General features: G+C 44.9%; 1 protein-coding gene and 2 long non-coding RNA genes across 4 annotated transcripts; 2 read left to right on the top strand and 1 right to left on the bottom strand.

The window, feature by feature from the left end:
* The first annotated feature begins 22,395 nt into the window (after positions 1-22,395).
* On the top strand, positions 22,396-104,921 carry Epas1 (endothelial PAS domain protein 1). Of its 2 annotated transcripts, XM_048804446.1 has the most exons (17): positions 22,396-22,978; positions 66,049-66,239; positions 66,549-66,605; positions 74,562-74,713; positions 75,150-75,234; positions 78,527-78,645; positions 78,765-78,970; positions 88,652-88,758; positions 94,317-94,464; positions 95,118-95,326; positions 96,365-96,555; positions 97,066-97,176; positions 98,539-99,029; positions 99,720-99,846; positions 100,020-100,134; positions 100,391-100,564; positions 102,621-104,921. In XM_048804446.1, exons 1-17 carry the CDS (start codon positions 22,953-22,955, stop codon positions 102,770-102,772), a joined length of 2,661 nt encoding a protein of 886 aa, XP_048660403.1. In that variant the 5' UTR covers positions 22,396-22,952; the 3' UTR covers positions 102,773-104,921. The 2 variants fall into 2 exon arrangements, with proteins under 2 accessions (XP_048660403.1, XP_015335191.2); XM_015479705.2 differs by lacking the exon at positions 66,549-66,605 and having other exon boundaries at positions 22,397-22,978.
* LOC125617181 lies at positions 37,686-61,692 on the top strand. The gene is made up of 2 exons (XR_007348086.1): positions 37,686-45,826; positions 59,596-61,692. It is a non-coding gene; the product is annotated as an uncharacterized LOC125617181 (long non-coding RNA).
* Positions 39,537-45,753, bottom strand: LOC125617182. The gene is made up of 3 exons (XR_007348088.1): positions 45,743-45,753; positions 40,235-40,240; positions 39,537-39,686 (listed from the first exon to the last, which is right to left on the bottom strand). It is a non-coding gene; the product is annotated as an uncharacterized LOC125617182 (long non-coding RNA).
* Positions 104,922-133,323: the final 28,402 nt, after the last annotated feature.

The following is a 133,323-nucleotide window of genomic DNA, read 5'->3' as shown; positions in this document are numbered from 1 at the left end:
CCCCCCCCCCTCTCTCTCTCTCTAGGTGTTTTATCCATTCCTCGGTTCCAGGCAGCACAGTATGTGTGGCTAAACTCGAGAGGCAAAAGGCAGGAATCTTGCACGTCTTGTAGTCCCAGGTCTAGCACAGTGCCTGTCACAAAGCAAAAGCTGTAGAAGTTGAAGAATAAAATCTAAAGCTTTTTCCCTGCCTGCCCAAGAATTCTTTTTTTTTTTTGTCTTCATTTTTCTTAAATTTTATTTGTTCTACATGACAGCAGAATCTGCCCAAGTATTTTGATGGGCTCTCTCAGTGTCTGATTTCTAACCTCCTACCCTGAGCTGATTCTGAACCTGAAGTCTCTATCCCACATCTCAACCTTCTGTCCTCAGAAATAAATTCTAGAGATGGGTGGCTTCTTCTCTACTCTTGGGTTCTATGAGGAAGGAATCTTCTGTGCCCTCCTGGCTATGTCCTCCCCCTACTACCCCTCCCCACAGTTAACTATGCTAATGGATTGAGGAGTGGAGCAGGGCCTGTCTGGTGTACTGACACATGTGGCCTGGTGAGCATCTGCTGAGGCTGATCTGTTCAAGGACCCCAGTAAGAAATCCTTGGTTTTTCAGCAGCTTCTCCCCACAGTAGAGCTGACATGCTTACCTCTACCTGCTGATTCTGTGTTTCAGAAGTTGGGTAGGGAAAACATGAGTAGTATGTATTGACATCTTCAAGTTCCAACAGGCCCAGAAAGAAACCACATAGGTATTTATAAGAACTATCTTATGACCCAGAGGCACATGGTGAGCGGGGTGCCCAGGGCTTGGAGCCCCATTTTTAAAGAGTGGCTTTCTGAGTCTCTAAATCTATCCCTTATTGCTCTCTTTCCCCAGGGCCTCTTGACATGTACAGATCCAGGCTTGGTCCAGGGAGTTGCAGAATGTGGACACTGTGCACAGCCCAGTGGAATTACCCAGGGCTAAAATGAGTCAGCAGGCCATTCAGATTCAAACCTGTGGCTCAATCACTGGCCCCCATTCACTGCACCCACCTCCTCCTGAAGAAAAGCTTTGGGTAGAGCGGGAGGAATGCAAGCCACCAGGGAGCTGGGCTAGCTTCTGAGGAAGGAAGGACAACATGATTAAAGCCCCACCCTGTCCAGCTGTCTGGAGATGGGGAGTCCTGGTCACCTCCCGTTCTAAGCAAACATTTGCTCTAGCTGAGGGCTGTGGCTAACACCTGAAATGGCTACATGTGGAGGGTCATCTGAACCAAAATAAAATGTGTGTCTTAAGGATTTTAGATCAGGTTAAACTTTCAGTGTGTGTATTATCTGAGTCAATGGTGGAGGATTCTTAGCGTTCCATTTCCCTGAGGAGTTTACACTTGAAGAATTTCGTGAAGCAGTAACTGGATATTCCTGTAGAGGATAAATATTCCTGTAAAGAAGCCCTGAGATTTCTGAGCCCAGTGTGAGTTCTAAATTAAGCAATCTGGAGGCCACACCATCTTCAACCAACTCTATGACCCAGTTGACCAGGAAGTACATACCTTGGGGTGATTTTATAACTTGATTAACCCCAAGCTGACACTATCATTTCCATGCTAGTGGATTGATCATTTACCAATCTTTATAGAACAGCTCTGTCAGGCAAATGTAGCCAAACCTCTGTGCCAGAAGTATTTCAAGATCTTTCAGGATTTCCAAACACTCTTGGGATCTTCTTACTGCACAGACTTGTCCAGTAGGGAACTTATGGGAGGGGCCAGGACATTTAGTCTGGACAAAGGACCACTCAGACTACAAAAATGGGAAGGGCCAGACAGGTTTAGCACATCCCAGAGGGCAGAAATGTGTCCAATGAATGAAGGAAATGAGCTCCTTGCCATGCAGATATTAAAAAAAAAGACAACATATGCATCAGTCAGGATGCACCTCCTGACATAAGGGGTACTTATGTCGCTCTTAAGGGCTGGTTCCCAAGACACTTCCCACCTATTATGGACTAAAATTGGTGTTCTCCCAAAATTGATATGTTGAGATACCAAAGTGATGGTATTAGAAAGCAGAACCTTTGGGAGTTAGGTGAAGGTGAGGTCTTGAGGGGAGACTCCCCATGATAGGATTTGTGCCCTTAAAAGAACAGGAGGAAACACCAGAGCTCCCCAACCTCTATAACTATGAAATAAATGTCTGTAGATTATGCCACTAGTCTATGATATTTTATTATAGCAGCTAGAGTTGACTAAAACATCACTTAAGAATCATTAATTTCATGGAGGTTAAATATCTGGAGCTCTTTAAGAGCCTATGAGATGCCCTGAATACTATAAAAAAAATTAAAAGATTCCTCCCGTCTTCTCACAAAAGCAATAACAACAGCAATAGCAACAACAACTACAAACCCATGGTTTGTATTTACATGAATAGGTATCTGTTAAATGTTTATGCTTTCCTAGGGCCTGGGGGTGCACTAGGGGGAATCCTGGGTCCTACTGATCTTATGAGTTCGTGAGCATCCTCACGAATCCCCCACTCATCTGGAGATTGCAGTGATAAATACAGACCTGGATTATCAGATGATTATATTGGTTAGACCACTACTGCCAGACATGATCTCTCAGGTTTTCTTGATTTCTGTTCATTTAACTCCTCCACTATATAACTCATGTGGCAACGATTGAGGTCTAGATCAGAGGCATAAAATAAAACACGCAGGAAGCCAAGGAAATAAGGTGGGCTTTTTATGTGGGAAGAGCATGTGGCACTCTGTTTGGTGGAACATGAGAGACATTTAGAAGGTGCTTTGCCTCCCACTCCACCTGCCCATATTGACCCCTCACTTGGTGAATTTCTGCCCGACCCTACTGTCATGGTGCTTTAATCTTGCAAGTGGTTAAATAGCAATGTCAAGTCTGGAATCCAGGACATTAATTATGCAAACCTCCAGGTCCTTTTCATGGAAAAGAAAATATGAATCTTGCTGTTCTTCCTTATGCTTATTTTATTTTTAATCTGGAAGTATTTTAAAGCTACAGAAAAGTGAAGAGACTAATATGCCCACACGCTTTTCACTATCTAAAATTTAAGGTAAGACTTAAGATTTCCAGTGGAGTAAATGCAGGAGAATGAGAGGGAGGAAGGGAAAGGAAAGACAAATGAAATGAATTTAACAGTCATGTTATATTCATATATAAAGATACAAAAGGAATATTCACATTTATGTAAATGTAGAAGAAAAGAAGATTAATGGAGTAGAGGCATGAGAATAGTGGGAAGGAGGAGGGAAGGGAATGGGGCTTGAAATCAAATTCTTTGCACCTATGATTATGTCAAAATGAATCCAATTACTATGCATAATTATGATGCACAAATAAAAAAATTTTTTAATTCACTTTCAAAAAACAAGTCTTCAGATTTCACATTTGCTTCCAATCATTTTATTTTGCATGAAATAAACATTTCAGATAGTTTATTGCCCTTGTGTTCATGTCCGAATCCTGTTCTTATTCTCTGTAGCTCTTTTTTAAATCTAAATTAAAATTATGTAATACTAAAATTATGAATGGAGACCAGGCCCCCAGGACATTCACAGTGCCCTGATCCCTGATTGGTTAGGGGGGTCTTCCAGGAGAGACCTGTCAGGCGGCAGAGCGGATTTGTGCACATCACCCTGAAGAACCCACTTTCTCCCTCCTTCTCCAGGCAGGCAAGGGCCACTTCCTAGAAGTCCCCGCCCAGGTTTCCTTGACAGCTGGGCCTTTCCTGTGAGCCATTGTCGCACTGGGAGAACTGCGCCAGCCTGACCTTGCAGGGGAGGTGTTTCCGGGATGCATGGCCCAGGCAGCCTGGCAGGGCTGGTCTAGAGGAAGCGCTCCCAAAGAGTGGCACGTTCGCCCTGGGCCATGCCAAGTGCCCTGCTGAGCAGCCTAGAGGGGACTGTACCATGCTGGGTATATGAACCAGAGATCAGAGGCTTGCAATTGCAGGGAGAGAGTACTAGTTGGTGTGTTCCTTCTTTTGCTCCATTCCCCTAATGGATAGCGGCATTTTATGCTTGTATTTTATTGAGAGCTCTGTGTTGGGCACTGGAACCGCTATGATGGCTTCTTCGTCCTTCCCTCAGACATTCTCTCACTCATTCCTTCCTCCCACAAATAGTTATCGAGCATCCATTTGTGCTGGGCACTATTCTGGATATTGAGAATATAGCCAGAAACAACAGACATGAAGTCCTTGACCTGCTGGACCTTACACTCTAGCAGAATGACAGACAATGACTACTAGACGTCATACATCTGTCACAGTAAATGATAAATGCTAGAGAAAGAAGAGAGAGAGAGAGAAAGGACAGAGGGTGGGGTCAATCAGTAAGAAGAGGGCAGCAGTGAGAATGGTCAGACATCTGGGGAAGAAGAATCTTGGTGGAAGAAAGGGGTGGTGCCTGCCCCAGAGTGGGAGCCTGCCCTGCAGCATGTGAATGGACAGAGCTGGTTTTCTCCCTCAGCCATCTGTATCTCCCCTGGATGCCCAGAGTTCAGCTACAGGAAGAATATGCCCAAGGCAGGATCAACAGTGAGTTGGGGAGTCTGAGCACCCACAGCTCCCTCCAATCAGCAGGATAAAATTTGTGCACTTTGGGGTGCCCCACAGGCATACCTAATATCTGAATCCTGTGCAGGTTCATTTTCCACGGCTTTCTATCTGGACCCCTCAGCTTGATTCAGGATCTGTGATCTGCAGGTATCCCAGGCTTTAGGTACAGACAGCTCCTGGATGCAGCACACATTCCTCTTGCATGTATCGCCTGACAGGACCCTTTAAGATTCTGCTCAACATTACCTCCTCTGTGAGGCCCTTGTCCATTTCCCCTTGAATATGCCAGTGCCATATTCTGTTTATATGACACCTGGCACAGACCTTCACTGGCAGGTGTCTGGCCACATGCAGTTATATGTTAACTCATCTGCAGCCCCACCAGGCTGTGGCTGTGTCTCCCTCACCTCTTTGTCCTTAGTACCCGGCACCTGGTGCAAAGTAGGTGCTCGATAAAGTTATGCCAGGTGATGAACTGAGCAGTGCTTGGCTGCTTTGGTGGCAGAGAGGGCCCTGGAGGCCTGCAATGGGCAGCCTCTGGCCTGCCTGTAGCTATTTAACACACTGTATTCACAGCTGTGCACTCCTGGGACACAGATTTCCTGCGGGTGAGGGACTAGTGGGAGAAAAGGCCCTTATTTTGACCACAGAAAATGGCTGGCCCAGGGGACATTGTTGTTTAAGAGAATAGAAGAAGCCGCCCCTCTCCTGACTCCACCCCTGCCCTGGGTGCCAGTCTGGGCTAGCTGCACAACTCCTGGAAACCCTGGTCAGAAACATGCTTCCTCTCCCTTCCCCAGGGACCCTGTGCGCTCTGGAGCAGTGGTGCCTCAGCAGCTGAAGGGCTCTTACAGAGAGTGTGCTGGGCTGACTGGCTGGCCACTCTCAGCCCCTGAGGCCTGCCCAGTCTTCCCTTGAAAGCCTCTCGCCACACTCACCTGTGCAGTCCTAATCCAGGTCTTTGCCATGTTGCCTGGATGGCATGGAATGTCTCTGACTCACTGATTTGTCTCCAACTCCCTCTCCTGCCATTGTTTGAGTCACCTTCAGAACCTTCTTTTCCAAGGCCCCTCTTTGCTCAGAAACCTGCAGGGGCCTCTCATTGTCTAAAGGACAAAGTCCTGACAACCAAACCTGCATTATGGGTTCTCTGAAAACAGACCCTGACTCCCTTGTGTGCACCTCTCTCTCCTCTTTCCCTTTGTCAGTCTCCTTCCCACAGCCCCTCAAACATTGTCCCAGCTCTGTGCTTGATGCATAGGGGAGGCTGTCCAACTCCTGCGGGGCTTATCTAGTCCTAACAATCCTTCTGCATGCAAAGCCTGCGCAGGCATTCCTGACACAACCATCTCTGGGACCTGTGTCCCTTATGATTATTCCCTATAGCAAACATTTGATAATGAATTAGACATTGATCTTGAAAACTTTGAAGGTTCCTTCCATCTGAAGTTGTATTCTACAATGGGTTTTGCTGTCGTCCTTGGGTTTGTCTTAGTTTTCCATTTATAGAGTGAGAGACTGGAGGTCTGGACCTTGCCCTGTGTCAATTTGTCAATCTGCACTTTCTATGATATAATAGTACCTGGCACAGCCTAGAAGACTGAGCATGAGTTTTCTTTTCTTTTCTTAGAGAGAGAATTTTTTTAATATTTATTTTTTAGTTTTCTGTGGACACAACATCTTCACTTTATTTTTATGTGGTGTTGAGGATCGAACCCAGCGCCCCGCGCATGCCAGGCGAGCGCGTTACTGCTTGAACACATCCCCAGCCCAAGCATGGTTTTCTAATGGAAAGATTTTTGGACCCTCAGCCCCAGGTAGTTCCCTATTCATCTGTCATATGCTGGGGCTCTCATAAGAATCAGCCTTAATATATGGTGCTTCAAAGGGAATGTGCATTGTAAAAGGTGCCTGGAAAGAGCATTACTTAACCATCATTAAGCTTTAATGGGGAGGTGCCAGGTATCAGGGATGGAAGAAGTGTTGGCATGGGAACTTTTCTTGGAGACATCTCCTGCTTTCCTGAGTATTCTGTCAGCTTTAGATCAAGGCCTAGAAAGAAGAGAAAGGAACCATTTAGAAGGGAATTCATCCTGGCTTCTTCATTCCATACAAACCTTAACTTCCTACCTGTCATCCTGAGAAGAAACCTTTTGTGTCGGTTGTCAGGTGGAGAAAAGCAGGTGTTGTTGCTATCTCTCTGTCCTTGGTCAGCAAGGCTGCCTAGAGCTTCTGCAGGCACCTGAATGAACAGCTGTGGGAAGGAGCCAGCTCAGACTTCTGGTCAACAGACCCACTGTGGACACAGATGCTCAAGTGAAGCAGAGTCAGTCTATTAATGGTGCACAGAGTTCAGAGTGAGAAAGGTGGGTAATGGGGACAGGAGGGAGGGATGAGCTTGCCTTGACTGAGTATGTGCTATCTATATTTCAGGCTTTGAAAATCACTTTAAATATGTGATATCACATCGTGTGTGTAATTCATGTCATTAAAAATTCTAAAAAAGCATGCTTCCTCTCTTCCCAGTGCCCCAGTGGAGATACAACTAGTTTCTTAAACTATTCTCCAACTTCAGGACATCTGTTTTTCTATCTTTTGAAATTATAAATAACAGTTCAATAACATCTTTACACCAACATCTTTTGCTGTTTTTTTTTAAATTGGGTTATTTTTATGTGATTTTAAAAATAAAACACATTTGGAAGGAGAAGAGATAATTTGAAAATCTGCTGTCTAGAGTCATCCCAGACCAAATGATTTAAGTTCTCAGAGGCAAAGGATGCAAGAAAGTTTGGTGTGAGATGTCAGGGTTCACACTCAGACCTCCCCAGGCACTAGGCGCGACTTCTGTACCCTGAGTCAGCTTCTCTGCCAGATGGAGAGGGAGATGGTGTTTCCTTGTAGGTTAAGATTAAACGGAAAAAGGTAGTAGAAATTATTTTTTAATGACTTCACCACAAAGAAATGATAAATGTTTGAGGAAATAGATATGTTTACCTTCATTTAAACATTAGACAATCTATATGTATACCACCATAGCACATGGTGCCCCATCAATATGTACAATATTGCCAATTTTCTGATTTTTTTTTAGGATAGATTTAAAGAAGAAGAGTTACTGGGTCAAATAGTATAATTATGATTTTAAATAATAGCCTTATTTTCTAAATATAAAAGTAATGCTTATTATGAAAAATTTAGAAAATATAAAAAAGAGAATAATATCATCCATCACCTTTCAAAGAACCATTATTAATATTTTGGGATCTTTTTTCTAGTAGCATATGTAAAAATGTAAAAATATAGCTGCATAATACTATGATTATATATTACTTACAGTGTTATTTCATGCTTATCAGCAATCATTGTATTATAAAATTATGTCATTGTTGGTCTTTGAAAATATTTTTCATAGCTGTGTAATATAATTTAAATATTCTTTTACTTGGCCACTTGGATTTTTGTTTCTAGAAATTTCCTATTAGTAACTTTATGACAAACATCTGTGAATATTAATCTTTGTCCTCATCTCTGATTAGGTCAGATTTATAGAAGTGAAATTACTAGGTCAAAATGTGTAAACCCTGTTAAAGTTCTTGGTACAAATTGCTAAAATGAGTTCCCAAATGCATTCCTAGAAATTAAGGACATCCATCTTTTCACACCTTGGCCAATATGATTGTTATAGATGGAAAAATTTTCATAGGCAAATGTACTTTTTTTCATTTTTTTCTTCTTTTGGTGCCAGGGATTGAATCCAGGGCCTCCCGCATTGCTAAACATGCATTCTACCACTAGGCTACAGCCCTAACCCCTACTTTTTAAATTTTCATTTTTACTAGTAATGAGGCTAAACATATTTTGAAATGTGATTAATTACCTGTAATTCTTCTTTTGGAATTATCTGTTCATGAGTCCCATCCACTTATTGTTTCATCTTAGCTTAGCATATTTCTTGTTGTTTTAGATGAACTCTTTCTATTTTAAGCCTATCCCTATTATATTCATTCTTGAAAACAAAATTTCCAAATAAAGAAGATATCCCCGTTTCTGGGGCAAGAAAACCATGACTCAATGAGGGAAGTGAATTATTTAAGGTCAGCCCACTGGCAAGTGGTCTAGATGGGATTTGAATTCAGGTCTGACTGGCTACAGAGGTCTTGAATAAAAAGAGAAAATAAAACAAGAGGAGACGGAACAGTAACCCTGGCTTTGGAAGCCTTGGTGGTAGAACTTGAGTATGTCCTTCAGGATGACTGGAGATCAGCTGTTGGAGAGATTAGAGACACTTATGGAGGAAAAGAAGAAATAAAGGGCGAGGAACCAGAGAGCCCCAAAGTGACCTGGCCTGGCCTGGGGACAGTTGTACATCTTCCTGATCATTGCCTCTCAGCTCAGGGGCATGCTTCTTGTTTCCCTTGCCCTTTCATTAGCCTTGTGATGGCCTCTAGCCATTTATTTGCTCACATCCTCTGCAAATCTGTTACACATGCAGCAGTACACCTTTTGATTAGTCCTCACCTATTATTCCCATGGCTTTAAGGGAGCGCCTTGTTATCTCTTGCACTGATATTTAAGAACAAGAGGGGCTGGGAGGGGGGCAGTATCTACAGCAGAATCCAGAATCTAAGAAATTCCTTGATCATCTTTTCTTACCCAATCATGATCATGGTGATTGCAACCCCACAGTTCCAGAGATCCTTGCTGATTCATAAGGATAGAAGTGGGGAGGGGATAGAAGGAAGAAGGAAGAAGACTGGATTTCTAATTTCTTTAGAATGGGTGCACAGGGCCTCCCAGCTAGTCTGTAAGTTCCTTGACGTACAGCAGCCTCTTGACCTCCACCTCTTCCTCTACCTAACAGAGCCCTGCACCCAGATGGCTTGATAAATACCTGGGGACAACGGAAGGGGTTCAGACTAGGCACCAAAGGGCTTTATGCTCTCCTCTTTCCCCCAGGAAACAAAGAGGATAAAAAATAATAATACAGCTAGTAGTCTAAACTCACACTCCAGGGTTATAGAGGTCCTCTTTGGGACTGGGATGGGGAGGTGGCATAGGAAGGAAGAAGAGGAGAGGTCCTTTATTACTTGCTCTCTGTCTCATGGCTCCATCTGGATCTGTCCTTAGGGAGTTTGGAAATGCCTAGAAATGTATCTTGGCAGTTCACTGCACTGTGGGAAATGGATGGAAACTTGTAGATTTATGGAAGCAGGGGTGGGAGGGTGGAGAGGCTATAGCGTCCATGTCCACTTGGAAGCTGAAGGGAAACTTGACCTACAGAAAAAAGTGAAGAGCACCAGAAACTCTAAGTATATAGGTAACTTTAAAAGAATCATCCTTTCATTTCTTACTTTTTTTTCCAGTTGCTTGAACTTCAGTTTTTTGTTAGTGCATTATTATTTTACATAAGAGTGGACTTCATTATCAGTTTTTAATTCATCTAAAAGACAGTTGTCCAAAGCAGAAACAACAATACCAATAATGGTGGGGCTTAAGTTCAGGAACATATATGACCACAATAAAACAAAGGATGAGGGTGGTAAAAGAGAATTATACTGGTTTCCATTCTTATATGTGAACTCAAGAGACAGGATGATAAATTAAGGATGCACATTGTAACCCGTAGAAGAAACATTTGAAAAGTAAAACAAAGAGATTCAGCTAAAAATCAAATAGAGGAAGTAAAATGGAATATAAATTTATATATTGTTTGGTTCAAAGGAGGATAAGAAAAAGGAATGAAATAGATAAAAAATAAATGATAGTACCCAGAAAGGAAAGAAATTAGATGTTCTCTGAGGTCCTTTTGTAGGCTTCAGTATCTCTGGTGAGTCTGAAGCCCACTGTCAGTCCCCACTAAGGAAGTGAGTCAGGCTGGCTGAGGGAGAACTGGGGTAAAGTGGGGCTGAGCTTGGAGGCAATGACAGTAAGATGCACAACAAAGTCCCCAGCCCTTTGTTCCTTCTCTCCCTTCCTGAGCATCCCTGATCCCTCGTCCTGAAGATCAGACTCATGGTTCCTGGGTCTGTGGTTGGCCCACTTACTAGTAGAGGGGACTGTGCTCATGAGTTTGAATTTGCCACTGAGATTAGAGCACCAAGTTAAGGTTATGATTAGGAGCAGGGTTAAAGTTAGAGAAGCAGCCAGGTTTAGATGAAGGCCTCATTTGGAGTCAAGAGTCTTCTCTGGAGTGGCTGCTGGATTTGGTTTGTTCCAGCTGTCAGGTGGGACTGAGCTGGGCACAGGATGGGCTGAGCCAGTGGAGAATTTACACAATCTCTCGCGATGGCCACATGTTAGGCATATTATCTCCGATGACCAATAATCTCTTCCTCCTCCCTCTCTGGTCCAGGTCAGTCTAATTTCAGGACTTTTTCCTCTCTCTTATCAATGCAGTGCAATATCCATTCATTCGTTAAATCTTTATTGATTTCCAGCCCCGTACCAGGTCCCATACTAGGAACTAGGGATTGAATACGAACAAAACAAAGTACCTGACCCTGTGGAGCTGATGATCTACTGGTGACAGACAGGAAACACAATGTGTCAAAAATTAGGTGCCTGCAGAAACCAGGCAGTAGACTAAAGTGATCTTGAGGCCTTCGGAGAACCTGGGTTTGAGGAGGAGACAAGCTGTGAAAAGTCAGTGGGGGGCTGGGGCTGGGGCTCAGCGATAGAGCGCTCATCTTGCATGTGTGGGGCCCTGGGTTTGGTCCTCACCATCACATAAATAAATTTTTTTTAAAAAACCAGTATTGTGTCCACCTAAAACTAAAAAAAAAAAAAAAAATTAAAACAAAAAAACAAAAACAAGTCAGTGGGGAAAGGGGCATCTTGGTGAAGCCTGAAGACGGGGGCAGCATGAAGGCAGCCTGGTGACTATACACCAGCAAGTGAGGTATTCTCATTTGAGATCATGAGACCCTGACTACTCTGGACATTCTGTAGAGAATAGCCTGTAACAGTGACCAGGGAAAACCAAACATAAGAAAACAATGGACTAAGAGATAAGAGCCCTGGATTCCTCAATAAGCTTTGGGATCTTGGATCCCTCTCTTAGTCTAGTCTATCTGTAGATTATCTAGCTGTATCTACCATTAGTAATATCGGTGCTATTTATGTCATAGAGTCATGGTGGGAACTGGTGACAGAAAGTTTAAAAAGTTCCTTTTACAGAACAAAGGGCTATACAAAAGCAAAAGTTGTGGTTATCGACTCTCCTCCTCTGCATACTGGACACTTGTTAAATTCAATGGGTCAAGTGGGATCTGTATGAAAATAGTTTGAGTTGCTGTCCTCTGTGAACATTGTGGCTTCTGAAACATCACTCACATGGTGACTGGTTCACTGATTTGGTTAATGAAGCCAAACTCAACAGTGGAACCCCAGTGCCAGCCAGATCCTTTCGTTCAGTTCCCAGGCCAGGGACAGCTTTCAATGGGTTGTTATCAATCATCACCAGCTCCACTGAGTGAGTTGAGCTCCCCACTATGGAGAGCCACAGCTGGGATCAGAGACTTGCTTCAAGCCTGGCCCTTCTGCCAAGTCATCTCACTTCGCCCAGAAAATGGAGGAGGGAGAGTGAGGGCTCTGTAGAAACCCCTGGGCAGGTGTTCAAGTATTAATTGTGTTGTGGTTGCAGAGGGACAACTATTCCTGTTGTCAGGGGATTGAGAAATAAAGCCTGTGGCACATCAAGAGAGGTCATAGAGTTCAATGTTCCTCCAGCAATATGTCACCTGTGCCCAACCCTATCCCTGCAGGCCTGATCTGAATGGTTCATCACACACATGCACAAAGCAAAACAAGAGCAACAAAATTGCAAGGAGCTAGAATCTGGGCTGGGGATATGGTTCGGTATGACCCTTAGCACTGCAAAAAAAAAAGGAGAAGAAAAGAAAAAACAGTCCTACACTATCTGCAAGTACACTTTGGTTGTAGTATAAGTGATTTGGGGGTGAAAGCATTATACGTGCATTAAAACTCACTTGATTCTCACAGCATTGTTTTGAAGTGACCACTTCATCCCCATTTACAGACAAGGAAATTGATACTAAGAGAACTTAACGGATGTGTCCAAGATTATGAAATGAATTACAGAAATAGGACTCAGCCTAGGTCAGTCTAATTCCAAGATTGTGGGCTCCCCGGTCCTCAGGCTTACTGTCCTAAAGTATTTGTTGTATCTCTCTGTTTCTCTTTCCATGGAGGACAGAGCTGGAGACAACCTGAAAACTTCTCAGGCCAGAGATGACTGAAGACAAGCTCAACTCTTGACAATAATTTCTTATTCCACCATCTGAAGACAAAACAATCAATTAGCCAGCAATTATGAATTCTAGGACTGTGGGAGAGGCCTGGCAGGACAGGCAGGAGGCATGCATCCCTGAAAATAATTCAAGAGCAAGACCCAGCCATGTCTTGCCCAGTTGGGAGGCAGTGATGGTCACTGAGGAAGGAGCTGACCAGAGGCTGAGAGTGAAACAGAGTCAACAGCTGTAGGGAATGGGGGGGGAAGGGTGGTACCAAGGCTCAGCTGCCACTAAGGGGAAGCCAGAGGACCTTAACTGCTTCCAGTCCTGGAGCCTGGGTCTCAGTAGCCTGGACCCTTCTTGAGCACAGGAGAAGCCCAGCCCAGGGCACTGGGTGTGCCCAGAAGAGCCTGTAGCCACGTGTCAGGCTTGCCCTGGTGAGCCAGGCACAGAACACGCAGCTCCTGTCCATTTCTCCTCCAGAGCTGATGATTGGATGAGCTTCCACGGTGGCTCAGAGCCTGGATGTAATGACTGGGCTGGGTAAAGGGTTTTTTCCCCCTATGTGAGAAAAGACCCTCGGAGAAAAGGGGAAATCAGTGGGAAGGACAAATTAGTATGGATGAATTGCCGAAGGAGGCAGCTCAGTACAGTGCCCTCTAATGGTGGGGCTGGGCTAAAAGCTCCTCTGGGGTGACAAGGTGACCGGGTGTGGGGTAGGCAGGGAGGGAGGGCAGAAAAACCTGTCCTTCCTGTCAGCTGAGTCTCCCTGCCTGTCTCTCAACACTATTTTAAAAGCATAACCAGAGGCTTACTGTGCCCCCACCCGTGGGCTGAGAGGGAAGAGGAGAGAGTTCACCAGGACAGCCCTACCCTAGAAGGTAGGGAGGCAGAGAATGGGCCTCCCCTCCAAAAGGAGGCTGATGTAGCAGTGACAAAGAGTGGAAGAGGGGTCTTCCTAAAACTTAGAGAATGCTTTTGAATTTTAATATGAAATGATTTAAAATAAAAGCTTTCAAAATGTACTGAATCTGTACTACCTTAATGCACAAGATTTCTTTCTTTTTCAGTTCCTTCTGAGACTATTTTAATCTTGCTCGCACAGTCCCTTTGAAAACTCATTAGGGTATAACACTGTGATATTAATGATTTGATATGCATAATCACATTTGTATTACACTTTGTCAGGTGTTGTTAATCGTATCCCTAAATCTGTAGGGGTAGAACGATTAGCAATCCTCATCTTGCAGATGAGGAAGCCTGGACTTGGAGATGTTGGTCCAGTTGGTGGAGACTTGGACCTGAGCTTCAGGTCCTAAGAAGATCAGAACTTGGGCTTTAGGCTTTGGACTCCAAACTGTGCCCCAGTCAGTGCTCAGCAGCACGCTCTTATGCATGGACTTCTAGACCCAAAGGAGAAAATGACAGGGTTTAACTGTCTCCTGCTCTGGGTTCTACCTAGCCCAGAGCACCTGAGTCCACATAGACCCAGTTCAAGGCTGTTATATTTCTTTTTTTATTTTTAAATATTTTTAGTTGCCAATGGATTTTGAACTTTGCTTATTTATATGTGGTGCTAAGAATCAATGTTATATTTCTACTGAACTTTCCATTTTCCCCATCCCATGTCTCATTCACTTCTTCACCTTGTGGGATGAGTACCTTTAATTTTTGAGAAAAAAAAATAATTTAAGAACGAATGGGAAGAGAGATCTTTTTGCCTGGCACCTCTTCTGCCACACTCTCTAGCATTCCCCACCCCCAAGTCCAGCCCAGTGCCACTCCAAGGCCTGGCCCAGTGCTCAGTATTTTGCTTCTGGCCTGAGTGACTACAGGGCATGAAGCTGGATTGGACATAATGCCCAGCATGTCTTTTCCTTTAGTTCTCAAGAGTCCAGCTGGGCCCTTAGGAAGGAGCCCCATGAATTCTGGCTCTCACACAAAGACAGCAGTGGAAATGGTCTTCTTATCTCTGATTACCACGGTTGTAAAATGTCTAGTTGGTCATTGAAACCTTTAAATTAATTGGAAACTTCTGGAGGAAGATAAAAAAAGATATTCATTTGGAGTAGGAAATGTGGAAAAAGAAAGGAAGGGTAGAGAAGAGAAAGAGAATGGAGGTAGAGGGGATGGCCCAGGGTGAGAAATTTAGTGTACTCCCCACTGAGGTCCATTCTGGGAAGTTCTAGGGACCTCTCCCCTTGCTGCACATGTCTACAAATAATCCCAAGTTGGACTGTGGAAAATAGTTTGATTTGCCTTTGACCCTATTTAACATCCACAAGATACTATGGCCACCACAGCCACCTACCTATATATCCAGGGACACATATACCAACCACTATCCCCTCCATCTTCAAGATGGCAATCATTGGCTCTTTACTTAGAGGGGAGTCTGCTCTGGGGGATTCTGGAACTCACAGGAATTTTACTCTGATACTAATCCTACTGTGAAAAACTTTGGTGTAAAGAAAAGTTTAACGTGTTTTTTTTTAAATGTACTAAAATAGAAAGATAAAACTTTCTTGCAAAGGACCTGAAGAAGGTTCCTGGTAAGCTAAGCCAAGGGCTGCACAGGTCAAGGGCATCCTTATTCCATTCAGCAGATTCTGCTAGAGTTCGAAGAGCATGTTCATTGTTGCACTTTGGTGACATTACTGCCGTGACAGCCACTTAATTATTGGCAACAAACTCGAGGTAGGAGAACTGAAATGTCAGGACAAAAAAAAAAAAAAAAGATGAGGGTCATATCCCATTTGTGTCTGACACAGGTGTGACCATCGTCCTTAGGACATGCTGCTGGCTCAGGTGTTCTAAGCACTGTACAAACCAGTAAGAGCTGAAAATCTAAGATGGACAATAATAACTTTGAGAAAGGTTTGAGTTGTTTCTGTATGGACTGCCCATGGCTTTGAAACCTAAAAGAGAAAACTCGGTTTCTACTCTTCTTCCCTTTCTGACTAGAAAACTCCTTGAAGGATGACACCCTTCAAGATCCAGCTAGAATGTCACCTTTTCTAGAAGCCTTCCCTAATGTCTCTTCCCTCTCTCTCCTGTTCCCAGGTAGAGTGATTTCCCATCCTAAGATCCCAGAAAAATAGGGCTTGAACTTCTGAGGTAAAGTATTGTATTTGTTTAGAAGTCTGTCTCCAAGAGCAGGCTGTGAGCTTCAGAGAGCAGGGCTATGTTATCACTTACTTTTCTAAGCTGGGTTTTAACCACATTGATGTGTATGGGCTGAATACTCAACAAATGCTGAAGAATAGAAGAATAAATGCATGAGATGAATTAAAGATTTTAATGCATGCAAAGGGGATGAAGCCCAAGTGCAAAGGAATTGAAAGGGGAATTTGGAAGGTGCATTGTGTCAACACTAACATTTTATTACTTTTTAAATGAGCTGTCTACTTTTAACAGGTAAATTTAGTTTGGAATTTTCTATGTTTTTTTTCTAGCTTGTAATTATGGCCTGAAGTTTTCTTTAAAAACTTGGCATCTGAGCTTCCCTCTGTAATACTCTAATACGTGATGAACTATGGGCTCTGTCTTGGAGTCATCTACTTAGAGCTTTGCCACTATCATGCTTTTAGGCCAAAAGGGATCTCTCCTCCATAATTTACCATTTGATGAGAACCCATTTTAAAATTTAGCCTAAGATAGAAATAATAAGAGGAGTTAATCTGCTATGATATAAAATTAACAATTAAGATAGGGCATGCCAAGACCCATTGTTTAAAGCTTTTAAAATATGTCTGTCTCATCTTCCTTCTACCAGGGCCTTGTACATACTAGGCAAGCACTCTACCACTGAGCTGCTTCCCCAGACCTGGGGTAATCATTGAGCACAATGGGCATAGCTAAACTTGCCACCCCAGGATTCATATGCTACAGACTTCAATCCTTTGAGGAAACCAAGGGAAAACCCTTAAGTTTAAAATCTAAGTATTTACAAGCACATTCAAAATATTGCACCCCTGGTTTTCTTCAAAGGGCCAAGACAGGTATGCATTCAAGAGAAATGCAAAGTTATAATGAGGTTTGCCTAGGAACCTCTTTCTTGCTTGGCACTGGAGCAGCTATGAGTTGTGACTGTGGGTGCAAGTGCATTTTGGGGCATATCCACATATGCTTTAGATATTCCCTTGTATCTCTCCCTCCAAGTCCGACACCTCCAAAGGACCAGTTTCAGTCCCCAGAATGATGCAGATGTAAAAGGCCCTTACACAGTCACTGGAAATTGTAAAGGAGCAAATATTTTCCACGTTATTTGTTTATGATTTATTGAGTGCTCATTGTATGCCAACTGCCTTCCTAGGCATCAAGGCTGCCAAGATACCTCCCCATCTCGCAACTGTATCCCTGCCCACTATTAGCCTGCCTGAGTCCCCTGGGGTGGGAGGGAGGGAAAATAATGGGTAGGAAATGTCTTTCTTTTCCTTCCTCCTCTCCCCCCACCCCTGCCCCCAGTCGTTTCTTGGTATAGGTATACTTTCTCTTCAGTTTTCTCTGGCTGTAGCAGGTGCTTTCCTCTTTGGTATCTTTGTGAGATCTTTGCAGACCCCTCCAGAAGGGCCTCTTCTTCTGCCCTTACGAACCCCTCTCAACTTGCGCTTCCAGTGGTACCTCTATATTTTTCTGCTGGGCTCTCCTTGAAGACATTCACATGGACAGAATCCTCCTGAAAACCCTAGGGACCACATCTGGCCCCTGTATGTCATGCATCATACTGGACCCTGAGAGGATTGCTCATATATCCCCTCAGGAATGAAGGACAACATTCCCCCAGATGCTACCAAGGTCATACCCTTCCCCCAAGTCAGTTAACACCAATCAATGTAGGGGCAGGAAAAACAAAAATAAAAACAAAAACCCTTCACTCCACCCAGGAACAAATCTGAAAGGCCATTCCAGCTTTGGATTTTCCTTTGGGTTGGATGAGGACCTTGTTGAGGCTGCCTGGAAACTCCATTTCTCCCATGCCCAATCTTGCTTCCTCCACATCTCCTCCAGCTGCTAATGCAAAAGCACAACCTAAAAAACTTCCCACATGCTAATCTTGCCCTTCGGGGTCAGATTCTGGGGAATCCAACCTGCCACAGGCCCTATTGCCATGATTGAGGTGACCGGAAGTTAACTTCCAGATGCAGCCCTCCACTCAGCTGCCATAGGCCACTTCAGCTAGGCTTTTAGCCATGGTGGTCTCCTGCATCTCTCAAACTCCAGGGTCAGGCTTCAGGCTCTCTGCATAGTCTCCTGTGAGCCCCAGGAGAGAGGAGTAAGAAGCTCCCATCCATTCTAGGAATGGGGACGGTTCATGTTAACCAATTGCTAGTCCTTCTATATATCATTCCATGCCCTCTCTTAAGGTGGACAGTGGGTAGAGAATGCATGCAAAACCATTTTGGAAGGGGTGCAATAATAAGTTGGCACCTATTATTGTGGGAATTCAATGGAAACTGAGGCACAAGAGTTCCCTTATAATATCTTGCAATTTGCCAACACCACTCCACTGGCTGGGATAGATATCTCTGACCCTCTCTCTGAGCCAATCTTAGTCATCCAAGCTTTAGGGCAGAGCCTGGAGGCCAATGTCATTATTTTTAGTGACAGAGCACCCTCTTTTCTGTGCATGCCTTCTTCTAAGGTGGGGCTAGCATGTCCTTTCCATCAGTCATTCCTCTCACATGGGTGATATTTTATCACCTCAGAAGTCACACCCATCAGCCGGGCAGCCTGGTCAGTTCAAGCGAAATTTCTCTGGGTCCTAGAGGTGGACAAAACTGGGACTCTGGAATTTTCACTTCCTCCATTTACTCCCTCCCCACCAAATTTGCCACACCTATTGTTTAGACTCTGATTTTTCTCTTAATTTTCATATTTAAAATAATTTTAAAGTACATGAGTTATATATATATTTGCCAATTTAAATGTGATTTGTGGAAGACAAAGGAATCATTACCCCTTTAAAATGCCTGTTGATATCAGAAGCTTACTTAAAAAGTGAGTAAATTTGAATTCTCAATCTGGGAAATGCAGTGTGTGTTCAACTGGACTGTTTTATCATGGAGGAAAGGGAACCCCCTAGCACTCTCTTATAAACACCTAAGATCTTTCATTGGCAAAACCTCGTCCTTAGACCTAGCAATGGAAAACATTATTTTCTAAGCTATTGATAATCCAGGTGTGAGGGATGGAGAAGCCAGGGTTAATTATAACTGAATCCTTATCAATGAATACTTGCACATTCCAGTAGAAAAAAGTTTGGCCTCTTGTCAATAAAGTCACAGAACTCCTTGTGAAAGATGACAAATTCTGGATTTGTGGGACCCAAAGTGACAATGTTTAATAGCAGATGTAGCTTCTATGTGTGAAATGACCTCATGACTTTGGCCATACACAGGGAGTATGATTTTTCTGGTCCTGGAGTTCAGGGACATAGAGTGTGAGATCAGATTTTGTAAAATTATAAAAGGGTTAGTTTCATTTGGATGGAGTAACATGCAAGGTGAGGAAAGAAGTGGCTCAGAAAAGGCTTTTCAATATAGGAGGAGCTGTGGCCTCTGCCAGATGGTCTTTCCTTCCATCTCTGCTCTCCCTACTGCCAAATCAACTAAGTGGCCAGATGAGGGTCATATGGATAATACACAAGACAAAGTATGCATCAGACAGGGACAAGTGCACTTGCATGACCCTGAGAGTGCCTCCTTCAATTTTGAACTCTAAGGGCCTCTCTTGCCTATTCTTGATCCCACTGTGACAATGTATTGTTGAAAGTTGTCAAATACTAATGAAATATCTCAGCATGCCAAGACCTCTTCTGATAAATCACACCCATTCCAACCTGATCTCCAACCTCATCCTGGATCACACTCTTTGATAAGGACTACTGACGCCATCTTTCTTCCACCTGAGTGTTGCATCCTAAGTGCCTGCTCTTGTTTCTAAGTTAACTCCTTTCTCTAGCTTATCCTTCTAATGGAATACTTTACAAGAGAGGGAACTAAAGACCCATTCTTGCCCCTTGTTAAAACAAGTAGTTTCAGTTAATTCCCTTGGTGTCACAGCTTTTGTCCCAGAGCAGTGCAGTAAGGAGTTGTTAAGATAGGTGGGGAGATTTGCTGGGAGATGGGCAATTTGGTCCCTTTTAAGCACCTCGGGAGCTTTGCTTATGGGTGCCCTTTGCTGTCCTCTGTAGCCCTAATATCAGTGTCTCTAGAGATACCCCTCTAAATCTGGGACTCCAGGTCCCCTCTCCTATCATCTTTGAAAGGTTTCTCATTTAGTTATTCATGGGCTCTAAAAATTAAAGGAAGTCTGTATCTGGTTCACACTCTCAGCTTCTTCTTGTAAGGGTTGTTGAAATGGATCCTGGAAGAAATCTTGAGAGATCACTGGACCATTCAGCTCTACTCTAATCAAGGGTGGATCCAATCCTTTGAGGACTTTATTATCTAGGACTTTTGGTGAATCTCTCAGACACTGCCAAAATCCCAGACATTCAAAGCTATTCACTGGGATTTCTACAAAAAAAAAAAAAAAATCCTGTTGTTTATCCTTGTTTGGGAACCTTTCACTTACAGGGCAAAATCCCAATTTCACAGGCTGAACATGAGGAAGGAGCTATGTTAATATGGCTGGTCTGCTTTTAAGTGACCCTTTACTTTTCTTCTTTCTTCTGGTTTTCATTTTGTTTGTTTTTGTGCAGAGGATTGAACCTGAGCATCGCATATGCTAAGCAGACCTCTAATCCTACTTTTCCTCTAAAAAAATTACAAAAGCTCATTTCATAATCTCTACTTTACTGAACTGTTCTCTATGGGATGGAGGTGTTGTTTTGTGACCTGCCAAACACAGGACTCAGTGGCTCCAGTGGAGAATACCTGGAAGATCCCCCCGCCTCCAATCCCAAGTGAAGTAAGTAAGTTTATAGTCTATTAGAAATGTGTCTACCAACTTGAAATTCTCATTAAGATAAATAAATGTGGCTACTAGGATTGGCAGGTTGGAGAAGCTCTGAAGGAATTCACTCACCAGCTTCCTAGAAAATGTGCAATCTTTGAATTCACTGTTAGGCATGTTTTTTTGACTTCTAGGTCTATATTCATGCTCAGCAGCTCTAGGAAAATGAGAAAATATATCCGGTTTCCAAACTATCTGTTGTCCCCCACCCCATTCTACTTTTCGAATCATTTTGAAGGCTCCTGAAAGGATTCTTGCCTCTCTTCCTGTGTGGAAGGTGCACAGGGGGTGGGAGGGGACACCTTCTGAAACAAACCTATTTTCCCCAAATCGTTTCTGCATCTGATTCTAAAATAAAATGTTGCCAGAAGCGAAAGGGAGAGGAACAGCAAGGGTTCTGCCCCAGAGCGTACCAGTTCTTGGGCCCTCGCTTTCTCTTAAACTCACAACTGTGAGTCTCTTGGGCCCTTCTGCAGGCTTCATAATTAAGGACCTCCCCTGCTCCTTCCTGAGGTTTCTCAGCTGGATCACACAATATAGGTAGGGAATGGGAAGAATCTAAGTGCAGAGCCTGCGCACAGAACAGATCCCAGGCAGCATTCAAAGCGCAGGTGGAAAATCCCGGTGAGCCCTTGGATCCACGATTTCCCAAAACAGTAGCTTTTACCATCTCAAGACATCTTGAACCTTGAATAACTCGAGCGCAAGTCTGAGACCCAGTGACTTGAGGAGATGCAGCTCTCACCCCAAGGTCACACTGGAGAACCAATTCTGAACTCATCGGAGCTTGCACCGAGATGGGAGGGATATTGAGGGAAGAGCGCCGCAGGCCAGATAGCTCTAAGGCCTTGCTCTCTCGCATCCCCGCCACAGCCAAACCGCCCAGCACAATCCCGCAAACAACCCGGAGGAAGTATTGGGTGGGTGCAAACCCTACTTCCATTTCATCGCACGGTTTCTCTCGGATCTATTTCCCTGCCTTTCCTCTCAGAAGGCAAAGTTAGTTGCGTTCCACCAAAAACGTGTGCATCGCCCAGTCAAAAAGCGACGCGGCAGGGGTCCTCAAAATTATTCCCACCCGGCCGAGGAGCGACACAGCGGGACAAGGGACGCGGGAGCGCAGCGCGGTGGAGGGTCGCTGCGAGGTCCAGTTGCGCGCGGGATCTTCCAACGCCCGAGGTCCACTTCTCGTCCCAAGGGCACTGCACGGGTGGCGAGGACATAGGCACCATGGCACACTCCCGCCGTCGCAGCACTTCCGAGGAACTCGTTGCCACCACTTGGCCCCTCACAAACTGTGCCTCCTGGGAGCGAAGTGCACAGGGGGTTACCCGCCATCGGGGGAACCTCAAAAACAACTCGCAGAACCGCGGAGCGAGCCGCGGAGCGAGCCGCGGCACCGGCGGGCCGAGGCCAAGCGGAGAGCGGGGGCAGGAGGCGGGTCGGTGTCAGGGCAGAGGCTGCGGCCGCGCCTCCCCATTGGCCCAGACGCAGTGGGAAGCCTGGGCGCGCGGCCGGCGCGGGCGGAGCCTGCTAGCGCGCGCCCGCCCCCTGCGCTCGCGCCCTCGCACCCTCCCCCCGCGGGCCACCCGAGTTTTTAAAGTGGGCTGGCAGCTGCGGGAGCCCGACATTCGGGAGCGGCCAGCTGCACAGCTCCGGCGTCCGCCGCGCTCCGCCCCAGCTCTCCTGAGGCGGCCGTACAATCCTCGGCAGTGTCCTGAGACTGTATGGTCATCTCAGCAGCCGCGCCCGCCTGGTCCCGGACTCCTACCAACTCCCGCCGTCCAAGCCACTTTCTTTTCTTTTTCTTCTTCTTCTTTTTTAAACTCAGAAAAGTGACTCCTGTCCAAGGAGAAAAGGAACTTTGATTCTCTTCTCGCCGCTCTCTTTTCGCCTGTGACAACCTCCTCCCACTCCTTTCGCCGACTCCGCCTCCTTGTGCAGGTTCCTCCCTGTCACCTCTCTCCACCCCTCCCCCGCACTTAGCCAGACGCCCGCAAACTTCCACCTGACTGTGCGGGACTCTTGGACCTGCGAGCACCAAGGACCTTTCATACCCGCCCGGGTCTCAGGGAGCAGACGAGGGCCACAGGGAAGGCAGCGTTTGCAGCCCCCACCGACCGGGAAGCCCAGGTGTTCGACGACTCCAAGAGCCATAGCCACGATGACAGCTGACAAGGAGAAGAAAAGGTAAGCGGGCGTCAGATTCGGCAAGGAAGCTGGTCAGAGGTAATGGCCGAACTGCGGCGGGGCTGGCGCTACCGGGAGCGGTTGGGAGAGGCGTGCAGAAAGTCTTCGGGCCAGAGGTTCGGCTTGGAGGGTTTTGAGCTAGAGAGCAGGTGTCGGGTTTGGGAACCTGCGTTTTAGTATTGCAGTTTTGTGGTTTGAAGGAATCGCGAATCCGTGCGTGCAATGAGACCCGGAGACCCAAGGAGATGACCCTGAGGTCGAGGGTGCTCCCGCGGCGCCTTTCAAATCTCCGGTCTCGGGGCACCAAACTACCGCGGCCAGCTGGTTGAAATGTTTCTGGGTTGATGCCTACGATTTTCCCCAGTCTCACAAGTAGGGGCAGCAGCCACGCCTCTCTACCTCCAGACCCCAGGTCCTTCCAAATGCTCTCCTATGCCTGCGATGAGCCCCAAATTAGTAAGGAAGGGGTGGAAGTCGGAGTGAGACGAAGGCACGTGCCCCAGAGGAGAGAGGGCCGAGGTCCCAGGCTCCAGACGCCACTGAAACTTGTAAAGCCCCTTTTCTTTCAGCCCGCATCTTGATTCCGTAGGAGAGTGCGTAGTGACCTGGATTGCCCTGCGGGGGCAGGTGTCTTAAAGTGCAAGGAGGGAATGGCGACACTGAGAGTCTGACTCCTAAGAGGACAGAGAAGGGCAGCCACCAGCAGCCCGCCTGTCCTCTCCAATCTTTCGGCTCTGGGTGAGAGGCGACTGGGTTCAACTCTCGCTGCCCTCCCACCTCCTCCGGTCAGCACTGGGTCCCTAGAGGCCGGCCTTCTCAGAGCGAGGGTTGGAGTGCACAGCTTCGCGGCTCAGATGTGGGTACCGCCTTACCTCCCGCAAATATACGTGGCTGCCGCCTGGCCACTTAACTCCTCTCTCCACCAGCGCGGTCCCAGTGGGCTAGAGCTTCCCATTCCCGCGCTTGACAGGGCTGGGCTGCAGGTGAAGCCACAGAAGACCAGGTGGTGACCCGGGGGTGGTGCGGGACCCGGTGGACCGACCCATGAGGGGAGAGCCTGAGTGGCTCGGAGGGCTCTGTGCTGGAGCGGATTTGCCCTTTTCCGCTGCCACTTTGGGACCCGAGCCAGAAACAGTGTATCCTCCGGGTCGAAAGCGGCGGCTCCCACCTCGGGGCACCGATAAGGATTTGATAAACCAGAGCGGATCGCACCCGTCCTGGCTGGGCGCCCGGGCCCTTCACTCCCAGATCGCTAGGGGAGGGGATTGAGCTCCGCTCGCCATTCTGGCCGAGCCCCCTTCCAGAGTCACCTCACCAGCCTTTCAGAGCTGTGTGAGAAGCAGCTCAGGCCAGCTCTCGTTGCCCCTTAAATGTCGCGCCCCCAGGCCCGAGGCAGGTGAAGGAGCCCTTGACACACTGCCCTAGCGTCCGCAGGGCCCTCGGAACAGCTCTGAGGTCCCTGTGTCTTGAGAGCAGCTAAGCAAGAGAAAAGACTCTAAGATTCCAACGCTTTTTGTAAAGCTAGCCATAATACCAATACTAATAATCGTTGGGTCAAACAACGAAGTTATAGACCGCCCCTCGGGAGCACTCTGGGTTCCGGAATCGGCGAGGGAACTTACTGTACATTTTACTACTGTGATGCCTATCGGCCAATGTCGCAATCACGGGGTGGGGCCTGATGGTAATCTTGACAAATGTGTGAAGTGTCAGCTTCTCCCGCGCGCGCCGGGTCCTGTGTTATTATGTATATCAGTCTTCCCTAGAAACTTGGGAGCAGGGGGGAAATGATTGCGACACGCCCGGCTTCGGCGCCTCCTTGTTTTGAGCTGATGGAGAGATGGAGGGAGCCTGAGCCGAAAGAAAGTTGTGTTACTGAGACTCCAAATTGTTGGTGAGAGTGGCAGCTTTAAGAACTACTGCGGGGACTGCCTTAGAACCCCCTATGAGGCCACTGCATGTGTTGTGGCAATGCCCCCCCCCCCCCGTGGCAGTGCCACTGTGCTTGCCCTCTGAGACCGGCCTGGATTTTTGTGCAGAAGAATGGCAGGACACACAGAGTGTCCCTCCCCATTCACAGAACCCTGAGTAACTGTCCAGTTTCTGTTGGACTAATCATTTTGAGACTGATTTACTTTTGGCATTTGTCTCTGTTTGCTGGTTGCAGGCTTCTTGGAGGACCAAGATGAAATTAAAAGATGTGAACCAATAATACATCGAATGTTGATGTTGTCATGTAAGCAGCTGTTGAAAGCTTTCCTGAGTGCCTTACACAGGTGGCATGACACCCTGGGAGCTCCCCACAGATACTTCTGCCTATCAATTGTTGAAAAGATTTGTGTTTCTTTTGGTTCAAGAGACATTTCTTCTTGAAAATATAAGGCCAGAAGCACTTTTGCAACGTTTTTTCTAAGAATAGCCTGTCAAGAAGTGGGCAGAATGGTCATATGTGGATAAATATGTTAATACGTTCGTAATAACACAGACTTTGCTTTTAAATGTTGGCTGGCAGGCAGGCCTTGAGAGAAGGTACTAAAGTGATTTATTTAGGGTTTTGGTGGTGGCAGTCTCATTAACTAGCAGGGTTCCTGATACTAGCTAAATGTGGAAGTTCCTGAGCTTGGGGATTGAAGGGTGATTCTGGTGAATGTCAATGAGATCCTTGGATATTCAGGGATCAAAGTCCTGTCCCAAAGCCCAACTGGAGTCTGAGCACCTTTCAGTAATGCTTCTTACTACTTAGGGTGAGGGCAAAGATGGAAGGGGAATAGAAGTCACCTGGACCAGAACTTTCCAAATGTTCTCCCTTCCCATGCCAGCTGGACTTAGTTGTTCCCTTAATAAAATAAAATCAAAGTCCATTTTTTTTTCCAACTTTGAAGGAAAAATACTGCTGGACAGTTTTTCTCAATTGAAGCTTATTTTTTAAATAAAGATTTCTTCAACATTTGATATCAGTTTTCATTGCATTACCAGAAATGCAGGAGATGGCACAGAAATGATGTAACACATGATCAGTTCAGATATTTAAATTTTAATTTATACAATTTTCATCATGTCCAATAGATTGCTGTAGTTTCAGTTTTTGTTTTTGTTTTTCCAGTGTCACTGATGGGGACTTTAGGATTATTTTATAAAGGATTGTGAAAACAAGCTAGCCAAATATTTCTCTTTCTGGGTAAGGCCCAGAGGGTTCAAATGACTTCTCTGGTCACAGAGCAAATTAACTGATAAGAACAGAATCTTGACTCATTATCTTCAATTAGTTTTTATTTTTTCTATTGTTCACAAGAGTACCCCCAGCCTTGTAATGCCTCTAGAGTAAGAATGATTTCCAAAGGATTAATGCACCCCACACCATACTCCCCAAGCCACTCAAAGTTGTAGAGTCACTTTTCTAGATAATTAAGACTCTTTAGGCTGCTGTAGCAGTAGTAATTCTATTCGCTTGTTTGGAAAAAAAATAAGGAAGTAGAATTGGTGCTAGTCTCAGTATCTGTAAACTTTGGGAAGTATAAATTCATTATTTTAGTGTTCTCCTTTTATTTCAGTTAGAAAAAAAATGTATTTATAAAGGTAGAACTTACTAAACAAAACCAGTGCAAGGATGGCTCTCAGTGGAGCAGATTGCTTTGAGAAGTACAGAACATTCCCACAGCTGCTAGACTGCTTGCTTCTTCTATGAAGACAGTTAGCATTTTCACTATAAGTGAAAACCATGAGATTAAAATTGTCTAATTTGCTTAAAATCTAAATCAATCTCTCTATCTCTCCATGTATGCGTGTGTGTGTGTGTGTGTAGGAGATTTTCAACTTTCTAGGAATCTATTGTGTAAAGTGTTTAGAGATAGAAGGAACCAGTTAGATAATTCTTAATGCTCCAGGACTTAGCCTAATACATTTGAAAATACTTGCAGTCATTAATTATCTCAGAATTTTGTCTTTTCCACTTTTCAGGAAATCTGTTGTATCCATTAGTTGCTTTTCTCTGTTTTCCCCAGTTCTATCTTATACCAACACGATGGTTTCCCTTTTCATTTTAGCTTAACAAATCTTCTCTTTTGCTTTTAGTATCAGCCATCGCTGGTAGAGCATAACAGGTTGAACATATTGGTATTATACAGTTGGGAATGTTTGCTCATGGGACCCCTGGAACCTGTTAACCCTATCCTCACCTGACGTTCCATTTTGCCTCTTCTCATGATGATATTCACTCCAAGATTTATAAATTAATATAATAATAAACTGTGTTGAACACCTCCTTCTAATGTGGATAGAATACTGAAGACAAGAAAGAAATTGGAGATTTGGTCCTTGCCTTCAAGTTGCTCAGTCTGATTGGAGGGGAAAAAGGAATACTTAAGAAAACTTCCATTTTGAAGTAGTTGAGATGTGGGGGTGGGGTTCTATATATCTTAAGGTGATTGATTTCTAATGTAATAAATCATGCATATTCCCGATTTCAAATTTTAAAAAAGTAATGAAAAATCCTTTTAATATTGATTGTATTGGTTTCATATGTGTCAAAACATGTCAAAACTGATCAAATTGCATACTTCAAATATGTGCATTTTATTGTACTTTGATTTTATCTCAATAAAGCTAAAAAAAAAACAGAAATTTTCCCTGAAAACTTAAGTAGCTGGCAGGTTTCATGTAAATTTTCTGTAGGGATCAAACATTTTGACTGGTTAGCATTTCAGGTAATAAACACACACACACACACACACACAATTATTTAAGTGTACTGTGTGTGTTCTGAGTGGGTGAGTTGGTTCAATGCCTCTGGACTCACACAGGAGAGGTGAATATAAAGACTGGCTCTCAGGGAAGGCCCAATGGGAGAAATTGGTATGGGGTTAAAAAAAAAAAAAACATGGAGCGTTCAAGAGTGTATCCTCTATCATGAACTTTTACGGCATACACTAAAAATCTCCCAAAATTGGCTGTTTTCAGTACTTTACACACAGCTGTTTTAGGTGAGGGACGTGGAAGGAGGCATCTAGTAGGAGTCTGCATGAGTAGCAGGGACAGAGGTTTTTGATTCCACTAACAGTGGAGACAGCTATGATTCTAGAAAGGCCATAAAGGGAGAAGGGTTTTTTTTTAAACCTGGCTTTGTAATCGGGGTGGTCTGTGAATCTCTGAAATTGTGTGCAGGTTGTTATGTATGTAAGTTGTTTTTTTTTTTTTAATTTTTTCCTAAAGGAGGTCTGTTCAGCACTTAATAGCCTTTCAAAAGTTGCATGATTTGAAAAAGGCAAGCCCCTACCCTTGGATGCCTAATTTGGTAACTGTCTTAATGTTTCAGGATCTTTCTGTTTGGGTCCCAGATGGCTCCTACATTTCTCCAACATTGTCTTTCCCTGTCGTGGGGGTGGGGTGGGCAGGAAATTGATGTGTGCATCTAATAAAGATTTTGTGGTGCAGCTTAACCTTACCTGCACCTGGCTGGTCTGTCTGTGCACCTGTGTATCTGCCCTCAGTAACAGAAGGAAGGAAGCTGAATGCCCTGCATGGGGTTAATTCTGGTATAATTCATTTTGTTAATGCTTCTTAAAGTGTCTGTGAAGATCATTATTCTCAGCTTTTCCATTATTATCAAACAATTATTTGGAGATCCTCTATTCCCTAAGAACGTAGGTGCCCTTAATTGGAAGTATATATGCAGAAGGACAAAACAAAAGCTGAATAGGCAGTCATTTGTGCCAGCGCTGTCCTGAGAACTCTATGTGGATTAACTCTCTTAATCCTCATAACAACCCTGTGAGATAAGCCCTGTTATTATTCCCACTTCACTGATGGGAAAGCTCAAGTATAGCAAGGTTACTGCCCAAGGTCATGGGTAGCATCGGCACAGCTGAGATTCAACCTGGGCAGTGGGTGGAATTCATATTCTACCCCACCACTGTTCCATGCCTCCTCACCTTGCCTGAGACCCATAAAGCATTTAATGTCATGTCTGCATGTGGTAAGCACTCTATAAATGATAACTGATTTTGTTGTGTTTATAATTATTATAATGATTTTTTTTCTTTTGTGACTCATCACTTGAATTAAACCTCACACACTGGCAGGGATGGAAGATGTAAAGGGTAGAATTGAAACTCCTGGAATTTCTTATTTTTGATAGATTTTCCTCAACTCTGACAGGAGGTGGTTCTTCACTGCTCCTGGAAGTTCAAAGCTCTTCACCTCCCACCCTTGGCTGGTGGCAAGACTTCAATAACTACCCAGCCTTCAGACTTCATTGTGCAGGAGGACTTGTTAGAGGCTCTTCCTCTGTGGCTTCTGAAGAACCATCTAAAATCAAGATGCACAGGACTTCCTCTAGTTCTTTTGATCTCTTGAAATTGTAAGCACAGGAAGGAAAGAATGGATGGGGGATAAAGAATAGCTATGATTATTGCAATCGTATGCTGCATTTCTGTAGAAGCCTTTCACTGGAAAGCACCAAGCTTTCATAGCTGTTGCACCACTGGTCTTTACACTGTGGATCTAGAGAGCTTCTGGAGAGTTCCCAGTGTTGTAAACCATAATTGCATTGATGCATATCACACCAGAGGGAGAAGCCAGCCATATCAGCAACTGTGTTGCAGTGTGTGTGGTGGCTCTCCATGAGTATGTACCTCTGATGGCACCTGCAGACTTGTACGTTGGTGCCAGTTGTCCAGTCCTGCTGTTGGAAGACACAGAATTGATTTGAAAGCATGAAGTCTAGAAGAGTGTCGAGCCCCTTTGAGATCTCTAGAGCCAAAGAGACAGGTACAGAATGGACCAGAATGTTATCTACTTCTAAGTGGCCTTTTCTCTAACCTCTCAAGAAATACTGGTTTGCATGACTGCTTTAGGCTGTTTCCAGAGGTTTCTAGTACATCAGCAAAACTTCTGTTACAGGCCATCACCACCAGAAGCTTCACATGTTCCTAGGGGGCACAGTTTCCCACCTTGACTTGGAAATATTCTTCAGTTTTACAGTTATGCATAATTTCTATGCCAGATAATGATTCCGGGAAGCAGATATTTCATAAAGGATAGTTTTCCAATAAGGAAAGTGAACACATTAAAATTTGCCATGTACTTATCGGGCATTTTCTTAATTCCACAGAGTCATAAAGTGAATTGTTAGAATTCTTCTTATATAATCCCATGACTTCCTGTAATTTCCTTTCTTATAGCACTTTCTAATTAAAAAAAATATCAAATCTAAGAGACAAGTGCTAGGAATCATAGCAAATTAGTGATTTTACTTGGTTAGGCTTTGTAATCAAGCATGAGGATGCAAAAATTGATCCATAAAGCAGCACTCGTGACTGTGATGTTGGAGGTTAACCCCCGCTGCCCTGTTGGCTGCCCCCGAAAGTTGAGGGTACAGCCAGAGGCATTCTTAGAAGTTAACCAATGTCTAGACAACTTTGGTTGCCTCTTTTGATCTCATTTTTAGTTTGAGGTGCCCTGGTTTAGGTCTCTATGTGAAACTCTTAGTTTGCTATGAGTAAGAGGAAACAAGGGCTCAATCTGAAAAAGTTTAGAAGTCTTTTACAAATCCTTTAAAATATATCAATTTTAGTATTTTTTAAATTGTCATTTAAATCACTATGCTGTGTGTCTATCTAGATGGTGTTCTCTGTCTCCTAATGTTTGATTACTACTAACAAACAGAAATACTCTACTCCTGATAAAACAAACTTTTTTGTCACCACTTTGTGTAAAACAAACTTTTCATACTGTCACACTTTGCCCTAATTCCCTTTGGATAGGGGGACAGGGAGGGAAAAAAAAAGGGTAATACATTATACTCATCTTGCATTTGAGAGCTGGAGTTGCAGAATAAAGCAAACCACACTCTCTAAAGCAGAACCTAGGAGTGGGCTCAGGTTTCCTTGGTGAATCTCAGCCCATGTACCACCTTAGGCTCTAGCTTCAAGGTAACAAGCCAAGAGCACAAAGGAGTGACTCAAACTGCAACGCTAACTCTTCTCATTACTAGTGAGTAATTACAGCAAATATTTACAGGCCTCCTTCCTACCTTTACGACTTCCTGTTGCTGAAGCACTTTGGAGTATTGAGAAAGATTGTTCTGGAAAAATACGTCATACACAGTTGCAGGAAAGAATGCTTTAAGCACACAGAAAAAAATCAGTTACTTTGTTTATGAATTCCACGTGGAAACAAGAGAAAATTATGCCTGTGCGTGGCTCTTTGAGAATCCTGAATATCAAAACCAGTTTTTAAAAACTCAATTCTGACTATGGGGAAATGGCACAAATGATATTTTTAAAGAGTCCTCTAGAAATAATAGAACTATACAAGTTAGTGAAGTAAAATTTGGGATTGAAGCCTGGGCCAGTAGATAAACCTCTTTTATGAACAAATGACCTCTACAGTATTTTATGAGCATATGACTACTACAGTATGTTTCCGAATGAAAACAATTATGCTTAATAGATTAAATCAGGGCATATAAAATATGCCATGTGGGGGATTCAGGAATCTAGAACAATATTATTTACTTTATAAAGATTCCAGAATAAATCCTGAGAATGCTCATTGTCTGTATATGGAGTTTAAAAAGCAGTCAGTGAAATTGCTTGCTCAGTAAGTTTCTGTAAACCACTGTACCTTTATATTTCTCTTCTATGTGTCCAAGAGCTCTCAGATACTATTTTAGAATGGCAGCACTCACTCCAGCACTGGCTGAGGTCGATGGAGCTAATTTTGGTGCCCAGGGTGAGGGGAGAGAAAAGGCCGGTACAGAGCCAAAAGGCTTTCTGGTCCTGGGTTTGGAGCAGTATGGTGTTACCAGACACACCACATTTCACCTTTAGAACCTTATTTGTATGCTTGCACAACAGGTGTTTACCCAGATATTCAGATAAGGAAAGTATGAAGGTCACATTTCACTGGTGACAGGGGAGCTTCTATAAATGTAACCATATCACCATGCAGTAGGAGTCGGTCATCGATTCTATTTGGGGGACTGAGGGGTGGGTGAGGCATGGGAGCAAGGCCCTTTTCGGCTTCTCTTATTGGCTTTCTTGCCATCTCTCTGCTTGCCTTGGCTCAGCTGACATGCCCCTCCCATTTGGTGAGGCCCTTGGACATGGTCAGGAAGCTAGGGAAATCCTCCTGGTCAACTGGGTGGTCTGCTACTCTGGAGTCTTATGGTGTTCCATGGAAATTGGTGCCCCATGCGTTGGCCTGCTATGTGACTGACTGGGAAGCACTCTGACTGCTGACATAGCTTTCCTGGCCTCTCAGACAATACTGGCACAGTGCCAATGCTTGTCCATATTTTAGGTCACCTCTGCAGGGTTGCGCTGTCCTGGAAGCATGATCTTTAATGTGGGAAGCGGGTTTCTTTTGTGACCTTGGGCATTTCTCTGAATGATCTCTAAGATCAGCTACATACTTGGGGCCTGAATGAAGACGTGGGGCCATGGCCCAATTTTCTTTCCAAGGGCAGCCTTCATGGCAGTGGGGGGTAACTTCACTGGCAACAAGTAGCCTACCCCAGCTCTTTCACTCCCCTCACAATCATCCAGGGTACTACTTGAGTTCAGAGACACAAGCCTCTTCTCTCTGCTCCAAAGAAGTGTCATGGTACTCGTTCCTGCCTGCTCCCTCACACTAATCCACACCTGGATGCTTCTCTTCCTACCCAAATAGCTCTTGTCTTCCCAGTATAAGCCCAAGTTCCCAATTTACTGGAATTCTGTAGTAACTCTCACATTGAAATTTCCCCCTCCATTCCTTACTAGCTCCTGGTTATATTTGCCAAAGAGCCTGATTGTATTTCCTTGTTATCTAATGACATTTTATTTGTTCTTGCCTTTCCAAGAAGATTGCATGTTGCTTGCTAAAGAGCAGGGATGTCTAACTTTTCTGATGTGCCCTGGAATACCTTGGGTTTTTGTTTTCTTGGCTCTGAAATCATGTTCAGTTAAAAAAAAAAAATCATGCGATTACTTTGTTGATGTCCCTTGGGCTATCTTGAGCTATTTGGAAAGCTTTCCTCTTGGGCTCTGCTTTCCCCATGTAGATATGAACCCTTCACTGAAAAAGAAAAAATTGGAGGGACCACAGGAAAACATGATATTATATCAAATTCAGGCCTCATGCCAGTATTATGCAAATGCTTCACATCAAGAATGCCTTGTAGGGCTGGGGTTGTGGCTCAGTGGTAGAGTGCTTGCCTTGCATGTGTGAAGCCCTGGGTTCTCTCCCCAGTACTGTGGGAAACAAACAAGATTGCTCCATACACTAAGGCAAACACCAGCCAAACAATATACTCCAGCTTAATCTCAAAGTTAAAAAATTTCCAGGTGGGAAAGTTGTGCAAGGGGCACCAGCTCTCAAAGAGCATCTTCCCTGGGAAGCCTTCTCTGATTAGATTTGCATTGGTTATCCTTTTGTTTATTTGGCCTTCTGTTTGTATTTTATTATTTGTACAGTGCTTTGACAACTTGCTTTTGAGTATGTGTGTTTGTCTCTCATGAATAGTGAGGTGGTAAGCCCTTAACCAGCTGGGACCCAGTCATCTTTTTCTGTTCTTTCTTCCCATAGCACCCAGAACAGACCTCTGTTCTGTCCACATTTGAGGTGTTCAGTAGTTATTTGTAGACTGAGTAATTCTGTGTTAGGGATTTGGGGAGATCTTGTAAATAGATCTTGTGTGCTGTGAATAGTTAGAAAAAGGAGTGATTGACATAGATAGAGGAAGGTTTAACAGAGGAGCATTAAGGTCTAGATCTTGAAGATTAGGTAGAATTTGGATAGGCGGATGGTTGTAGGGCATTTCAGTGTGGGTGGACAGTAGGATAAAAATGATGAGGCAGGAGTAAGCAGAGTGCACAGGCCAGGGCTGGTGAGCACCTCCTTCCAGAACTGAATCCGAAGCTCTGTTACCAGATGAGAGGGGGGGGGGGGAGGGGGCCTGGGCTGGTGCTGGGAATTTAGAGACAAGACTCCCAAGTTATATTTAATAGAAATCTTAGGCTGCCTTGGTACATCAGGAGCTGTGCCTCCCTCTTTTGGAACATGAGGAGCTGCTCAGGACACCACCAATATCTCTCTAACCATGAGCCTGGTGCTAGTGTGAGAACCCAGGGGTGGTTGGAGGAGCTCACAGTTGTCCTTCATAATATTGACCTCAAAGGGCCTCCATAGACTGTAGGAAGTCAGTCATCTGTGAAAGTACCCTTGGCCTAAACCAGCCCTCAGGGTAATAAACACCATATATCACCTCCTGGGGTGCAGAGCAAGCTGTATAGAAACAGCTTGCTGGACCCTAAAATTCCAGTGACCCTCAACTTCATGTTTCTTTGTCCGTCTCCTTGATACTTTGATAAGGACTTTCATTCTCTCCCTTCTTGTCCTTTCTCATTATAGAAAACTAGGACATCCCTTTTGAAGGGAATTGGGCAGTTAAATCCAAGTCCGATCATCCCTTTTGTCAATTTCTGCCAATAACTGTTTATCACACATCCAGTACAGAGGGCCATGGCCAAGCTGTTCCTTGACCTTCTCCTTTCCTGTTATGCAGCCACACCATCCCCTAAGCCCAAGCTCTGCTCTTCTTGGGAAGAAGCTTCCAGAATAATTAAAAAAAAAAAAAATGAGGAATCGTCTTTCTGGAGTCACCTGGGTGGGGCAGCTAAGCTGTTTTCCCTTCCCCCAGCAGGTGTAACCTTTCCCCTGGAGGAATTTAGAAGCACTTAAGGTCATAGCTAAACACTTGTGGGCCAGGTCTTGGCCAGAGATCCCAAACCACTGGACAGGATCCCACTCCAGGGACAACAGAGGCCAGCGAGTCTCATCCAAGTCACGTTAGCTTACCCTGTCCAATGGTACTTCGAGGGAGGCAATAAATCCTGAAGGCTCTTGGCTTGAAATCTCACATCACAATGACAGCTGAATGTCTCACCTCCCATTGCTTTTATTCTTTTTTCTACCCCTTGGTGATCAATAAATGGTTTGGAACAGGGAAACTAATGCCCAGCCCAGGTAGGGTTGGCCTGTGTCCATGGTTCACTCAGCAGTCTGCTCTGAGAGCATCAGGACTGAGCCCAGAGAAGGCCCCCTGGAGCTAGGTGGGAAGGAGGCTTCCTCATCCAGGACCTCAGAACCAAAAAGGGACTGTAGGTGTTGAGAGCATCAGAGCACAGAGCAGCCCGGCCAAGACCGTGGGGCCATTTGGGCCATTTGGGCATGCCCTAGGAAGCTGCCTCTGGGAGGTTTTTTAAAAGCCCCCAGGTCAGAGAGCGGTGTTTTTCAAATCTTGGCATAGCTACAAATGTGAATCTGGAATCTTCCTTCCCACAGCTCCATTTAGGCATCAGGAAGAGAGAAGAAAGGTATCTTAATCAAGCTCTCTGTTACTGGCCATCAGGGAAGCCTGAGAACAGTTCCATGTCTGTCCCTTTGTGTTCACTTTCTTTTCTTTCCCAAAGTAAAAAGTCCTTTTGAAAAGTTTGAATTTTGCTTCTGCTGAACTTTCCCACCTTGGTCAGTGAGATGCTGGGACCTGGGCATATCCCAAGCAAGGTGTGTACCTAATTCCACCAGCCAGCTCAAGGCATTAGGAGATCCCGGGGACCAGAGAACCCAGGTGGAAAGGAGTTCAAGTGACTGGAAATACTGGTCCTTCTGTCCTGAGCCATGTCTTTCTTGAGCACAGCTGAGACCATTTTCCATTTCCAGATCAACATGCACCTTATGATTCTGGGCCACCTGTACATCTTAATTTTTCTTTGGGTTAGATCTTCAGAGCCCATATTTATTGGGGGGAGTAAAAAACCTGAATTCCTTTCTTCCAAAATTAGTGTCAGGATGACCACAAGGGTTCTGAGTTTCTTAGCCTTTGTCTTGCCATAGAGGTTATACATGCCTCTGGGCCACCTTCTCTTGTTTTGTGTCCCTGGCAAAGCTACCTTCCCATGAGGTTCAAGGGAGCTCTCAAAAGTCTCTAGGCATCTGGAAGACTGTTCTAGATATTTCTCTGACTTGTGTAACCTAGAAAGGGAGATTTAACTTCTTCACATGTTTTCCATTCCTAAATGGGGCAGGGGGTGGTCACACATACTTGCTGCTTTCTCAAATTTCTATCATGAGATTGAAACCAGCTAGAGTTTCAATTAAAAAAACACACACACACACACACATTTAAAAACTCACTTTTGCAACCATTATCTAAATGGAAAGACCTTTGAAAAGTATAAAGTGCAGACCATCAAGGCATCCTTATTAACGGCAGAGCAATATAATCATTAGGCACATTATTACCCTCTGGAAGCGATCTGACTGCATTTAGAAGGGAGGGAGACTTGGGAGAATCTAAAAGAAGACTCTGGTTCACAAGCAGCCGAATGTCCCTCTGTTAAGGCTTTTGAGGGCCATGGGCTCCTGCCAATCACGATTTGAGGGTTTGAGTGATGTTTTTGCCCATACCCTGAGAATGATGAAATCTGATAATACTAAGGGACCAAGGGAACTTCCTGGATTCCTGATAAAAGGTCCAGCCTCAGATATACCACATTCCCTGCCTGGCCTGTCCCTCCACCTCACCCCCATGGAGAGGGAGAGGGTGCAGTCCAGCTGTGATCCCGTCAAGAATGAGTCCTAAACAAACATACAAACAAAAAGATGCCTTCAGTGTAACACACCAGATCTCTAAACCTCTAGGGCTATATCAGCACTATAAATGCCAGGGGCCTACTTGTGGCTTTGCATCTTATGAGCAAGACCTAATTGTGGGCTAACAAAGAGAGGAAATGACTTGACCTAGGTCTATAAGAGCTCAGACAACCTATTAGAAGGCCTAGAAACAGAGGTGAACGTGGACCCCTGGAAGATACCTTGGCCTCCTGGCGTTACTAGAAGTGGGAACAAGGCTTTGGGAACAGAAGCCTGGCTCTGCTGCACACTGACCGTGAGACTTGGCAGGTCACTCGGCTCTGGCATTGGACCCATCATCTGTAATAGGTCCCATACCCACACGTCTAAGCTTGCTCCTCTTCAGCCCCACCCCTGAGGCAGGCCAGCTGACTTGCCTCTGCTTAAATATCACCTCCTGAGGGAAGTCTTTCCTGACCTCTCTCAGTTAATCTCCATCCTGTTCTTTTTTCTTTTTGAACCTACACTTTTCGTGTGTTGGGATGTATTTGTTTGCTTGTTATCCGCCTTCCCACCCCATTTGCAAGCTCTGTGAAGGCAGGACCTGCCCGCCTTCTCACCTCCCACCCTCAGTGCAAGGGCAGTGCCCGCCTATCTAGGGTGGCTGGATCTTTGTCTCAACATTATCATTTATTTTTTTAATATTTATTTAGTTATGGACTAACACACAGTATCTTTATTTATTTTTATGTGGTGCTGAGGATCGAACCCAGTGCCTCACACATGCGAGGCAAGCGTTCTACCACTGAGCCACGACCCCAGCCCTCAACATTGTCATTTCTTACGTTGTTCAGGTCTTAACTTTTCCCCAAAGTTCTCAATACAGATTAAAACAGTTGTCGTTTTTTGTCATATAGATTAAACCACTGAGGCACAAAAATGGGATCACCAGGCCAGAGGCTGGTCGCATCTATGTGGACAGACGCTCAGCCCCAGACTCTCTGCAGGACCCATGGTACCTTATTTTTCCACCATGCTGATGTTATTGTTTGTGTTGCTTGGCAGTGTTTACACCAGAGGAACAGGGGTCATTGTGTGTTAGTGGCATCTGGGAAAACACAACAGAGTCCCCAGGAAATGCCACTGTGTGTTCTTACCACAATAGCAGTTGCCGGGCTGGCAGTGATAGGGTGGGTGCCGCCCTTTCGCAGCAGGCTCTGTGTGTTCAAACACCTTTGCTGCCCCTCCACCCAGGCAGAGAGGGTGGGGGTCCTAGGACCACAGCCCCATTTCTGCCTTTCCCTGGCAAACACTCCCTTCACATCCAGGTCCTTTCTTCTTGGGAAATGTACTGTGTCTAATGGCTTCCTGTGGCCTGGAGGAAAGGAAAGTCAAAGGCTGACTAGCCAAATGACCACTGTGGTCCTCAGTTTATCCACCTTCAAAATGGACTAGTAGTGGGGAGCCAGACCAGAAAGGCTCAAAGATTGCCTTCTAGGGTTCCAGCTCCACCCTGAAGTGGTTTTCCAGTGGGTTCTGGTCCTGCCTCCTATTTCCAGGGGTTCTCCTGGGAAGTTCCAGGGGATTCGTGGGGTTTGGAAGAACTGCCTCCAATTCCCCTGTCCAAGTGGAGGTTCTGTTGCACTGGGAGTTCTTGTTGGGCCTGGTCCAGCAGGACCACCATGCTCCAAAAGGAAGTGGGCCAAGGTGTGATAGAGGGTGGCTGTCTCCAAAAGGGAGCTATATTAGCAAAAGGAGCCATCTCCTGACAGCCAGCTGCTGGGGTGAGGGAGAGCCTCTGAGCCAGGAGACTTGGCTCTGACTCTGACACCATCATGCCACAGCAGTCACCGCCCTCCTCTGAGACTCAGTTTCCACGTCTGTCAGATGACTCCTAAAGACTCTTCCTTGCCAATTGTATTGGGGCTTCAAAAATACACATTGCATGATGCCCACTACTGTGATACCCCGCCACACACACACACATGGCTCGGCTGCTCAAGGCTGGTAGCCATGTGAGGTGATTGACCTAAGCAAAAGTTCAGTGTCCTTCAACCTGAGGTAGTAAGAGAGAGAACTAAATTAGAGAAGTGGTAACCTGGAGAGAAACAGGCTTGAAATTACTGAATGAAGTCATGTCGTGCTGGGGTTGGTGGCGTGCTGTGAGTCACAGTGCAAAAGTGTTGGGGAGTCACCTTGAAGTTGGGCCAAAAAAGTAGAAATATTGGGACTTGGGTTTATCTGCCTTCTATCAGGTACATCAAGTTCTGGATGGCCACCCACTGGCCAGAGACATGAGGTAGCCGGCTCTCCTTTGCGGCTCTGGGAAGGCTTTCTGCTGGCTTTGGCCCCGCTGAGCAAAGTCCGCTTGTTCGCTGGAGTTCACACAGACTCCTTGCCAGGCCTGCCCAGAATCCTGTCTCCTCTGACTTCCTGTGCTCTTGCATAATATTTCCTTGCCTCTTGAATGGCTGGCCCCAGCACAGGGGCAGCTCACTGACGCTGCTGGATGGAGAGCAGGATGTGGAGGGAGGATGGCGACATTCAAATATCACCCACCGGTGCTCTCAGCTCTGGGGGTCAAGGGCAGCAGCCCCTCAAATGGTTTGGTGGAAAATTCTAACAAGGATGGAGTTAGACATGCTGTGGCGTATGCACATATACATTGGTCTCCATGAATCATCTCTCCTGTAAAACTGTTTTTAAAGTAACTAAGTTGTTTTCTTCTGATTATAATAAATGTACATGTTACCCATAAAAAGCCATAGAACAAGAAGGCATTCAGATTTTTAAAAATCACCAAAATTTTACCACCCTAAGATAACCACTGTTAACCCATTGGTGAATATACCTTCTTCTATATAATCAACATCGATACACAGTTACAGAATCTACTGTTTGACAGTGCATTTTCTATACAGCAGTCTATAAGAACTCTCTCTTACTAAAATATACTTGGATTTAATAAAGAGCTGTATTAAGTTCCACTTACAGATGTAACATAGTGAGACTCCTATCCACTGACGTGTTCAGGCTCAGAAAACAAGTGACAACCAGCCCAAAGATCATTTTTCAAACCTGAAAAGCAGCATCTCTCCTGCATTTATGACCAATGTGTTAGCTCTGGTGTCCCAGAAATAACTACAAAATAAAAGGTTGTGTGCCCGTGGAGGCCTTTCTCTAGGCTTAGAATAATTCACATGATTACATAGGAGGAGACTGCAACGATGACAGTTTCCAGGGCTGGGCCAGGTCTCACTTTGGATAAAACGATCTCCCAGTGTGGCCCATGTGTGTGCTTTAAGCAAGGAGCCACTAGCTGGTAGAACAAGTTTTTCTTTGGTGGCTTTCCTGTGCCCAAGATTTCAAAGATGCTGCATTTTAAGTTTTAGCTGGTTATTGCCCTCCTTGAATTTTGTGACACAATCCATATCTTTCAGAAGGTGCCCTTTACATACTAGTGTTCTCATGATATTGAAAACATTAAAGTGTAGATGGTATTCAGATTTGCTTATGGTTTGCAATAATTAAAACCAACATTTTATCAGTACAATGTTCTGTCTCACCTCTAAGAGTTGTATGTTTTTAAGGGTAGTGATCAGCTCTTTCTCCTCCCTTGCTGAAAGTCTGGTATAAATTTACAGGGAACTTCAATGTATGATGAGTCCCGTTCATTTTGGACTGAAGTGTCTACAGCCCCTGGCTGTTGTCTGTGATTTGCCTTTCCTGGGTTGATTTTGTTTTTTTAATTTAACCAGAAGTTTTAGTAGGAAGCTGGGTATAATTACTTACAGTTGGGAATTGCTTGTTAGGTTTACTTTTGAGTTAAGACAAATTTTTTTCCTAAAGCTCTCTGTTTCAGACTTTTTGTCTTACATCAAAAAGCATGATAATGCCAGGCAGTTTAAACACATTCATTTTAAAGCTCTTATGCATCTTTTAAAATAAAAATTTGCCACAAAAGTTGGCACCAATAGACAGCAATGGTTTTACCTCATTTTGTTTATGGTTATCTGCTGTCCAGGCAAGGGATCTATTACAACAATTTGCATAATTATAGTCTCTCCTTCCATTTATTCACCCTGGACTCCTTTTTCTAGAATGACTGGCCGGACTGTTATGACATCAAATTCCTTGACTCTGTCCTGAGAGATGAGGATGGAAATAAGAGAGAGAGAGGGGAAAAATTATTTTTTTGCCTTCTTTTCAAAGTTTTTGGTGTGTAGAAATTCAGTTGACTTTGTAATTGCTCTCCTTCCTGGCCATTACCTGATTTTGGCAGGGTCCTGGCCATTTGCACATTTGGGAAGTAGGGAGGGTCAACAACACCAAAGTGGTCTTCAGAATTATGAAACAGGACTTTGTTAAAATTGATAGGTCTGTACAGTGAACACGCAGCAGCTGTTGGCATGGCAACTCCTACGTGGAAAAGTGCACGCTGCTTGCAGATGACTTTTGCAGTGCTCCGTGTTAATTTGATAAATGGCTTTTTTAATAGTAGTTTGTGGGCTAATGGAAAGGTCAAAGCAAACCTTCATTAGCAGGAAGGAGGAGGGGGATTTTGAAGCCATGGGGTGAACACGCTGGAGAGCCACCTCCAATCTCCATTTCCAGCCCAGTGTCTCTTTTCAAGGCAGATAGACCTGAAGTGTGGCAAACCAAAGTACATTGGGAAACTTGTCTTCAAAGGATGCATCTGCTTTTATTTTAGATTTCAACCGTGGAGAGGCTTTTTATTCAAGACATTTACTTTGGGGGCTTAATGGAACAGTGCTGTGGAAGGTTTGCATTGTGCTCTTTTTCCTCTGGTGGTGGTGGTGACAATAAGGTGATAAACTATTTTATTATGGTTAAATACACATAGTATAAAAATTTCCATTTTAGCTATCTTTAAGTGTACAATTCAGTGGTGATAAGCACATCACGATGCTGTGCTGACATTACCCCCACTATATTTAATTTTTTTTTTTTTGAGGAACTGCCCTACTGTCTACCACAGCCGCTATTTTATACTCCCATCAGGGATGCACAAGTTTTCCCACATGCTCGTCCACACTTATCATGTTCCGTGTTTTAGATAGTAGCCATCCTAGTGGGTGGGAGGTGGTATCTCATTGTAGTTCTGATCTGCATTTCCCTAAAGACTGGTGCTTTGTCTTTATAAAAACATATTTTCCTCCCACCCTCTATACACATGGCCCGTGTGGGAATGAAAAGCATGGCCCCGTTGTTCCTGCCTGTGAGGCAAGTGACAATATCAAGTAATGATTCTTATTGGAAGTGAAAGGTGTCAGGGAGGCACCATATGATTACTCCAGCCAGTACAGCTACCTCAGTGGACCTGTTTCAATATTTGTGCTGTAGAGCAGGTGAAACTCTAAAAGAGAGGCCTTTGGGACTTCAGTAACTGAAACTCTATGAATAAAGTTTAACTAAGGCAAGCCCGCTGTGGGCTGGGTCCACCCTCATTTAGGGTGATGTGTAGGCATAAGTGTTCCTCTTCTTGGAGAACTTTCATTGTCATTATCTGCAACAGAAGCCTGAGCCCCATTTTGTTTCCTCTTCCTGGGGAGGAGATCACCTAAACATATTGCCAAGCTATATGATATTTTCTCTACTTTAAACAGTATACAAGCCCCCTCTTCTTCTCCACCCCCTATAGGTTCTTATGTTGGCAACTTGAATTTTGACAAGAAAGGAAAAGAAGTTAGAATTTATTGAGCACTTACTGTAAGCCTAGAACTTTGCTAGTCGTGTGTACTGGGTAGAAACATGGCTTCCATCCATCCATATAAGTACGACAGGGTTTGTAATTTAATATGCACCATTTGCAGCATGTTTCCAAATTGAACATGCATCAGAAACACCTGGGGGGCTCATGAAAACTTAGAGTGCTGGGCCTCAATGCCAGAGTTTTATTCAGAAGGTCTGGGAACTTGTATTTCTAACATGTTCCCAGGTAATACTGATGTTGCTGGTCCCTGGACCACACTTTGAGAACCATTGCTTGACATCTTACTTCACATCTCTTGGATAAATATACTTTTTAAAAATTTACAGATGAATCACTGAGATTAGTATAGAGGTCAAATAACTAGCCTCAGGTTTTGGACTTGAAACTGGAGGGTGAGGGGTTGGGAGAGGAGTGCTGCAAAGTTTCTGCTATTTCCTTACATCAAGAATACCCGATGAATAACATTTGAGCTTCCCTCCTCTGGTTCACCCGCAGGACAGGCAATATGAATCCATCCCAGCACCTCTGAGTCCAGAGGTGACCTTAGAATACTGTGCATGCTGCTGCCTATAGCCATACCTGCGTATCATGGGAGTTGAAGTTTGTTATCCCTAAGTTCACCTATTCAGCCTCTCTAAAATGGAGACTTCACCAAGACATCAGTCTATTGACAGCTAGAAAGAGGCCTTCCCCAAGCTCAAGTTCAGCCTACTTGGGAGAGAAATGGTTAGTGGATGGGTACTTTGTTCTAAAATTTCCATTATTTGGCACTAAGCTTGGTGATGGATGTACAGTAGTGCTCAATAAATACATGTTAAAAAAGGTCAACACAGTAGGTGCCAGAGGCAACTGTGTCCACACGTGATGAAATCTTTGCACCAGTGGATATTAGGAATAAACAAGATTGAACAAGAGGATAACACCTTGAATTTACACAGCACCTTTGTGTCCCAAAGTCATCCACAGCTTTACAACTTTTCTATGGTCTTAAAAAATGAGAGATTGCTAGAAAACAGACCACACTCATCAAGAGAATAATTTCTTTCCATGGAAAGCTGTGAATTACATCAGGTATGGATGCTGTTGTGTCCCTCGGACACTTGCTTATGTGTTTTCCAAAGGCAGCTGATGGAAGCCAAAGAAGAGCATCAAGCAGATCAGGAGTCTCCTAGTGTCACGTGAGTGATCAAAGTAAACTGACAGATTGTTCTGTCTTCTGAAGTAACCTAGCACTATCTTTCACAAGTTTCTACCAGCCCCACACAACGTCTGGCCCTCATCACCACCAACAACAAATATTTAGTCTATGGCAATCTCTTATCTCATTAGCTGTTTGTAAGCAGCTGGGACAGGATAAACTGTTTTTTTCATGTGTCTTGAGCTCCCTCCAGCACTTAGCAAGGCCTCTATGTAGTAGATGCTCAATAAATATTCATTATCTGAAAATGCAGATCTTACTTATGAAAATATAAAACCCAGGTATACATTGAAAATAAGGAAAGGTAACTTTGAGAACAGATTGATCCAGGGCTGTCCCTGGACAAACCAGGATATAGTTAGAGGGAACATAGATGTCCCACTTTGGCTGTGATATGCCCATGGTGGACAAGACTAGGGCAGACTGGTTAGAATGAAAAATGGTCTTCCTGAGGCAGCTACCAGGTGCCAAGGTTCTTCCACAATGAGATCTTATTTATTTATTTATTTATTTTGGTGCTGGCAGTTGAACCCAGGGCCTCACACATGCTAGGCAAGCATTCCATTACTGAGGTACATATTCAGCCCAGCAGTAAGTTTTAAAGCCATATATTAAAAGCAGTTATGTAAGCGAGAAATTAACTGTACCTTATAAAAAGCTTAACAGGAGAGGCTGAGTCCTCCGTTTAGAGCTATTTTCTTAAATGCCAAAGGTAGAGAATCCAAAACTGATTAATATTTCTGCTCTGAACTGAAAATGGATTGGGTTGGGGCCAGGCTCACAGCCTGCCCAGGTCTTCCTTCTGTCCCCCGTGGCTTGGGTCTAAAGGTTTTGCCATACTGCTGATGGGGCAACTCCCTATGGACAGAGAAGCTAACATGTAGGTATTTTCTAGAGCACTTTTAACATTGAAAGAAGAAAGAAAAAAGGTACAGTGTATCTCTAGGGTGGGCTGATCTTTCCAAATGTAGCAGGGGGATTCCTAAGGACAGGCCCCTGGATGAGCCCTCTCCCTGCCTCCAAGAAGAGAGAAAGGCTCCCTCCAACCCTTTGAACCCAGCGCTTTCTAAAAGGCAGTGGTCCTGGATGCTTAGGTCTGAGTCTTTTAAATAATAAGCATTGTGAAAACCATTCTTGTATTACATTAGAATATTTAATGTGCTTTGGAATTTTTAAATGGTTACTTTTGGGGGTAAGCTATTTTGCCTTATGCATTGGAGATGGGAGGAGGACGACCATAAAGCAAAATTCTGCTGATGTGAGTGTTTTCTTGGGTCTAAGGGACTGGGAGAGTCACCAAGGGTGTGCTTCATTTGTGGTAAAAGCCCTGATAGCCTCACTGTAATAATGTCCTATAGCCAGGTGAAGGCTGACATGACTCACTCTGGTGATGGCCTGGTCATGGTTCAGCTGAGAATCCAGGCAAATCTGATCAGTAGAAGGTGGTTGTATGGTACTAGGCAGTCTTTCCATTGCTCAGCAAAACTCTGGCCTGGGCCATGGTGGTGTCCAGAGGTGTAGAAGGATGAGGCTCATAACTATTTTCTTTGTTCCTGCTTCACTGGTACAGAAAAACTCCATTGGGGTAGGCACCCTTACTTCCAGTGTGCTTTATATCTATCCATAGCTGATGCATGGATGAAAATGTTAGTGAAAAACTTGAACTTCTGTTACCATGATGATTTCAGATCAGAATTCGTGTTAAGTTTTGTTTTGTTCTGTTTTTCCAAAACAAGGATGCAAAACATAGAAGCAGCAGAAGACCACTAGGTTTCACAAGTTTAGTGAAAACCCCTCCTCTTCACCCCATTTAAATCCTAAAAACAGAAAATAGTCAAGCTGTGGCAATCACTTCCTACAAAGAAAGCTGTAATCAGGGGTCTCAGCTGTTCTTCCCTAAGGGCAACCTGGCACAGCAGGGGTGCCATTTTGAATACTTAAGACAATAGTGACAGTCAATGTGAACTGGAAATGGTTCTGCTGCTGAGACTGGGACCTCCCCTCCAGGCATCAGTTGCCCCTGGGGATAACCCAGTTACCTTCCCTGTGGGAAACATTGGTTGCCTTCTCCCACCAGCACGGGGGCAATTTGTACTCCTGAAAGAAGCTGGGCATCGGGGAATCTGCTTTTCCCTTTAATCTCGCAGACCTCAAGTATCTAAGGAACTCAGACTTCCCTGAGAGGCTTAATGTAAGAGCCAGGTTGAGTCTTCTGCACAGAGTGAAAGACCATGGGGGCGAAACCATGAATGGGTGCAGAAAGGAGTGGTTGGATCACCTGCCTGGGGGATGAGCCTCCCATGTGACTTCGAGGTTGTGCAAGAATTGGGCAACATTTGGCCAGGGTGGGGAGGCCTTGGCATAGGTGTTGGCACTCCTGATAGATCTCTATCTCCTCTGTGGGGAAAAACAAGTATTAAAAGATCTGCACGGTATCTTAGGAGGAAGAAATTGATTGTCTTACTAGCCTTGCATACTATATTTGTCTTAAGTACCCACTGTAGGGAGGGCACAGTGCTGTAGACTCTAGAGAACTGCAGGAGTGCCTGCCCACAGAACTGACCGAGTGGGGGCCAGGAAGGAAGAAGACAAGTATACAGATGAATTACAAGAAGAGGCAAGGGATAGACTAAAACATGATGTGGAAATGGGGGAAATGGCTCTAGAGATTGTGGAAAGAGAGAGAGTGGTGGAAAGCATGCCACATTGCTTGAGCTCAAATCCTAGATCCACCTCTTAGCTATGGTATCTTTGATAAGTTACTAAAACACTCTGTACCTGTGTTCCTCAACTGTAAAATGGAGGTCACTGTAGTATGTACGTCAGAGGGCAGTGACTTAATTCACATAAAAATTGGTCTTAGCTCCAAGACCAGAAAGGAAGTGCTATACTGGTCTTTAGTTAGTGACTTAGAGCCTCCAGGTCTCCACATTACTTCCCTCATCTGTACAATAAAGGGATGAGACCAGATAAATGCTAACCTTTTGTTTATTCTAATGTGCTATAACTCTATGGTTGAGCAAATATTAATTGCCGGCCCTCTGCCCTAGTACTGTGCTAGGCATGTTGGAAAAGTAAGAAAAACAAAAGTAGAACGTGAGGTCCCTGCCCTCAAGGAGCTGTAATCTAAGTGAGGAGAGGACATTAATTAATGTACAAGAAAGTATTAGAGAATTAAAAGAATATTGGAGATTAAAAACAGAATTGAAAGAATATCGGTGATGTAGATCATAAGAAAATAGGAAGAGTGAGTTTATAGTAGTCAGAAAATTTGATACCAACCATCCAACATTTAGAACCAAGACTTTTGATAGGAGTTTAAAGACTTATTTGTCAAATCCCAGAACACTGAGGCTTGAAATGTTGACATTGCTATTTATGTTAAAGTTGAACTGTAGGAAAAAAAAATGTTTTTGAGATTTGAGATTTAGGTAGGACAAAGTTCACAAAACTCCTTACCCAAACAATAGTACAAACTGAAACTAAGAGGCCCAAACTGGTTTCCTATATATTCTTGGATGACAATTCCAGGAGAACATAGTGTGTAGCACAAAGTGACATCTATTGAGTGGCATGGGAAAAACCAATGCTGTACACTCCTAAGAGGTAACAGCTACTGTTGTTCTCAACCCCACCTCTAGAGGGCAGCACACAGAGGGGGCACTGTAGAGCCTTCAGGCCACAGTTTGATGTGGTGAATTTAGTTGGGCCTCATGCCTCCTAAACCAGCCCTCTTTATCAGGATGAATTTTTCTGCTCCCTAAACTATTCCTCACTAGCTAAGTTTTTAGCTCCCTAAGATAGGGGATGCTGGTACTCCTGCCCCAGCAGGTCTGCATTTAGGTTTTGAAGAAACTTGGCAACAGCCTCCAATTCCTCCTGCAGTCTGAATAACTCTCATTTCCTTGGGAGCCATATGCACATTGGCTTCTACAGGTGACAAGAGACTCCATACTTGGCAGAGACTGCTAAGGACCAAAAGAGTGGCATAGACAGTAGGTGAGGACACCATGACCAGGGATTGGCAGGAGTGAGCTAGGAGTCTGAGTGGACCTTGAAGAATGAGTAGAGGTTACTGTGACATAAGATGGGTGGAGGCATCTAGCTCTTCCCCTACCCCTGCCATTTCCCCTAATTACTCTTCACTAGCTAAACATGGGAGCTGAAAGGTCCATTTAGATCTGCTGCTTTATTCTGGGGGAAGAAGTAGATGGAAATGACAGATGAGGTCTCAACCATTCACTGACAATTCCAGCTCATCACCCAGGCAGTCAGCGATGGCCTGGCTAGATAGGCTAGTTCATGACATCCTGGCTTCAGACCTGCAGACCCAAAACCCTCACAGAGCTTTCTGCTAAATGTCTTTCCTAATTCAAAACCCAGAAATTCTGGCAAGACATGTCACTTCATTTTATTTACATAATACTCTCTGTGAAGGCACAAGTATGTATAGTTTTGCCTTGAAAGCACTCCTCTGTACCTATAGCAGTAAGTAATAAGGACAGATGGAGTCATGGTAGCTCAGGAAGGTTCAAGGGACACTGATTTGCTGTTCCCACCCCTTAGAGAAAATCTCAGAAGAGAATATTGAGAACGCAAGTCAGGAGGTCTTCTAACACCTTTTCTACAAAGTTTCACCCTTGTCTCATTCCCCCTTTCCTCCTCCTCTTCATTTGTTAAAAAAAAAAAGTTATTTTTTTCCAAATAAGTAAAATAGAATCAAACTTTGCAACCTCCAAATGTATGAAATAAACATTATTGCTAATAAGCCTCTGGGAAAGTGCTCACCTTTGAACTCTGCCAAGGATTATGAAGGAAAGAAAAAGTCTTAGGAACTTGATAGAGTATTAGAGCTTCCTGTTGTTTTTTTTTTTTTAAGTTGAGTTATATATTACATTTCTTTTCCTTAATAAGGGCATTTCAAGAGATCCTTCCTTGATGATTAGCCCAGGTCTCCAAGTAGAGACCTAAGGTTGGTTACTGACCCTGGTGCAGGGATTGTCACAGGGGTGCTTGGCAGCAATAGCACAGGAGGCACTGGCTGTTTCTAGAATGCTCTTTCTGAGGACTCTGTCTCTTCCCTGATGGTCCTTGCAAGGCAGAAGAGCAGGCTATCCTAGTTTGCAATAAGGAAATACCCAGAAAATAACAGGAAGATGTTCATGGGAAGCTGGCAGCAAGACGGAGGAGTCTCCCACTAAGGCAAGCTTGTTTGTTTCCTGGAGTCTCTGCCTGTTCATTGCCTTGTACTCTTCTCTGTAGGATTTCTATTAAACAGCTACAAAAACATTTTCTTAAAAAAACAAAAAACACCTCTGTGGTCTGTGTAGCCTCTGTCTGCCTCTATGGAATATTACACATTTTGATTTTCATAGCTACCTCTACACAGCCAATCAGGTCACCTACAGGCGTGGAGATGAATCATTCACAGAATGATTTAAATCCAACCAAGAATGTGTAACTGTAACTGCTAAACACATTCTGATTCCCAGAACATTTATGTCCTGTTTGTTGTAACATGTAGAGTAATATTTTGTAATATTTTGTCTCCCTTTTCTTGCAACTTTTCCCTCCAAGTTTCTATCTTAATGCTCTTAATCATGACAGAATTAAGTAAGACCTGCCATCCTGCCTCCTCCCTGTGATGGTGCCATGTCACCAGTGCTCCCCAAAAGAGTGTGCAGAATCTCCCATTTCTGGGTGGTCATTTCTTCTTGGCATAGGCTGTCTTTTCTCAGTCCCTGCACACAAAGCTAAACACATGGAGATGTTTCATGCACAGTCCCTGGAACTTAACCTTCTGCCCAGCGTCTGTTTAGCATAGATTATATTTTAAAATAAGCCATCCTGCAAAGCACAGTTTCCTTGGTGGCTTCGAGGTTTGTCTGAGGTTCTCCAGAGTTGGCAACTTATCTATGACCTCAGAAGTCTTGGCTCTGGCCAGGCAAGGTTTTTGCACTAAAACAGGCTCAGTGCCCATGGAGATAATCTCCTCTTGTAATATCCACACAATCATCTCATTGTCAAAGCACAAGGAATGCAAAAACAGAAGGAGTGCCACAATAGGGTTGCCCGTGGGTCAGCTAATCCAGGCGTCTGTTTCCGGCTGAGGGCACCTTGGGACACCTCAGGAGGGATGGTCTCAGTTATTGCCCTGGAGGTCAGCCTGATTGGTAAGGCCTGTGCCCCTACGACCTGATCACCAAGCCTGACACCTGCCCCATCTTCTTCCTAGCTTCTCCTGACTCCCTCACCACATCTTTGTCCTGGTTAAGTTCCATTTGTTCTTCAAAATCTCAACTGAGAACGCCCTCCAGGAGCCTTGCTTCTCTCCACTTTGGATTAAGCCATCCTTTTTGTTCCCAAAGCACTTGCTACTGACTTCTGAAGCAATGGGAACAATGACTTCAATAAAATCGAGTGCCTGGTGTGTGTTAGGCACAGTTCTAAGCATGTTGCATGTATATCATTCCTTTCTCATAAGAGCTCAGTGGGCAGAGACTTGTACAGTGATTGTTTTACAGTGCTCTGAGGTTTAGAAAAACTTAATAACTTGCCCGAAGTCATACAGTTAATGTGTGAGCCATAAGCCCAGGCAGGCCAGCTGCATCAGCCTGGCTCATGCCTCTTGGCCTGTCTGCTTGTCTGGCTGCCTCCCTGGGCTGTTAGCTCCTAGAGGGCAAGGGACCCATGCTCCCTCAAACTTCAATGCCTGGCTCAATGAAGTAGGCACTCACTAAGTGTTCAATAATGAAAGCTGAAGCTCACCAATCATAAATACCAGCTGGGATTTAAAATCCAATAAGCCATACTTTTTACAAAAATGCTGAAATGCAAAGGAATACTTGTTTTGGCCAAGAAAGGGTGGCTTTTCAGAATTCCAGTTGCTTCAGAACTTTCTTCTAGGTAGCAAAGAGCCATGGGGTTTGGCACACCGCCCTGGGGCAAGAGCAGTGCATTTGTGAGAATCTCAGTGGCCCTTAGAAATTGCTCCAATAAAACCAAAGCTATGTCTGACATTTTCAAAATAATTAAGGAAAATGAGCAGGAAGATAGGAAAGACAATTTCTTAGTTGATTCCAGAGAAGCAACTATCGTCCTCTATCCGCTGCAGCAGGACTTAGAGTGTTACCGACACAGCTGAGAGCAACTTAGGTGAGCCTCTGGGGTCGCACCCCGCACACACACACTCAGGTCTCCCCACACTCAAACTCATCTTCCAAATGGTGTAATCAAGCCTGGTGCTGCCTCTAGGCCTTGGGTACTTCTGGGTGGTTTTTTTCCCTGGGCTTAAAGTCTTTGAGGCTGACTCATGTGAATTATTGCTTTCCACCCAGAATTAGCTGTGCTCCTGCACTCCTGCCTGGATGTACAGCTGTTTATGGGCTGGGCAGAGCTGAGCATGCAGGTGGCCAGGGGTCCTCTCCTGAGCTGTCAGGGCAGCGAGCATCCTAAGCCCAGAAACCTGCCACTGCTTCATAGGCTCTGGAAGGAGGTGCTAGGGGCTCCGCTTGGCCCAGGAAATGGGTGAAATGCTAAGCCTTTTCACCAGAATCTCTTGAGAAGTGTGGCCAGTTCCCTATCACCTGTCAGCATTAATAAGCAGAACTGGTGTATCATAGGGAAAAAAAAAAAAAAAAAACACTTGTTTTCTCTTTGACTGCCGAGCTGGATAATGATGTAAAAATGACATTATCTCTAATAAAAGTGATTTGCAGAGATCATTGGCAGAACCTCAATAGCAGAGATTTGCCATTAGCACGTTCCAGATAAGAGAAGCAGCTGGGATCTATCAATCCCTCCTGTGGGCAGAAGGTGGGGTGGTGTTGGGTCTGGTGGGAGTTGAAAGTTGGGGAAACTGATTTTTAAAAAGTTGGAATTTGGGCTAATGGAGAGTGTTTATTCCAAAGTATGGGTTATTCTTTAAGCCTGCTTTCTGATATTTAGGGTTATCATTGGGTTTAAAATTATTTTTGGTTTTACTTAATATTTTTGTATTCAGTAGCTTTTGTGGGAGGTGGGGGGGGTGCAAGGAGGTGGCTTGTCCTGTTTTCTCACTTCCATATTGCATCGCCAAAGGTCTGGAACCCTGGCCAAACCCTGCTATCTTCCCTGCCAGAAACCTAATTCTAAGAACGGCTCCTACATGTGTGAAGGAAAGGCCCTGGGCGATGGGTGGTATTGGGCAATAGATTGTTCTCTTATGTCAAGGAGGTGGGATCCAAGGCAGAAACTTCCCTGGCCTCTTGGAGAAGGGGGCCACCCTGTCTGGACTTGTTCACCTATGTCAGTGGGAGCTGACTGGCAGCTGGCTCACTGAGCACACTGTGATGTGGTCAGCAGGCACAGGCAGCTACTTCTACACGCAAACGTCCTCAGGATATATTCCCTGGGGACAGGAGTCAAAGGCTGCTAGGTAACCTTTGATAGATGCAGTCACCATTATTCCTCATTATTAATCCACTTTCTACTTGGAATCAGCAAGACTTTAGAACTCTGCAATATGATTCACTGGTAGGGGACCGTAGTAGTCTAGTCTTCACTCTAGCTGGCCATACCAGTTTGGAGACACCATTGCTCTCAGGGCAAGGTACTATGGTATGTAAACTTGCCATTTTGCCTGTGCTCTCTGGGGAGACCCTAAAGATAAGGAATAGCAAAGGGCTAAAGGATATCAAGTTTTAAATGTGGGAATGCCACACTGGAAATGGCTTGGGGAGAGGGTAGTGGGCTAGTGAGCTGTTCCTCTCCCTGAGGCCTGGCTGGAATGACATCTTTCTTGATCAGTGGTGAAGGAGGTGAGGGGCAAGGGAAAATAGCTGGAAGAGAGGGGCTAACATCTGTGGAAATAAATAAAACCCCATGGAGTTTGAGAACCCCAGGCTGTGCCCTGGATAAAGTTTGTTTTTCATCCCAAGGGTAACATTGTGATTTGCCGCTCAGCAGGAATGTCTTGCGGAGGTCTCTGTGGACCTAGCCGGGCTCCAGCCTGTGGCAGCCCAAGGGTCGCTGCCATATTTAGAGCTTCTAACAAAGGGATTCATTTTCCCTGGCTTTGGTGCCAAATAAAGAGAGGTTCTCATACTTGTTGTCCAGTGTGGCCAGAGCATGGCCAGCAGAACCCGGGTAGAGCCTGGTTCCAGCACTGCCTACCACTGGCACCTCAGCCACTAATTAGCCTCCTCTGTCCTTGGCACCTTGTAGATTCTCAGCACAGTTTGCGTAATGAAAGCATTCTCCCCATGCCCACTGCTGCCTTGTCCCCCCCGCTCTCTAGCCTGGCTTCTGACTGCTGCTGCCTGTCATTCCCCCAGCAATATCTTTGTCCTTGTCCTCCCTCCTGGTTACTTCCCCACATCCTGCTCCTCCTTCAAGTCCCCTGGGGCACAGAGCTCTGCCTGTCTTTTCCAGCCTCACAGACTTGCTCTTCTCCAACTCCTCTGGTGTTGACTGGCTATTAGGCCAGTCCTCCAGAACGTTACTTCTCTGCAAGCTCCCTGAGGTCAGGAATGTCCCACATGCCAATCTACTGTTCGCAGCAGCCCCTGCACATGGAGAGGGAATCAGATTTCTTGAATGAGTGGAGGAAGGGGCTAAGCTATGGCTGGGGGAAAGTACAAACCTATTTCCCAAATTGCTCAGTGCTACCGTTTGTGAGTGTGATAGTAATTTGGGGAAGACTTTTAGCATTTCCCGTGGCTTTTGATGACCTTTTTGCAAAAGGATGGAGTGAGGCTTCCTCAGTGTGCATGGCCATCTCGCCAGAGTAAGAGAGGTCAGAATTGGGAGAAAGCAAGTCATTGCACTGTGACCATGAATCAGACCCCACAACTCTGGACAAGTCACCATGTAAATCAGCCTCCAATCAGAGTTGTTTATAAAGGATATCCAGGATAGATTCTCTACCAGCTGTTTCCTTTCTGCTTTCATTTTTTCTTGCTTTCTTGTTATTTTTAAAATTTTTTTAATAGGGCAGGGAGATGGGGTTATGGGATGCTGATAGGAGTGAAAGATTCGTGGGATTTCTTCCCCCTCTTCTCTTGCAGTTTTGAAATACTTCAAATACTAGGCACCAGAAGTTCTGGCATCAAATTGGGATTAGTAGGACAGATCCTAGGATATCTCACCATTAGCATATATGATCAAGTATCAGTCCTGTTTAAAGGCCAAGTAAATGTTATTTTCTTTGAAATTAAAGTGTCTGAAATCAAGAGGAGAACTGGCCTTGAAATTATATTCTGGACTTGAAAAGAGTTCTCCCTGACAGTTGTCCATTCCAGTTATAGCCTTTTTTTTTCCACCCAGAATGTCTGACGACATTGCCAGGGGAATTTCTGCCCCCTCCTTCCTGAATATACCCAGTGCTGGCCCCTGAGGCTGCTCAGTTCTGTTTTCTCATGACACGGTGATTATTTTTGGCATTGCACATATTTTCTCTAATGTTATTATTACCTCCCCCGCCCCTTCTTAGTTGCCTTTTGAGGAGCAATGGGTTTTTGGCAATTGCGTGTAAATCAGAGGGTTAATTTTAGTTTGGTATGGTGAGGATGGGGTGGGAGGGGAGGAAGGAATGACTTTTACTTTTGCGCCTCTGCAGCACCCCACCCCCACCCTAGAAGGAGAGGAGTTCCTCTGGCCCCTGCTCATGAAAGAGCTTGCTTTAATTGGCTCTGTGCTCACCATTCATGCCCTGCTGCAGGACTTGAGGATATGGCTATCTGGAGGTGATGCTGGGGGCTGCACCTCAGGGCTGGCATCTTAATGACTTGACTTGGCCAGCTTCAGAACAGCCCCATTCAGAGCAAGTTCACTCCCTGTGCAGTTGGCTCGTTCAGCCTCTGTCCATAGAGTTCTCTTGTTCACACTGCAGGAGGAAATGGAGATTTCCAAGTGGGAAGCTGCCTTCCCAACACTTTAACTCTTCCCTGAGGGGACGAAGAGCGGCAGAGAGTGAATTCAAACCTATGCTGGCCCAGCTGCAGCCCTGGGAGTGGCGTGGCGTGGGGCCTGGGTTGGGGCTGTGGGCCAAGGCAGCTGGGGTACTTTTTCTTTCCTCCCTGAGGTGAAAAGGAGAGTAAAAGACCACTTGAATTGTCCTTAAGATCAATTAGCAGATATTTGCCCAGTTTGTCTGCCCAGAACCAAGGCCCTGTAAAGGGCCCACGAAAGTAGATGATCCATGTCTATGCCCCTACAGTCCATCCAGCAGCAGGACGTTTGCACAGAAAAGCCAACAAGACAGGGCAGCCTTTAATAAGGGTGGGTGAGTAATGTGGGCAGGAAGTGCCTGGAAGAAGGGAGCTGGGATGCTGGTGTCGGGTGGAGGAAAGGATGCTGGGGTGGGGGGTAGAGCATAAGCTGAGCCTGAGAGATGGGTTTTCAAGAAATAGGAAGGGGTGAGATAATAGAGATAGGAAAGACACAAAGGAGGAAAGATATATCAAACAAAGAAAGGTGCAGAAAGAATAAAACTCTTCCTGGCAGAAGAGAAGACCCGACTTAGACTCCAGGTGCCTCTGGATAAGGATGGCATCAGGGCAGCACTAACATTGCCACATGGCATGTCCATGGTGTCTTTGGTCCCAATATCTCATGGGTCCCTGGGTTTCTTTCCTCTCAAAGTGTGAGGCCAGAGCAGCAGCAGCGCCCGAGAAGTTGCTAGAAATGCAGAACCCCAGGCTGCAGCCCAGGCCTCCTGTATCAGAAACTGATTGGAACAAGATCCCAGGTGATTTGTGTGCACAGTTAAGTTGAGAAGTGCTGGCCTATGTGACTCCACAGGCAACCGTCACCAGCTTTAGTTCAGATCCCAGCTTTTATTCAGAGTTAATAAAACATACACTTGTTCACACACACACACACACACACACACACACACACACACACACTTATCTTTGAGCGTCTCTGTGCCAAAGACTTCCCAGATGGAAAACTCTTATTTTAATTATGTGTAGGATGAGAAATCTTAGGAAGGATCTAGAATAGTGAATGAATTTGAGGAATTTGCAGAACAGAAATCATTGAAGTGGCTCTTCTCCAAGGTCTCTGCTTGTGCTTTAGAGGACACCAAAAGAACAGAGGGTGGGGTCCTTTCCCAGAAAATGTGTGGCCTACTTGGGGTTGAAATAAAGGGAGAGCCACCCAAACTGACTGTGCAGGATGGAATCTCTGAAGCGAGATTTTCCCCAGAGAAGGTAGGTGAGGCCTTCCTGGAGAAAATGGTCTTGTGGGATGAGGTGAGAGAGGAGCAGCTTTAGGCCAAAGAGATGAAGAGGGGAGTGTTCCAGGGAGCCTGTGGAGCGGGTTGCAGCAGAGTTGAGTCTCAGGTGCTGTGGGGGTGGTCACTTGCTCTCCACTGCACTGCCCAGAGTGCCATGCTGTGGAATCTGTTTTACATGTTGGACACTTTTTTTTTTTTAAATCCTTTTTTTTTTTAAACTGCTGCGCAGTTTTCCTAGTTGAAGACAGTGTTGTAGGAACACATGCAGGATGGTTTGAGCCAAACCACAGATCGTTCTGTTGGTTGCTTGTGGAATTCAAAGAAAGAAGGCTGCTGGTGAGCAGAAACCCTAAGGAAAACCCCCGGATCTGATCTAGTAACCACTTGGGCATGGAGAATACCTTCAGGCCCAGGGCAGTGGCCCTAAGAGTGGTCCAGTGGGAAGGAACTGCTTACCTGTGGCATCTAAGCACTTCTAGCAAACAAGTGTCTCCTCTTTTCTTTCCAGATATCTTCAAGCAAAGGAAAACTATCCCTCCCAGGGCTGCTTCACCTTTGAAGTTCTAACCTGGGACAAAGCTTTTCCCTTTTGCTGCTTCCCAGGTCAAGAAGGTTTATTTCCACAGTTCCATAAGGTTAAGTGTCCTTAGAGTGCTTCACCCCCACGTGCCAAGGTCAGCAAGGTCCTCCCGTCCTGCAAGAAGGAACTACTTATTGCCATTTAGGGGAAGGTTGCCTAATTACAAATGAGAGTGTGGGATTTAGCATCAAATGATACAGGTGTGAGAGCTGGCTCTGTCACTGGATCAGCCCTGGGTATGGGCTGACAGACATCCTTGGGGGATTTTTCCTGGTGTGTCACTAGGGATGGCCATATCTACCTCACAAGACCATTTCAGGATTAAACCAGAGGCAGTCAGCTGAGAGTTCTTTAATAAGAGGGAAGGATTGCCTCTGGTCGCTGCTGGATGTAACAGCAGCAGCAGCAGCATCTCAACTTGCTGAGGTTCATTAATCCCTTAGCTGGAGTCTGTGTGGTGGGGAGAGTTGGGCAGTAGTGGACATCACAGGCCACAGAGGGAAATGCCTCTTGCCACTGTTTGCTTTCTGTTCCTTTTATGGGGGGAAGATGCCACCAAGCCTTCTCTAGAAGTAACCACACAGGGTATGGGATGGGTGTGGAAGATGGAAGGAAGAGGAGGTCCTGCTAACCCTCAGGTGGCCATCTTCTCAGGACTGGATTAGTGTCCTTGGAAACCTCCAATTTCAGTACAGCTGGTCATCTCTCTTCAGATGTTTTAACTTGAATACAAGGAAAAAGGAAGCCTGAGGAGCAGGTGCCTAGGGAGGGAACAGCTGAGCCAAGGCCCAAGGAAGAGTGAGCACATTCTGCTTTCCTTCCCTCTGTAGCTCCTCTTCTGGGCTCTGCATTCAGTAACGGTGGCCACGGTTCTCAGGATGCTGAGGTTGCCAGATCCATCTACTTGACTTTCACAGGGCGGTCAGCGTGAGGCAGTGGTGGGGAGCTGCAGGAAGTCACACGCATGTCAGTTCTTACGATAAATAAATTAGAAAGCAATACCTGGTGCAAAGGTAGTCAGTATGATGTTATTTAAAACAGCTAAAAACGGAAACCACAACTGAAAAAATAGTAAGGGAATAGTAAAATGCATTATGATCCATTACAGTATGATATTGCTGGAGGTTATCAACATTTTGAAAGAAATTTTAATAGTATGACATGATGTTAAGTAAACAAAGTATAAATACAGTGAAATGTCTTTTCTTTATATCTTTCTGTATTTTCAAAGTTGCCTACACCAAATATGCATCACCTGTGTCCCCATCAAAATTTTTTTTTTAAAGAAAGAAAAGATTTATTAGGAAAAGCTGGGTTATGAGTGACATAATGCAGGTCATTTTCCAATTGAATGTCTAGCCCAAGTTGACAGTGAGTTTTCTGACCACATGTCCTTGAAAAATTCAGATCTTAGGAGTTTTATCCCACTTCCATGTATTCCCATTACCTTTCTAAGTCTCAGCTTTCCTTCTCTCTAAAATGGGAATAATGACGACTGCTTCTTCTGTACTACTGTGTGAGAGATTACGTATTTAGAGATTTATTTATAAAGTACTTTACAAACTGTAATGTGTGTTACAAATGCAAAGTGTATTATTCACTAATAGGTTAAATAAAAAGTGCCCTACTATCTTAGTCTGTTCAGACAGCTCTAAAATGCCATCAACTGGGGACTTAGAAATAACACAGGTTTACTTTTCACATTTTAAGAGGCTGAGCAGTCCAGAATCAAGGCAGCAGCTTATTCAGTGTCTTATGAAGAAGACCCGCTTCTTGGTACACAGAATGGCACCTTCTGGCACCTTCTGTGTCTCCTCCACATGGTGGAAGGGATAAGAGATCTTTCTTGGGCCTCTTTTATGAGGGTCATGTTCCCATTCATGAGATTCCACCTTCATGCCCTAATCACATTTCAATTACCATTGAATTGGGAGTAAGGATTTCAACATATGAATTTGGCAGGGGAACACAAACATTCAAAGCAGAGCGCTCCTTAGGGCTTGGGCTTGATGGAACCGAGCATAGGCACAGTTTGTCATGGTTTCTTCTGTCTATGCAATTTTCCCAGCAGAGCTGGGGACTCCACATGTCCTCAGGTGATGTAAGGAGCTGGGTATCTGCAGCCCCATATGGGCTGCTTGGTAATTGAATCTGTTGCGCTCTTCTCCAAGGCTGCCTGGAACAGAAGAGGCCAGCAGATAAGCATCAGCAGTCAGCCCCAAGCAGAATTGACCATTAGAGGGCCAAGTCGGGGGAGACCCAGACATTACTGTCAGCTGTGAATGCAGTCCAGGCCACTGCTCCAGGGACTGTGACCCTCAGAGTATGTCAGGCAGCTGGGGGCTCAGCCCTGAGAAGGGGCACTTGGGAGGTCAGGGTATGAGACACGTCCCAGACCTTCTCCTTCAGGGAAGGGGCAGGTGAAAGCCTCTGCCCCCACTTGAGCCACTTCAGCCCTCTTGACTTCTCTCTTCTTTCTTCCCTCTTGAAGGACATTTGAGGTTCTGGCCTGTATTATTAGTCTTCACTTTCAGGACAGAGACCAGGACCGTCACAAAAGCTTATATATTTAAGCATATTGATGCCTTTTCTCCCCTCATCCATGTCTGTCTGATCTGCCCCATTCCTCCTGAATTTTCTCATGTGATATCTGCTGTTGTGACTGCTGTAACAGGGATACTTTCCCTCCCCTACATATTGGAGGACCCTCCCTAATTGCTGCTGCCTTTGGACAAACACCAGAATGTTTGCAGAAAGTTGGCCCCTAAAACAACCCCCCCCCGCCCCCCGTCTAAAACATTTCTCCATCCTTTGTAATTGCTCTCAGAGCTAAGACTATTCTGAATACCTTCAATTGTGGCAAAATTCTATCACTGGAGGACACATTTTATCCTTAACAATCACAAGATCCATCCTCAGTGTAGTCTAGTGACTAAGGGGTGGGTAAACCCGAAAAGATTGTTTGGAGTTTAAAATAATAATCTACAAATCTGTGTGATTTCTCATGTGGCTCCGACATTAACAGTAAAAAGACCTCCCAAAATATTTGGAGCAGTGGTCACTTCACCAGAATAAAGTTAGAGCCCTTTCCTGGAGTGGCCATTTGAAAGGGTAGCCACATTTTATGTGACATCTATTTCAAATCTCTGTATTATTATTTTTATCTCCCTCTTTCTGTAGTTGTCACTATTGGTAAAGTGATGGTCCCACCAACTGCTAAGTCAATTCCTGTTTGTCTGGACATGGTGAAGGTGAACACAGGGCATGGCAGAGGGAAAGGGTGTGGTTAGGTTCTAGAAGTAGAACTGGGTTTCAGTGCCCTATAAATGTGTGATATTAGGTCCGAAATTTGTGTTAGTAAACCCTCCAGGTGATTCTGCTGCGGGCTAGAATTGAGAACCACTGTTCTGTCAGACTGGGACCAATAACACTGCATTTAAGCGAGGATCAAATGGAATTGTCTAGGAAGTGCTCTTGCTCCAGTGCTCCATGAATGTCAGTTTTCTTTTCCTCCTACATCTTTGAGAAAACACATAATATCGCTGTTTACATCTCCAAAGATACTTTCCTCCAAATTCTACCAAAACAAACCTCCATCAGCAACAACCTGCGTTAAGTTCCTGACACTCAGTTTGCACCCTAGAACTATCAAATGAGAAATATTGAGCATCAGTCTTTTTAAGGCTTCTCAGCTGATTCCAGTGAGCAGCCATGATTGAGAACCATGGCCTTGGCTCTGCTATAATTTAATCTGTGAAGCAATTGACTGCCAAGGACGGGGGCCACCAGAAGCTAGGTGTTTCTCCCGTCAGACAGCCCTCGTGTTGTAGCCACAGAGCCTCATCGAAGGGCCACTAGGTCCCTCCCAATTGCATTTGATCTTCGCTTCCTCTGTTCACAGTCCTCTGTTAGTGGGCTTAGGCTTAGAACTTCGCTACCACCCACAAGACCGATCCAAGCTAGCTTAATTACTTCAGTCTGTCTCACTGGTCTGCTGAAATCCATTCTGCTTCTAAGTCATTTAACCTTATGGGACAATGGGCATATGGTTTTGATACCCTGATAGCCATGGTCATTAAGCGTGTGAGTCCTAATCACTCTAAAGGTCAGGAGTCTACAGCTAGTTAAGCAACCAGACTCTCTGGTACAGCTAGTGACATCGGGGACCTCTCCAGGCTGTGTTCACCTGGAGGCTAGAAGCCAGGACCATCTTGACCAAGAGCAGATTACTGTCAATTAGTGGCTCAAGCAGAATCCATAAGCCACACTTGGAGCAAAAGTGTGGCTTGAACTCTGGGCAAACTCTAGGCAAAAGACATTTCTCCTGGGTGAGTATTAGCATATATAGTGGGCTCTTCATATTCTCAGGTTCTACATCCTCTGATTCAACCAACCACAGATTGAAATTATTTGGGAGAAAATTGTGTCCCTAGTAAATAGGGTGCAGACTCTTTTTCTTCTTGTTATTCCCTAAGCAACACAGTATAACATTCACAAAGCACTCACATTGTGTTGCCATTCTCAGCAATCTAGAGATGATTTAAAGTGCATGGAAGGGCATCTGTAGGTTCTGTGTAAGTGCAACACTATTTAATACATAGGGCTTGAGCATCTTTGGATTTCAGTGTCCGTGGGAGTAGGGTCCTCCTCTGACATTGAGGGACTGCTCTGCCTACTGATGTTGTTGGACAGTCAGTTTTGATTCATCTTTTTTTGACTGACAGGTCCTAAAGTGGTTGCTTCCTTGCATCAGGATCAAATATTTCAGAATCATGTGGGTTTCCAACTTGGGGAGAGTCAGCATAAAATTATGCATAAAAACCTTAAGGCCAAAAAAAAAAAAGCCACACCCCAAATCAGAAACTGCTTGTTCCCCAACTGTGGTGTGATTAGATACTGCAACAGGGTTGTTTTTATGGAGCACTGTGGAGTCACATCTGATTACACCCACCACATACCAGCCCTGCACCAACCGGGCTGCCTCTGAGAAGTCCCTCAGCACCAATTCCTTTTCTTCCTCACCCCCTGTTTGACCTCCGAAGTTGGTTCTTAACCCTGTTCCTGGGGTTCTAGGTCTTTTCCTAGGCAAATAGGTGCTCACTTCGAGTCAGAGCTGCCCCACTCCCTGCCCCATCACGGGATTGTTTCCAAATTTTAGCCCTCCTCTTCTTCTTATAGTATAAACTAGCATCCTATCTACAGGAAAGTATCTAACAAACACAGCACTTGGTTGCAGAACAACTAGATATGAGACATCTTTTAGCAAATCATTTAATCTTTCTGAAACTTTACGTTCTCATTTATCAAATGGGGACCAGAGCTCCTGTCTCTTAGAGTTGTTATGAAAATCAAATGAAATACACATGTGCAAAATAGTACTTTCTGAACCCCTAAAACATTATGAAGGCATTGTTATTGAGCCTTCTAGGTCCAGCCAAAATCTGGTCTTCCTGAGTATCCTGCCCAGATTTGTTCTGTAACCCTCTAGAGTATGTGTGGCTATGCTCATTTCTGTGGTTCATGAGATATTTCAGGTTGTTGGTTCCCTTTGGGCCAGCATATTCTTGGAGAACAAAGAGTTGTATATCTTATTCGCTCACCAGGTTCTCATAAACACTTCTGTGTGTGCATAAGGACACAGTAAACCAGGACCAGATTTAGGTCATGTGCTCCATATGCCAAATATTGTGTAAGATCTCCCTGTGGAAGCAAGAGAGCCACTGAGAATGATAGGAGGAGGAACTTAGGAGAAAAAAATAAATAAAAACAATTTGGAGTAAGCAATTTCTGAGCCTTTTCTGATGATTTATAAAATTTAGGATAAAATATCTTTTAAAAGAGAAACCAACAAATTCTAATAGAGAAGAAATCTGATCTATTTCAGTTCACTCTGGGACCCATCTGGGAAGAGAAAAGAAAGGGCGAGTATTTTAGGAAATGAAACACCTCACTGACCTAAGAAGATTCAGCAACATGACACAAAGATAGGTCAGGATCAACCTGCCTGACATGGCCCTCCTCCCCAAGATGGCTTATCTGGTGATGAAGAACAGGCACTGTGGCCAAAGTCTGAATGTGACTAATGCTCTGATTAGCTAGATAATGGGTCATTATTATCTGCCATGATGGTTTTCCATTGTTGTAGAGCTTTCTATTGCTCCCACACTCATCCCATTTGATCCTGACAAACAAGACCTGGAATTCTTCCCATTTTATAGATGAGGTTATCAGAGCCCAGAGAATATGTTTTATTGTCCAAAATCAGATAGCTAGATAGTGTCATGAGCAGTGTGTGAAAATACCACCTCACCTGGCTTCCAGCTCCCCACCCATGGTGACTGGTAGCGGGAAGCCAAGTGTGTATGTACCAGCTGGGCTTGGGGAGGTCTTACCTTTGCCTTAGTGTTAATTATTTTTATTCTTTATTGTTGCTAATTAAATATTGCAGTATTACAGATTTCTGTCTGTTCTTCCAAGAGTCAACATTAGACAGACATCTCTGGACTGTGTTAAGGTTAATGAGATAATCTAATTAAAGTCACACTAGTCCTAGGGTGCAACTGTAAAAGCAAGGTAGCTAAAACAGAGTACATAACTTTTAGACCAAGAGTCTGGGTAAGGTTCTCAGGCTTCTTTTTCTGCATGTTAAGATGTTTTTGTTTCTTTATTTCTTGCTAAAGCCACTATCTCCTCCAGTTAAGCAGTGTAAAAAGCACAGGCCTAGGGAGACCAGATTTCTGACTCTGACTCTGCCACTAGTTAGTTGATTGCCCAGGCAGTTACTTAACCTGCTTTGGGTCTCAGTTTCCAAATAGCTGAAATGGGGGCACTGGCAATGTCTGTCTTGCCCTCCCCTCAGGGGTTGCAAGGATGGAGAGACAGGGAGTGCCTAGATCTCAGGACTGCTCTGTGTCCGCTCACTGACTGTAAACAAGGACTCATGGTGGCTTAAACTTTGTGACGTTGGGGAAATGACATGATATGGCTGAGTCTCCATTTCTGCATCTATAAGTTATGTAAACAAGACATTCCAAGTTATGTTGGTAAGAAGATTATAAAGAGGTCATACATTTAGGTCTCTTGGTGCAGCAGCAGCCATATACATAGGTATCAGTAAATGTTTGTGTGGTTGAAGGAGTACAGCAGGACTCAGATCTCGAACGCCACTGTCAGAACGTTGCCTTCAGGGTGCCTCTTCCCTCCCGGGCTCTTCCTTTGCCTTGCGTGCACTTCTCTGAGGAAGGGGCAGTGGCCATCATCAAAGGGAAGCAGGGTGCTTACAGATGCTGCTGTTCACGTGGCAGCCTGTGCTGGAATCTCTTCATCTGGGGATGGCTTCTTTAGACGCCCCTGGTGAGTGGGATGTGTGTTGATGCTTTTGTCAGGATATGAGGGTCAGTGCGAGAGAGAGGAATTCAACACCTTTTACCTGGCTCTTCTGACGCAGCAGCATGATGTATACAATGTTAATATCCCACCCCCTTTCCACCTGTCTTTCCTGTGCCACAATCCCTGCAAACCTTTAACTGCTCCCCATCAAAGGTCAGGATTAAAATGCACATGCAAGGGACTAACATGCAAACTGTCCTTCAAGTCTGGTCACAAAAGCAAAACTGCCCCAAGGCGGGTTCTGAGAAGGTAGGAGAATGGGGTGAAGGGCAGGAGTCCTGAGAACTGAAAGCCAGGGAGAAAGAAGGGAGCAAGGGTTAGATAAAAACAAACAAACCAAAACAGAAAAGGGAGGACAAGAAAAAAATTTCACAATTTTCTGAAGGATCATCCTGACCATCAGCAGCTGTTGGACAGTTCTTCCTGCAGTGTGAGTGTGTGTTGCTTAATCAATCCAGGGAGCTGGATGTTCTGTCTTTGTAAATGAAATTTGTCATAAAGTCAAAACAATGCTTCTGCCCCAAATCTTGAGGGGTTTGAGAGACGTGTCAACAATCCGTGAATCCCCCAATATGAATTCTCTGTCCAGATAACAGGCTGTGCAAAACCAAACAAAAGAGAAGCAGCCCTCATTTGGGAAATCTCAGAAGGCAGCTGAGCGAGTGAGATGGAGATGGTTGGACGGGGGCCTCAAGAGGCATGTGCTTGCATTGAACACTTTTTTAAAAAAATTGAAAAAGAAACTTCTTTGTTACATAAGCAATGTAGGCTATTTGTAGAAACATAAGAAAATATAGATTAAACCCTGGGGGAGGAAAATCTCCACTACCCTGTAACTGTTAATAGTATTGAGGAAAAAAGAGACAGGGAAGTGACTGGAATCTGGGGCCCATCTGCTCTGTGCAAAGCCCCACTTCCCCGTTTACCTGATAGCAGCCACAGGGGAATAATTTAGCCTCTGTCGGTCCCTTTTCTCATCTGTAAATCAGGTATAATAATACCTGCTTCTGAAGATAGCTGTTTGAATTAGAGACACTTATATGGCACTATTTCAGATAATACCTAAAAGTCAGTGATCACTATAAGAAGTTATAATTTTATCGTATTTCTGGACATTTTTATATGACATATAGGAAATACAATGTATAATATATACATTTCTATGAAAATAGGACTGTCCTATGCCATTTTGGAATTTTATATGCCTGTTAATCTTTTCATAGACAGATATTTTATTTTTAACAGTGGTTGCTTACAGTTGGGATAGGCCTGGTGCTAAATATTTTACATAAATAATCATATTTAGTCCTTACAATAACTCTGTGGGGTGGGTGCAGTTTTTACCGTTTTACAGATGAGGAAACTAAAGATAAACTAACTGTTCAAATAACTTAAGCTTGCCAGGGTAACAAGCCAAGAAGTTAGAATGCCAGCACAGACATCCTAGCTTTAAAACTTGCCCGTGCTCAAACTCGAAGACCAAGGGTTTCTTTAGTACTTCTCAAAAGAGGTAGGCTTTGGTATCTGTCATCTTTCCTTCCTCTGTGCTGCAGCAAAGAGGACAATGAGCACTAGAAACTCTTGATCTAGGCTGGCAGAGTCTGGAGAGAAAAATGTATTTGTACCTATTCTTTTTTTTTCATATATGACAGCGGAATGCATTACAATTCTTATTACATATATAGAGCACAATTTTTCATATCTCCGGTTATATACAGTTCTTTTTTAGCTCTTGACAGATGTGCTATTTGGGACTGCAGGCTGATGCGTGTCTAGATAGCAGTTCCTCTTGGGCCAGATGGCATTTTCAAGTTTTGTTGGGGAAATCAGTCTCCGACATAAAATGAGATATAAGGTTTCACTTTTCCTGAGTGCATCTTATCCAAAAAGAGGCTCTTGAGATGGTTTTTCATCTTGTTCTCTAGAGCTTTTGACCTCCGAGCCACTGACCATTGCTTCCTCACCCTTTCTTTCCCATCCCTGCACATGGACCCTGTCCCCAGATAACCCAGGACCAGGTCCAAGGCATTGCCAGTTAGTTTACTTCATCAGTGAGTCTTTGTGGTTACCCTCCCCACATTAGGTGCTGCCCTGGACACCATGGGTATGGCGGAGGAGGGAGGCAGTGGGGAGACACCAATACTCACACGCGCAGAGCCAACGACATAAAGCAGGTAGCAGGCTGCAGGGTGCCAGCCCCCAGTGCGAGCCCACATTGATTCCATGGGAGAGTTTGGCTGCACTGTACTGTGGGGTCCCCCAGCCATGTCTTGACCAGGGGTGTGATAAGGTGATGGTGAACTTTTAAGGACTAATTCCTTGTCTCTCAATTTAGGAGCAGCTCAGAGAGGAGGAAGGAGAAGTCCCGAGATGCTGCGAGGTGCCGGCGCAGCAAGGAGACGGAGGTCTTCTATGAGCTGGCCCATGAGCTGCCCCTGCCCCACAGCGTGAGCTCCCACCTGGACAAGGCCTCCATCATGCGCCTGGCCATCAGCTTCCTGCGAACACACAAGCTTCTGTCCTCAGGTGAGGGTGGTAGGTCCCCGGGAGGGCACAGAGGGCAGCCTTACCAGCATGTTCCTACACCCAAGAGCCCCCAGGGTGCCAGAGGTGCAAAGCCTTCCTCTCAGACACCCTACCCTACAAACACCCCACCCCCAGCATTGGTGTCCTTTTCCCTCATGTCAAACAGCTCTCCAGCAGTGACCTAGATGATGAATACAGCTAGGGGAGGAGGGCATGATCAGGATCAAGCAAACACATGGGTACCTGGAGGTGAGGAGAAGAAAGAGGCCTGGGAGAACCAAGAGTGTCTTCATTGACTTCCCCAAATAGGTTGCACCTGCCCACAGGAAGCATTTTGCCGCTGTCTTCTCTGGGACAGTCGTGATGGTATGCCCATTCAATTATTTCCTCTGTCTAGCCCATTGAGCCAAGCAGGTCATTTGGCCTCTCTGAACCTTGATTTCCTCACCTATAAAATGGGGTTAAACATGGTTACTGAATAGGGTGCCTGTGAGAATTAACTGGAACGACGGCCTAGCGGTGATCATTTCCATGGGGGAGCCTCTGGCTGATGACCACCTCATGTGTCATCCTCCCCAGAGAACCCATAAACTCTCACCCTCCCTCGTATCTCTGCAACTCATGGTCCACAGAACATTCTTTTTTCTCAGAGGGTTACATTCTTCAAAAACCATTTCCTGTTGGTCCTTGACCAGGGAGAGGCAGCCCGAGAAGTTTTCCAGTTCCAGATCCTATGTGGCAATCTCGTCTAGTCTGTCCGTTCTGTAAGGACACTGGGCAGTGTGCCGCAGAGGGTCTGGTGCTCCAGGTGGGCAATGTCCAAGGGGGTTAGTGTGAAGGAGGTAGTCAGGAGGACAGGGGCTTTTGTGGTTCATTTTTAGTTTTCCTGAGTGAGTGTGATACCTTGGGGACAGGCTGGTTCTGTCATCCCATTGCAAAGTGGCTATTCCAGGAAAAAAGCCCCTAGCAGAGGGAATCCAGTGTGAAGCCAAGAGGCCACACCAGCCTGTGCTATTCTGGGCCCTGAGCACAGGAAGGATATGGGGGAAAGACCTTCAGGGGAGAGAACGCGGCTCAGAGGGCCCAAGGGTTGGAGGCTAAGCCTATGTCGTAGGACTGACTACGCAGTCTCGGAAAAGAGCCAGTAGTGCAGGGGGGGAGCGCTGAGGGGAGAGGCAATCTCTACAAACAAAGCAAGGCCACAGCAGACTCAGTCACAGACGCTCCAGAAAGAAGGAACAATGAGCCAAAGCCCGGCCAAGCTGGCATTGCCTGATAGAAGAAAGGCTCCTAGAGAAGCCGTTGTGAGACTCTTGTGTCCCTCTTTCTTTTAAAGAGGCTTTTCTTCCTGGAAGCTGAGGGCAATGTCTGGAGTGTGGGAATCATCTACTATATACACAGAGTAGGCAATGGAGGATTTAATGACTAGATAGAGACCCCTCCCCACACCCCTACTTCCTTGCCATGGTACCTGAAATTCTGCTCTTAGACTGTAATTCCTCTAGGCTAGCCACTGCTTTCTTCCTGACCACCCCTTCCTCTACCAACAGAGAGCCCCTGAGGGGTCATTTATCAATCCTAGGATGTCTCTCTGAATGCATTTGGATTTGTGGTGTTTCTCCTTGTTTCACAGATAAGTGAGGAACAGGAAAGTTAAGGTTGCTCAAATTCACACTCTCTACCTGGAATTCAGGTCCTTTTGAGAAAGGCAGATAGGAGATCACAGGAGGATTCTGCAAACCTGGTCAGGCTAAGATGTGGACAAGGGCTGAGGGGCCTGGAGGAGGGAACCAAAGTCAAAGGGGGACACTTAGGAGCTGATCAGGGCTGGCCCTGAGTGGTGGATGCTCAGGAGGTCCTTACACCTTAATAGAGTTGTTCTTGTCTTTGCTCACGGTGCAGGGATTTGTCATCTGTGTTTGTCCCCATGCAAGCCTAGTTGTCCTTCTCAGTAGTTCAGAGATTGTCTTAGGGCCACTGGTTAGAGGTTGGGCCCTCTGTTTGCATGTGTGCTGGTGTGAACCCCTACCTGCTAGACCATAGAGACAGGACCAGAGTGACTTCAGTGGGACATCACACGTCAGAGCTCAGAAGCTGCTGAGCATTGTGGACACAAACTGCCTACCTTCTCTCTGGACTCAACCCTAGATTGACCAGAACCCTCAGCATATCGGCTCTGGGCCTCTCTGTCCCAAGGAAAGAAAATGACAGAAAAGGATAAAAAGTTTCTACTTTTGGCCATCTGATGTCCTTGAAGGAGAAGCCCTCACAGAACCAGCACCGCCAGAGGAGGACGAGATGGCTCCTCGGCTCCTTCTTTTCTCCATGCCCTCTCCCAGGCTCCTGCCAGGCATTCTCTGGACCAGTGTTGAAACTGTTTTCAGAAATTGTATGTGAGACAGGCTGTTTTACTTTTTAAATCATAGTTTGTTTTTTTAAAATACTTGGCACATAATGGAGAGAAATACGGAATTGGTGAGAAGGGAATGCAGGGCTCCTGCAATTGGAATCTCTGCATGGCTGCATTTTTTATCCGCAGCCTTGTAAACACTCCTGTCTGTGGGCCTTAGTTTCCTCATCTGTACAAAGGGAACAGTGCTCCGTACCTGCAGCATTGCTAGGGCATCAAGATGACATAAAAGGCCATATCCTCTAGCTTGCTGAATAAACTATAGCTTAGAAATAAAAAAAATTGGATGAGCGAGTACATTGATTTGTAATAAGAATCGGCTTCGGGTGAAATGATGTCAAAGAAAACCCAGGGCAAACCCTTCCTATCCTCACACCCACTTTTCAGCAGTTTCTGTCAAAAATGCAAAGTTGCCATGCTTTTCCAAGTCAAATTGTGAGTTCATTATTTGAGCATTTCCACGGAGGTGAGCAAGCACTGATTTTGGCTCACCATAGTAGGAAATAGCTGGTTACATATCTCAGAGTTCAAAAGGCTAAAAAATACCAGGTTTGGCTTTAGAAAAGTTTCTTCTTTACTTAGTAACATACTTGCCTTTGATTTTCACAGTAGGCTGTTGTGTGTGGGAATGTTGGAGAGGAAACCTTAATGTTGAGAAATTCAGGCTGTGGGTCGGGGCCACCGATTGAGATTCATATCACAGGAAGCAAACTGAAACAATAGCTTTATGATATTCGCTTCCACGCTGGGCTGAGGACAGAACACTCTGACGGGAACGTCAGTGAAAATACCACTTAATTGTCTTAAATCCTCTTTCAAGATGAGCCTTACACGCTGGGACTGAGGAAGGTCACTTCTACATTCTGAGGGCATTAAAACATCAGTAAATACACGAAATAGGCTGTTTCCACTCTAAAATTGATTTGGGGCTTCTCCAAACTCAAACATGGTGATATCAAATTCATTTTCAGCTGAGCAGGTTTCTAAAGGGAACCCTCCAATTTATTTTTGATTCATTGCATTTGCTTAGTCTTCATTTGTTGGCTTAACAGGAGATTATGATTTCCCACTCTCTCAACCACTAAGGGAAAGACATTAAAATATGGGACATGTGATTTTAACCAAGGAACCATGACCTTTCCATGCGGGAAAAGTGGGATAGAGAAAAACTGTGGAGGCAGATAGAGCTTCTGGTGCCCTCATATGCCCCACTTTCAGACTTGTTTTCTCTGGCTTTCACCCCTACTTTTTTACTGCCCCACCCACTCCAAATCAAGGCCTTTTTCTGTCCTGTTTGGAAGGAAGCCAATGAGCTGATTCATGTGAGGATGTTAATGGCAGAGAACAGCTAATGTACATTCTCTTCTAGAAATACTGACCTTGTTCAGATCATTCCTGTAACTTAAACCAAAGAAGTCTGGTTGGACCATAGGTATTTGCTGAACCCAACCCTGTGCTATGTCTTATAGAAGGTCATATACATAGAGGGAAGATAGGATAAGCAGATATGTAGAGAACAAAGACAGGAATCTCCAGTGGTGGATTTCTGGGGCTCACTAGGAGCCCAGCAAGATCAGGTGGGACACACACCTTCTGTCAAAGGGTATGAGTGGCCCAAGCCTGCCCATGTTAGTGCCTAAGGAATGGCAGAGGATCTGGCATGTGATTTCCTTGTGCCTTGATTGGCACTGCATTTACAATCCACACACCCAGGATAAGCTGGGGACCCTGATGGCTCTATGTGCTGGGAGGATTGAAGGGGAGAAACCAGTTTAGGTGAAACCTTTGAAAGGAAAGACCCTGCAATGGGAACTAAGTGCCAAGCACTTCTGAAGCAGGAAGGCCGTACCAGAGCAGTTTAGGAATTCTCAAAGCAGTCCTGGAATTTCCCAGAGGAGAAAACCCAGAGGAAAAGTGCCCCCGCCTGGGGTAAGATTGTAGCCAGCACCCTGACCAGCAGCATCACAGGGACAGCCTAGTCTCAGAGCCCAAGGTAGGTGGTGTCTGCTCTGCCACCCTGTCCCACTCACCCCAGACGCCAGACTCCCGTGGTGTCCCTCCCCACATGGGCGGGGCTGCCTGAAGGAAATGAGCGGTGCTCCGGAAAAAGTGCTCCGAAACCTCAGCCTGCACATATCCTGGCTGTGGGGAGGCATCAAAGCCTGTTTACCGGGGCTATTTTTAGCATTAAAGAATCTTGTTGTGCTCCCCTGGCCGAGCATGCTCCCTCTCAGCAGAGTGCCGTTTACACTACTGCTCCCGAAGGGTCCTGGGAAGCAGGCCACTGAGACCTAGGACCCAAGACCACTGAAAGAACCAGTTGGCCCCTGCTGTGGGCTCCTTACTTTATTTTGCACTGAGAGTTTACTCTTCATTGTTGTGTCACTCTACAGCTGACTGTCTGAGACTTCGAGGGACAGTGTTGCTCTTACTCTCTGAGTAGTCCTGATTCTCTCAAGGACAGGACTGAGTGCACAGTGACACTTGTAGACAGATGACTTTGTGCCTAGCACAGGGCAGACAGCTCATCTTTCCTCCTGCCTGACATTTATTAGAATATTCTTGTTGCATCAGGAAAGACTTGATGTTCACGGGCAAAGGCCGAGGAGTCTTGTGCAGGAGCCTCCTGGCCCTTGGGCAAGGATCTGCTTCCCAGCTCCAGGCTGGGAGTGACCTAGCCAGGTTCCCTCAGAAGCTCCCAGGAGGATGAGCAGGTGCCATGAGAGCAAATAGTTCCACAGAAGGAAGAGGCCCCACCCAAGCCCTGCTGTGCCCCAGGTTCCCCCAGGGCCAGCCTGCTGGCTTCCTGGCCCTCCAGCCATTGTGATTTCAGTTCCAAGATGATCTGTTTCCCCTCGTGGCCCCAGAGCACCCTCTCCCTTCTTCCCTCATCAGGCCAGGGGACCACTGCCGAAGCCAATTTCGCCACCTCCTGGAAGCAAGTGCACTGGGCACGATGGAGACCAGCTTGGCTGCAGTGGAACTGTTAAAAACAGGAAATTTTAAGCAGAACTATTTCCTCTGGGCCTAGTTAGCCCAAATAAGTTGTCTTGGGATCACTCCAGATTTTGAAGTCAGTATTACCACTGAGATCAAAGAAATTAAAGAGAAAATATCTTCTCTGTAGGCCAAAAAACCGCAGGGCTGGCCTCTGGCAGTCTGGAGAAGGTGGCCATCTATCAGGTGTGACCTCAGTGTGTTAAAAACCTCTCCTCACTCATTCCCCACATCAGTCAGCCCCTGCCAACACTGGCTGCTTTTCCCCACATCAGGGTCACTTGCAGGGCCTGGCATTGACTGGGGTGATGGCCCTCAGTATGTAGTCCTGGAGGTAACAGCATGTTGTTATCTTGGAACTTGGCAGTGAAGCACATTCCCAGTCCCACCTGAGACCTGCGGAATCAGGAGCCCTGGGTGTAGGGCCCCTCTGGGCCAGCCTCAAGGGTATGCAACCTGTTCAGTCTTAGAGGGCTGTGCACTTGGAAGGGCCTTGAGATTGGCTTAATTTTTTAACATGAGGTGCCATATTTTACTTTGCACTGGGCCTCACAAATTATGTAGCAGCCCCAGGCCCAGAAATCTTTGTTTCAGCCAACCCCCCAGGTGGTCCTGATGTGCGCACTGAGTTATGTCACCGTCCCTCCTAAAGCCTCTATTTAAACATGGATGTGACCTGGGGGAACTCCAATAGCATCTGTATCTCTCACTCCTGGAACATGGCACATCCTCACTGGTGCAGTCAACTCGTTAGCTGGCAAAGGACAGAGATGTCGAGAGAGATGCTGAGCGGGAACTAAGTATAGACATGTGGATGGAGCAAGGCCATTCCCGTGTGGCCTCCCTCCATGGGCTGGCTGCCTGCATTGGGGTGTGAACTGATGGCATTCCCCAGCATTGCGTCCCACCAATCTGGCAAATAGAGGGAAGATCACCAGAATAATGCCTTATATAGCTTGACTCTTGCCTCTGAAGGCCAATCTGGCCTTGTACAGGCCCCACTCTGTTTTCCTGCAGAAATGGCAGCATCTAGAACTCTGGTATATGTTCTTTGATCGTGTGTCCTGAAAGGTAGCTGGTCCTCCGTGGTACCACAGTAGTCCCTTGGTAGGAACATCTCCTAGTTTGGATCTGTTCTTCTTGAGCTTATGTTTAAGAGCTTACAGAGCAAGAGGAAAGACATTTAACTAAATCCATTGCCTTGCAGAAAGGCCCTAGGTCAGCACCGCACAGGAGAGATGTGTTCCTTGCCAAGTGGCTCGTAAATCTAATTGCATTTCACACTCGTTTAAAGAGTCTCCATTTGAAAGACTCCTATTAGTTAAGTGAGTATTAACTACTACCCGTGACAAATTACTCTCTAATCCTCTTGTTCTATAAATCAAGTGAGGCATATTTGGATTTTGCTTGTACTAGATGAATATAAATTTTAATAAATACAATATGTTTGGAATTAAATAATGAACTAGGAGAAGCGTAGCCGAAACAAAGTCTTCTGTCTGCGGATAACCACAAGGGGCTTAAGGTCTGAGAGCGGTTCTAGTCTGGTGCAAGAGCTGAGTCAGTCTACATTTTGCAGAGAGCAGATAAGCCAGGGTACACAAAGTGGATGATACAGGGTAGATGATTTCCCAGGCTGCCCCCAGCAACTACCTAATGCTTCCTCACTGTTTTATACTGTAGGCTTCATTCTTTCCAAGCCATTCTGCATGCTATAACCACATTCATCTCCTCAAAGCAATGCTTTGATTTTCCTCTTCTCTACTCCTTTGACAGGAAAGTGAGGCCCTCTAGGACACTAGACTTATCTCACCAGCCCAATCTCTGAGACTGGGACATGGACCCTCTTCTTCAGCTAGATGAGCCTCTTCTCCATTCTGGGAGGGAGCTTGCTCTGTTTTGCTGTGTCCATCCAACCCTGTCTAGCTCAGAAAGCCCTTCTCTTTCCATTGTACAGAATCAAACCTCTCTTTTTCATGAGTCTCCTCAAATCCCCTTCTTTGGAACAGTTGTCTCTTGTCTCCCTGAAGCAACCCCCTCCTTCTCTGACCCCTAGAGCATTTACTGTCTACACTCCTCCTTGGGACCCAGCTATGACACCCTTGAATTTTTATTTAGCTTTGTATCTCTGTGTGCTATATATATTCCCTATGTAGACTTGGAGCAATTTGAGTGTGGTGATGATATTCCAGAAGAAGCAGATAGGAGAAAGATTCACAAGTATTGATATCATATTAGGCATTTTACATATTTATTTCATTCTTAGAAATTCAAAGAGATGGAAATTATTTTCTCCATTTTGCTGATGAGGAAACTGATGTTCACAGAGGTTGTTATTTGCTCAAAATAGGAGGTTGATCTAGTAATAGAAACTGATTTGACTCCAGAGCCTTCAAGGTTGAATGTGACTTCTGGATTCTGCAACTTGCTAGCTTCCCAACCTTGGGCAAATGGCTTAACCTTTCTAAACCTCATGTGTAAAATGAGATCAGAATAGTACCCGCCTCATCCTTTACCATGAAGACTCTCTAAAATGCTTAGCGCGGTACCTAACATGTAATAACTGCTCAATATACATCAGCAGCTAAAATTTCTGTTCCTACTGTTTTGACTACTGTTGTATTGATGGCTATTGCCACAGCCAGTACTACTAGTGCCCCAGGTACCCTGTCATTATAGCACACTGTCTCCAAGTCCCTGGCAGATTGTGCTGGGTAGTGGTGCTCATCCAGTGCCTGCTGTTTAGGCATGTGGCAGACACTTGGGTGGTCAGTTGGGTGGTCAGTTGGGTGGTCAGTTGGGTGGTCAGTTTTGTTTCCAAAAGAGCCCCCCTAATGTCCTTGAGCCATCCCGGCAGATATCCATCATATCTGTTGTAACACCACATTCATGTAAACTGTCCCCTCTCTTTCCAGTTTGCTCTGAAAATGAGTCTGAAGCCGAGGCTGACCAGCAGATGGATAATTTGTACCTGAAAGCCTTGGAGGGCTTCATTGCTGTGGTGACCCAAGATGGCGACATGATCTTTCTATCAGAAAACATCAGCAAGTTCATGGGACTCACCCAGGTGATCAATTCCTCTACCTCTTTCAGAAAGGGAAAACATTTCTATTTGGGGGATAAATTAGTGGAAGCTGTAGGTCACAATATCACTTGACCTTTCCCTGCACATGCCCACTCTGATGCTCGCTGCCTCGGGCCACAAACCCCAGGAACACGGTACCACCCACTGGAATTGGGTTTGGCACTGCATGTGGCCATCCTAATGGGCAGCTTTCTCCTGTTTAAATTCAGTTCAACCCTCATGAATCAAGCCCCTGCCCCCGTCAGTAGTCCTCTTCTAGTCCATGTACCTGTGGACCTAACACTGACCTGGGGTGGCTAGAAGAACTTCTTGATGCAATCTCCTCCCTGCCTCCAAATCTGCACAATGGCTCAGATTCTCTTGGAGCCTTTCACTTCAGTGTTGAGAATAATGAAACCTAACCTTGTTTTTGAAACAGGTAGAGCTAACAGGACACAGCATCTTTGACTTTACTCATCCCTGTGACCATGAGGAGATCCGTGAGAACCTGACTCTCAAAACTGGTAAAGTGTCTCTTCTTGCCCCCTCCCCCGCCCCCCAGGAGGGGATCTGCCTTCCCTTTGTCTAAAAGCAGAGGAAAGATGGCTCTTGGCCACAGTAATGGCCAGGAAAAAAAAGCTGACATCCATCAAAACCCCCAGCTGGCCCAACCCACCATATAGGCCGGTAGCCTGTGAGGTGAGATTAAGGGCACTAAAAGGATCCAATACTCAGAAATACTCCTGTGGGCCCCATGTGATGCCTGATCTCACATTTCCAGGGCCCTCCTTTGGGTTAGCACACTATCTCCAGGAGATTTCATCACCTAAGGGTCAAGCGCCTCTACCAAATGACACCACTCAAACCAATAAGCTCACCTGTGCCAAAGTGCCCAGAAGAGCTGTTGTCCTTCATACTACCCCAAACATGGACTTTAAGCAATCACTCATGCTCTCACATTTGTGGGTTCTGTGGGCAGGTCTCCTACTCCCCATGATATCAGCTGGGTGCAGTCATTGGGGGCTGGACTAGGCTGGGTTGATAGAGCAAGATGGCTCACCCATAGGCGTGGGGCCTGAGGCAGTTGGCTGGCAAGGTAGGTGACTGGACCTCTCTCTCCCACTTCATGGCTCTCAGGGCCTCTCCCTCTCCATGTGGAGTCTTCAGGGTGGCCATCTTACCTGGAAGCTCACAGCTCCCAAAAGAGCAAAAGTAGAAGCTGCAAGGGCTTCCCAAGGTCAAGTCCTGAAACTGGCACAGCAGCACTACTGCCCCATTTTGCTGGTTAGAGCAAGGTACAGACAGTCCTGATATGGTGTGGGAGGAACCCATACACAAGGCCATGAGTGTAGGGGGCCTGGCTCACTGGGGCCACCATTGGAGACTAGCTACCACAGCAGCCACAGCATGAACCTGGCCCTCTGGTGATGAGACATAGGGCAGGAGAGGGAACTTTCAAAGGTCTAATATACTGGACTCTGTCTGTGGGAGTATCTAGCAGATACCAGTGAACACAAGGATCCTCACAGGCAAAAGGCACTTTATAATGACAGTGAGGCTTCATTGTTATAACTGGGACATTCAAGAAAAGGCATGAGTGTCATCAAGAGGACTGAAGCTTTGGGCAGCAGTGGGGTTCCGTGCCAATCAAGATCCCTTCTGAAGCTGAGAATCTACCTACCACTGATCTGGGCAGACTCTGCCTACATCTAGAAATCCTCTTTAATGTCGATCACCTGCCTTTGCCATGGGTGTTGCCTGTCTGACCTGAATGACAGGTGGCAAGCCTGCACGGTTTTGCTCTTGTTGCCGCACTTGCTGCAGAAGGGACACTTGACTGGGTCACCTGAACGCAGGATCACAACAGCCTCTCCTTCTACTGCCACCCCTGACCTTTCACCCAGCCCCTCTGTTCCTAACTCAAAGCCTCTAGGACTCAGGTTGGGGGCATCCTGTGGTTGCTGAAGGTCTTGTCTGCTGCTGAGAAAGTCTGTGCTTTATGGAACAGTCAGCTCTGTGGGGGTGGGACTGTCTCTCTCCTCTACTCCAGAAACCCACTTGCCCCTGAGTTTCTGATCTCAGTTCAACCACTGACGGTAATCTCAGTTTGACTCTGTGACCTGAACTAAGTACCTCACTTCTATGTTCCTCAGAGTCTTTGTTTTCAAACTGACAGCATTAGATAAGGCCAAGTGTAGGACCTTCCAGTTCTCAAGTGCTATGACTCACAGCCAAGTGACCTCTAGTTATCTGAATAGAACTTTACATCTCTTGGTCTATGATTGGGAACTTGGAATCAAACTTGGTGAGTCAGCAAATTCTCACTAAAGTTGCCAACCTCTGAGTGGACTCATGCTCTGGAAGCAAGGGGTTAGTATGAGTTCCTAAAGGAAGATAAGACATGAGGCAGATTGTGGAAGGCTTTGAAGGCCAGTAGAGGCCTTGAACTTTATCCTGCAGACAGTGGGTAGATCTTGAAGGTTTTGAAGTAGGGATGGAGTGATTTTCTTAGAACTCTATTTAGGGAAAAAAAATAACCAAATATCAGAATAAGAAGTCAGAAATTAACAGGTTAGGAGTCCACATCATAACCCAAGCAAATAGTCGTAAATGAGTCTCTCCAGCCCCCTCAACCCTAACTCCTGGTGGTGGGTCCCAGCCCCCAAGGAGGTTTATCATATTATCTGCAAAACTGCCTCTAAAAACTAAAATTGTAAGAAGCATAAAGATGGTTTTATTATGGTGGAGGAATATTCTCTCTTTAAAACAACAACAAAGATTCGCCATTTGGTCTGTTTCTACTGGGCGCCCCAAAGGATGCATTCAGCTCAAGAGTGCCTCACAATTCATCTGACACACAATTCTTCGGGAATGTGTCAGTCAAATAAATTATGGTCCTCTGGTGGTGTAGGTGCAGAGGCTGGTGTCTTTGCCTGGAGGGAGGGATGTAACTATTTTAAGCAAGGCTCTAGATTGTTCTGTGATGCTGGGCAGAAGAAAGGAGTATGCTTCTTCCCTGGAGAAGGCCCAGGATGGAGGTGATGGTATAGACATCATTTAGATAGAGACAAGAAAGACTTGGCTGGCACTGCATTTACTACTGTGTTTAACAAAAAAGAAAGAGAAGGAGAAGAAAGAAAATAGGCTATTTGGAGTCTATGAGGGAGGAAGGAGGCTATGCTTTTGGACTTAGTGATTTATTTAATTCTAACTGAGAGAGAATGTGTCCCCAGCTTCAAAGTGGACTTGCTCACCCAATCCCAGAAGAGTTAGACCAGAGGTCTCTTGAGACTTGATACATGTCACTTTAGGAAAAAAAGCTAGTGGCATATAATTCTGCATGTAGCTATTACACGTTGTTCCAATTCCTGAGAGATTATAAAGAAAGGACAGGAGTGTCTTGAGGAAAGTCCTACCTAAAGAGACTTATACCCTTGTGGTCCCTCCCAGCTGAACCCTAGACTTCCTATTGGAGCTCCTTGGCCTGACCCAGAAGTCGGCTGAGACTGTGGCCATAGTCACTCATTGTCTCTCCGCTGTTATGTGACAGTTGACCTGTGCTAGGTGTAGTGGGATGGAGTGGGACAGCTCCTACCTTCCAGGGGTGATGCTCCAGTTGAGGAGACAGTCTGGAGATGGGAGACCATTAGCCCACAGGCCATGATAGGGCTCAGTGGCTGTGGTGAGCGGCAAGTGCCACAAGTACAGATACTTGGGAGATAGAAGAAAAAAGTGGCCCAGAAAAATGACAGCCGGGCCTTTGGTAATGTAAATGTAAAACTTATGCAACTGGTTCCCTGACCCTTCTCCATTCAGGTTCTGGTTTTGGGAAGAAAAGCAAAGATATGTCCACAGAGCGGGACTTCTTCATGAGGATGAAGTGCACGGTCACCAACAGAGGCCGCACCGTCAACCTCAAGTCAGCCACCTGGAAGGTAGGACACCACCAGGCCTGGGCTGGAGTCCTAGGTGTGGGCAGAGGGTGGATACCTAAAGCCCTGCGCTCCACTCCAGACTCTCAGCCCCACAGCTGACCTCTGTTGCTGGTCCCCAGGTCTTGCACTGCACTGGCCAGGTGAAAGTCTACAACAACTGTCCCCCTCACAGTAGTCTCTGCGGCTACAAGGAGCCTCTGCTGTCCTGCCTCATCGTCATGTGTGAACCCATCCAGCACCCATCCCACATGGACATCCCCCTGGACAGCAAGACCTTCCTGAGCCGCCACAGCATGGACATGAAGTTCACCTACTGCGATGACAGGTATGATGTGTATACTGTGGGAAGGGGTGGGACTTACCCACCCTTTTTTGTGATTATACCTGTAGAGAAGGGATGGGAATGGGGCATAAACCATGTTTTGCTGGGTGCAAGTTTGTAGGCCTGTGTTGTATTTCCTTCCATCAGTAGTCCTCAGAGCTTCCTAGAACTGTATTTGAAAGTCTCCCATTGACACAGGATTCTTCTGCAGAGTTGTTCTGGAATGTGACTTGTCATCGTGGTGGTGTGCACATATTTGTCCACATACATGTCAGGCTCCTGAGGAAACTCCAAGGCACTCTTCTGCTCCAGAAGAAAGGGGTCTAGAGATTTCTATTAATTCTCTCAATTCAGAGGCCAGCCAGGGGCCTCGGGTTCTGGCCCTTGAAGTTGACCGTGGTTGGCTGGTTTCCCCTCATTCTCTTCCATAACTAACTGAACTTTTCCCTCCGCCTTTACCCCTCCCATGTGCAGCAGCCACCATCTAGCCTAGTTCTGAAGGCTTCTAGATTAGAGGAGCTAAGCCAGATTCTCACCCCAATTCCAGGCCCGATGAAATTCTCTCAGGAGCACAGTAGTGGTTAAGAGCATGGAATCAGGCTGGTTGGCCTGATTCAGCAGTAGCTCTTATTCTAACCTCTACTGAAGTTGTTGAGAGAGCACCTAAGACTGCACAGGGAAGCTGTGTCATCTCTAGTTCCCACTCCAAGCTGAGGGTTAACACAGTGGAGAAGAGGCCAGGGTTGTCATGAGTGGGAGTCTGAACCCCACCATAGCTCCTAACTTCTACTGTCCTGCCTCTGTGACTTTGAGGCCTGGTAGTCAGGAGGTAAAGAAGGAAGACAGGAAGGTCAGAGGTGATGGGCAGTAGCCAGCACCAGGAGTGGGGCAGGAGAAACCTAGAAAAGGGACTGGGCCTGGGGCAGGCCTGGCTCAAGTGAATGCTGCCGTGTCTTGCTGACTAGCATACCCCAGAAGTATCCTTCAGGGAAGAGCTCCCCCAGCCCAACCTCAGCTTTCTGCAGTATCCAGAATCAACACTTTACCATCCCAAACTCTCTACCACTCCCCTGAAATGGAGATAATACTTTCCTAGCCTGTTCCCCAGGGTCATTGTAGGATGAGGTAACATGGAAGCCTGGGAAAGCACAGCACTATAACACACTCGTGAGCCTTCTTGTTATTGCATATGTCTCGCTTCTGCCCTTGGTGTCCCCAGAGCAAAATCTTCCCCTTAAACCCAAGGAGTCAAGGTCACTTCGGAAGGCCCAGGGCCCAGCTGAGGAAGAAGAGACCACCAGCAAAAGACTGTCATGTCTTCCCCACCAGCAGGAACCAACCACCAGTCCCAGGGAGGGAGCTCCTACCCAGCCTCCCCCCACCCCTCTGCCCCTTTCTTTTGTCAGCTAGGCATCCCAGGGCATCTGGTTTCTTCATAGGTGTGGCCCTGCTCTCCAGATTAGGCTGAGTCTTTCTCCTCTGATTCTGGAAGGACTTGGTATTGGTTGTTGGCTCTTCCTCCTTGAGATTGACCTCCACTTGTGGCATAATTTCAGAATTTTTGTAAAAGTATCCTTGAGGCATTCCTGTACTCTCAGTTCTTACCATAATTGGGCCAGGACTCAAAGCTCTGGGCGGCAGTAGATAGTTACATAAGTAGAAAAAAGAGCTCCCACCTCATAGGGAGAAATAGACATGTCTGAAGGCTTTTGTCCTGCAATGTCATCAAGGCGGCATTTATTGATAGTGTTGCTGCTGCTACGGTTGTGAGGACAAAAAAATGTTGGTGATAATAATGATTGGAGAGAAGACTGCTCAAAAGGCAGGCATGAGAGGAATCCGTGCTCTGGGTAAGGTATTTATCAGATGCAGTTCTTGCCTCAATGGTCTTCTGAGTTGACATGGGAAATCCCAGTGCCCAGTCCACATGTCATTACTTTGAGGTGAAGTGGTGCTCAGGATACCTCAGCCATATAGCTCAGGAGCAACCACATAGCTGGAGATGATGAACCCTGGAGGTGGCCCTTGTATGTGAAGCACAGTCATCATGCAACTCTAAACTGCAGGGAAAACCCAACTGTCCTAGAAAACAAGCTGCCATCCCTAGATAATAGCAAAAAGATAAATTTTTTTTTTAAAAAAGGCTCAAGACTATGTTCTTGCTAAAGTGAGGGAGGAAAAATCCCCTAAAAAGGATAATTCAGTGTTAATCCATTACTCCTTGTCTTGGTTTGAATGAGTTTCAGGTAATTTTCTAAAAGCATTAACCTTTGGATTAAAAAGAGGGAACAAAACACAAGAAGTTGGGTGCCTAAAACTGTTGAAGGGGAAACATACACAGAGGGGAGACACACCAGGCCAGACATCTCAGTTTGGTTTAGGACTGGTGGGCAGAGTAGATACTGGCTTAAAGGAACCTGTCATTTAGGGCTTTGTGACTCATACTGTGGAGAGAGATGTCACTTCTAAGTTCTGTAGGATACTTTGCATTTTCAGCAAAATCTTGCCTTTCAAGGAACCTAATTACATGGCCTCAACTCTGAATTCAGTGGTGCTGCAAAGAAGAATGTAGAAGCATGTAAACATACAGAATGCTGTGCCACACAGAAGTTGTGTTTAACCGATTAGCAGATTAGTTAACAAGGGCACGGACAAGGCTTAGACAGTTTATGAAGTGACTATTTTAAGTCCTTAATCCCTAAGTGTTATTTCTCAATTGCTTTGATGAGGACTTGAGTTTTTGTTGTTTTTTGTTTTGTTTTGTTTTCACTTTTGCATTGGGATGGGGAGAAGTGCATGTACACGCACACACCCTTGTGAGACAGATGTTTAAAATACCAACACCTACATACGACTGTGAATGGGGGACAGGGCTCCATTTGCATCAGAGAATTAACTTAGTTTAATGACCTCTGACACAGGAGGGGCTATGATTTCCCCCAAAGGGGATTGTTTTCCCATAAGGAAAGTGAACAAGAATTTGAAGAAAGTCAAGCAGTTCAAATCCACAAAATCACTTTTGAGGCGGTTTGACACTTTACCTAGATGTAATGAGACCACAGACAGAAACAAACCAAAAGAAAGGAGTCAAATAGAAAAAGAGAAGAGAGAACAGAGGGGGAAAGGGGAGAAAATTAAATTTAAAAACAAAAGAGAGAGAAGAAAGAGGACTCTGATCTTGTGTTGCACTCTCAGGTTTCCAAAATGAATTGGACCAGTAAGAGTCTATTCTGAAATGTCTGATACTGAACAAAGGCGTGTAGATGATTCAAAGTGCATTTGCCCTCCCCTTAATAAAGGGTCAGAGAGCTATATGAAGTCTTGCATTAATTATTTGAGTTATAGCAAATATATTTAAAAGTCTAAAACAACTTATATGTCAGTCACATTTATGCATTCAGATTAAGTATCCCTTATCTGAAATTCATGGGACCAAAAGTATTTCAGATTTTGGAGATTTTTAGATTTTGGAATGTTTGCAAAGACTTTAATGGTTGAGCATTCCTCATCTGAAAATCCAAGATTTTCTGAAATCTGAAACTTTTGAATATCACATTGTCACCGTTTGGATTTCAGATTTTCTGATTAGAGACACTCTACTTATTTATGATCTATTGCTCTAGACAAGGGGACTCAAGTTGCATAGTGAGTTAAAGAAAAAACAATGTCTTGATTATAAGTATAATCATGACTCAACTGTAAATATTACACTCTTTCCTAAAATACCGAGTAACCAATTCATGAACTGCTATTTATTGAGCATCTGCTTTGTATCTAACCCTGTTCAAGAGACTATTATATCCAAGAAGTAGTAGAGATTATTCCCGATTTCCAAGAGTTTAGAGTTTGAGAGAGAAGCAACTTAATGAAACCACAGTGAGAGGTATAAAATGAAACATCCCACTCACCTAAAAGAAAGACAAAATTGTTTCCAAGTAATTTAACTTTAAAATGGGGTGAGTTCTTTAAATTCTCGTGGAGATGCCATCTAGTGGCAAAAGAGAGTAACTGTGAAGGACACGGAGCCACTCACCAAGGAGACTGGAGCAAAGTTTACCCCACTGTGATTTTTGTGAGTTCTGTGAGTCTTCTTGTAGCTTAGAAATAAATTATAAAACAGAATTACGTACAAAGGATCCAGTGTCACTGGAAGGATAAGTATAAAAATTACAGTTAAAATTTCAAGTTAATAAAGAGGGTCTTTTAATCTTTACAGATAGAGAATTTGAGGACAACCCTGTTTTGTCGATGGATTAAGTCAGTATAGGATGTAATAAAACCAGGAGTCACAGTGGGAAGAGTTCAAATGAATGCATTCTAAGTCCTGTGTATTTGGATAAGTCTTATGATGAATTCATTTTATACAAATTCAGGAATAATGAAGATAGCGAAATTGAGGGAAGAATAGAGGATCATAGAAGAATATCAATAAAGAATATTATACCATATATCAAGATAGCTGGAAAGTAGTTTGAAGTCTGAGAATAAAATAGTCTGGCTTTGTGCAAATTAATAGTAAAAGATAATATTCTTTCATTGTTTAGTGAGTACATTTAATAAATAATTTTGCTACTTTTTAGAGGGTGGGTGCCATATTAAATTCAAGGTGATCTTTCAAAGTAATGTATTACATGTATTTTATTTTCCTGTGTAGTCTCTTCTAAGTATTCTTGCATTCTTATTCCTTAGCTGTTTTCTGAATATTTTAAGTAAGACCGTGTAGTGTGCTTCTTTAGGCCCTAAGGTAGAGGGAATATCAAATGCTCTCCAGGTACATCTGTGTCTGCTTGGCTGACTTTCTGGAACTAGCAGAGTTTGAATAAGAAATGCTTTTATATTATTCTGTCTCATCTAGGCAGCATGAAATACTCCCTAGAAGAGGCAACTCTATAAATTCTCTTTGGAAGTTATCTCAAAGTTTAATGGACCTCTCAATTCAAAAATTATTCCTTCTGTATGATCTGCTTCTCACTTTTCATAGTTCAAAGCAAATTTCCTCTTACTGTTCATAGGTTTTGGGATAATGACAGACAGCCATGGCATTTGTTGGCACTCAGGGCAGGATCAGTCCCGGACTGAGCCAGGGCTACTTCCCTGTGTATAAATTCACCCCATGTAACCCCCTGTGACCCATCACACCTGATATAATAAAGAAAAACTGACTTTCCATTAACTGCATAGAATTCATGTAACTGAGGCAATATTTGAGGAAAACAAAAGGTTTAGGACTATCATTTAAATCAAACAAAATCTGGGTAAAATTTATTAATACAAACAGGCTTTGAAATCTGAGCTAATGAATAATCTAGATAAAATTACATATAAGAGGAAGTGAGGGGAAAGGGAAAAAAACAAGGGGGAGAAATGAATTACAGTAGATGGGGTAGAGAGAGAAGATGGGAGGGGAGGGGAGGGGAGGGGGGATAGTAGAGGATAGGAAGGGCAGCAGAACACAACAGACACTAGTATGGCAATATGTAAAAACGTGGATGTGTAACCGATATGATTCTGCACTCTGTATACGGGGTAAAAATGGGAGTTCATAACCCGCTTGAATCAAATGTATGAAATATGATATGTTAAGAACTATGTAATGTTTTGAACAGCTAATAATAAAAATTTTTAAAAAAGAATAATCTAGATATTACTAAGGAAATGCAGTGTCAACGCTTGTAAGTGTGTATAGAGACTAAAATGTTCACACCACACATTTCCAGAAGGATGGAAGGACGGGGAAGAATTTAATATCAGTATTTATTGGCAAATGCATTCTCTGGAAAATAGGTAGTTATAAAGCACTTAAAACTTTTGTCCTCTTAAATAATTGAAATACTCTCTAGTCATCTTGTTTAGATGCTTAGTTTACTAGCAGAGCCTTCCCTGTGTAGGGGACAGGGGTAAAAGCTGTGGCCTGACCTTGGTTGCCTACAGGCAGCGGCATCTGAAGCCAAGCAGTTTGACTGCTTGGCCACACCGACAGGCCATGGAGGTCACCGGCTGGGGAGGAGAACGAGCCCTCACAGCCTGTGGCTGGACTTCTTCTGTCTCTTGAGGTGATGGCACTCAGAAAATAATCTCCTCCCTCTTCCTCAGCTACAGATTGTCCATTTTGAATGGAGCTTCTGGACATTTTTTAAGGAAGAAGAGCAGTTGAGGGACCATGAATGACTCTGTTCCCACTGACAGGCACTTCTCACTCAGGAGTGGCCTGGCCCCCTCCTTTACTTGGGGAACAGTAACTTCAGAGCTGAACCGCCCTTTTGTCTCCATATTTCCTATTTTCTCTTTTCCTTCTCCTGTCTCAGTGTGGCTGTCTTCTTTGTCTACATCTCCCCTCACTGAGTCTTTGGTCTACTTTATGATGAAAGGGCACTCACCGTCCTTATTGTTGAAATCTAGGGAATTAAGGCCTTAAGAGCTCTGTTTCCTTAAAGTAGAGCCATCCTACTGAGTTGACTTTGAAATTTGTGGATGAACTCAAACTGATTTTTTTTTTCCCCTGTGAGTTAAGCATCCTTAATTAGGAAGAAGGAGGGAAAAAAAAAAAAAGGTTCCCTGCCCTGATGGAGATTGCAGATGAAATTGTTATCACAGCCCTGCTCTGGTGGTGTGTCCGGAGCCCCGGGAAATGAGCGGGGAAGGCCCCTGTGTGCTGCAGTAGCCAATCCTATAAACAAGCTCGGTTCATTAACCTTCCCGCCCGGCGTCGACGTGCCTGCAGTTGGGGGCAAATGACCATTAGCTTTAAGTTGGGGTTTCCTGGCTTTGTAAAGCCTGACAACTCGAACATTCTTCAATTGTGTTCGGGATATGTGTATTTCCCAGTTTTTACAGTAGTCTGTTTAAAGGAATGAAGAAAGAGACATTAAATATTTATTTTAGTTGACAAGATAAATGACAGCTGCTAGGAAGAAGATATCTGGCAATTTTGAAATCTAGGTTTGTTTGTCCACTTCTAAAACATGCCCATTGTGTGTGTGTGTGTGCCTTTCAATGGATATTACGTTAATTAGATTAGAAAAACATCTTATGAAGCTGATTATAATATTTACTTTGAACATTTTTAATTAAAAGATTCTAATCTTGAAAGGAAATTTAATTCCTCCAGGAAATAGAATCATATCTTTCCTAGAATGCCTGTAGACTCATTATTGAGGGTCTCTAGAAAATTCTAGCCCTGCCCAGGAATGGGAGCAGCTTATCTGGAAAATCAGTGAGCCTATAAATGGCCAGCTGTTGTTAGCAGGGCCACCAGAATGGTTTCAGTTCCCAGGCTAAGCCTGAGATGCATTTGACTCAAAAGACAAGCTGTTTGGTTGTAGGGCCAGCACCTTTCTACCACCTTATTCTCCTTTCATCATCACCAAGCCAAGGTGCCCTTGAGTGCTTCCCCCCAGGGTCAGCTTCAGCAAACAAGTCATTGCCAGTGAGCTCAGAGACCTCTTTAGTCTGAGCTAAGTGAGGGGACAGATCCTCCTGCTGCGAGACCAGCTGCCTGGTATAAGGGGCAGCTGGAGTCTCACTGGAGAAACTACTGCTGGGCGATGAGCTGAGACCTGAGCCTCTCAGCCCAGATGAGCTTCCCACTGTGTGAAAGGCTCTCACTTCCCAAGTCTCATCCCAGCAGACAACTTGCCTCTTTGCTGCTCACATTAATTCCAGACACCTTACAGAGCAGAGAAAAGATGGATTGGATGTCCTGAGGGTTGCTGCAGGCTGTGTGTGCATGCACCAGGACATGTTGATGCTGTTAATCCTGCTTAAAGAAGAAAAGTAGATGCTTAGTGCCAGGTTCCTAGCAGTGCTGGGAGAGACAGGCTTCGGCTGCACCTTAGAGAAAAATGGTCTGCTGGCCAGGTGCTAAAGTACTTACTAGGCTTCCATTGTAGGGGAGGCAAAAGGAGAAGGTGACCCTTGAGTTCAGGGACTGACAGAGAATGATATGAAGAGTCAAATGCACGCTCTTGGTGACATTGCATGCCCTTTAGGACTTACTGAGGAGACAGTCGTGAGGGCTGGAGGAGTTGGTGAGGGCTCTATGGAGAAGGTGAGGTTCTTGATCTGGCCATGCAAAAGTCAGGACTTGGAAAAACTGGAGGAGAAGAGGCCTAAAAGCCTACCGGCAGGAATGAGTTTGCCAGGGCTGGGGAAGTGTGACAGCAGGGCCACCAAAACAGAGAGCACATGGCACAATGGCATACTGCAGATTAGTTGAAAATCAAGTTGTTTGGAAGATGGAGACTGGATTTGGGTGGGGGATGTTGGAAGTCAGGCAGTTGACTCTTGCTGTGGTTGGCAACATGGAACTCTGTGGGTGCTTAACTAAGGGGATGCAGGAGGGAAAGATTATTTTAGGGGAATTGAGTCTGCAGGTCACCCAGTTTGTAGCTCAAGGTCATTCCGGTAGAGGGTAATCCACATGCAAAGTGGAAATTCCATGGGCCCAAGTGGGGAAACAGCAGTCTTTGTCTCTGTGTTAACCAGGAGTGAGGAAGAGCCGGGGAAGGGGAGCCCACCTATGCTAAGATTCCACTCTGCTTCCTGTTTCCTGTCTCCCTCTTCCTGTTCTACATTCCCGTGTGGATGCCGATGGGCATCCTCTGATACCTAGAGGTCATGTGTCTGAAGCAGCTCATCATGACAAGCCTCAAGCAGCACTTCTAATTTGTGATAGGCCAGGTAAACAGGAGAATGAGGGGGAAAATGTGTGAGATAACAAAGATTGTGAAAAATAATTTTGGTGTGACACGGGAGAGGGATCAGCCCAAGAACATGGTGGCTCTTAGGCAGGGCTTTGTTGATTCTGATGATTCCAGCACAGATCCAAGGGGGTAAAGTGATTCTTCATGGTTCTCCACATTGTGTCTTTTCTCTGCCTACTTCCACCCAAATCAGACTCCCAACAGAAGGAAGGCAGGGGCCTTTGGGACAGCTGCACCCTTCAGAGCCTCCTGTTTTTCAGGGAGGGTAGCAAGGAGGTGCACTTCTCCACCTGGCTTCCGGTTTCTTCCTCCCAACTTCCCCTGCCCTCCTTCCCTTCTTAGGGAGAGGGAGAGACCAGTAGAAGCAGCTGAGGAAGGTAGACACAGAATGCCTGAGGCCATGGGCAGCTCCTGAGAAGAAGCATCCAGGCCCTGAGGTTTTGGTGCAGATGGGCTCCCGACTCCTCCTTTCTCTGTGCTCAGCACAGAGACCAACACTGCTGTTTCCCCACTTGGGCCCACAGAATTTCCACTTTGCAAGTGGATCACCCTCTACTAGAATGAGCTTGAGCTAGTAATCAGGAGCCTCGGCTTTCACTTTGGCTCTGTCCCTGGACACTTGTTGGACATCAAGCAAATTGTCTGCCCTCCTCTGTCTCCATTCCTTTATCTGGAAACTTGTGGAGTGGGGGTGTGAGCCCCTTCAGTGGTTCTTGTGTGTGTATGGCGGGGGCAGGGGTGCTATTCTTCCCCCACAGAATGACCTCAGGAAGAGCAGAACAGCAGGGGTTTGGCTAGACCCACAATTGCAGGTTGAACATGATGGTTGCTTGAATAAACAGTATGACCAGGAAGTCCAAGTTATATTCACCTTTTATTTCATCTTCTGGGTTTAACTTCTTGAGCCCCTGCTCACATGCTATGTGAAGTTCATGTGGTTTTTCTTCCTCACATGCTTTTTTTCTTTTTTCTTAACATTCAGAATCACAGAACTGATTGGTTACCACCCCGAGGAGCTGCTTGGCCGCTCAGCCTATGAATTCTACCATGCACTGGACTCAGAGAACATGACCAAAAGTCACCAGAACTGTAAGTTCTAAGAGGGCCCCATGGGACATCCCTGTGTTGGTAGAATCTGGCCTTCAGTGGGGTGTGACTGATGAGACAGAAGACTGGGTCACTTCCTTCCTATAGCTGCCATCTTGTGTGGCACATAATAGCATGCCTTCAAGTCATTAGAAAACCAAGGCAGCCACTAGCCTATAGAATGCTTCCATGCACATTAGAGAAAGGACTCTTCCTCCAAGGAACAGACACACCCAAGCCAAGGCCTACAGCTTGGAGAGTGGAGGGTGCACTGCATCTCAGTCCCCACATGACACCTGCACTGAGCATTCTTCTGTACACCTTTTGGGACAGCATGAAATCAGCTTGGGCTTGTGCTATAAATGCAAGAACATCTGTGCATAGAAGAGGAGGAATGGGGAAATTAAGGAAAGAAGGAAGGGCACCTAAGTTGGATCTTGAAGGATAGAGAAGGATGGGGCTCCACAGAGGGGAAGGTAGTATGACACCCACTTCAGACAGGTGTGGGGGCAGCCCTAGTTCTCTACAAGGTCACCTGCCAGATCAACATAACTTTAGAGGAGGCTGTCCATGTGACAAGGTGTGGGGGAATGGAAACTGCTCTGTAGCTTGGGGAACCCTGCCTAACTCAAGGATTCTAGAATAGAGCTGTCCAGTAGAAATCTGTGCCATGGAAATGTTCCACCTGCAGATGTGGCCTAGGCAGCACTTGAAATATGTCTAGTGCAACAGAGGAACTGAACTTTTTGGAATTTAAATGATACAAATTTAAATAGCCAAACTTGGCTTGTGACCACCATGTTAGACAGGGTAGTTCTAGAACGTTCACTTGGCCATGTTCACAGTTCCACCTTGCCATGTGCAGGTGATTGAGGGTGATTTCCTCAAAGCCAAACAACCCATCAGCAAGGACTCTTGGCCCATAATGCTGTATGTGGCCCACCATGAACCACAGAAATTGGTAGAATTTATCTCTTCCCTAGGAGATCTTATTTCTGGAGAAAAAAAGGAGACTGTGAGCTCCTTGGCTTATATCTTTGACTTTGGCATCTCACATAGTGCCTGGTACAGTATGGTAGACAGAGATGCTGAGAAGACCAAAGGATTAAAGATGGTTTAGAATGAGGTTTGAGAAGATTCTCTGTGGCCCTGATGGCAATGAAGTAAATGGAAATGTAGATATTTGTCCCTGTCCTATATCTGTCCCTCCCTCCCTCCCTCCCTCTCAAGGTCAGGACAGCTAAGGTTGAGAGCAGCTAAGAGCTGCTGAATTGTCACAGAGGTTTCTAATTGGCCCCTCTGTTTCCTCCTTGTGGCTTTTGTGTTTGATCTGACAGTACAACAGGGACCATTATCGTATCTCAGAGAAATTCTCTACTTTCCCACTATCTCAGGGAAATTTCCCACTCTGTGCTTTCTGGCAGGGGAAAAAGAAAGAAAGAAAGAAAAACAACCACCTAAATCCAGTCCTACTCAGGGACCCAGGAATGACGAAGGGAGGATGAAGTACCTCCCTGTGCCCATGAATATGCCCCTGTCATAACCTGCCCCCCGATGTAGGATATGGCTTCGGCCTTCCCTTTGGGTTCCCCAGGTTTTTGTGGTCCTCAAGGGGTTCCTGCTACCGAGGCATGTTGGCAGAGGCATGCAGGCTCTGGACCGAGGGCCTGGCTCTAGCCAGCTGACCCCCTGATTCCCTGGGATCTGGCTTTCCGGGCCTCTCTGCCTTTAGATGTAAAGTTGGGGGGAAGCTCAGCCTTCTAAGCCAAGGGGGAAGTCAAAGCAGGGGACAAATGTAAAAAGTTTCTGGGCATCTTGGAGGACAGTATTATACTTTATCTTTAGGTGGGGGTACTACCGCCCAAGGTAGCAAAAATTATGACTTGTCCCCAAGCATATACAAGGATTTTTCCCCCCTTCTTATTAGAACTCCTTTGAACTGTAAAAAGTGCCAGGATAAGAATTTGTCATATCAGCTTTCTGCTGACTCTAGGGATAATCTGCTGGGTTTTCTGTTCGCTTGCTGTCATTTTACTGGATCCGGGTGTGTATGCATCGGGCACAGTTAAAGGTGATTCACAGCCCAAAAAGAATCACAGGCTCCCTTCTTCCCCAGCGGGAGCCAAGTAACACTGCCCTGAGCTCAGAGCCCAGTATTCAGCCAGCAAGGTCATGTCCAGCAGAGCGAAATCCACATGAGTTGGAAATTGGGTCAGCATCAGTTACGACAGGAGTCAGTCTGCAGAGGGGGTGTATGTGTGTGTCTCATTTTTTTGGGGGGAGGGGGTACTGCCAATAAAGTTACATATACATTCACACCATGTTGTGGAGTAACTGGAGGCTCAGGTTTGAGGCGAGTCCAGGTCTATACACTAAGATCCCAAATTGACACATGTCTATGTGTCAGCCTGGAAATGCTTACCATTGCAATCAATGGCCGGGGAAGGTCCATCTTCAACCAGATTAAGATAATTGAAAGCCATCATTTCCAAATGGATTAATAATTTATACATCATTACTCTCAGAGGAGGGGTTGGGGGTTGGCTTCTCTTTGTTGTATAAGGACATTATGTGCTCTTAGGAAAACAAGATTAAAGGCCATAAAAAGCCTATCTTGCTACCAAGTAGCAGGCCCCTCACCAAGGCTGGCATTAATGAGCAAATGAGAAGAAAGCTGGTGTTAATTATATTCTGGGACAGAGCAGGCCCTCGTCTGCAATTATTAGAAATGTAGTTACAACCTCTGCTTGCTGCACTGTTTAATCAAAAAGAATAAGAACCCTGAACTTGGTTTGCATTAAGGGCCATCTAAATAAGTTAATTCCAGGCACTTGAAATTGTGCAAGAATTGTTTCATTGTAGCCGGGGAGCCTGGATAGCACAGAGAAGACAACAATTGCTCCTTTGGTCAAGGAGTCCATGGGGGCTTAGGACAGTGGCAACAGAAAATTCTACCTTCCCACTCGATTTTGACTCAAGATAATGTAGTCAAAGAACACTGACCTGGGAGCCACAAGACCTGTTACCCAGCCTGGACTCTGTCACTGTTGTCCTATGTGAAGATAAGCAAGTCACAATCCTTCCAGCCTTAGTTTCTTCATATTTAAAGATGCTATATCTCCTCCCTTGATAAAGGATTGGATGAGAATGATACAACCACTTTGAAAAATGCTTTGGCAGCTTCTCATAATAGGAACATATGCTTATCGGATAATCTAGAGATGGCCCTCAAAGTTGCCCCCACAAGAACTAAAAATATATAACCATACAAAGATGTGTACACAAATGTTCATAGCTCCTTTGTTTATAACAATACCAAATTGAAAACTCAAACATCCAGATGGTGCATTCATAAAATGGAATATTACTCATCAGTGAAAAGGAACAAGCCCAAAATGCCTGGAACAATATAATGAATCTCAAAAACCTGCGGAGCGAGTGTGATGAAGTCTGATGCAAAAGGGTATGCACTCTTTTTGTGAGATTTCACACATATGAAAATTTAGGAAAAAAAGAAAACAATATAGAGGGACAAGAGATCAGTGGTTGTCTAGGACCAGGGATGGGAATAGCGAATGTCAGGAGGCATATGGCTTTGTGGGAATAACGGGGAAATTCTCTACCATCACTATGGTGATAGGCATGCAGTCGTGTATATTCGTCAAAACTCATTGCTCTACGTGCTTAAAATGGGTGCATTTTTACAGAAAGCCAATTAAACCTCAATAAGGTTTGTTTTTACAAATGGAAAGCACACGGAGTTTGGTGTAGGAGTCCTCAATTTAGACTGATCCTGTGTACCGTTTCCACTGAAGAGGCCTTTCAGCAAATTACTCAGTAGTTCTCAGCAAAAGCAAATCTGCGCAGGCTGCAGTTTCTTCAGAGGTGAAACAGAAGTCATCATAGGTCGCTCGTGATGTTGCTTGTTTGGTGAGGTAACAATGACACTGAGCCTCACTGAGTGCCTTAGGTGCCAGGCACTGATCTAATTGCTTTGCAGAAATGAATTCATCTCATGAGACCGTTTTGGACACTGCAAAGCACTGTGCTCATGTAAGTCACATTAATTCCTGCACCTTGCAGGTGCTTGTTAAATTTTTGAAGAGGGTAAACTGTGCCAAGCAAAACACAAGCTTAATGGTTTACAGGCAGCGTTACTGTGAACCGAGCTGCATCCCTCCACTTCAGGGGCTAGTGAATGGGGAGGGGGCCCACAAGCCCACCAGGAGAAATGGAGAGACTCTGTGTACAAAAAAACCTGTATATTCTCCCAGGGGGTCCCTGTGACATTATCTGCAAACGTGTAACATAACTGTTGGTGACAGGCCCTGATCACTATACATACTAGTAGCTTTGGGAAACAGGTGGCTTTTCCCATACAACATTTGTGTGGCCAATAAACCAGGCAAGTGCGTTTGGCCCTTAGTATGAACAGTGGTATACCAGATAGCTAATAATTATTATCATTACTTCTACTGTTATCAATACCTTTTGCAGAGGAGGAAACCTTTCCCAAAGTCCCCAAACTAGTAAGATTACCTGGCCTGTCCATCATGTGCCTCTTTCCAGTTCTCTGTGACTTGGGGGTTTTGGAGCTGGAATTCTTTCATTCCTGAGGAATGAAAGCAGATGGACAAGTAGGAAAACCGTCAGCAATTCTCACAGTAGTAGTCATTAGAATAAAGGGACTTATCAATTCCTTTTCAATGACAGCAGGTAGAGCATTGTGGGCCAAGCACAGGCCAGGATGGGACGCCCCTTCCCGATGTTTTTAGATAATAAACACAGGATCCCCTTCTCAATGCATTTTAGACAGGAGAAAAAAAAAAAACCTAAAATGAACAGAATAACCTGGGAAAGGAGAGAAGCCATAAGCAGGTCAGCAGCCCACGGGGCAGCTGAGAGGAGTGCAAGGACTTTCCACCGCTCAAGAGGAGGCTGTAGGGGCTGCTGGGGTCCCGGCCCTTCTGGACCCCAGCTGGAGAGTGGAGGGGTTTACCTCAAAGCTTCTCTGGCCCTAAAGGTGGAGGATAGCCATGAAAGCAAAGGAACCAACATGTTTGTATCCACAAGCAGGGCATTGGTGACATGCCTGCTGCAGAAGGTGGCTCTGAGGTCAGCCTTTCTCCATGCTGTGTGCAAGCCCCCCACTTCCTAGAGTGCATTACAGGGCAGGGGCTTCCTTTCACTGAACCCCATGAGGAAAGCAGGGCAGGTGCTGCTCTAGACTCTGCTCACAGCTGAGCTGGTCCAGGAGCCTCACTCAGGAAGGTTGGGGACAGGATATTGCAAAGCTTCAGAGTAAGTGGGTCCCCTCTAGCTGTACAGCTGTGGGCAAGTCCTGTGCCCTCTCTGAACCTCCTTTGCCTACATTGAAAATGAAGAGTTGGCCAAGATGATCTCTAAGCTCCCTCCCAGCTCCCTCTCCCTGGTCCCCACTGTCTTGGACCCAGTTCTATCTGTCCCCCTGTACACCTGCCCTCCTTGGGGAGTCTCCTGAGCCTGTGGTGCACACCACTCCCCTACCTCTCTCACCTCAGGCTCCTTTTCTCCTCCCCTAGTGTGCACCAAGGGACAGGTGGTGAGTGGCCAGTACCGAATGCTTGCAAAGCATGGGGGCTACGTGTGGCTAGAGACGCAAGGGACAGTCATCTACAACCCTCGCAACCTGCAGCCTCAGTGCATCATGTGCATCAACTATGTCCTGAGGTAAGTGTGTGAGGGCTGGTGGGCTTTGGGACCTGGTGCGCAGGAGTGCCTGAGAGCCACAGGCATGGGGACACCCAGCCTCTCAGAACCCTGGGCACCACCTCTGGGAGCTGTTGACAGTAGTAATCCTTGAGCCTGAGAGGACTTCCCATGGAGATCTTAGGAACTGGGATCCTTAGGATTTTCTTCTGCCCCTTCCCACTTATCTGTCATTACACTGTGGTACATAGGGAGGCAGAAAGCACACAGTAGTCTCTTAATATTTTCTGAATGGGGAAATGAGCAAGAGAATTGTTCGTGCTTTCTGGGAAAAGCAGATCTAGCCACTTCCCTCTACAGTGCGTGGGAAGAATACCTGAAAACGTCATTGTGAGGGTGAAACAAGCAAAAGTGTCCACCCTCCTGCATACCCCCCCAGCTCAACACAGTCTAAGGCAGCACCCCAAACAGGTGCACGTGTACACAGGATGCCCCTGCCCTCACTGCCTCCACAGCTCACAGGCCTCCATTGTGTGGCTGTTCACAAAATGCCAGTGTCCCTGCCCATCACTTAGTCGGAGAGGCGTGGCTATCAGAGTTTCTGTGTGCCTAGGGAAGCCAGAGGATATTACTGGAAAATGCAGAAGGTCTCAATGGCTCTCTTGTCCCATTAGTGAGATTGAGAAGAACGACGTGGTTTTCTCCATGGACCAGACTGAATCCCTGTTCAAGCCTCACCTGATGGCCATGAACAGCATCTTTGACAATAGTGGCGAGGTATCTGAGAAGAGTAACTTCCTGTTCACCAAGCTGAAGGAGGAGCCCGAAGAGCTGGCCCAGCTGGCCCCCACCCCAGGAGATGCCATCATCTCTCTGGATTTCGGTGGGTGCTTTCAGCTGAGCTGAGCCCATCCCTCTTGGGACTAGGGATGGTTCTTACCAAAACAGGCCTTCCCAGCTACAGCTTTTCCTAAACCAGAGCTGTCCCTGGCCCTCCCCCAACATCTTGCTATCATCTGTCAGCAGCCAGGCTCTGAAGGACATGAAAGAAGCATATGTGCCCTTGCCACCAAGACCATCCTAAATCTGCCCTCGTGAAGTACTGAGGGAGGTGGTCATGAGAGCCGCTGCTTCACCACAGGCAGGGAGAGTCGAGCAAGGGTTGGGGGGATGTGGACATTGCCCCAGAGAGAGGGTGGATCCCCTCCTAGACCTCGAAGGATGGCCGGCTTGTTTAGAGGGAGAGTTAAATTGGGATAATGGGAGGGAAAATTCCAGAAGGGCCAGGAGTCAGCCCTCAAATGCCCAACTTGATTAAAATGTTTGCCTGTCTCCCCGGGATACAAGTCATATGGTTCCCAGCGTTCCTGACCCTTCCCTGCTCCCCTCCTGGAGACACCCTAGCAGGGGACCTGGGAAGCCCCCCTTTCTAGGTAGTCGCCCTCCCCTGGCCTTTCTGTGGCCGATGGAAGAATCACCACCCCTGGCTCTGCTCACCTTTTCCCTCTCGGGTGTGTTCTTGAGAGGCCACGTGAGAATCACTTCAAAGAATCATAAAGGGCAAGTGGGCCCTTGCACCAGACACTTTGTAGCCCCTGTTTCTTGGTAATAAATCCTGAGGCCAGTGGCCCAGTACTTCTGCCATCACTTCCTCCTCTATATTCTGGATTGCTTTTCAGGAAAAGTAGCTCTGGATAAGTTTAGTTTGAAAATGAACTGCTCCAAGAGCCTGCTCCCTTTACAGGGAATCTGTGCATTGAATCATAGCCCCAGTCAGAGGCCATGATCCACCTGGGGCACTGAGGGCTGAGCCCCAGGCAGGTTTCAAGACCCTTTCAGGCCCCTTTGTGCACCTTCTCGGCTTCCTCTACCTGGTGCCTGTGGTAGAGAAGTTCAGCTGAGCAGGCCCTTGCCTCCACAGGGAACCAGAACCCCGAGGAGTCCCCCTATAGAAAGGCCATCCTGCCCCCAGGCCAGCCATGGGCTGCAGAGCTGAGGAGCCATGGTGCCCAGAACGAAGCTGGAAGTCTGCCTGCCTTCACCGTGCCCCAGGTGGCTGCCCTGGGCAGCACCACCCCCAGTGCCACCAGCAGCAGCAGCAGCTGCTCCACGGTGAGCTTCCCCACCCCTGGGCGAGAATATGGAGAGGGAGGGCTCCTCTTCCTGAGGATGGCTGAAGGGACGATCCTTCTCTTCCTTCAGTTATCACAGAGTCCAGAACGTGGCCATTCACCTGCCAGGGCTTAGAGCTGCTGGCTGACTGTTGGTATCCATTCCCCACCCCCACCAAAATGGCGATTCCTTAAAGAGCTTTGAGCACCCAGCTTGTCCCTATGCAGGTCGTAGGGCTGCCGTTGCAGAACCCCACTGGCCACAGCCTTTATCCTGTTTGCTTCTCAAGACACTCCGTAAAGTGATAGGAACTTTTTGTGGTGAGGACACTGGTATTCAGAGAGGTTGGCGACTTGATCTAATTCACACGGCTCATCAATAGCCCCTCTACAAATACTTGGTGGAGGAGAGTTGAGCGGGTCCAGGAATGTATTTCTCCTTCCACATTGGATTTCTGGGGGAGACTAGTGCCATGTCCTTGACTCAGTCCCCCTTCTTCCTGATCCCCAGCCCAGCAGCCCTGGAGACTATTATTCATCTCTGGGGGATGACCTCAAGATTGAAGTGATAGAGAAGCTCTTTGCCATGGATACAGAGTCAAAGGATCAGTGCAGCACCCAGGTAGGTCACCATGCAGCAGACACAGTGGTGTGCATGCATGCTCTCTGGTGAGTGGCAAAGATGCCTGTCCATCCTCTTGTTTTCAAAGACCACTGGGGAAATTTGGCTGAGGTCCCTAAAATGAGTGAAGGGACAGGGGGCTTAGGGTCACCCCACCTCCAACTCCTGTCCTCTGCTCTACCTGTGTTAAATCCAGAGCGTCCATGTTTAACTCTCAGCTTATTTACCTTCTACTTATTTGGGTAACTTTCTTTTTGCACATGCAAACCAAAACTACAACACTGAACCTTTCTTTAAGGAAGCCATCCTCTTCAAAAGCTCATCCAGATTCACAAAACATTTCTAATCATAGGGGACAATTACTCCCTTCCCAAATACATTCATCATAGAATCTGTCATTTTATTTGAAATGCATTTTTAAATGATATCTGATTGACAAACTTTCATTTATACACAGCTTCATAAGGCCTCATGTTTTTGCACAAACATAAAAGGATGAGGTGGGTGGACAGGTGTGTGTTTAATAAAACCCCAGGGAAAATCATTACTCCCCCATTTGTCTGGAGTTATTCATCCAGATCTCCCCCTTTTATCCTGCCTGGCAGACATTCCATCTGTTCCACAAAATAACTGGAACTACCTGCTTGTGCTGTTTCCTATAGTTGTGACCATTGCTAAGCTGTATTCCCAAGTGAGGGGGTCAGTCCCTGAAGGTACTTCTTTCTGCAACTATGCATGAGTATTCCTTGTGGGTCCCTTCCTGACACTGGGAACCTAAGTGTGGCCTCCACATACCTGCTGATTGGAATAAAGTCCCCCTTCCCTGGAGCCTGGCTATACACTTCCACAGATGTACCCTGGGCACCTATACTGCATGCCTAGGCTTGTGCCAGTCATACGAGGGAGGTGAGGACAAGCTGTCCTGTATCCCCAGGAGTCACGTTGTGAACCACAGGCCTGAGTGTGTCAGGAAGACATGGAAGGGGTGACCACTGCAGCTGGAGTAGGAAGGGACAGCTTTATGACAGGGGTGGGGCTTCCCCGACTGGGAAGGCAGGCAGATTGTAATGGGCGGAATGGAGAGCATTTCAGGTTGGGTGTGGAGGTGACACTAGTGAACCGGGAGACTTGTGGAGCCAGATGGAGGGATAACATAGAAAGGCTGATGACCCTTGACCAAAGACCTTTCTCATTAAACGACCAAGTCTGAGTATTTTGCATGGGGAGCCATTGGAGGTGAGCAGGGGAGTAACATGATGAAGTCCTGCTTGAGATGAGTGGCTCTGGTAGGGGCCTTGGAGGGACGAGGGACTGGAATAACACCAACCACTGAGCCGCAGTGCCCTTGCTCTCTCTCCTCAGACTGATTTTAATGAGCTGGACTTGGAGACTCTGGCGCCCTACATCCCCATGGATGGGGAGGACTTCCAGCTAAGCCCCATCTGCCCGGAAGAGCCATGCTTGCCAGAGAGCCCGCAGCCCGCCCCGCAGCACTGCTTCAGCGCCATGACAAGCATCTTCCAGCCTCTGGCCCCTGTGGCCTCGCACGGCCCCTTCCTCCTGGACAAGTACCAGCAGCAGCTGGAAAACAAGAAGACAGAGCCCGAGCACCGGCCCATGTCCTCCATCTTCTTTGACACCAGGAACAAGGGGTCACTGCCACCATGCTGTGGCCAGGCTAGCACCCCTCTCTCTTCCATGGGGGGCAGATCCAACACACAGTGGCCCCCAGATCCACCATTACATTTTGGGCCCACAAAGTGGCCTGCTGGGGATCAGCACATTGAGTCCTTGGGGGCATCGCCATTGGGGCCCCCCATCGCCTCGCCCCAAGTCTCCTTGTTCAAGATGAGGTCAGTGGCAGAGACCCTTGGCTGCATCTGCTGGGGTTAGGCTGGGCAGGGAAGGGACAGATAGGCACTCACCCATGGGATAAATGGAGCCCCAGAGATCTCCAACCCCCAGGCCTCTGATCCCTTTAGACCTTCTCTGAACTCTGAGAACCTTCCTATGGCCCAAGTCTCCCACTGCAGTGTCCTCTACTGACCACGTGAGCCCCAACTTTACCTTCTCTCGGCATCTTTTAATCTCTCCAATAAACCCCATTTCAACCAGCTGGAAGCTCGCTAAGTCTCAGTGGTTGACATGTGACTTTGCTTCCATGGGGTACGTGACCTTCACAGAGCATCCCAGCTGATCTTCAGTGGGAAGGAAGAGGGAGCCGAGCAGCTTAGGCAGGGGAGAGATGGAGGCAAAAGAAATCCCTTAGGGACTAATGTCACCTCATGGGCAGCCACACCCGAGGGCAGCCCAGATGGACAGGCATGTGGAGGTGATGCAAGTGGCTTGAACCATTCAGCATCTGGCCAGGTAGAAGAAACGGAGGTTGAGTTATAGCTTAACCTCCAGGTACGCAGCCCCCTCTGCCACTCTGCCCTCTGGGTCTGCAAGTCACCCCAGTCATAAAAGAGTTGGGTCCAGGTGAAGGCACCGAGCAGCATGGCTCTAGACAACCTCACGGCCCACTCTCTTGGGCTTGGCAGGTCTGCAAAGGGCTTCGGGCCTCGGGGCCCAGACGCGATGAGCCCGGCCATGATAGCCCTCTCCAACAAGCTCAAGCTGAAGCGCCAACTGGAGTGTGAGGAGCAAGCCTTCCAGGACACGAGTGGGGTAAGCAATCTCTGACTGGCAGCATTATAGGCACCCTCCCACCCCAGTCCTCAGCCAGGCTGGTGGGTGACTCTGAGCCTGCTGTGAGCACCTCCAAGTGCCTGTCCAGGCCCTGGGGAGCGGGGTGGGGGCATCTCCATCCCTCTCCCTATATCTGCCCTTCCCACACACAGGGGGACCCTCCAGGCGGCAGCAATCCCCATTTGATGTGGAAACGCATGAAGAGCCTCAGGGGTGGGAACTGCCCCTTGATGCCTGACAAACCCCCGAGTGCAAGAGGCCCCACTGGTGAGCAGGCCTGGGCCGCGGGTTTGGGTGGAGGGCTGGGGACTCAGGGTCCATCCTGCTTCCTCCACTCACTTGCTCCCTGCGCCCTGCTAGGACGGGCCGGTGTTGATGCTGTTGGCAGTCTCTGGGCTCTGCAGTCCCAGGGGCTGGCTGGGATTCCGAGTACCTCTGTGAAACAAAAGTGCTGCTGGGGACTTCACGGCCCCTTCCCTCCCTCAGATGCTAACACTTTCATTCTCCGGCCTTGGTCTTTCAGATGACTTCACTCAAAACCCCATGAGGGGCCTGGGCCAGCCCCTGAGACACCTGCCGCCACCGCAGCCGCCATCTGCAATAAGCTCCAGGGAGAACACCAAGAGTGGGTTCCCCCTGCAGTGCTGTGCCTCCCAGTACCAGAACTACAGCCTGCCATCAACTCCCAAGGTGTCAGGTGCGTCCTCAGAAGCTGGTGCCCCTCCTAGGGTCTGATGTGCAGGGAGATCTGACTGGGTAGGGAGATGAGGAACAGCTGCCTTCATGGAACAATTTAGCACTTGGAAAACTTAAAACAATTGCCTTCACAGAGTCCCTGATGTCCCCTGGTGCCATGCTGGGTACCATTCATGGGATTCTTCAGCCCACTGTAGTGCTGGGTTTCCCAGGGCCAAGACCACCTCTCTCCTTTCTTTCAGGACCTGCTCGGTGCCAGGCACAGAGAAGTGCTTGGAAATGACTTGCCCAAAGAGCCCCTTCTCAAAGCTCACACACCCTGGTTTAGCACTCTCTGCACAGTTCCCTCGACAGTGCCTCTGACCAGCGAGGACCCCCAGGGGGTGGGTCCAAAATGGGTAAAGCACATCAAAACACCTAACATAGATTCAGGGTAGAGAGCCGAAGGGAAGAATCCAAACCCCAAGGGGCTGGATCTGAAGGCGGAAGACTGACAGAGTGTGTGTTCAGAGGTGAAGGACCAGAAGCTGTGATGCAGGAGGGGCTATTAAAGAAGAGAGAGTTAAGGAGAGTGCATGGGATCGGGGTACACAAAGACAGGAGATGGACATCACCAGGTAGGAGATCTTGGCTTTGTGCAAGGAAAAGCTTGCTGCCGTGGAAAGGTGGCCACCTGGAGAGGCATGGACTCTCCCTCCCTAGAAGTATAGGTGCAGGGGCTGAAGGCCATCTGCCCACAGAGATTTAGAAAGGACCCTCCAGCGATCAGATCACCTCAGGGCTCTTGAGAGTCCAGAACCTGTGTCTTTTACACGGTTTTTCCTACTGCTGTAGTGCTCAAAGCCCTATCAGCACATGGAGCATCACTCTGAGGTCAGGCAGGAGCTGAAAACAGATGGCAGGAGGATGGCCTGGAGCTCTGGGAGAGGTCACCAGTGGACTGTCTTCTAGAAGGTTCAGTTACAATTGCCAAAACATAGATGGGAAACAGTATCTTAACAAGGAGGTTTCTATTTGGCATGAACAGAATTTGTGGTTTTAGAAAAACATACCAGACCCTTGTCCTCAGCAGTATAAGTTTGGAAAACTTACAGTTTCATGCTCGTAGCCCCAGGCTGCAGAGCCCCAGACAGCCCTGGGCTTGAATTCCAGCTCTGCTGTTTATCAGCTGGTTGGCAGGCAAGCCAGGAAGTTTCAGTGAGAGATTTGCGATGCATCAAGTTGAGTGACTATTCCTTGAATGTGGGAATCAAGGGGAAATCATCTTTTCAACTCAGGTCATTTCTGAACACTAATAAAAGAAGAGGGGAAATCAGCAAGGGGTGGTGAGCGAATATCTGTTGGTACCACCCCACTGTGGGCATAGGAGGGAGGCATGGGCCCTGGAGGGCTCTGACTCAGCAGGTCCAGGAGGGAGTGGCCACAGGGGATGAGGCTCTCCAGATAAGCCAAGGGAAAGGAAAGAGCTGCTGAAGAGCTGCAGGGCCGCTCCCGCAGTGCCCAAGCCTTCCCCTCCTGGGGTGGCCTGTGACTGTTTCCCCTGTGTCCTTCTACTCATCTGGAGAGCGACCCAGGGATAAGGAGGAATGGGGTCTTTGCACCCTTGGATCTGCAGAGGGACCCTGCACACGTGTGGGCGTGCCTGTGGCACAGGTCTTACAGGTTCTGAACCCCTTTCCTCCCTGCTGCCAGTGCCTGGTGGGCACGGGGCCAGCAATCTTTGGGGCTCTTCCCAAACCCTCTTCCACGCACCCTCCTCCTCCCAGAGCCCTGCCTGTGTGCGGTCTGCTTCCCTCTTTTGAGGGGGTCTCAGTGCTGCTGAGTCTGGAAGCTGCTGCGTTCTCTGCTGGGTCATCCTGTGAGCAGGGAGTAGGTCCTGGAAAGAGCGCTGAAGGAGCACAGTGAAGTCAGGGCTGCCCCCTCCGACCCCCAGCAGGGACACTGGAGACACTCCTTTCCTTCTGCACGTGCCCTTCTCCTCCCTGCTAGTCATGGAACGGATGCTTTGCCAGTGTTTGATTTAGGCCTTTAAAATATGATCCCAAACCTTCCTGCAGGCATGGCAAGCCGGTTGCTTGGGCCTTCGTTTGAGCCCTACCTGCTGCCCGAACTGACCAGATACGACTGTGAGGTGAATGTTCCCGTGCCAGGAAGCTCCACACTCCTGCAAGGAGGGGACCTCCTCAGAGCCCTGGACCAGGCCACCTGAGCCAGGGCTTCCTCTGGGCACACCGCTGCCGACGCCGTCCCACCGGCCTCACCCTGCGTCTGTGTTTGCAACTAGGTATCTCTAACACCAGCACACTTTTTACAAGATGTACTTACCTGGTCAGTTTGCCCAGGTCACCAAGCAGTGGCCTTTTTCTGAGATGCTCACTTTATTATCCTTATTTTTAAAATACACAGTTGTTTTACTTGCTATGTTTTTTGCTGTCAATTAAAATGTTCTTAAATTTTATAAGATTTTTTTTCTCCCTGCCTTCGATTACTTCTAATTTATATTACCCGGAGGTTTCTCTGTCACACACAGTGTCCATACTAATGAATCTGCTGTATGTCTGCCCTCCTGTAGGGAAAGCTTTGGCTCCATTTAACTAAAAAAGATTTTTTGTTGTTGTTGTTATTGTTGTTGCCAAAGAGAAAAAGGACTTTGCTTTCCAAGCTTGTTTGTGGCTTCTCTCTCTCAAAGCCCTTCTTTTCTTTTCTTTTTTTTTTTTAATTAATCACCATATGGTAAATTTCATTCTTTTTTTTTTCTTTTTAAGCTGACTCTTTGCTCTAATTTTGATATGACTTATATGGGAAAAAAAAAAAAAAGCAATGTGAAGGGCGAACTCCAACATATGTGGTTACCTGTAAAAGTTGCACAGTGTGGCTTTTCCTAAACTGTTTGGTGTTTCCCCCCACCCCCAATCTGGTGGATTTTTTATTATTATTCAAAAGCATAACTGAGTTTTTTAAAGGAAAATTTATATCTGGGTTAAGTGTTTATCGTATATATGGGTACTTTGTAATATCTAAAAACTTAGAAACGGAAATAGAATCCTGCTCACAAAATCACTTTAAGATCTTTTTTGAAGCTGTTAATGTTATTTCTCTCCGCATTGCTGGCGCTGCAGAATTGTACAGTACTCCCACAGGCCTGTACTAACACTGCTAGAGATCTCTCTTTGTTGGCTTTTTGCTTTTTCGACATGCCATAGGTGTGACAAACAATCCAAGACGTGGAATCATTAAGTGGGAGCGTGCAAGCTGTCTTCTCCTCATGTTCTCTATGTATTATGTATGTATGTATGTATGTATGTATTATTATTGCTGCCAGAGGGTCTGATGGCATGTCAGGGGTGGGGGTGGGGAGAATGCTAAGGGAGAGGAAGTGCTTTAACTTTTCTTAAGGTTATGTTGCTAGCCCTTCAAGTGCACTGAGCTATGGATGACTCTAACAGTCTCTCATGCGGCACATTAGAATATTTCCAGAACTACCATGAAAGGGTTTCGATGGGAATTCATGGAAACAAGTGAGGATTCAAAATGATTTGGTGACCCAGTCCACATCCTCCTAGCTCATGACCTTGGAGCTGGACTGAGAGAGGGTACCAAAGGGTGGGGGCGGGGGCAGCAGGTCCTCACCAGCCCCAGCCTTATGCCCCTCACTCAAGCCTATGGGCAGACAGCCCTGCAAGGCCAAAGTGCAGCGCCCCCTGCTGGTGGAAAGCAGTTGGACCTCCAGGGATGGCTCCTAGCCTCAGGCCCTCGCTGAGGTCTCTGTCACATGCAGTGACATATATAGGTAGGAAGCACTGAAAATAGTGTTCCCAGAGCACTTTGTAACTCACTGGGCAAGAGGGACAACACCTTTTGGTTTTTAAATACCAATCAACATGGAACTTTTCTGTCTTGGGTACCATAAAAAGTTTCTAAACACACACAACACAAAGTACATCCAGCTAAGAATTTGGTAAGCTCAAAGGGACTTATTGCCAAAATCAAATATTGGCTTTCAAAAGAAATCTAAGAGAAAATTACCCACTTGCTGTGTTGCCTAAGTCACACTTGAGCAGCACAGTGTCATCTGACACACGGCGGCAGAACTTGAAGGGTTACCGACATGTAAACTCTGGTGTTTGATTTCCTGTGTTTGTTGCCTCAGCATTAAGGGCATTTTACCCTTGCAGTTTACTAAAACAGTCTGAAAAATATTCCAAGCTTCACATTAACCTTACTTGTCAACATAACAATTTTCATGAACATTATTATATTGTCAAATTCCTACTGACAACATTATAACTGTCTGGGAGCTTAACTTTATAAGGAAATGTATTTTGACACTGATATCTTATTAAAGTATTCTGATCCTATCGCTGCTGGTGGCTCTTATTTCCTGTGGATTTGTCATGGGCTGCACCAGTGGAAAGTGAAGTACTTATTAAATAGTTTACTGAGAATGAATGATGGCCCTGACCTGAGACCACTGAGGCCATCTGACAGGAAGACTGGTGAAGGAAGGAAAGAGTATTACTACCACTTGGCAATGCCTAAGCCTGAGAAGCCATGCTGTCTCTTCTGTGTTTCTGCAGGTATTTTTCTATCTGCCTCAGAATACCCCCCACCATCTTTTTCTTCTTCTTCTTCTTTCTTCTTTCTTCTTTCTTCTTCTTCTTCGTATCCTGTGGGAACCCAAGGAAAGAAGTCATACTCTCTACCTTCAAAAAACTACATGAGACGGTTTGAAAGCCATTCTGGTCTATGGGTGTTCATGCTGCACTTTGAGTAAGGTTCCCAAAGAAAGGGCAGCCTGGAATCTAGTAGTTAGAAAGGAGTTTACTTTGGAGGTGGCCAGTCTCAACCAGGGATTTCCAGGTCCAATGTAAATGAGAAGAGCAACGATGACCTCAGACAGTAAAAGCCCAGCATTGGACAGGGTCCTGGCAATTTCCTTATTTTAAACGTGACTTTTGTAAATGACATCCTCTGAGCAAGCCCCTGCCTCTGTGATGTGACTCTGGAGCTGGTGGAAGGTAGGGGGAGAGCCAGCAGCACCTTTGCTCCCACTGTCAGCCCTAGGAACAACTGCTGCATCTTGTATGTCTGACGGTTTGCTCCATAACATATGGTCTCACATGACCTGGTAGCTCACTTGAGCCTCAGCCTAAGCAACGCTGTGAGTACCCGTTTTACAGATGCAAAAGACTCACACTAAGTGACTTATGCAAGTTCCATGGGAGAAATAGAACCTGAACCTAGTTTGAGCCAGTAGTTCTCTCTCATGCCCTACATCTGGTTAAGAGGTGTATTTTATGACAGGGCCCTGTTTTCATTTTCAAATAGAAAACTCTCATCTAGATTGTTTTAACCTTTAGTCCTCCTCCTAATTTTGTAATTATTCATCTCATTTCTTCTCTTCCCCAACTTGGTGCCTGGACCTTCAGGTTGAATTTCTTGCACTCTGCCAGGCTCCTACCCACCTTTGCCTGCCATCTTGGACTCCCTGAAAGCACTTTTCTGGAACTCTTCTGTGAATGACACATCTCAACCCACCTTTGGGAGCAGTTGCCTCAGAGCATTTTGGCAATCTCAGGACTCCAGCCTGGAATAGCGTAATCCTGGCACTCAACAACTTCAATGGGCCTGTGGGGTCTTTAATGCTGTCCTGAAGCAAAGTGTTTGTCTTTAACCACACCCAAGGCTGGGATCTTCTCTCCAGCCCCTGGGAGTAGGAGGATGTGCCAAGCTCCTCTTGCTTCCAAATCTAGCAAGGAGGGAACACTACAAAGCCATTGTTCCTGATGGATTAGAGAAACTCAATTTCCTAAAATACTCAAGCACAAGACATGGGACACACACAAGCCATCACTGCTTTATGTTTTGTCTCAAGCAACTCAGTGAAGATTGGCTTACATGCTCCTGATTTCATGTTTTGTTTCAAAATGCAGGTACTTTAGAAATAAATATGTGCCTGCAGAGCCAGGTAGAATTCGCACAGAATTCGCAATTGCTGAACCCTTGGCACGGCTCCTGACTCTAGACATGTTCTCCTCTAGGCAGGCAAACCCCAGTGAGGTGTGACATCTCAGCATTACCCTAGCTTGCAACCTCGATGAGAGATCTGTTTGAGAAGGAGACTCAAACTCTGACACAGTCGCCAGGAAGCTCTACCAGTGGAGAAGGGCCAGCCCTGCCCCCTCTGATTCATGCGGGACAGAGTCCATCCACAGCGTGGGCTCTGATGAGCAATTCAAGTCAGGACAGGGGGTGAACTGTGGTTTTTCTGGAGATACAATGCAGACTCATTTCCTTTACGGTAAGCAAGATTTAGCCATGTACAGCCTTCGTCTCATGGATCCCTGCCATCCTCTTTTTATGAAAAAAAGACTTCTACTGGACGCCCATAGAAGAGCGGACACACTAACCTGGCTCTTCTTTAACCAAGGTGGGGATAACCCAGGGTCGGTAAGACAGCACTGGATATGTTATCCCAGGTTGACTCCGGATGCCAAAAAGGGCCTAGAAATGCTGTGGCCAAACCCCAGCACTTAATTTTTCAACTTCCTCATTTTAGAAAGGAGGCACACATAAAATGACTTGCCTGCAGATATACAGTGAGCAGCAGGGCTGGCGAAAGGCCAAGGTCAGCATCACAAAAGGCCAAGGTCAGCATCCTGGGGACAGGAGCAGATTCACATTTAGTAAGGAAAGCCAGTGAGTTTTGCCCCTGGGGTCAGGTCTCAGTTTCTCAGGCAGCAGAGAGCCCCCCACTCTTGGGGTCCCTTCTCCATATCCACCTCACAGGTCTCCAGCTTCTTGCTTATCACTCCCCTCAGGCAGCTCCTGTTCTAAAATAATCTTGATCCAAGTATCACGCCTATTTCTTTGAACTGAGTGACCCCTGTAGGAACGTGTGATCTCTCTGTGACCTTGATAAAATCTAAATCAATTCCTTCACTTCTAGACTGAACTCTCCTTGAACTCCCAGGACTTAGGAGAAAGGGTATGAAGCACTCCCCCAACCCACCTAAGGTACACGCACTGGCGGCGTAAAGATGAGATTTATTCCGTGTAGTCATGACCCTTCTCTCCAAAAGCTTACAGGCCAGTACAGAAAACAAAACAGAACATCCTGTTCAACTCAGACCACCACGTCAGATGGCGTGTGCCAATAGAGGCCCGTGACCACACCTTCCTAGAAGCCCACTGTGCTTCCGAGTCCTCAGGTGTGCACTTGAGCTTGGGCCCAGAACCCTTTGGTGGGTTTGGAAAGTGTGACAGCTGCAGATGCAAGTGATTTAGGGTGGACTCCAGCTCCTGTGCTTGTTCACAGGAGACCAGGGAAGGTCAGCCTGGGTCTCGGGAATGGGAAAGTCCTCATAGAGCTGGAGCAGAAGAAGATTGGAGGCAGGGGAAGGAAAGAGGTCATTCCAGGGAAAGTGCACCAACAGGACAAAGGCACAAAGCCAGAATGTTGCAGCACACACAGCAGACCATGGGGAGCAGGCAGGATGGGGCTGGGACAGAAGGACAGGCTAGCAAGGTAGCCTGGCAGCTCACAGGTCAGAGAACCAGGATTCCAATCCCAGCTCTGTGCTTCTAGCTGTGGAAACGTATGCCTGAGAGCCTGTCTCCCCTCTTCTGTAGCAAGGGCATGAGAATAACCCTCACCCAGGGGGTTAGGACTGGACATACAAATTGAAATTGACCGTAGGTAAGCATCACTTAAATCTCTGAGAGAGGATGAAACAGGCCTGTGAGATAAAGACTGTAGACTAAGAAAAACAGAAGTCCTAGCATAGAGCCCAGGGCCACTTAAGAACTGGTGGAAGTCAGACAGAGGAGGAGCCCCCAAAGAACAGGAAGAAACCCAGGAACAAAGTATCCCAAAAGCCAAGAGGAGGTGCCTCAGGAAAGAGGGAGGAGTTAACTGGGCCACACAGCACACTGAAAGATGAGATGAGATTTGCTACATAAAGTTCATCATGGATTAACGGGCAGTTTGGGTAGGGAACTGAGGACAGTAGCTTGACTGCAGTGGGTTGAGAAATGAGCCGGCTGGAGTGCAGGAACAGAGGCGGTAGCGACATACAACTCTTTCAAGAAGTTTCCCTGGAAGAGAAGCAGAGCCATGGAGTGAAGCTGGAAGAAGACATAGATCAGGGGATTTGTGCATTCATTTTTTAACATTTAATAAACTTTTATTGTAGAATAGTTTTAGCTTTATTAGAAAAGTTGCAAGGATATTATAGTGTCCCCTGCACCCAGTTTCCCTATTATTAACATTACTATGGAACATAGGTCATAATTAATGAACCAATATTGTTACATTATTAATAACTAAACTTTGCCCCTTATTCAGACTTCTTGAGTTTTATCTAATTTCTTCCTTCCCTTCCCTTCTCTCCTCCACTTTTCTGTTCTAGGATGCTACCCAGGGTACCACAGCACATTTAACTATCTCCTTAGACCTCATGATCTCAACAATCTGGAGAAGTCCTGGTCAGGTGTTTTACAGAACAATCTTCCCTTTGGATTTGTCTATTGTTTTCCTGGTTAGGCAGAGTTATGGGTTCTGAGGAGGGAGGGCTCAGAGATAAGTGCCACTCTCATCACCTCACTGAAGGGTACACGCCATCAGTGGGACCAATCAACATTGCTGTTGACCTTGATCACTTAGCCAACGTTGAGTTTGTCGGGTTTCTTCAGTATAAAGTTACTGGGTTTTTTTCAGGACATGTTATTTTTGAAGATGAGCTATATTAGGAAATGTTTACATGGCAAAGGGAGAAAATGATGAAGGCAGGGAAGAGCAGAGATCGTTGCAGGAGAAAGTTGTTGAAAGGGAAGGGTGGGCGCTGGCAGGATCTAGCCTACTTACGGGGCATGGGGGTGGTTGCTGGCTTTGGGTAGAGGCATGCACAGCTCACCATTCTAACAGGATGGCAGAGAGCAGCGTAAGATGGAGTTGGTCAGGTGGAATCGATGGTGGGTAAGTGATGAGTCACCTCCAACCTACCTGCTTCTGTCCCTCCATGATGTACGAAGCAAAACCAAGAGAAAAGGGGCGGGTGGTTCTCAGAGGTTTGAGAAGATAGAAATAATTAAAAAGTGATTTTTTGAAAGCCAGGTTAATGATCCATATTAGAAACTCAAATGAGATCTATGGTCATAAATGGTGTGTTTGGTCTCCAGCCACATTTGTCTACTCTAATGGAGGTAGCGTGGGTGAGCAGTTGAGCTTAGCAGGTTGGGGCTCTGCCAGAAGGGTGTATGTGAGGGAGTTAGAAATGTTCCCCAGAGAACAACTGCTAAGATGGACCATGAAAATTAAGTAGTGTGAGGAGGAAAGGGGGAAAAGAAGATGAAGAGATGATGGTCATTGAAAAAATGGTAGGTTCGGTGAAGGGGAGGTCCCAGGCCAAAGAATGGTCAGAGTGACATTAGAGAAAAGGAACTAGGGAGTGATTGTCAGAGGAGAGGAAACTTAAAATTGAGATTTCACATATACTAACTAAAGGACCCAGCAATACCCCTTTCTAGGTATTTATCCAAAAGAAATGAAATTTTTTTCCATTACTTTTTTAAAATTTGAAATTATACAGATTATGTTTCCCGCATGATTTATTACATTAGAAATCAAACACCTTAAGATGTACAGAACCCCACTCCTACATCAACGATTTCAAAATTAAATGGTGCACTTATAAATACCTCAGAGGTCAAGGAAGAAAGCACACAAAAATTAAATAAAAAGTGCTTTGAACTAAGTGATAATAAATGCTAAAATATCAGGATCTCTGGGATGAAACAGTACTCAGATGAACATTTATAACTTAAAGCACTTGTATCAGAAAGAAGCTGGAATATCAATCAAATTATTTTCAAGTTATGTAGTAGGAAGGAAAAAATAAGAGTAAGATCAGAAATATATAAAATAGAGAAGAAATCATACAGCTATAATTTGATAAAGATCAAACAAGTCTAATTAAAAAAGCAAGAACACAAAAATTAATATCAATGGAAAGGGAACTATCACAATAACCCTACAGATGCTAAAAATATATTAAGGTAATATTACAATTTTATGCCAACATACATGATACATTACGTAACATGGTCTATCTTAGAGAAGGATCGTGTGCTAAGTGAAATTTTCAATCATAGAAAATCTGTACACAAATGTCTCTAGAAGCACTATTCATAACTACCAAGAATCAAAAACAATGCAAATGTTCTTCACCAAGAGTACAGATAAAAACAATAGTGCATCTCTATGCTGGAATAGTCAGCAATAGAAATTAACACACTGTCAAACAACACATGGGTGAATCCCAAAGGAATTGGGTGGAGCGTCAGAAGCCAGCACCCAAAGGCTACCTTCTATTTAATCCCATTAATGAGAAAAGAAAAGGCAAAAATAAAGAAAAAGAAAACAGGTCTTTGCTTGCCAAGGGGTGGGAAGGGGAAAGGTTTGCATGCAAAGGGGCAACATGAGAGTGCTTTGGAACACTGGGATTCTTCTGTGCACTGTCTGTGGTGCTGGTTGTGAGAATCTGTGCATGCATTAAAAATTCGTAGCACTGTACCCCAGAAGAAGAGTTTTACTACACATGAACTTAAGATGTTTAAAAATGAAAGCAAACTTTGAGGTTTCAGAAATAGCTGAAATAAGATGAAAAAGAAGGCCTGAGGAAGTGAGGGGTCAGGTGTTGTGAGCGTTGCCCGGGTGGGTGTGAGAGTCAGTTGGGGTGGAGGAAAGATTAAACCCACTGGAGGACAGTGACCACAGGCCATGAGGACAGCTCTGAGGAGAAACCCAGGTTTGATGACATGGGTGGTTGGGAGAAGGAAGAGGAGAAGTGATTTGGAAGCAGCCAGAGAAAACTAAGAGGACCCCTCCACCTTCAGACCCCGCCTGGTACCGGCCAGTGGAACAGAGAAACTAGGAGCTCTGGGGCTAATCAGCTGTGCCACATTAGGGAAGAGGTGAAGGCAAGTTGGGACAAGACAGAAGGCTCTAGGTGCCCAGTCCCAGGACAGTGTTACCTGGCCCAAGACAGATAATGCACGTATCTGGAGGGCAGAGAGGGCAGGAGATGGGAGTGAATAAGGCATTGCAGGACTGTGCAGGAGGAGGGTCAGGGATTGGTGACCTGGAAGGCTTGGTGTCAGAGGTGGAGAGATCCAGGAGCATGGTGTGTATCATGGGAAGGGTCTCTCAGAGGCTCAAGCCTGAAGTTTGGGGGACCTACCCCTCCTCCTGACAGCCTTCAAGGCACAGCAGAGAGACACAGACACTTCTCCTCCAAGCTTTCCAGACCTTTTCTATATCCGATGGCAACTAAGGACTGTCACATGTGTGCACTCCAAACATTAAGTAGGCATGGGATTGTTCATTACTTTTTAATGGCAGATTTGAAAGTGACCAGGGGACAGGTCACTCCCTCTTTGTCCCGATCTTCATTTTAAAACCTGTGGTTGGGCCCAGCACATGTAGAAACAAAAAAGGAAGACCCATGTGGCCTGAAACAAAGGACACTTCCCCAGCCCTCATTAGCCTGGCAGAGGCGAGGGCAGCTGAGCGTGAACATTGACATGGTTTCAGGCCTCGCTAGAGACCAAGGCAGGGCTCCAACTGAGATGCAAGTCCGGATAGGAATCACGGCTCAGGCTGGGATAGGCTGGACTGCATGAGCTTGGGAATTCGGGGTACTTGTGTCCACTGCTGGTGCTTCAAGTGTGGAGCACCAGCAGCACCAGTCAGGGTGGCCTCTGCAGTGAGCCTTCATCCTTCTCACCACCCCACATGCCAAGGACCAGCTCAGAAACCTTCTGGGCTGTGCATAGGCCCTGGGACAAGTTATGGGTTGTTCACTTGCAACCGGCAAAAATTGCAAAGTCAGTGGGAAATTGACTTCCAAGCCACCCTTGCCCAGAATCCTCTTTGCCACTGACCCCCTTGTGAGAGGACTTCTGACAGACCAGAAGACCTGGTCTCAACTCGAGGCTGAGGAATCTTCCTGGTTCCTTAAATCATTCCAGGTAGACCCATCTCCTGACATAAATCTGCTCTTTGTATCTCTACAAGCACAGGTGTGGACCACTGAGTAGTGATCACAGTAGCAGAGGTAGAAGTCCAACAGAATACGCACAGCAATAGCCATAAAACAGGGGCAGTCACAGCTCACCTTATTATTTATTGTGCTAAGCTTTACCAGGTTTTATCTATTCCTTGCAGTAATCCTATGAGCTCACAGGATCGTAATTATCTCCATTTGGAGATAGAAATATAGTCAGTATGCCAAGAAAGTATATTTGCATACAGGGATGGAGTTTCTAGAAAATACCCTATAGGATAATACTCATCTATACAATAAAATAATAATAATGTGACCCTGGTCTACTTAATTGAAAAACAATACTGAGTAAAAAGGAACTGGTAATCCTACAATTATGTCTCTCTCTGGGTACAATACTTGAATAAAGTTCTAAATTAGTAATACATAAAACATGTAAAATAAATAGGAATTGATTTAAAGAAAGATGACCAAATGTTAAGGGGACTCTCAACTGTGTCACAGAAATTGACTGGAGTAACTGAGGAAGTTTGTCCTGGAGAAAATAAGATTTAGGGGAGTTCAAAAATCCACCTTCAATTATCTAGAGAAGTATAGGGTATAGAGTTTTTGGATGGATCCACAGGATAGAATTCAGCCTATAGGTGCAGGGAAGCAGAGTGCAATTCAACACAAGTACACTCAAGAGCAGCCTCCCTCCCCCATGATGGGCCAGGGTTTGCTTGCTCAGCATAAGAAGGAAATAGCATCTTTAATCTGACAACCAAAAAGAGCTACAAAGAGCAGGATGTGCTGGGCATGATGGTGCACATCTGTAATCCCAGCAATTTGGGAGGCTGAGGCAGGAGATTGCAGATTCAAGGCCAGCCTCAGCAATTTAGCAAGGCCCAAAGCAATTTAGCAAGACCCTGTCTTAAAATTTAAAAACTCTGGGGACAGGGCACAACTGGGTTCAATCCCACACCACCACCACCAAAAAAAAAAAAAAAAAAAAGTAGAACAGGATACCCTGAGGGTCTCTGGCAACAGTAAAAAAAAAAACCTATCATTTCAAAACAATGATAATAAGGTCTTTGTGTCGATAAGGCCTGGCCCTCAGAGACAGATGGCCCCAAAGAATCCAGGATGACCAGAAAGGATCTAGCACTGCCCCTTATGTGTGGGCAGAAGAAACTGTATAAATTTTGTTCCATTTAGATTGCAAAATGTTTTTCTTAATATGGATTTAGACTACATGTTCTCTAAGAATTAATTTCTCTCTTTTGAAGATATCATGGGGTCACATCTAAAGTCAGAAAGCAATAAAACCCACTTAAGTCAGCACTGCCCTTGAAAACCCTAGGGGAAGTTGTACCCACACTGGAAGCTGACACCCACCTCTCAGTGAGTCCTCCTGCAGGGTGGGAACCACTGTGACTTCCTGGGACCAGCATAAGATGAAATACTTAGCTTACATCTAGAGACCCCCCCTTGTGAAGAAATGTAACAGGGCTTTACGCACAACCCAACCCTGCTCAGCAGGACCCTCACTTCCAGAGATTCCGTCAGGAAACGTGCCATTCATGTTCCTTTTTCTCCTAGTTTTTCAGGGACATGTATCATTCTGGAATGATCTATTAGCACTGTTACCCACATTCAGCAGTAGATCCTATTTTGATAGGAGGTATCTTAACATGATAAAAATGACAGTTTACCTCCCCCAAATCCCATAACCCAGTCTGGTCTTGAGAAAACATCAGACAAATCCCAACTGAGGGATACTCTATAAAATAATCTCACCTTGTCTCAAAACTGTCAAGGTCACCAAAAACAAGTGAATTTTGAGAAACTTGTCTCAGACAAGAGAAGCCTGAGGAGACATGATATTGAAATGTGATGTGGTTTCTCAGGCTGCCAAAACAGAAAGAACAAACATTTGTGAAAACTAAGAAGTCTGAATAAAGCATGGGCTTTGGTTTAAAATGATGTATAAATATTGGTTCATTAGTTTTAACCATTAATAAGGGAAACTGGGAGTGAGTCCAACTATTTAGATTATCTATATTGTCTCTGTAATTTTCCTATAAATATAAAACTCTACTAAAAAATATAGCTTGTTGTTTTAAAAGTGATGCCAGATGAAAATGAAAGACATATAAGAGAGAAAATGTAATGCAAAGAAAAGGTACCTAAAGGAGCCAATCTAAGTGAATATTGACTACTAAAAGCTGTGGAGTTTTAAATTAAGAAAGAAAACAGGTACCTGGTGCAGTAGCACATGCCTGTAATTCCAACACCTCGGGAAGTTGAGGCAGGAGGATCGTAAGTTCAAAGCCAGCCTCAGCAACTTAATGAGGCCCTAGACAACTTAGTGAGACCCTGTCTCTAAATAAAATAGAAAAGGGTCTGAGGATGTTGCTCAGTGGTTAAGCACCCCTGGGTTTAATACCTGCTAAGGAAGGAAGGAAGGAAGGAAGGAAGGGGAGGAGGAGGAGGGAGGGAGCGAAGGAAACAGTAGTAAGNNNNACCTGCTAAGGAAGGAAGGAAGGAAGGAAGGAAGGAAGGGAGGGAGGGAGGGAGGGAGGGAGCGAAGGAACAGTAGTAAGATGGGAAGAGGCAAATAGAATCAGGTGGCATTTAGTCATTGAATTGTCTAACAGTGGTAAATGTAACAATGTCTAAAATTCTAACAGAGTGTCTATACTGTCTAAAAATCTGACAGAGGAAGGAGATGAAATCTTTAAAGAGGACATGATTATACCATAAGAGGGCAACAAGGGAGAAACAAATGCCCTTGGAACATTTAGACAATTAGAAGTCAAATATTTAGATTTAACTCTAAATTAGTAATTACATAAAACATATGGGTTAACTATTTGTCATTTCTGATAATGACAAATATTATCAGACCAGTTAGAAAATAAATGTAGTTTTCACAGGAGATATCCCTTATAATTAAGGATAGACAGGAGAAAGCAAAAGGTTATAAAAAGATCGGCAAATGCTAACCAAAGAAAGGGTTGGTGTAGCATATTTAAATTTATATAAATAGGTAGACATTAAAGAGGAAGCATTTACTTAAGATAAGTAACAACATCTCATAATAAGAGTCAATACGATACTATGATATTATAATCCTTTATTTGTGTGCATCTAACAAGCCTCAAAAAATTGATACTACCACAAAGAAAAATATAAAATATATAATCATAACAGGAATTTTAAAATATCTCAGTCATGACTGGCAGAATGAGTAGGAAAAAATAAAAATTAAAAAAAAAATGAAAAGATATCCCAGAAGATGGGAGAACATATCTGCAAACCAGGTATCTAATATGAAACTAATAACCAGGATATATAAAGGACACCTCAACAATTAGAAAGAAAATACCTAATTAAAAATAACCACATTAAAAATAGATTGAAGCTTTGAATAGACATTTCTTCTTCAAAGAAGATATACAAATGTATAATAAACATATAAAAAGATGCTCAGAGTCATAGTCATTAAGGAAATGCACATCAAAACCACAATAAGATACCATTTCACACACCATTGGCACTGGTATGACTAAAATTTAAAAGATGGGCAATGACAAGTATTGGGGGGACTTGAAGAAACTTGAACCCTTGTGCATTGCCAGTGGGGCTGTAAAGTGGTCCAGGCCTTTGGAAAACAGTCTAGCAATTCCTCAAAAAGTTAAACATAGAGCTCCCATGTAATCCTATAATTCCACTTTTGGGAATATACCTGAGAGGACTGAAAACATGTGTTCACATAAAAACTTTATACACATATGTTTATAACAGCATTATTCATAAATGCCAAGAAGTAGAAACAACCCAAATATCCATCAGCTGATGAATAAACAAATAAGATGTGGTATATCCATATAAGGGAATATTATTCAGTCATCTAAAATAAGAAGTACTGATAGATACAACAACCTGGAATTTTGAAAACACTGTGTTAAATGAAAGATTTCACACACAAAAGGCCACATATTATAGGATTCCACTTACACGAAAAGTTCAAAATAAATAAATCTCTAGATACAGAAAGCAAATTAGTGGTTGTCAAGGGCTTTAAAAAAGGAGGGGGGATGGGAAAGTTTCTCTTTGGCTTTATGAAAATGTTCTGGAATTAGAAAATGGTTGCATAACTTTGTTAATACATCAACAACCACAGGATTATAAATTTTAAGTGGTAAATATTATGGGATGTGAATTATATTTCTATAAAGTAGATTTAAAAATTGCAGTACACAAGAGGTAAGACCTAATTGGTATATTCTGTGTTCCCAAACTACAGAATAGACATTTCTTTCAGGTACAGATGAGGGAATTTACTAAGATTGCCATGTAGTAGTCCACACGACCAACACTAAGCAAACTAGAACACATTTCAAGGGTTTAAAAGGACTGGGAACATATCTCAATCATAGTGAAATTAAGCTAGAAATCAACAACCAAATGTAAGTTTAAGAATCAGCCAAGTATTGAGTTGAAGCAACATTTCTAAATAACCCGTGGATCAAAAAAATTAGAACATGTTTTAAGTGTTAACGAAAGCAATGTATCAAAGCTGGTTTTCAGTTCAAGTCAGACTTGTAGGAAACGTTACAGCCTTAAATGGGAATATTGGAATAGAAAAAAAGGTGAAAAACAATGATGTATTTATATCAAGAAGTTGGAAAGCAAAGACAATTAAACATAATAAATATAGGAGGAAAAGTTAATGAAGTAAAAAGATGAAAAAAGATCAACAAAGCAAAGTTCATTCATTGAAAATATTGATAAAATTAATAAACACCCAATAAAATTTATTAGGAAAAGAGAGAGCTGACACAAATTACTAATATCAGGAATCTAACTTTATGCCATTAAACTAGGTGAAATAAACTAACTCTTTGAAAACTCAAACTTACCAAGACTAACACAAGAAGAAATAGAATATATGAATAGTCTTATATTTATTGTGGAAATTGAATTTTTAAATAAAGCTTTTCCACTGAGGAAAGACAGTTGGTAAAATTTACAATGTATTATTGAAAAAAAAAAAAAAACCACTTAACACTCCGGAAATAGAGAATAGCTTTTCCAATTTGGTTAAGACTACTAATTAAAAACTTAAATCAAACTTCAGTCCCAGATGGATTCACCATCCAGTTCTCCCAAATGTTTGAAGAATATCTCAAATTTTTCCCATATTATCCAATCCAATCCAATACTTGAAATCGACTTGTAAAGTCTAACACTTGAAGAGGACTATATTTTGTGAACAAGCTAGATTTATTATAAGCAATATAAAGTTAGTTTAACATGGAACAATTATTCAGTGTAATTTACCATATTAACCTAATAAAGAAAAATCCCACCTCAATAGATATAGGACATATGTTTGGTATAATTTGTAATGTATTTTTAAAAAAAAAAAACACTCTAAACATACTAGGAGGAATAAAGAGTAGCTTCCTCAATCTGATAAAAATTACTAATTAAAAACTTACACCAAACATCTGACTTAGTGGAGAAATACTGAAGTACTCCTTCCCCCTGAGAGAATCAGGACAAGGATGGCAGGTATCATCAGTTTTATTCAACATAAAAAGAGATAGGGAAAACCAAAGTCAGTTTCTCCTGCTCTACTCTCACAGTCTCTTATCACCACACTTCTGACACCAACTGTGTGGGGCTTTCCCCACACACCAACCAAACAGTTCTCCAGAAGTCACCAACTGAATGTCCCATAATTCAACTCATTTCTGACCCCATCTGCTGGAGATAGCATCATATCCCACTTCAGATGAGAGTTTCCAGTAATGTTTCCACCTAAACTTCTGACCAACTGGCTATAAATTGGGTGTTCTCACGAACCCTCCTTAGGTTTGATTCATTTGCTAGAACATCTCACAGAACTCAAATTTTTTATTTATGTTGACACATTTGTTAAAAAGAATATTACAAAGAATATGGATGAACAGCCAAATGAAAGAGACACAAGATACAGGAGAAGGGGTGTGGAGTTTCCAGGGCAAACCACCTCAATATAGTCAGTTATCTAGAAGCTCCCTAAACCTTATGCTTTAAGGTTTTAGGTAGGCTTCAGAACTTAAGAATGATTAAGTCCTTGACCTTTGGTGATGGACTCAACTTTCAGCCCCTTCCCCTCCCTAGAGGTTGGGGATTGAGCCGAAAGTCCTTACCATCTAATCCTGACTTGTTTTTTCTGATGATCAGTCCTATCCCGAAGCTATCTAGGGACCCCCCCCCCCCAGCAATCAGTCATCTCCTTAGCATACTCTGAAGATTCCAAGGGTTTTAGAAGCCCTCAGGAAAAGGGAATGAACACCAAATATGTTTTTCACATTATTGCAAACATATTAGAGAAACTAATCAGTGCAATAAGATGAGAAAGAAAAAAAGGGTAAAGATTAGAAAGGGGAGGGACTGTTATTATTTAGTTTACATGACTGCATGTATAGAAAATGCAAAAGGATTTTGGATAACCTGTTATGGTCTATTAATGAATTTATCAAGATTGCTGAATTCAAAAATAACACACGAAAACATCTCTGTTTTTATATACCCACAACAATTGATTAGTTACATTTTAATGATGCCATGTATTAAATCAATAAAAAGAATACATCTAAAAGATGTATAAGAATGCTAAATACATAACTTCAAAAATATTGAAAAAAATACCAAAATACAGGAAGAGCTATTCCATGTTCACCAGTTGGAAAAGTCAGTATGTCTAAGATACAGTTATTCTCAAATTTAGCTATATATTAAGTGCAACCCCAATAATTATACTAGTGATTTAGTGTATTCACATATTTTTAAAAAAAATTTATGTGGAAATACTAAGAGCCAAGGTTATCAAAATTATACTTCTAGATATCAAAACTTATTTTAAAATCACAATTATTCTGACTTTGGCATTGTGGAAGGATAGATGAACTAGAACAGAACAGCCCAGATACTGACCCCACTCTTTTCAAGACAAAGGGAATACTTTAGAGCAATAAAGAGAGGACAATCTTTTCAACAAATGTGCTGAGGTCAACAGGATACCCATGGGGTGGGGTCAGTATCTGGGCTGTTCTGTTCTAGTTCATCTATCCTTCCACAATGCCAAAGTCAGAATAATTGTGATTTTAAAATAAGTTTTGATATCTAGAAGTATAATTTTGATAACCTTGGCTCTTAGTATTTCCACATAAATTTTTTTTAAAAATATGTGAATACACTAAATCACTAGTATAATTATTGGGGTTGCACTTAATATATAGCTAAATTTGAGAATAACTGTATCTTAGACATACTGACTTTTCCAACTGGTGAACATGGAATAGCTCTTCCTGTATTTTGGTATTNCTGTCTTTATCTCTCACTTTACACTAAGAATAAAATTTCCAGATCAAACAATGTAAAAGGTAAAGTTTAAAGAAAATAAAATAGAAAAATATCTTCACGACCCCAAAATAGACAAGACTTCTTGAATATGAAAAGACAGTTCACAGAATGAGAGAGAATATTTGCAATATTTACAACTGACAAAGGACTCACAATCAAGGATTTTAAAAAGACCTCAAATCAACCAAAAAAGATAGCTCAGTAGAAAAGTAAGCATAAGACTTAAATGGATAATTCACAAAAGTTTTTATGGCCACAAGAAAGAATATATAATGGTGCTTAAATTTAGTCATCATTAGCAGAAAGAAAATTAAAACCACATTGAGAAAACACAAACCAGAATGGTTCAAGTTGAAAAAGTCCAGTCAAATACTAGGAGGACATGAAGCAACTGGAGCTCACATACACTATTGGTGGTTGGAAGTATTAATTGGTTCAACCACTTAGAGAAGCTGAATAGAAGCATTTCCCTCCTACCTGCTATTCTACTCTTAGGAACACCCAAGAGAAATAAGTGAATTTTTCCTGCAAAAAAAAAAAAAAAAAAAAAGGCTTAAAAACACTCATAGTGGCATTATTTCCAGTGGCCCCAGATTGGAAATAACTGAAATGTGCATCACTAGTACAATGGAAAAATAAGTTGTAGTATATTCATAAAATGAAATATGCTACAGCCATCAAAACGAGTGAACTATCATCATGTGCAAGAACAAGGATGAATTTCAGAAGTGCTGCTCTGGAAATCTGAAACAATAGATTACAAAGTATATAAATTCCACCCGAAAGTTAGTATAGACAAAACTAATCTATGCTACTATAAGTCAGATATTGGTTCCTTTTGAACAGGAGGTTGGATGGTGACAAAGAGGGACAGGAGGGGGGCTTCTGAGAGGGATGCTACTCATATTCCATTTCTGACCTAGAAAGTCATTATTTAATTTGTTTCACTTAGAGAAAATCCGTCTCACCAAACATTGTGTGCTTTTCTGCATGAATTTTATGCTGCAATAAAATTTTATCAACTAGAAAAAAAGCTGAAAAAATATTAGTGATGTTAAGTATGTAGAGAGGCAGGCATTCTGTTTTGTCGGTGGAAGCACACATTGGTTCAAAAGACAAGGTGGTCATATCTGTACCAATTGAAAAGCCATATATATCCTTTGAAAGAGCAATTCTACTTCTGTCATTCATACTTTATGATTACACTTGCAAATATGCACAAAGATACATGCACAAGGATATTCACAGCAGCGGCATTTAAAAGCCTAAATGCCAGAAGGCAGGCATGGTGGTGCATACCTGTTATCCCAGCAACTCAGAGGCTGAGGTAGGAGGATCACAAGTTCCAAACCAGCCTCAGCAACTTAGCAAGACCCTGTCTCAAAGAATAAAAAGGACTAGGGATGTGGCTCAGTGGTTAAGCACCCCTGGGTTCAATCCCTGGTACCTAAATAAATGAATAAATAAATAAATGTCAAGGGGATTGTTTGAATAAATCATGATGCATTTATACAATAGAATTCCAGCATGAAAAGCAAATGAATTCGACCAAATCTGGCCCAAATCACCAAGGCTACATTTATATGCTGGAATTTCTCTGGAAGGGCACGTAAGGAACAATCTGTGGAGGTGGCCTTAGTGGCAAGACACTAGGGGACAAGAACTCAGGGTGGGAGAAGGATGGCCCTACTGCATCCTTTATATTCTGTACCCAGTCAGAACATAAAGTCATTCATCAAAACAGAAACCTGTCCTGCTCTTACAGTGGATTCCTGCAGTGACAGCACAGTGGGATGCCAGAGAAGGGCAGGGCGTCAGAGGCCATCAACCTTCTCACACCTAAGAGGAGACAGAGGCAATAAGGTCTGCATTCCTTCACAATGGAAAGCTCTGCTGCCTGGAGGGAAACACACCCTGGTGCCTCACCTTCCACCTGAGTGCAGGAGAAGACCGCAGATCACAGCTGAGGCCCCAGCATGTGCACAGGAAAAGCAGGTTTTCTGAGGGAGTGAGGGATGAATGCAGGTGGCAAGCAGGAGGGGAAGGGAGGCACTCAGGGTCCTGGGTGGCCTCCTGCACACACAAGAGGAGGTGAACCCAGGAGGGAACTTTTGACAAAGCTCTTCTGCTGTGGTTCAGGCTTGGCTTAGAAGGGCTGGATTCAAGTCCTCTTGCTTTTTGTAAGTTCCTCATTCATGGATTTTTTTTTTTTTTTTTTGCATGCCTACTATGCACTAGGATCTGGGCTAGGTATGGCAAATGTAACCAAGAGCACAATGCCTGAGGAGTTTGAATGATTGCACACACAGGTCCAGCGCACAGAAAAATTGTTGTGCTCCATTAGGATGACCATGACAATGCCTTTTTTAAAAATATTCAGTTTAATTGAATGGAATGGGAAGCATATTTGTATCCTTTGTGCTTGTTTGAAATATATCTTTAAAATTTTCTACCCAAATTGATTATGGCATGAGTTCAATAAATTATGCATAAAATGTACAACTTATGACATCACCACAAACTAGCACTATAATTAGAAAACATGTCTATCATCCCCCAAAATTTCCTCCTGTCCTTTTATTATCTCTCCCTCCTATCATCTGTATCCTTAGGCAACCACGGTCCTAGGGAAGCCCCTTTGGAAATAAGGAAAACTGTTATTCCTTTCAGGCCAGTCCCTGTAGGTGGTCAGAGGGTGAAGAAGTTTCAGGAAACAAAGGTACATGTGGAGAAGACACAGGCCAACTCCAAGTAAGAACTGAAGGCAAACAGATCTTGCACCACCTGAGTATTTAACCCTTGTTGCCACCAGGAGAAGGTGTCATCTTCCCCTTTCATGAACAAGGATCCAACATTTGGAAAGGGAGGGCCATGTCCAAGGTCACATAGGTAGTAAGAGGCAGAGTCATAGGTCTACCTGGGTCCAAAGCCCATGCCTGCTCTGCAAAGAACTCTCCCTCTGGGCCCTATAGCCACTTGCCAGGATGGTCTCACTCACTGAAGTCCCCACTCAAGTCCCAGGGGTGGCTTCCCAGCATGCATGGAGCCCCGCTGTATGTCCTTCTGGGTTCTTAGCACCCCTCTCATTGTTAAGAAGGGAGCCCGAGGGCCCAAGACCAACACTGACCCCCAGCCCTCATGGTCCAGCCCCATCTGAGGCTGAGAACAGAGAGCCCCAGCCTCTTCAGGGGACACCTCCCAGGGAAATCCCCAAGCTGCTACACTCTGGAACGAGGCCCACGATGGGACATTTTAATGTTGCCTAAAATCAAAACAACAGCAGGCATACATGTTAAACATTTAGCTTTTGAAAGTTCCCCAGTAACATGCAAATGACTTATTCTTTCCACGAACCTCTTACCATTGCAGAGAGTCGAGCAGTGGTAGAGGGATGAGAAGTCAGGAGCAGAGTGGGGGTTGAGGAAGGGGATAGAGGAGAGCAGAGGAGGGGGTAAGATGACTAAGGAAGGCCTGGGGGACATATGACTTTGTGACTTAAAAAGAAAAACAAACCCACCAGCAGCAGCTTTACATTTGGACAGGGCTGTTTTGGCACATCCACACCAAAATGGCTATACCTAGCTGACTGTTAGAATGTTCCAGAGCCCTCTCTGAGCTTCAGCTTCCACAGTAAGTATGGGAGGAAGGCTGCAGGAAGCATCTGGGAACAAAACACATCACAAGCCTCAGTTCCTTCCAGGAGCTAAAGGGCAGAGGCTGGGCTGCACAGCCCACTGGGGACAGAAAACTGAAATGAAGAGATGTGTCCAAATCTTGTGTGATCGGCTTAAGAACCACCAGACTTCCTGAAGGAGGAATGAAGCAGTTCCTACCTCAGTTTCCTCATCTGCACAGAGGACATGGTACCCCCAATTCCTAGAGTTTCGGCACTGAGTGGGACTCAGTGTACTGGAAACCCAGCCCAGCGCCTGGCACATAGAAGCAGCTCAAATATATGGCGGTTCCCTCTTGTTCCACTGCCATTCCTTCCAGCACCCTCAAAATGCAGGCTGTAGGCTCAGAGGAGCTTCCTGGGTACCATGGAAATTTTGTACCTGCTTCAAAATGTCTTTGCTATATTCTGTACATGGATTCCTTGATTGCAATCATGGAGACCAAGATGGCCACCAGTTCTGCATTTGAATTCCCTGTTGGTGTTTGACTTGAGGAGAAGGAGCTGGTGGGGCAGAAGTAGGTCCCAAGAGACTCCACTGCTAGTCTATCTCCTGCCCTCACCCCAGTTTCCTCCTTCACTCTGCCTTCCTTCTGACTGGGCCAGAGCATTAATCTGACCTAAGTCCACTAGGCCTCCTTCTCCCAAACAAGAGAGCCAGGACTGGGTTCTTCTCTAGCCTGGGCAGAAATTGTAGCTCCTCTGCCCTCAGTGAACCTGACCCAGAGCCACCCTATCACATAAGTGTTGGTGAGGGAAGGGCTGCTTTCAGCAAAAGAAGAGCGGATACCCAGGCTCCCAGGGAGGAGGCAAGTCCCAGATATGTCCTAGAAATGGAGGGTCAAATGTGATGGGAACAGGAAGCACTCTTTCCAAGTCTTCCAGGTGACATTTCATATGCCAGTGCTTATTTTTATTTCATGAATACACATTAGGCACCCACCATGTGCCAAGCACTGTGGACAAGAAGGATGTGGAAATGAATAGCACCTGGTGCTTGCCCTCCAGAGGCTCATGGGAGGAAGTAATGTAACAAACACACACTGTAACAATGGACAGTCACCAGCGCAGAAGGGGCAGACGCAGCAGTGCCTTCCAGGAGCTAGGAGTGGAGCCATCACCTGTAGGTTCTAGAGGCAGCTGTGTGGGTGCCCCCAGGCTCTGCCAGTGACCTGTCCAAGGAGCTCGGTCAGTTTCCTAACCTCTGTGCCTCCACTTTTCTCATCTATGAATGTTAACTCCTTTGTGGTGTCATTGAAATCTGACATGAATTCGTATATGTAAAGCATGTTTAGTGTAGTATCCGGCTGTTCAATCTGTAAATTTATTTATTAAGGTTATTATCATGAAGGAAAAGCAGGTGGAGAAGGGCACAGGGAAGGCATTTCTGGAAGCAGGAACAGAATTAACAGGAGCAGGGAGGCAGATGCCTGGGCTGCGGTTTGGCATGGGGGATGAGAAAACCAGGAGCTGGCCAAGGGCCAGATCTAATCAGGCTGTGCACACCTCGTAGTGGTGTGAACTTGACCCTGGAGTTGATGGGGGAGCTCGTGCCTGTACCACAAGGCAGCTGCACCAGGAGAAGTGAGACTGCAGGGAAGGATCCCAGATAGGAACTGACTGCAATAGAGAGAGGGGGGTAAAGAGGTGTTCAACTAACACAGTGGCAGCCCATGGAGACAAGGTGAGCATGGGGCCTGGGGAACTGGAAATGAGAAGGAGGAACAGATAGAAAGCAGGGTGGCCTGCGTGAGCCACAGAATCATAAGGTCTAGAGGGACCAGAGCACGGGCAGGCTGGGGAGTGGCAAGAAGAGGTGATAAAATATCAGGGGCAAGACACCGACCTAGGAGCTTTGTGTGAACTCAAATTCACAAATTATAGATGAGAAAACTGAGACGCAGAGTGACTAAGCAACTTGGAAGCATCAGAGCCCACATCCTTAATCCCTCTGCTCAGTGTTGATTTTGAGACACCTGAGGGCAGAGGCCTGGGCTGGAAGTGGGGTGCAGCAGCACCCTGGGAGAGGTGAGGTCATCCAGGAGAGGATGGGAATGGGCAAGAAGGGCACGGGCTGGGTGAGCAGAGAGGGGCTCTGCCACACAGTGGGGGCTCCTTGGGGAAGGGGTCCAGCCAGCCAGGACGCTCCCCAGGAGGACCCAGCAGACACCATCCTCTTCGGTCTCCCCAGCCCTCAGGGAAGGGTCCAGCCTGAGGACGGGGCCTCTTGCCCTGTCTGTCCTCCCACAACCCACAGAGGGAACACAGGCAGAGCTGGTTGCGTAACCTCCCTGGGCCCAGCAAGTCCAGAATGGCAGTGCCTTCCCGCCCCAGAGGCAACCCAAGGGAGAGCAGGAAGGATTAGTCTCAGCTTTGGGAGACGAAACACAGTCCAAGTGGAAGGAAGCCAGACCTTGCTGGGCTGTTGTCCAGCCCAATCGTGTCACCAGGTCCCCATGTGGACAGGCTTAGGTTCTGTTGACAGAGGTGTTTACTTCAGCCCCACCAGCCACTGGCCCAGGGCCCATTTGGGTGTGTCATTGGTTCAGGTGAGGTTTCACCAACACACACACACACACACACACACACACACACACACCTCCCTCCCACAACCATCTCCCTGAGTCACCCTCACCCAGCCAAATCCACCTGGAGCTCCTGGCATGTCCCTGGCCACCCAACAGGTCACTAGGCCGAGTTGTCAGCTGAGGCCTAACAGGTCCAGTGATCCATGTAATGAGCTGGGTGAATTCCTGAGGGAAGAGCATCCTCAGGTCCCCCAGCACTTTCACCTCAGGAAGAAAAGGGCATAAGGAAGGAGAGAAAGCCTGGGAAAGGAAATTCCCCCAACCTTCACTTACCGCTCCTCTGCCACTGTGGCTGCAGTGCCACATAGGACCAATGCTGGGCCCCGGAGTAATGACAGAAAAGAAAGCAAACATAGATGTAGGGATCATGGAGCCCAGAATGTCTGTTCTCAAGGGCGCTGACAGACTGAATGAGTCCAACCACCTCTCATTTCCAAATGAGGACGCTCTCTGTCCGAGGACACTCAGTGGGTGAATGACCAACTAGGGAATCCAGGGCCTTTTGTGTCCACAGGGCCCTTACCCTGCATCACATGGACTCCAGTTAGGAGGACTGGAAGAGCCCAGGTGCCCATGAGCCTGGCCCTGTTGCTACCCCTAGAGGTAGCCCAGAGCAGGCTCTGCTAACCTCACAGCCTGTGTTTTTACTTCCCTCACCTCCAAATTTTAGGGGTAACTGTCAGCCCTACATGTCATGTCACCAAATGCCAGTTTCTGTTACAGAGAACTGAAAAGGCCTGAACTGGACCAGCTGTTTGGAGCTAGTAGGATACTGGAAATGATGTTATTGTGTGTAAAGATAGGGTGGGCACCTTGCAGCCCACTTACAGTACCCTGGATAACCAATGGATGTCCCAGGAGCACCTGCTTCACGCCCAGTCCTTTACTCCAAGAAACAACACAATTTGGACAGCTTATATCTCCAAATTCTTTTTCCTGCCATGCACAAAAATGAACAGCCCTAAGAGAACAGAAAAAAAAATAAAACCAAGTGTTCTCATACTCTTGATTCAAAACGTAAAAATAAGAGAAATAAGCCAACTGTGCAAATAGTAAATAGACTAACCCCCTTACTCATCAGCCAAATATTGATATTTCCTTTAAATTTTTGGCTAAAATACTCATACTTGGATATGGAAAGACTTGTGGTTATTGGCCTAACATTGTTCTAAATCGTATACAGCCATTCAAATTATGACTTTAAAACAAAAATTACAGATTTAGAAGGATCTTGAGCCCAAAAGTTATTTTGACATGTGTAAAATAAGTCATCATATCGACACATCACCACCTTTTGCCGGCCAAAGTGTCCAAAATAGTGCTGCCATTTTTATTATTTACCTTTTTGTTTTTATTTATTCATAATGGTGCAATTTATAATTAAAATGAATAGTAGTTATTTATTGTTATTTATAATTCAGGTTTTTAAATAGCCAGGATAATTTTAGTCAAGAATGGAGCACACAGTCATATAAATCGTGGGCAACACACGAGGTCCATTTTTCTGGAATTCTCCTGAATGTTGATTGAACATATCTCAAGAAGTTTATAGTCTAAATCCAGGTAGACCAAGCAAATAAAAGATAATACAGCAAAGAACCCTCAATTTTAAAGTTGACACAAATTCATTCAGGTTCTCATCTCATTCTCTAATCCCAGCTCTTGTGCTTTCAATCAGCTCAACTCAAAAATGATTCCAATGTCCAGGAATCCTATTTTTAATACTCCTACACTGACTTTCCCAAAAGTGTAGCAGTGGTGGTCTGAGGGGGGAGAGCTGTGCCTCGAGCCTGCCTCCTCCAAAAAGAAATTGCACCAGGAAGCATCAGGGCAAATCAATGACCGAAAACCACATCATTTTAGAAGTGATGCTCAATCAGCTACTGGGATAATTTGAGGGGGTGGAGAGCTGCCTTTTCCAAAAGAGACAAGACTGCCAGGTTGGATCCTGCCTGTAGAGATGACCTAGGTAAGAAGGGATTGGATTCTGAGCACCTCTTACATGGCTTGGGGGCAAGACATCTTTTTCAAGGTGAAATGGTATTTACTCATAAGAAAATAGGGACCTATTAGAGAACTCAGATTCCAATAGGTCCCTATTAGGGACCTATTCGAGTCTGAGTTCTGCATAATTCAAGGCAGGTGACTTTGAATTGTAAAGCTACATGTTAATGGAGATCTGAGCTTTCAAGATCTGGTTCACAAAAATCAGATCTAATCATACCACGTGGATTACCATACCTGGAGGGGTGGGGTGGAAGAGTGGTTAGGTCAAACTCCTCTGGAAGATTCAGAATTTGAATCTCAGCTCTATTTCCTCCTAATTGTGCCATGCTGGACATATAATTGACCTCTCTTTTTCTTTGTAAAATGGACATAATAATGTCATCTATTTCATAGTTGTTTTGTGGATGGAATAGAGATATATAGGTCTGCAGAGGAGCAAATCAGTGCATCCCCGTGAGGAAACTGCTTGAGGCTGAGGAAAGGATCATTCAACAGGACAGAGATTCGCACAGGGCCAGGACAGAAAACCTCCTAATCCGTGATACAGCAGGTAGAATCCTCCGAAGGGTGTTGACTCAGTAGTGGTAGAGATTTAGCCCTAGATAAAAGGCGATGTGTTCCCACATCACTTAAAAACAAGGCTCAGTAGTATCAAACTGTTTCCAAATAATTTAATGGCATCCCAAGGCAAAATTCTAGAATATGTGTAAGAATACAAAAATATCCAGCACTCAAAAATATGAAATTCATAATGTATGGTATCTAATTTAAAAAAAAATAGATGTTCCAGGAAACAAGGAAAACATAACCCATGTGAGTTTATACTGAGCTTACTGAGGATGTGGCTCAGTGGCAAAGTGCCCCTGGGTTCAAATCCTCGTATCTAAGACAAAAAGTAAAATGAAATAAAAGCACTAGGAAGGATTAATATATGAGTGAATATAAAGGAATTTGTTTTTCTTTTGTTTAGAATTTTGAAAAAATAATTGACTACTTAAAATAAAATAGCAGCAATGTGTTGAAAGGCTTATAACATATAGAGAGCTAAAATATACGCCAATGTGTTGTAAGGCTTATAACATATACTGAGCTAAAATATATAAGGCCAGAAAAGGAGAAAAAAGAAACTATCATTTTTTTAATACTATACGTGAAGCAGTACAATAATATTTGAAGATAGACCGTGATCAGTTAAATACGTATGCTATAAACCGTAAAACAACCACTAAATAAACAAAGAACTATAACTATAACCTAGAAAAGAAAATAGAATTTAAAAATAAGCAAAAAGAAACTAGGAGAAAGGACAGGGAAAAAAGGAAAAGGGAAAGAAAGAAGATAGGAAACAAACAGAAAACAAGAAAGCAGATTAACCAAACCATATTATTAATAATATTCAATGTAAATGGTCTAAGTATTGCCATGTAAATGACAGAATAGCAGATTGGATAATTAAAAAAAAAGCAAAACCCATCTGGGAACTCCTCCACACTCTTTTCCAAAATGTCAATACTAATTTGCATTTTAACCAAAAACATGCCAGGGTTTTGCTTTTCCCCCAAACAACCAACCAAACAAAAAACAAACAGAATTCTCAGATGATCCCACAATCCCACTTTGCTGTATATATCCAAAGCAATTGAAATTATTTTGTCAGAGAGATGGCCTCACTCCCATATTTATTGCAGAATTATTCACAATAGCCAAGATATGTAATCAACATAAGTATCTATTCAAGAGAGGAATGAAGAAAATGTGTCATACACACATACACACAAAATGATCGAATCCAGGAGCACTCTAACACTGAGCTACCTCCCCAGCACTTTTTAAATTTTTTGAATTTTGAGAGAGTATCTCACTAAGTTACTGAGGCTGGCCTCAAATTTGGATCCTCCTGCCTCAGCCCCCTGAATTGCTGGGATTACAGGAATGAGTCATCACACCTGGCACTATGTAACTTTTTAAAAGTTTGTGACAACATGGGTGAACCTGGAAATTATGTAGGTGAAATAAGTCATATCTAGAAGACAAATGCTGCATAGTCTCATTTATATGTTGAACCTTAAACAGCTGAAAACACAGAAGCAGAGAACAAGATGGTGGTTACCAGAGGCTGAAGCAGAGGATGGGGAAAGGGGATATTATTCAGTATACAAAGTTTTAGTTGGGCAGGAGGATTAAGTTTTAGTGATCTATCACACAGAACAGTGTCCATAGTTAATAATAATGTAGTATATATTTCAAAGTTGCTCAACTGATTTAAAAAATCTATAAATGCCCTGTATTTTACATGTTCTCATCTTCAGCAGTCTGGCTGGGCAAACTAACCGGGGGGGTGACAAGGAACTTGTGAAGGTTGATACAGCGGGAGCCGCTTTATTACGGGACAGAGAAGTATATATACCCAACTAATTACACACAGCTTAACTTAATTAACATAAACTAGATACAGCAGTCAACCAATAAGGAATCATCATCTTAATGATTACACACAGCTTAACTTAATTGACATAATCTAGACACAGCAGTCAGTCATTAAGGAATCTCTATCATCTTAATGGCTCGCTGGCGTTACTTCTCAAACCCTTCCTCTTGGCAAAGTGCCAGGCGCCATCTTGACTTGTCTGTGGCTCTCAACACTCATCATGTGTGCATGTGTGTGTGAAACACACACACACACACACACACACACAAATGGTGAGTAAGGTGAGAGATATATTGGTTAGCTTGATTGAATCTGTCTACAATGTTTACATATATCAAAACATCATATTGTAGCCCACAAATACACACAATCGTTATTTGTCAATTAAAACTTTTTGAAATATAGAGTAAGAAAAAATTAAACCAAACCAAAGTAAATAGTATTTAAAAAAAAGCATAAATCAATGAAAATTTTAAAAGGGAAAAACAGAAAAATCAATAAACCATAAGCTGGTTCTTAGAGAAAAATCAATAAATCTTTCTTTAATTTTTATTCTAATTTGTTATATATGACAACAGAATGCATCACAATTCATATTACACATATAGAGCACAATTTTTCATATCTCTGGTTGTATACAAAGTATATTCACACCATTTGTGTCTTCATACATATACTTAGGGTAATGATGTCCATCTCATTCTACCATCTTTCCTACCCACATGCCCCCTCCCTTCCTCTCCCACTCCTTTGCCCTATCTAGAGTTTGTCTAATCCTCCCATTCACCCCCTCCCAACCCCATTATGAATCAGCCTCCTTATATCAGAGAAAAACAATTAGCATTTTTTTTTAGGATTGACTAACTTCACTTAGCATTATATTCTCTAACTCCATCCATTTACTTTCAAATGCCATGATTTTATTCTCTTTTATTGCTGAATAATATTCCATTGTGTATATATACCACATTTTCTTTATCCATTCATCTACTGAAGGGTATCTAGGTTGGTTCCACAGGTTAGCTATTATGAATTGTGCTGCAATAAACATTGATGTGGCTGTGTCCCTGTAGTATGCTGTTTTTAAGTCCTTTGGGTATAGACTGAGGAGAGGGATAGCTGGGTCAAATAGTGGTTCCATTCCCAGTTTCCCGAGGATTCTCCGTACTGTTTTCCATATTGGCTGCACCGATTTGCAGTCCCACCAGCAATGTATGAGTGTACCTTTTTTCCCACATTCTCGCCAACACTTATTGTTGTTTGTATTCTTAATAGCTGCCATTTTGACTGGAGTGAGATGAAATCTTAGAGTAGTTTTAATTTGCATTTCTCTAATTGCTAGAGATGTTGAACATTTTTTCATATATTTGTTGATTGTATATCATCTTCTGAGAGGTGTCTGTTAAAAAAATTGATAAATCTTTAGCTAGACTAAGAATAAAACAAAGAAACAAGTTGCTAGTAATGAGAGTGGTGACGTTATTACATATTCTGAATAGTAAGAGGATAAGTGAAGCCCTGGTTAGTGGTACACACCTGTTACACAATAGGCTGAGGCAGAAGGATCTCAAGTTCAAGGCCAGCCTGGGCAACTTAATAAGACTCTATCTCAAAACAAAATAAAAAGAGCTGGAGATGTTGCTCAGTGGTAAGTGCTTTCCTAACATGTGCAAGGCACTAGATTTAATCACCAGTACCACAACATTAAAAAAAAAAAAGATAAGTGTATATTACACAAAATTTTATAGCAGTCAGCTCAAAAACTTAGGTAAAATGGACAAATTCCTTGAAAGAGTAACAATATTAGAGTTCACTCAAAAAGAAATAAATAGTCCAAATAGCCTTATAGCTTTTAAAGAAAATCCCAGGTTCCTCTAATGCTTCCTTGATGAAGTCTACCAACCAAACATTTAAGATATCAATAACATCAGTTCTTTACAAACTTTTCCCCTAAATTGAATACTTCCTAGTTCATTAATAGAATTCAACAATACCCCAATACCAAACCAGCCAAATACTTCAAGCAAAGAAAACTAAATCAAAATTTCTCATAAATGTAAGTGCAAAAATCCTTTTAAAAAACATCATCAAGTTGAATTCAGTGGTTTATGTAAGAATAATGCATGATGACCAAATAGTGTTTATCCCAAGAACATAGGGTTGGTTGAAAAGTCAATGTCATTCATCATTTGATCACATAAAAAGGGGGAGAAATATGTGATCCTACTGATAGACATTGAAAAAGCATTTGATAAAGTGAAACATTCGTTCCTGATTTAAAAAAAAAAAAAAAGTCAGGAAACTTATTGATAGTAGAAGAGAACTTTTTTAAACTGATAAAAAGCATCTGCAAAAACCTTAATACCTTAATGATAAAGACTGCTTTCCCTCCATATCCAAGATTATGACTATTACAAGGATGACTGATCCTAGCATTTCTAATTCATGTGGTACTGGAGGTTCTTGCCAATGTAATAAGGCAAGAAGAAAAATAAAGTTTGTCTCCAGGCAGCAAAAGAGGAAGTAAAACAACCTTTATTCACAGATGACATGATTACCTGTGTCTAAAACCCAATGAAATTGATTAAAAAACTACTA

The sequence above is a fragment of the Marmota marmota genome, unplaced genomic scaffold (genome assembly GCF_001458135.2).
Source record: "Marmota marmota marmota unplaced genomic scaffold, marMar, whole genome shotgun sequence".
Classification (NCBI taxonomy): Eukaryota; Metazoa; Chordata; class Mammalia; order Rodentia; family Sciuridae; genus Marmota; species Marmota marmota.
Note: the sequence above shows the minus strand (reverse complement) of the source record. Positions and strands in the feature narration are given on the sequence as shown.

Excerpts from the sequence above, each read along its gene's own strand:
- Epas1 (XM_048804446.1), top strand. The coding sequence starts at position 22,953 with ATGACAGCTGACAAGGAGAAGAAAAG. Across the intron at positions 99,847-100,019 it reads CCTTCCAGGACACGAGTGGG|GGGGACCCTCCAGGCGGCAG; the intron begins GTAAGCAATCTC and ends TCCCACACACAG. Across the intron at positions 100,135-100,390 it reads GAGTGCAAGAGGCCCCACTG|ATGACTTCACTCAAAACCCC; the intron begins GTGAGCAGGCCT and ends TTGGTCTTTCAG.